This window comes from Oryzias latipes, chromosome 9 (assembly GCF_053564925.1).
Source record: "Oryzias latipes strain Hd-rR chromosome 9, Olatipes_Hd-rR_3.1".
In the NCBI taxonomy this organism is placed as follows: Eukaryota; Metazoa; Chordata; class Actinopteri; order Beloniformes; family Adrianichthyidae; genus Oryzias; species Oryzias latipes.
Genome location: NC_136245.1, coordinates 31653709 through 31769283, shown reverse-complemented (window position 1 = coordinate 31769283; position 115575 = coordinate 31653709). Strand labels below are relative to the sequence as shown.

Genomic DNA, 115575 nt, shown 5'->3' with positions numbered 1-115575 from the left:
TTGGATACAAGATGTTTTTCCCTTGTTGTAAATGAAAAAATCTGCCATTAAAAATACAAGAATTCATCTTAGTATAATTTCTTAAATTAAGCTGTGATGTCCTGCCATTTTAAAACATATTTTAAAGTTAAAATTAGCTCAGAAAACACTAATATTTAGGTATATTACTATGATAATTGGAAATATTATGTCTTAAAATAAACTTGTATCGTTAAAGAAAATGTTTAAATATTTAAAGTAGCTTATTTTAAGTTCTCTTTGCTCTACGCTTTGCTGAACTTTTCTCAAAATCAGCACAGTGGAGAAGTTTTAATCTAATAAAGAGCTAGAATATAAATAAATAAAATGGGTGAAAATCCTTTTGTTCCAACCTCATGATAGTAAAAAAAAAAAACTTGCTTTAAGACTCAAATTGCACTAACATTTTTATTTCATTCTAAGGCCAGGTTAAACTGGCATTTGTTGTCTTTTTTTTGCTAGTTTTAGATTGTACGAGGATTTATTAAGATGGGCCAATTTATACAAAGGTGGTATTCTTATTTTGTTCATGTTTTTTTAAATTAGTAATTTCCACTTTTTACACTCCTTTTTTGTCACTGTAATTAAAATGAACTACAAGTAGATATAAAAACTTTTTTAAAAAAACTATGTAAAGTTTAATTTAAAGTCATTCTATCTGACAGTTAGCTTTTTAGCTTAATTTTTTCCTTTCTTCCTTAAATTGGTGTTCTAGTTTTAGGCTCTTTCTTGCATTGTACATACATGCTTATACTCTTTCTCAAAAAAATAAATATTTTAAGCACTACAACAATACAGCTATCCTTATTTCCAGACCAATCAGACTAGAATTACACATTTTAGTATAGAGTTCTTATTTTTAGGTAAATTAAGAGTCCAAAAATAGTTTCATTTGAAAAGTAGCTATTAAATTAGTTTTGTCTAATGGTCTTATATCGAGTGTGATAAGATATTTACACTACAAACTACACAGAAATCCTCTATGATATTTTGTGGGTTTTTTTTTTTTTGTATAAACAGATTGAAAGCTCCAACTGTAAAGCGATGTGTACATCCACATGGCAGCTGCCAGTGCAGGTTTAGCAATCCTCTTTATAAGACTGCTGAGCGTGGAAACCAGAGACGTGCTCCGAGGTTTATCCAAATCCGTGCATAAGTGACAACAGTGTCATATTAGCAGGACAAGTCTGCCTCTAATTTAGGCACGAACTCTGACATCCAGAACGCAGCTGGGATTCCCAATGAAGGAGAGGTTTTTCATAAAAACAAAGGCAGCGGTGGCCACATGTGCCATGACAGAACCCCCCAAAATGAGCAGTAAAATGGTGGTGCCGATAAGGCCTTTCAGAGTTATGAAAGCCACGTCTCTATTTTCGGAAACTCTAAACACAAACAACAATGCAACCATTCTAAAAAAAAAAAAAAAAACACACAATTTTAAGGATTAAAATCCCTAGTGACGAATTAAAACCACAAGAAGTCAAATAAAGTGTTGATATGAAGTTCAAGAATGCTAATCTGTTCAATCTTGCTCCAGGCTTTTTTTTTCTATCGAAGCTCTTTTCCGTTAAGTGAAAGACTGGGTGTCATATAATTCTGGCCGGGCACAAACCCCTAATAGTAATTTTTCCTTGCTCTCCATTACCAGTTGGCACTTCCGTGTTTTGGACGCTACCTATATGTCACTGCCAAATCCGAGTCCCTGATTGGTCAAAATTCAGCTAGTTCAACTTTCAGCTCGCATTCGATTCCCGCACATTTTATACAAGCCAGAAACTGTCTAAAAAAAGTTGTGTGGAGACGGATAAACATGAGAGTTTTGATTGCGGAAGCCCAAAGACCACATTTATATAGACTTTTCATTGGAAGCGGTCGCTCGAACGAACGTTTCCGAGTTCGTTGTAGACATCGCATCACAAAGTCTCCAAGGGTTTCTCACAGAGGTTTGACTTTCTGTAAAAGCTTCAAACATCAGAATCTAAGAACTACAAATCTGATCTAAATGGCACTGATTTTACAAACAATGAATCGTAAAAAAAAGAAAAAGGATCTTTGAAAGGAACTTTACCAAGCAGGAAATTCTCTGAAGAACGACTGAAGTCATGTGGAATGGAACAGTTGTTAAAGGCAAATTTTCCTTAGCCTGTTGGAAATCATCACCTCACAGTAGCCGATTTACCAAACATCTCACTCCGACATATTAGGAGCTCGCCATGTTCCTGATCCTATCTCAGGCCAGCGCTGATTTCCGTGAAAAGCATAGAAAAAAGTGAGCATCGTCTGTAAAGAAAATTCAAACATCATCTGCAAAAAAAAGTGAGAAAATAACTTGTCAAAGCAATGATGACCAAAAATATATTTTCTGTTTGGATCCGAATTTGTTCTGTAGATCAAGATATTGATGTTCTAGGTTGAGCAGAAACTCTTCAAAACACGTTCATTCAAATGTAAACAAAATAGGACACAAGAGGAAACAGATGAATCTGCTGCTCTGATCCAGACCAGAATCCACCGCCCGAAACTGAGCCGCGTCCACCCGCGGACGTGTTTCAGTTTCAACCCAGCAGCTGTGAGGCTGCGGTAAGGCAGACAACAGGGGAGAGGAGTTCGACACCTCACATTTTTACAGCAGTTGAGGTGCAGCTACGTCAAAGCGAAGCTGCGGTCTTCTTCAACCTCCCACACCACACCAGATGAAGGCAAAATACATTGAAGAAACACTTTATTTCTAGAAAGGAAGTGAGGGGCTGTAAGCTTGGGGAGAGTGTGTAAACAGAGAGCTCTCGGTAGCCAGGAAGGGGGGAAAGAGGTGGGCGGGGTTGTCCCGCACCAATGGTCCCGCCCACAACTCCGAGGTGAAATTCTAATGAACCCCTACCGCTCTGCAGAAACTATGTCCTTATTGTGTCTAAAAACGGTTAAATCATAATTCAAAGACCACTGTGACCAGTGTATCAACAAAGCAAAAGATGATTGGAGTTGGATTTTAAGAAATGTCAAAGAATTGTTAGTTTTTAGGAGCTCAAATGTAGCAAGAATCATGTGGGTGGGAGCTTTGTCAGAACATTCCTGAGAAACTGGAAAGACAACTGCTGTTATCATAACGAAAGTTATCTCTGAGTTTAGAAAAAAGGTAAAAGAAAATCTTCCTTTGTGCATCCAGAGATGTTTCCCATAATCCCCTGCAGGAAAGGCTCTGATGATCAGAAACACCCAGAAAGGTCCAGATACTACTCAAACCAGGATTGACTGGTAAAACAGCTATTGTAACTGATTCACTTAGAAACCAGTTTCTTTAGATGTATCTGTTACTTTATGTGGGTCACTTTGAGCCGAAGGAGGTTGAGCATTCAGTATGAACATTACTGGCACGGCTTCTCTGTTTGGCTTGGAGGGAAACGTTATAGATACCTCCAGGTCATGACCTCCAGGATGGAGCATCTCCATAAATGTGCTTTTCTCTGCTGGAGATTTTGAACATTTCTTTCAATCTCACTTTCAAAATGAAGCCAGATTTTTCAAAGGTTTTCTAGCAAACGACTCAATTTCACCTCCTGATAACTCGTCGCATGTTTTTTAACAAAAACGTGTGGGGTATGATTATTTCATGACCTTAAGACAGACAGACTGGACAGCAGCAACAATGGTGGCCTTCTATCCCTCCTTCATGTGGACATATCTGAAGTTTCTTCTTTTTTTCCTAGAATCCATTGTTTTTAAGGAGTTTTTCTTTACCAAGAAAGAGGTTCTAAGGGCAGGAATGCCCAATTTAGCCTAGTCTGTTTAGTTTAGTTTAGCAATTATCTATTGTATTTCATGACTGATTTCATGTTCTTCTACAATTACGGCTATGAATCCCATTGAGACAACTATTGTTGTAATATTGTGTTATTTAAATAAAATTGAATTGAATTATTTATAAATAATATTCATTGGTTACGAGCATTTATGCAGTTAGAAAGGGGTCTTTGCTCTTAGAATACTGCTGGTAAGCTAAAATGGTTCAGGAGGATCAGAATTGAGCTAAAATCTGCTTCAGATTTCCCTCTTTTTTTACCAAACCTTTCAGAAATTCCTGAAAGACAAAGATCAAACCATGTGAGATGGGGTTGAAGGCCGGGTCACACAGCAGCTACGTATGTTTTGCACTTATGAAAATTGGTCATAGGTGGAAAAAGTGTAAAAAGTTGAGGTCTTTATGTGAAATTTTCACAGATGCATCACGAATAAACCACGTAAAGATCACAAAATAAACATAAAAGCCAAATCTGGCCATAAATGTGTGTCAATTACGTAAATTCAATGTGAAATGCGATATAAAAGTTATACATTGGTGGTACATGCGTGAAAAGTCTGTTAGACATACGTGGAACGGTCGTGGAAAGCCACAAATGTGCGTGTGGATCTCGCAAAAATCACTGTAAGAATTACGTAATAATTGCGTATAAACTAAGTAAAATATGCATAAATTGCGTGATTCTAAACATCTAAAATTTGAACAGCTCAAAACAAAATTCAGGTAAAGAACTGAAACTCTCAATGGACATCTGCGCGCATCGAAGAATGATGAACGCAAGAAACGCTTTCGTATATCACGCATGCATTACGAAAGACCAAAATGTTGCGAAAATGCCAAAAACGTACGTAGTACCTAAAAGTACGGAAGATGTGAGTTTTCCCAATCATTTGGAAGAAACTCCAGGCAAACATAGGAATCGAGCCCCCAAACAATGACTGCAGGTTGAGTTTAGCGCTGCAAACTTTTCTATTCCAACTTTTAGTTGTTCTCAGCAGAAATGCATCGTTCTGCAATTAAACAAGCAGCTGAAAACAAGCATTTAATCTTCTGTTTTCACTCTGAGCCCTCTGGATTTAAAGCATCAACTTCCTAGTTTTAAAGTATTTTAACTTTTGGCCCCAAACCTTCCTCATGTGGAAAGTTCTGAACTTTCAATAGATTTGAACCAAACGCTGCAAGAACTCATCTCTCCATGACTGTCCAGTGACTTTTGAATCTTTAGTCCAAATCCCTTATTTTCTTAGTTTACTCTGTAAATTATGAGATTTCCATGCAAAACTCAAGTCTGACACAAGTTGCAATGCAAAAGATTTAATGCAGTAATTTGCTATCAGAAGAGCAGTTATGATCAGAAAACAGATGTTTACAGGCGTACAGACTCCAGGCATTACACAAATAAATAAATGTAATATTTAAACATTGGGTACCCCCCCCCCCTTACTAAACAAAGAAATACTGTAATTCACCCAAAAATTGGTTCCGAACAGCGAATGAAAGATTTTCTGGCAATCTTAGATGCTGTGATATAGTTTGGGTCCATCTGCCACACGGTGCTGCAGCGTCGGTGATGGTACAGACCTGCTGTCACGCTAAAGACCCTCATTTCAGGAATTCTCTAGGCACCAAGCAGTTTAAAGATGCGTTTTTTTCTGGTTTTCATGAAGCTACACATTAGCTCTGATGTGTATGTACAGTGTGCTGGAACTTTGTTAGAACTTTGTGGGCAGAGGGGCCGATTCAGACGCTGATGAGCTGGGGGAAAAGTTCGTTAGCAAACATGTCTTCCCAGCTTTCGGAGCACAGCGGGGACGACATGTCGCTGAACGGGGAGGGAGACCCTTCGTATCCGGAGTCGCTGTAGGTGTCCCCCAGGCAGGCTTCCTTCTCCAGGGCACCCAGGACTTTGCAGGGGGAGCCGGAGAAGAGGTCACCCGCCTGACCGTGGCAGGCCGGGATCACCACCTCCACCGGTTCGTCCTTCACGCAGACCGTCGTCTCCTCCTCCTCCAACACAACCACCACCACCTCCTGCTGCTGCTCCTCGGCGAGGAAGGACGCCTCATCTGTTTTCTCATCTATGCTGCTCTCCAGGTCGCCACACTGCTCGCCACTCAGCCCTTCCACGGGCTTGGTGTAGATGTGGTCAAAGTGGATCAGTTCATTAAGGGTCTCCAGCTTAACTGATGGGGCCCCCACAGCTGCAGGTGCGGCGGCAGGTACTGGGTCCCCCCCTCCGACCAGCAGCTCCTCCTGGGACGGCTCTTCGCACGACTTGAGAAACAGCTCTGGGTCAAGGATGTCCAGAATGCCCAACAGCAGATCAGACTGGAGGGAGGGGGGGGAGAAGGTGGATCAGAACCGAGATCCAGAGCAAACTTAGCTTGAGTAAAGTGCAGGAGCTCACCTCAGTGTCTGAAGAGTAAGGACTATCTGTATCCATTGAGAGGTCTTCAGCTTTAGGGACTGCTGGGCCTGCACCTGCTGCGGAGGCACACGTAGCCTGAGTGCTGCGGACTCAGAAGACCCGGTCCCCAAACCTGCGTCGCTCCCGCCGGACGACAGCGTCTGGACCTGCGTGTGTTTGCAAAATAAACGTTATTCTCACACATCAGCTCATTCCATAAAACAGAATAAACCCAAAAAAGATGCAACTTCATCAGAATTCCCACCTGTGGTTTTGACTCGAGGGTGTCCAACCCAAGTCTCTGTCTCAGTTCCTCATTTTCTGTCAGCAAACCGCTGGTTTTTTCTCGGAGCAGCCGGTTTTCGATGTGAAGTTTCTTGTTCTGCGGGGGGAGGAGAAGCAGATGTTAGAACCAGAACTTTAATTACTCCAGCACTGATTTCCACCCCCCCCCCCCCCCCCCCCCCCCCATGCGGACACGCATGACACGCACCTCCAGCTCCAGCTCCAGGACTTGCTGTTCCAGCTCCCCCATTTTGGCCTTTTTTCTGTCTCTGGCCGTCTGTGCCGCCACTCTGTTCTTGAGTTTCCTGAGGGGGGGAGACAGGATTTCCGTGATGCTCTGCTGCTGACCCGCGCGCTCACCGGCCATGTTTGTGCCACGCAGGCACGCGCCCGTTCAAAGTGCAACACCGTATCAGTGGAACCGCAATCTGTCTCATTATACTAACTCCAAATGTATACTATCTGAGCAGACAAGTCGGTTTAAAGTCGAAAATTATCGTTTTGTGGCCAACAAATTGGGCGTGTCCGTCCAAATGTGAGCAATACTGGCCTCATTTATTTCCGAAGTTGTATTTGTTATCATTATCAATCGGGGGTTTTTTTTCTGCGACCAACCTGCGCAGGGCTTTCTCCTCTGGACTCAAGTGCGTGAGCCTCTGCCGCTTCCGCACCGGCTGCCCCACAGATGAGTTTGAGTCCGAATCCGACGACACTTGGCTGGACGGGAGAACGACGGAGATGGGCCGGCTGAAGGCCGTCTGCGAGCCGCCGGAGCCCGCCTGCTTCCCGGATATCAGGAGCACCTTGTGGGCTCCACCGCTCCCCGTTGCGACCACCACCATGATTGAGAGCCCCCCTTTTCGATATCTGACTATTAAAATAAAAAAAATTCTCCGGGACTCCCCGAAAATGTCAGATGATCCTTGAGCAGCTCGTCCGCTGGTTAAGGATGTGGGCAGCAACTGTGATCTTTTCTATCGTCGTGGTGCAATTTGATTGGCTCCCTGGGCTGTGACGTAAAACATTATTGACCCGTGATTGGTTGGGGAGCTGATGTAATTTTGCATCTGTAGTTTCACAAATTAAAAGCCTCTCAAGTTCCTGTTGATGTTCTGAAAGCTTGCTTTCTCTTGTCACTGTTGCGTCAGATTTGACCTCAGATTAAGAAGAATTTTCTTTACATTAACGAAATTAAACACAGTTTAGGGGATTCACAACAAAAAATTGTTATTAAAAAATGATTTAAATCCAGAAAAACAGCATTTTCTTATAAAAACACAAGTTTTGTTTACAGATGAAGCTGTTGACTCAAAACGCTAAAATGCAAAAACTTTGAAGTAACTTAAGTCTGAAAAGTTTATTCAAAAGTTAATTGAAAGGGAAAAAAACTTAGTGCACAATTGCAAATATATATATATATATATAGGAAAGGCTCCAATTTTTGTTTTAATTTGAGCCACATTTTAGCTGAAAGTTCAAAAATGTTATTAATAGTTAAAGTTTTTCCAATTATAATTTAATCATCAAAAACTATACCAATATTTCCAAACCCATGAAGCAAAAGCAGGAAGGTCCTTTAGGAGCTAAACATCTGACACTAACAGCTAAACAGCTGTGTTATGTGTCAAATATACTGAAGAGGCAGAAGACAATCTATATGCACTAAAAGCCACATTGGTTACAAACAAGATTTACAATCAATAAATGCTCTCACACATTACCTTACTTTAACCTTTGTCATTTTAGTTTCCTCATTTTCCCTTTTTGTTACGGTAACTAATTGACCAACATGACCAGTTTTACCACTCTTTATACCTGCTTTGTCTTCCTTATAGTAGCATTCCTTCAGTCACTCTGTCAAATTTGTTTTTAAGATTTTATTGCCTCAGTTTTCATTTTTTTATGACAAGCAATTGTGAAATTTACTGACTGAAAATAAAGATCCTGTTTTTATGGTGGAAGGCTTTACCGTCTGTTTGCATTTTATCAAATGTCGTGTAAGGTGCAAACCTTCTGGTTTGGTTGGTTGGTTGGAATGAAAGTCATTTCTTCAGAATAAAATGAAAACCACAGGAAGTGGTTGTGGCAAAAAAAAAAACTGTCAAGTCAGCAAGTATGCAGTTTCTTAAGAAAAAAAAAGCCAGACGTGAAGTTCATCACATAAACAGAATTTTTTTGAGCACTTAAGCAAAAACACAAACTTTGAAGAAAAAAAAAAACCTGTGTACTCAGCAGCTGTCATACAGCTTCTCTTCCTTAAACTTTTATTTGCTCTTAAACTGGAATTATGTTACTGTTTACAGCTGGCAGCCCTTTGCCCTTCCTTCCACTTTGTTACTTTAGTAGCGATAGCAGCAGCGACGAGAGCCAACAGCTTCACTGCCACTGCAGAGCAAACATCTGAGAAAGTGAGAGACTTGGTTTGCTGCGCATAACCGGATCCGAAAGCAGGACATCCTCCATTAAAAGTGCTGAAAACTGAGCAAACACAAATTTGCTTTCTTTGCATTTTAGGGTTGAAGTATTTGTGACATGGAAAAATGGAGGGTAAAGTCAAAGATTACTTCGCTTAGTAGAAAATGTTTGTGTCTCGTAATTCATGAGTGAAAAAATATTAGACATGTCGGAAAAGAACAGAAACACTTTGCAGTGGAGTTTTGTTGAGCCCAAACTGACGTAGAGGTACAGTTGGGTGACTTTTTCCACTTCTTATCTCAGTCTGTGCTGCTGCCAGGAAGTGGAAATAGTAGGAAAATGTTCAGGCACTCGCATAGTTAAGAAAGGTAATCATTTCCATGATTTTCCTACTCCCGATAGTAGCGGTTGGCTCACAGAGTTGTAAGCTTCTAATGAAAATCCTCTTATGAGACCTGCATGCTGACCTGGGTGTAAAAACACACCGCAAGTGCAGTGACAGCCCACCGGTCAGATTAAAGCCCTCCCCAAATGTGATGGTCTGCGCTGCTCTAAGTGTTTGAAAGAATTTGAAGTGAGCCTGAAGAACGCTTCGAGGGATCTTAAAATTTCTTTGGAATGAAACGGGAGTGAAGAAGAAGATTCCAAAAATTATACTTCAACTCCCCCATTACAGTTTTTTTTTTTTTTTACTTTCCCCAAAGAGGAATGAAGTAAACCCAATCGCCAAACATAATGCCTCAGTCACAACTGCCTGTATGAGTGGATATGGCCGTCCGTGGGCGAAAAATGGGCAAACCTGTATGGGGCACGAAGCTGGCCCGCATGAAACATTAATGTCGTAGAATGCAACAGGTTGTAGCAAAAACGTAAGTAATGGTGTAGCAGGTGAGAGGTAGGTGTGTCATACGGAGTTTTCCTTATCTCAATCATCCTAAATCCCATAGACTATACAAGCAGCCTTTTAGTACTGTTCATGTTGTTGTGTGGGCTCTTTGTGTGCAGCCTGACTGTCAGACATGAGGACTGTAGACAATCACAGCATAGTTTATGAGCATCCTACTGGCACTTACATGTCACGTACACAGTGCGGGCTGCATTCGTGGATGGTCAGTAAGGGGCCAGTAATCACACCCAACTAACGACTAGAGTGGGACATAAGAGCACCCAAGTGTCGCATGACCCATACGTGCGTGCAACTTCCGTTTGCCTTACGAATACTTCAAGATACACTTACCACACGCATGACAATGGTACGCTCCATTTTCCTGACGTCCCTTCAGATGACTCCACGAGCCTTAAGGGATCTGCAAGACACACCTGCACTCCCCTTAAAAATGCAGCCACTCCTCTTTACAACCCTCCATAGGACCAGAAACCCAAAAACCCACAGCACCGGTACGGGTCAATCCCTTTTGAGAGTGCATGTGACTAAGGCTTTGCCAACAGTACCAGCAGTGACACCATGATCAGACTGATAAAAAAAATCTGGTCCAGCCCAATCCCAATCTGTTAAAACCAACAATCATACTTTATAACCCATTCCATCAAGGATTATTGCTTTAGTGTTAACAAAGAACCTTAAAAAAGATGGACAAAGCCTATGATGGCATCACCCACTGGTTTAAGACCATATCCATTTATAGAGATGACTTCGATGAATTCATCGCAGAATATGACATCACTGAACCCCCACTTTTCCAAAACTGGACCAAACTTTGCATAGATTCTACATGGGTTCTGGGAGACCCATTTGTTTTCATTGAGTCCGTTTTCCAGGTTGGGCTCTTGTTAGGGTGGGTTAACAGACAGGGATGTGAATGAGACGTCAAGAAACTTTTTCTTTTCCAAAATAAGCCCAACACCTGTCAGGTGTTGGCTCATGCCCACTGAGATCTTTTTGAGAGCTTTTTGTTGGAGGGTCATGTCAATCAACCACACCAACATTTTTGCACAATTTTTAATCTAAACATGAAGTAAAATCAAACAGCAGAAAAAAACTTGCAGTTTAAAAAGTTTGATTTTTTTTTACAAATTGCCTGTGGTTACAAAGAGAACTATGTTCGCTCCACTGTACAATTTAAAACCTACCTCAATCATAACCAGAAAAAACAGTCCAGAACATTGACTGTAAATAATCTGGAATGGTCATATAGCTGATCCAAACAGCAAACTTTAAGTTTACCTTTGGTTTCTGTACAGAACTGGATGTTTTCTGTTGATTAAACCAAAGATTTTAACTTACCGGTACTTCAGTATTTTGGGATATTAAACACTGTTGATGAAATCTATTAGTGCCTAAAGAAAATAATTGGTCAGCCTCTTTTTCGGTGTCTTTTTCATTCGGTTTACTTTCTAGACTTTTTTTTTTTTTTTAAATGAATACGTTTTTGTCTTTATAATTATATGTTCACAGGAGAAAAAACACAAGTCTTTTAAACATGTAATTGTGAAACAGTTAACAAACAGGCATCCAGTTTCAGACCTCAAATTATCTTTTACACAATCTGGATTTCACTAATCTTTCTCAAGGGGGGGCTCTAAGATAAACTAAACCTTCAGTCAGCTTTGTCTGGAGGACTCAGCTGAACCAGAGCTTAAACCAAAGAGCACACAAACAGTCAAACACAGACATGCTTAGAATTGCAGTGAGGATCCTCCCTGGTGTTTGAGTCTGTCATTAAGGTGGGTGGAACCTCACAACCGAATGAAAAAGTATCTCAGAGCTTTGAAAACCACTTTGATTTCTTCCAGATGAGGACATAACTGATGCAACACATGTCCAGACAGTTGAATGTAAACCAGGAGACATCCAAAATTGCGTCAAGACGTGTCTGTGTTGAACTTTTCATTGGCGCTGTGTTTTGAACATGACAGACACACAAAAAGTTCATTTTCAAAGCAGATGTTCCAAAATGTGATAGCCACATTGGATTTCATATATCCATCCATCCATCCATCCATCCATCCATCCATCCATCCATCCATCCATCCATCCATCCATCCATCCATCCATCCACCCATGCATCTATCCATCCATCCATTTATTCATGCATCCATCCATCCATCCATCCATCCATCCATCCATCCATCCATCCATCCATCCATCCATGCATGCAGGCATGCATCCATCCATCCATGCATCCATCCCTCCATGCATCCATCCATCTGTCCCTCCATCCATCCATCCATCCATCCATCCATGCATCCATCCATCCATCCATCCACCCATCCATCCATCCATCCATGCATCCATCCATCCATGCATGCATGCACCTATCCTTCCATCCATACATCCACCCATGCAGGCATGCATCCATCCATCCATGCATCCATCCCTCCATGCATCCATCCATCCATCCATCCATCCATCCACCCATCCATCCATCCATCCATGCATGCATCCATCCATCCATCCATGCATCCATCCATCCATCCATCCATGCATCCATCCATCCATCCATCCATCCATCCATCCATCCATCCATCCATCCATCCATGCATGCATGCATGCATCCATCCATCCATCCATCCATCCATCCATGCATCCATCCATCCATCCATCCATCCATCCATCCATCTGTCCATCCATCTATCCATCCATCCATCCATCCATCCATCCATCCATGCATGCATGCATGCATCCATCCATCCATCCATCCATCCATGCATCCATCCATCCATCCATCCATCCATCCATCCATCCATCCATCCATCCATCCATCTGTCCATCCATCCATCCATCCATGCATCCATCTATCCATCCATCTATTCATCCACCCACCCACCCATCCATCCAACCAAACCACCTGGAAAAAATGTGCAATTACAGCAGCTGCTGACTTGGGGGCGTTGGGATGTTGTCCCTGCTTCAACTACGCGCAAAAACAGACAAAATAAGGAAAAACAAATGCCGTGTTTTTCTGATATGTACTGGATGCAAACAAGATCAAACTGCCAGGATAGACCATAAACAGATTTTGGTGAAGCATGTAAGTCATAAGGAGTAAATATTGCCACACACTGTATCTAAAAAAACTGTTTATCATTTCTGGTACTATCGTTGAGAATAATTTTTAAGCCACCAATCGGCCCTAATGAATGAATTGAATTGAATTGAATTGAATTGAATTGAATTGAATTGAATTGAATTGAATTGAATTGAATTGAATTGAATTCGTTTAGTTGGAGCCGGAAGTAAGCCATTTTCTATAGGTGTTGTCACACCCGCTCGGTCTATCTCTCAGATACATTCAATGGTTCTGAAACTTGTTCAAATTTGATCAAATATTGTGCTAGAGTGACCTAGCATTTCTTCTTTACATTGATTGGCAGATGGTGAACCAAAAAAGAGACCATTACCAAATACTACTAGTTGCACCTCTGGGTCCATGCCAATAACTGCAGTGTGCACATAGGCCAGGAGGGAGGAGCAAACAGTCATATCCTGGAGTGGTTAAAAAAACTATTCAGTGTAGATCAGTTCAATAAGGTCAGAGTGTCCTAACTGTATACTGGATAATCTCCAAAAGTGACCTACTTCATTTAAAAACTTCTAAGTTCAAATAAAAGACATTACAGAGATTTTTGGATAAAATAATGTCCCTGGAGTGTCAAATCAGCAACATCATCAGCCGTCATGCGGGTAGCTTGGATGTTGATGCAGAAACGGTTTCTGCAGTGACGGCTCAGCTTGCAGGGTAAACAGAACCACCCTTGTGTGCTCGCTGTAGGCGTTCAGGGTAAACAGGGGGTTATGGTGCAAAGCCAGGCTTGACAATGAGGGTGAGCGGGGTCACACCCTGGGACAGCAGCCAGCTGCAGAGGGAGGGGCAAGGGGGACATAGATGTTTACATACGCCTCCTTTACTTTGCACATGTTTCTCCTTACCCACAGTCCTCTGGGGTGTTTGCTGGGCCTGGACTCTTCCCACACCGACCAGTTCTGGCTGCCATTATTTGATCGTCTCTGCGTCAAAACACTCTGATGGGGGGCAGCACTAAAGCGCATTCAGCTGTTTGATATACCTGCCAGCAGTTGGCTTCATATCTGTGCACCTGCATGTGCGCCAGCAGCTGTTAGGATAAGGTGACCTCCACTTTGCATGGACAGATTGTGGCAGCGACTCATCATCTGGACATTAGTCTCACCTTATTGAGTGAAGACAGAAAATTCACAGAACATTCAGGACCGAACCTTCTGGTTTCACTCTGATGTAACAGAGATCTGTCGCAATACAGAGGCAAGAAGGAACCTGTGGAGCCCAGATGTGATGAAACCAGCCTTGATCTCACTCTTTCTCACTTTCCTTCTTCGTCACAACTTCCTTGTGTTCTCTGTGTGTTTGTGTGTTTGTGTAGGATGCTGACTCGCCTCAGTCAATGTTGCAATGTTCAACATGGCTGACACCCATGCGGGCAAAGAATTGGTGTGTCCTGCCGCCATCTGCTGGATGTTTGAACACATCACGCTTCCTACAAAGGCCCTGAAGTTTAAACCACATCATCAAATCTATGGAAGCCATTGTGTAGCATCATTAAAAATAAAAGTCAAAACTTTTGATGCAGAACTTTTTTAAAGGAAATGTCAAATACCATTTTCATTATCATTTTTATTAAGTGACAAAATAAGCGGTGTCAAAGAAGAAAATGAAAAAGCATTTCTGTTAATCCATTTTAATTGTCAAATTAGATATTTTAAATAAATTTTGCCACACATTTACCAGAGAACCTTTTGAAAGTGAAATGTCAAATACCATGTTCATTATCATTTTAATCAAGGGACAGAATAAGCGATGTTGAAGAAGAAAATGAAAAAGCATTTTGCTGGATTGCTTTTTCATTTGAATTTTGAGTCAAAAAATGCTGCTTCTTTTTGAAAATGAGAAAGAATTTCTGGTTTTGACTTGTTTTATTATGCTACAGAATCGCTTTCATATAAATCACTCAACGCAAAAAAACTTATAAAATAAATAAACATATTACAGATCACAACATTTACAAAAGCAAAACAAATAATAATAACACAACATCACATTTTTTAATTCAAAACAAACCAAAGAATACAAAAAAAGGAATACATTTCGGGAAACAAGTTATTTTCAGAAAATGAAACGTTGAAAACATGAAACCATTTGGTTTTATCACAGATTGAATGAATGAGGATGTTTGAGTTTTAAAGAAGAGGGAAAGCAGGAGGATGTTTTGTCTGTTGATTCAACAATTAATGAACGTTAGTAGTGATGGCCAGAAGCTTAAGGAAATATCATGTCTGAAGATGTCTCCAAAGGATTCATATTGTCATATGTACAGTAAGGAAACAGGTTTCCCTGTACAATGAAATGCTTACTTTGCTGTTCACTCCGAATGCCAAAAGGTTAAAGGCTAAATAAAATAAGTATAAGGTAGGATATTTACAGGATATCTGAAACATTCACACCAAACATGAAATATAACTGTGACTAAACCTATGAACATGCCAAATAACTTCCAGATGAAAAAGTGAAAAAATGCCATCACTTAATCACAAATGTCCCATAGTACCCACCTTTTCTGTTTTCTTTCATTTGTTTATTAACGTTTCGTTTTGATTTCTGAAAATTACTTTTGTTTTCTGAAAAATGTTCTTTTTACTTTGTTAAATATTTTCAGAATTGGTCTTTGTTTTTAGAATTACATTGTGATTTTTGGAATTAAGGTTTGGTCTCTAAAATGTATTTTTTTATTTATTTGCTTTGTTCTTTAATTATCATTAGATCTTTAATATGTTATTGCATTCAGTGATTTGTTGTTGTCATTTGCCCTTCAGGGTCACCATAGATTTCTGAGCATCATTCTTTTTAATTCTGCTCTGACTTTTAGATTTGATCATTTTTAAACTTGTTTCTTTTTTATTTTTAAATTCCTTGAAGAATAGAGACAGGATAGAAACAGCTTCAAGTCTGTGATTTTTGATATTTGTTATGTCTGCATGTTATTACCTATTAGAAACGTTACCATTCATAAAATATTTTGGCAGAGGCTTCAGTTTATTTGATTTTTACAAAATACCACTTTAAAATTCACTTTAGTTATTTATGGGCTTAATTTTATGAACCAACTTATACAAATTGTTAAAAAACACTTGTGAATTTTTGATTCTTACTACATTTTTAGGTTTTTGGAAACATTGTTTAAAGCATTTGAATCATTATTCTCTTTCGTGTAATTTATTAAGTGCACTTTTTCTACTTTATTCAGAGTTGCCTTGGTAATTTAATCTTTTTTTATTTTGTCATCTGTTTTGTCATCTGTCATTTGACTGTTTCACACCTTTCAACCAAGTTAGCATTTAGGTTATAAGTTATTATCAATTGTAGTTTTTTAGCATCTTGAAAAAAATGTAAACTTTTGACGTCAAATTCTTCACTTTCTTTAATATTTTAGGATTATATATATAACATATATATTATATATAGGATTTTTACGTTGCTATTATTTTTGCCGGTTTGCATTTATAAATATGTTTTTTTATGCTTAGCTTGGCCACCTAAGTTGGCATTTAAAAAAAATGTCTTTACCTCTGTTTAAATATATAATTTTAACATGTTTTATTAAACTTTTCTTTTTTTTATTAGCTTTTCTTAATTTGTTTTAAAGTGCTTTACTGAAGTCAATATTTTGCAGTCAATATTTAGCTCCAGCTTTTATAGTTTTTTACAAATTAAATTCAGGATTGTTTTTTTGTTTTGTTTTTGCAATTACCTAACAATCTTTATTAGATTAGGAACAAATGAATAGTTATTATACATATTTTTATCAACAAAATTTATAATTGATGTATGGTATGTATATTCAGTTTAAGTATAGAAATAATTGAGGATAGTTTTTGGAAAGGCTAAACCAGTTTATGAATATTGAAATATAATGAAAATGTAGAAAATGTTTCGACTTTTTCTTCCTTCCTGGCTGTGATTTGTGTCAGAGTTCATCTGCTGACTGGAGTGTGGGTATCCGGGGAAGACGCCTCCGCGTGCCTCCCTGCAGAGGAGGAACAAGCGCTGCCATCTGGAACAGATCGTTGACGCACTTGAAGAAGTCAGTTTTCTAACTAGCTGGTTTGGGATTCCTTTGACGGATCGGCAGGAAGTTATTGGAGTCGTGGCAGACGGTGTCTTTCTGCTCCCACGGATGAGCGGAAAGGCTTTGAGTAGAAAATAACCGTTTTACACGACTGGAATGTTCTGAGTTTAAATTCAAAGTATTCATTTTTAAGAATAAAAAAACTTTTTAGAAAAAAGATCTCAAGTGAGGGCCTCTTGAGGGCCCTCAGCTTGATCTTCCATGCATGTCTCAGTCTAAGTGTGTGTGTTTGTGTGTGTGTGTGTGTGTGTGTGTGCGTGTGTGTGTGTGTGTGTACACCCATTACCACAAAATCAGCAGAAAACAAAATAAGTCCCTCAGACATGAAAGAGGCCCAGAATGGAGGATGATCTGTTTTCAGTCTCGGTCAACCACACTCCAGTCCTCCACTCAGCCAATCCGTCCAAACTCCATCTTTCCATCTTCTGCCACCCAACCGCTGGAACACATGTGGTAAAGCGTTGCGCTATTTCAACATGTCATCTCACGCAAATTCCTTCTTTAAGACCAGCATGACTGATGTGCAGGATGTCTGTTGGGGATTTGGATGCTTGGGATTTGGCTCTGTGACGCAGTGTCTCGCTCCTCGGAGGCACGACCGGATCAGGCAGAGTCCGGAACGGCCGTTAGCAAAACGAGGATGTGGCTGGCACAAAAGAAAAGCTCCGACTGAGGAGCAGAAGGTTTGCTTTCTAGTTTTTCTGGGAGGTGATGCTGCACATCAAAAACTTTCTTTCTTCTTTATTTTTAGTATTTCCTTTCAAGTTAGAAATAAAAAGAAAAGAACTAAGGCTTTCACGTTGAGACCAAACAAAATGCAACTCATTCTCCAAAAAAACAAAAAAAAACAAAGGAATGCTGTTTTTCTAGGACATGAAGTCTGCAGCGTGGAGCCTTAAGGAGGGAGGAAGTTCAACAACCAAGACTTTGTGTGTGCATTTTGGGCCTCCTTAGAGCGCATGCGGATTACCTGCAGCATTAGTGAACCCTTAAGGGAACTGCAACACTATACTCTCTTTAAGATGCAGCCGCACCTGTCTGTGACTCTCTGTGGGCCCAGAGACCCCAAAAACTTCCAGCACCCACACGGGTCAATCCCCTTTACAGATGCTGCACATTTTCAGAATATTGCTGAGGTGGTCGGAGTTAACTCCCTTTAAAAATCGCTGACCTATGGGCTTTGGGGGGGTTCAGAGTCCGATGGGTGACGTCAGAGATTATTGGTTCAGTTTATTTCTATAAAACCAGGGGAAATAAATCGAATGGATGGCGTCACCTCACGGTTCCTTCACCTTTATATATAGTCACTGGATTTAAATGAACTATATTATGCTATTCTAAGAATTTATGAATAAACTGTAATGATACATGATCATATATTACCTTTGGCACACTCAAGAATTAGTTACAGGATCATAATAACGCCTTGGGGGGTGTTTTTCATGAGGAATGAACATTATTGTTCTCTTAAAAGCTCAAAAAAGTGGATTTTGCACAATACAGACCTTTTCATCAAAGTAATCTCAGCCAGAAAATGCTGCAGTGAAATGTGTATGCAGGTCAAAATCATGTGCATCCACAACAGCCAACCCCCCCGTCTCAGAAGAGTGTAAGGCCCGACTGAAATGGCTTTGAATGCTCCAAAGCCTTTCACCTCTGGGAACATACCTGTTCTTGCAAGCCTCAAATGAACAGGTGCTTCCTTTCAAAGGCCCTTCTCTCCTTGACCCCCCCCAACTCCTCACCCTTCCCCAATTTCTTCCCCTCGCTCTGGGCTGCAACTTTACGCCGCCGCTCCACCGCAGGCCTTTTGAAATACCTCCTTTCGTCTGGTCTGTGCTTCAAAGTCAACTATCACCCTCCAGCCAGATCCTGGAGGGGCGGGGTTCAAACGGCGTCGGGCCGGGTGCCTGAATACCTGAGACATCAAAGTCTGTGGGGTAATAATGGAAAAGAAACAGGAAAACAACATTTTCTGTTGTGTTTACCTGATTTAGACTTATCATTTTCAACACAATGAACACAAAGTTTGAGTTTTTAAAAGCAGGAATCCTTTAGGTTGAGGAATAATTGTTTTCTCCTCGTGGTTTGAAGTTTGACTGGACAGTAATTCTGTCTGCTTGTTGAATCTCCAGTGGAGGAACTTAAACCAGCCTTTATCTTGTCTTTATTTTAGTCTTTTCTGTAGTTTTTGCATTTGTTTTCTCCATATCTGTCATGGTTTGGGTTTCTTCTGCTCTCCCTCTTGTTTCTGTCATGTTTGAGTTCTGTTTCCTGTTTTATTTTGAAAGGTTTACTGTTATGTCATGGTTTTGAGTTTTACTTCCCTATTCCCAATCTGTCCTGATCAAGTTCACCTGTGTCTTGTCAGTGCTGTTTGTATTTAAGTCTCTGCCTTCCTCTCGTGCTGGTCCATTAACGTCTCTTCCTTGGCTGTCATGGCCACATCCATCTTCTGCCCCGTTTACCTGGTTAGCCCACAGTGAGTTTTTGTTTCCCTGCTTAGCAGCCCCTTTTGCTTGTGAATAAACCCCTTGCCCTGGGACCGTGTGCCTCCCGTCTCTGCATTTTGGGTCCTTCATGCTCACCAGCCCTCCAAACCTGACAATATCCTTGTTTCTCATACATGTTACAGTCTAGAAGTTAAACTGAGGGTTGCTTCTTCTGCTTTAATTCTTGTGACAGTCCTTCACTCAACAATGGTAAAAGAAAAACATAGTTTGTTTTCTAAAAGGAACTTCACATTGTGGCAGACTGTCATCTTTGCTTCACTTCATAAAGATAAAGGTCATGGTCAGCACTCATGATGACAGCGTGTCTCCATCATCAAGGTTGCATTCAGACAGAACCATAATTCCCAGATAACCCGGAATCAATTTTCAGTCTGAATACACCCAAGCGGACCCTTCTGTTGAGGTGGTCTTGGTTTGTGTCCAATCTGAGTGAGCTTTGGTTCGCTCTGAGGGCGTTTTCAAATTAAGAAAACCATTTGGTCCAGACCCAGTCTGCTCAGTTTGGTCCAGATCGAGTTCTGAACCTTGTCTTTGGTCTCTATTCAGATTGCCGTCAAGGGGACTTCCCTGTTCAGGACTAAAGCTTGTATACAAAACCACGTGACTAAAGATCTCTTCTCTTATTGGTCAGGAATTACGAGGGTGGGACAAAGCAACTAGAGGCAGATATTATGGAAGTCTGTCCGCAAATGTGTCTACATTTTTGTGTATTCATATTTGTGCATTTGTATATATGCAGTATATGTGTGTATGTCAACATTTGTGTGTGTGTGGATAAAGTGTATTCTGCGTGTTGAATGCATTTTGTCAGCGAAATAAGCTTCATAACTGGATGATGTCATCTGTTAAACTCCCACTGTGATTTCATCGATTTATGAATCTGATCTCAGCAGACAAATTTTCATAAACTCCACATGAATTTGCTGAATTTGCACAGATGTGCAGCATTTCTGATGTGTGTATTTGCTATGATTCTATATAAATTTGTTTACTTTTCATTGCCAGTTGTTGCAACTTCATATCTTTGTGCTTTTCTCTGCTCATCTGTTCTCAGTGGTTTTTTTTACTTTTCTTGAAATACTTGGAAAAAGCTATTTTTTTTCAAAGTGTCTCAATGAAAAATGTTTGTAGAGTTTATTATGAAAGGACCCTTTATGATTCGCTGCCCTCCATGTTCCCCAGCGCATAATTTCCTGCAGATCATGTCATGAGAGTTTCCCACTGTGGTTTGCGCGCTGACATCATTGCAGCCATGCAACACACTCCGAGCCGGCTGGAGTCAGTAGTCATGGTGGGGAAAGCTTCTCCCACAATCTGGGGGCTGGGGGGGCCCCTAATTGCTTTATGTAATGACATGCTGCAGGGATGCTCTCTTCAGTGAGCATGAATGTAAAATTGTTCCCCCCTCCCCATTATTTTCTTTCTTCATTAAAGCATAACGTCACCGTGCCAACAAAGGCACAATTCACTGAGGCCGGGAGTCGGATCCCAGCAGAAGCGCCACACTCAGAGGCCGCGCTCGGATGCTCCTTTTGGGAATTTTGCTGCAGCTTTGGGTCGGGTGTTTGCTCTACATTTATGCAGCTCTGCTGCAAAAGCACACACTGTGGATGAAATCAAATCCAACAGAAAACGAACAGCTCTGATGCGGAAAGTTCCTGTTTGTACTTTGTCCTCACATCTGAAACAAGAAAGCTGCTTAAAGACTGAAGACTGTGAAAACGTACGGCCATCTTTTGAATCTCTGTGTAGGAAAACCCTTTAAACATTTAACAAAAAAACTTTATTTTGAAAGTATTTGTGAATCTTTAAAAATTTTTGGTTTTTGCCTGATTTGCAGGTTTTCAAAAGGTTTTATTTCTGAAAATATGGCTTCTGCAGAACTGGACACGGTTTTGGTTTGGCTCAGCTTTTCCCAGCAAACAACAGGTTTCACATTCGCTTCCTTTGCTTTATCCTTTATTTAAAAACTCTGAGAAATACTGAATTTCATCAATTCTAACTACATTTCAAGCATTCTATACTATTTTAAAAAATAGATAGTAAAAATAAGTCAAAAGAACCACTTTACAGAGGCATAAACTATGTATTTGCTGTCAGATTTGATGGACTGGAGTTTTAACATGATGAGAAAAACTTGCTTATTTCTATGCATTTTACCAATTTTTAAGGTTTTCCAAATAAATTAGGTTCTTAATGACAAAGACACAATATAGTGTTATTTAATTTCTACTGATATAGTAAATTAAAGCACGTTTTTTATTTATTTATTATTATTATTATTATTATTATTATTATTATTATTATTATTATAAACCATGTTGCATCACTTGTAATTCATTTTACTGCATGGCCCCTCCATAGATTCCAAAGTTGGAGGAAGATCTGCACTATAGAGCCAAACTCAATACTGAACTTTTGGGCCACCTTAAGCAAAAGTACCGGTAGTACAGTTGGAGTTTATTTTTGCTAAGTATACTATGGAACTGTACTGAAATGTATGTCTCATGTACATTAACTGAATGCTTCTTCAGAGTATTTTCATTTTTACAATATATAGGTAATATGAAAAAAGTAAACTTCACATATTCTGCCTCACTTTTAGTATAGACTAAGTATATTTGTAATATACTTTAATAAACGACTTTTTCCTAAGGGTACAGATTTTCTGATTTTACGATTTATGTCTATGTATTTCCTCTTTTTATTTGTTTTCTTATAAAATTATAGTATCCTTTAGTTAAAGGTAGTCTTTTTAAGTTTACTACAAGTATACTTAGTACTAGAAGGCAGTATACTTGAAGTTTACTTTTTATATCTTTCTGTTGAAACTTAAAATGTTCTAATTAAGTCAGAAGAAGTATTCAGTCAGTATACGTCCTACACTAGATGTACATGGTCTATAGTATTATTTCTATATCTATACTTATACTTAATTATACTTAATAAAAAATAAACTTCAAGTTTGCTAAGGCATATGGAGCATTTCAGGAACAGAGCGGTCAGGGTCACGAAAAGGGTAGCTAATTTCCAAAAATTAGATATGAATAGACAATTTAATAAAAGTTCAAGGATTTAATTTGAAGTCTGAGCCACTAAAAAACTCATCCAAACTTTTCAGTTTATTTTATGACACAAGAACCAAACACAATAGAAAAGTCAGCCCTATGGTGTCACATGTCATGGTTCAGTCCACTTCCTGTTGTCTCACATTCAAACTGGCTCCACCCTCTGCCACCTCTGTGGGCCTTTGGCCTTTGCAGGTAAATCCAGACTCCCAAAGGTGTGAGCTTGATCCAGACTCTCTGCTGGGGTGAAAGTGAATCAGATCACGTCAAAATATGTCCGGAAAAACTGTTCTGCTCTCCAACCCCTGAAGGAATAAGTAACAAAAAAGAACAAGGAATGTTGTTTTTCATGATTTAGAGTATAGGGTCACCAAACCCATTCCCGGTGGGCTACCACCCTGCTTGTTTTGCCGCTTACCTTGCTTCAGTAATTGCTGCTTACCTGTATCAGGTGTGTTCAGTCAATCAGAAACCGGGCTGATTTCATCCAGCTAATCAGCATCTACTGAAGCAGGGTTAACGACAAAACAAGCAGGGTGGTAGCCCGAGAGGAACAGGGTTGGTGACCACTGATTTGGAGTATAAAAATAGAGCTCCGGCATCTAAAGACAAAACAAAAGACTCCACAGCATGAAACTCCCACTGCCATGCTTTACAGTTCAAATCCAGTCCATTTCCATTTTAGCAAACAATTTTTCCACTAAATGCCAGGTTTTCTAAGTATTGAGTTGTTTGTCCAGGAACTGTTCTGGAGCCGTGGCCCTTAAGGAAGGAGCCAAAAATAAGTATAAGAAATGTTTTTTATCATGATTTTAGAGCATAAAAATAAGGCTCCAGCATCTAAAAACTGAAAAGCTCCGTAGGATGAAACTCCCACTACCGTGCTTTACATTTGAAATCAAGCCCATTACATTTTTGCAAACAATTATTCCACTGAACACTGTCAGGTAAGCATTGGTAATAGTGAGACTAGATGTCCGGGAACTGTTCGGAAGACATTGATTTGATTAGAGCTGCAGTGGGAAGAGATCCCCTCAAAGCCTCCTTTCTTTAGAGCTTGATTGTCTGAGCTGACACTTCTGCAGAGCATTCGGAGATTTATTCTGTTTCAACCCATGACTTACATGAAATCTTTCCACCTTTATCCACCTTTGTCATGGTAGGGGTAACACATCAATGTAAGGGTGGGGTCATCTAAGATAGCACAAGGGTTAAGGCAATTTAATGCGTTTTGAATACTTTTTCAGCTCGGAATAGACTGGCAGTATCCACCAGAGGGCAGACTTGCAGTTAAAGAGTCCGCCTTTCCTCTGTCAGTAATTGGATAGGTCTAACTTGTTGTCTTAAAGCGTGCAGCCCATTAATAAAGTGATCATCTAAATTTAATTTGGCGGCGTCACTGCAGGCTTTGTGCCTATCAATCCCATCAGTTGTGTATTCATGCGTTTCATGGCAGTGTGGGTGGAAACAAGCAGTGATGGGACATGTGGTGTGGATCAGGACTGTGATGTGTGATGTGCCCGAGATCTTTCTCAAGTTCAGCTTCTTCCACCACTTTTCTCTGTTATGTCAGTTGGGCCTCCAGGCTCCTCCAGGGGTGACGGCATGACCCAAGGAGTCCACATGCTTGGCTTTCATAAACACAACGCCACTCAGCCGACAGCAAGCCTTGTTCTGGGACATTCGTCAGCTTGTAGACCTTCAGCTGGAAAGATTTCTTTGCTGAAAGCTCAGAGAATATTAAAAAAAAATACATATTATATCAAGCCTGTAGGGAAAAAAAAGGAATGAAAAGCTTCAGAAAGGAGATGCTCTGTGGGAAACAAAGTATGTACAGATGCTACCATGTCATTAATGCAAATCCAAGTCACTAATATCATAATTAAAATGCTGACACAAAGTTACCATAAAACACTAAAATAACCAGTTAAACCACAGAAGTTTGCATGGATGGATTTTTCTGCTGCCACAAATACAAGTTGGATAAGGACTTAAGCATCTTTAAGATCCTCTCTGGTCGTCTGTTGATCTGTTGTCAAAGTGGTGTTTTAATTATGATTATGTTGTTTTTAGCCAAATTAAAAAAATTGGCTTGCCCAATTTGCCTGGAGCAAGCCCGCCCGCTCTTCCCATTGCCGAGAGCTCTGTTCAAACTTAATAAGTTAAAGGTACCTTATTTTAATTAGGTTTGTACGAACCACAAGAATTCTTATTGGTCGGCTTGGTAGCTACCTTAAAAGTATCGAGGTACGCTTCTTTTAACATTAGGTTTAGAAACATAATGTTGCCCCCTAATACTCGATTTTGTTACTATAGATCAACGTGAGCAACTGTGCAGACCAAATACACAGCTGGACGCGTAAAATGAACTTTATTTTTGTACCGTGTGTTTATATCTGTGTTTTTGTGCCTTGCCTAGTTGGACGCTGTTACTTTTAATGTATTTTCTTAATTTTTAATTGTCCTTTTCTCTCTTTTGTTATTGTAAAGCATTTTCGTACCCCGAAGGCGTTGTAAAGTGCTTTATAAATAAAGATTAATTCACAACTGCATTATAAAAATGTTGATTCAGTCTAAAGTGTTCCATTTAAATAATGTAGGCTACTTTTAACTTGAAATTTAGCCAATATTTTTTTTTTTTCATTGTTGGTATCAAAACTAATTAATCGTTTGGGTTGTTAAAACGAACTAAACCTGGGGACAACTTTGTGTGTAATCAATGAAGCTTTAAATAAATATTTTATTGCATAGCCATATATTTGGCCTTATCTTTTCAAGTATATTTAAATAATGAAACGTCAGTGATTTCTCTAAAAAAGGCCAGAATTTAACTTATTTTTATATATGACAGTCAATAACGTGTTTGTTTCATCATTGTTCTGTTCAGTTTTGTTGGGGTTCCTGGGGGTCTTTACTCTCCACCATCACCTGGAGCATGCTCAGTGCAACTGACCACCTTAAAAGGCGTTTGATTCATTCTGCTCGTCCTCCACATGCTTAAATACAAACAAGATTTAAAGTAGAATGATCTATTGTTCATGATTGCACTTAAAAAAAACACAAATTGAGTTCAAATGTTTAACTATCTTGGTTCGGTGAAAATGTAGTCCACTATTGAAGTCACCGGGTGAGCAAACATGGATGCGATAGAAAAATTAGCCCGGGTAAATCATGAAGCGTCCTGGACCGGGGTCGTGTTTGTTTTAAGGTGGAATTGCGGCGTGAAAAGAGTGGGGAGAGGTGCTCCGCCACGGCGCCGCAGAGCTCGCCGGATCCACTTCAGGACCCGCTCGGGAAAACGCACTTCCCCGTCACTTTTGCGTGGAGCTGTGGAAGTTTGCGTGAAAAAAAAGGTAATAGTTGGAGCGCGCGGAGCCTCCTTAACGGAGTGCTGGGACTTCAGAGAGGGGAGCGCGGAGGAGAGAGGGTCAGACGAAACGGTGGGTGGGGATAGAGCCCTTTTGGGAGAGAGAGAGAGAGAGAGGGGGGGGGGGGGGGACTAAAAAAATATCACGTGTTCGGAGATCAAAGGAGATCCGCTTTGTAGAGGAGGAGAGGAGGAGGGAGGGAGAGAGAGAGAGGGCCAGTGTAATTGACAAGGCTCGCGGTAGTGAAACAAACACGCTTCAGCCCAGCTCGGCTTTATTGCACAATCCCGACTCCTTTGAGGCTGTGCGCGCGCGCGGACCCGGTTTCAGACGCCTCCACCTGACCAGTTCACCCGTGAGAAATTATGTCCCGATCCGAGCCGATCCAGCCGGCAAGATGATGCTTTTACCGCGGGGAGGAGGCTCGGAACGTGCGCCCGACTCGCTGCTCCTGGTGGTCTTGCTGGCCGCCGCCTCTCTCGGTGCCGCCAAGGATACAGCCTTTGTGGAAGTGGTGCTGTTCGAGTCCAGTCCCAATGGAGATTATACCACGTACACGACTGGCTTGCAGGGACGCTTCTCCAAAGCCGGAGCCACGATCAGCGCGGAGGGGGAGATCGTTCAAGTAAGTGCGCGAGACTCCGGGTGAGACGCCTCGCTGCCTGCCTGCCTGCATGGCGCGGCGGAGGATGGTTCGAAGCCTGCAAGCATATGCGGTCACAAGATGGCTCCTATCTGCTGGAATTCATTGACGGGGAAACATGCTTCTGCAAGTTATGTAGTTGGAGTCTGCAGATCACGTCTGCGCACTTTACGCACGGTAATGCGCGCAATTTGGATCAGAGGGATTTCCTGAAATAATTGCGGAAAAGTTTGGAAACTTTGTCTGCAACTTTTTATGTTACCCCCCCGAATCCGACCTCCTTTTAAAAGCCAGAAGGGGCTTATTTTGTGTTTCCTTTATAGTAAACACGAGTGTTTTGGGGGACCATACCCCCCCCCCCCCAACACACACACACACACATCATCCTGCGACCACAAGTGCACTCGGCTTGCATGCGCGCGTGCAGCTCCTCCAGAGTGAAAACATTGAAATAACTGTGCAGGTGTTTCCACTCTCCACCTCATAAACATCAAGAATGGATTCATGTTGTGCCACTTTTAACGTCTGGATCAGAACAAATCCTCCGAACTTGGTAAACATGATGAGGTAAAGGCCATGTTGAAAAAGATGTCACGTTCATACAGTTCGACTCAACCATCAAACCACGCCCACTTGAAGCATTGACTGATCTGTCACCAATTGTGGGCGGGTCTTGCATGGACTTTAGTTGCTAAGGAAACCAGAGAAAATGACTTTTACACAGAGACACAAATGTTTCTACACTTAAGCCCAAGCATTAAAAAATGGTATAGTTGCTACGGAGTTATCGCCTTCTGCTCAATTTTATGCCTTTAGCCACATTTGCGCTTACAGGTGGGTACGGTTACTGTCTGCGGGCGAAAAAAAGGGTTATCCTTTATGGGGAACTCGGGTGGTCCGCACAAAATTTCAAGATCGTAGGCGGAAATGTTTAAGCCTACTTTTTTAAGGGTATGCTGCAGGTGAGAGGTCATGGTGATTACTTCTAGGAAACGTGAGGGTAAGGGTATGGAATTTTCTTTATGTCAGCCCCTTCATAACCTGTGAACTGTGCAAGGGGCCCGCTAGCGCTGTTCACATGATGAGTGTGCGCTCCTTGTCTGCAGCATGAATACCCCGTACATGCCGCAGTCAGTAAGGGGCCAAAACTCACTAACATCCTAACGCGTAAGGGCACCTTACGACAGCGTCACCCGTAAGTGCATGCAACTTACATTATCCTTGCAAATATTTCATGATACTCTTGACACACGCTGCACAATGGTACGTTCCAGTTTCGTGAGGTCCATTTAGGTGGCCGTACTAACCTCGAGGGAACTGCAAGACACACCTGCGCTAACCTTAAGACGACGACCCTCTACGACCCCGGTCAACCCAAAGACCCATAGCACCGGTTCAGGTCAAACCCCCAGTACAGGTGCATGTGACTAAGGCTTTAGCAGAGGCTGAACTCGTCGCACATCCCCTCCACTGAGAGTTCTTCCACCTGCAGTTTGGTTTTCTCTTACAAATGAGGACGCTGGGAGTAAAAGAAAGACGATACACGGCGATCAAAGGTGGGGGTTCTGAAAGGGAGCCCTGCCGTGGTCATTCGGCGCCGCTTGGTAACCACACAGTGAAGTCGGACCTCGGCTTTACGTCGAAAAGCCACATCTATTTAGGTTTGCTTTCTTTACAAACATAGCGTCTGACCACTTGGAGACAGCTTATACTTTGTCAGGCTGTAATGAGGGGCGGCTTGTCCGGCGCTCCGAAACTTCTCCATATAGTTTACACTGAAGATTTATGGAAGACAAAGCTGACAAGATGGCTTAAAGCACATTTTGAAACTTAAGATCTGCTGCTGTGTTCAACTTCGAAGGGGATTCCTGCCGCGTTTTGAGCTGGACCTGGTTTGAGCGTAAATATTTACCTGTGCCACAATCACACCGAAGGCGGACGCGATGGGCGAAAGCAGAGCTGACGCCTCGGGTCTTCTCTGCCTCTGTCTGATAAGATCGCTGAAGGTTTGCTTTGTGTGCACAGTAGTGGCCGGACCTCAGCAGGTACGGGTTCAAATTCAGGGGAGAGTGTGTGTAGGGGTGGGGGGAGTTCTTGGCATGGATCCTGAGCAAAGACTCTCTTGTATGATCACCACTTGTACGCTCCTTTTCTAATTCCCTAAAGTTAACTGGGCCTCAGCTTTGCCTGAAGAGTGCTAAAAGTGGCACACGCTGCCTGGGCCAAAAATAATAAATTAAGTTAATTTGCTTCTTGGGACGATGAACTGGTGCCAAGCCCCAGGTTTCTTCAGCCGTTGCCTCAACTGCTGCGGCTCAACTCTGTAATAGGAGAGTAATTGAGGTCTCTTTAAATCACTCTGACAGGACATTAGAATGGGCCGTCAGACAAGATGACATGCTCTCACTGCGAAACTCTTATTTTGTGGAAATATCTACCTACTTTTGTTTAATTTTTTTCCCTTATTTTGCAGAAAGTTTTTATTTAGAAAATCATAAAAATACATTTTTTATTTGCCTTTGGAGGAAAGATGCTTTTTTTTCCTCATACAAATTGGAGCGATCCACAGAGATGAATCGTTCTATCCAATATTTTTTTCTGCTGTTCAAACTGCAGTTTTGTGGTAAATAGGTGGAATCTTTTTCAACATCTCAGAGCTGAACCCGTCCATGTAGGAGTTATTGGCTTTACGCTCAACATTTGGGTGTGAAAAACGTAGACGAGGCTCGCCAAGGAACGTTTACTTAAAGCTAGAAATCCATTACATTCCTTAATATCTGACATGAATGAAGTTGTATGGTTGTATGGGCCATGTGGTTTGTGGATGTCCTCCTTTGGGAATCAAACTGAGACTTCTAAGTCTTCTGCAGATGTTCTGGAAGTCCTCCATGTCTCGTAAAGGCGGCAGTTCCTTAGATGCTTCTATTCAGAAGTGCATGTCAGAAAGAACCTGTTTATAGAACTTTTGGTGTTGCCCTTTTTGACCAGAGTTGTTCAGGTTCTGATGCAATTTTCCCCATAAAAATGAAAAGTTGGTCACAGAATGTGGATGTGAAAGATATATCCGTGTCTTTTTTCCTTTGGTGGAAGTCTACTAATAGCAAAAAAAAACTATGCTCTCCATAAAAAGCTAGAATTTATCTTAAGGCTTCTGTTTGTGTTTTATCAGATTACACAGTTTGTGTCATTGGAGCGACTCTCTCTGATGGATAGTGGTGTTTAAAAAACCCTCTATCCATCTTTTGATCCATTTTCACAGCGTTCCCAGTGGTCTTTAAATTATGACTTTGTCGTCTCCAACCAAAAAAAAAAAAACCCTGTGTTGTTTTGTAGGACATAGTTTCTGCAGAATTCATAAGACATTTGCCCTCTGAGTTGTCAGTGCGACCGTTGGTGCACAGCAACCCCTTCCCGTCTCCCATAACCGAGAGCTCTCTGTTCACATGCTCTCCCGCTAGCTTACAGCCCCCCCACACCCCCAGTCTAACATTACTGTTGCAACAGAAATGGTGAGCAACATTGGAGCTATCCAGCCGTACAGTTTAGAGCCAGATGCCAGAAACCAAAGCAGTAACTAGATTTAGTCGTCTACAAGTGGATGCATCAGAACGGGGCGGCCCAGCCAGCAAATTTACCACGTCACAAATACGATCTTTTTCAAACTGTATTTTTTTTGTCTGCTTCTGATTCACAACAATCGGAATAAAGAAATATTCAGAAATGCAAATTTTAAGCTTAATTTTCTTTTTAAACGTCTTCCATCATCAGAAAAATGTTGAAAACACCAAAAACACAATTTTCATCAGTGAGTCTTTAAAAACATTTAAAACTGACACGACAACATTTATTAAAAGTTGGGCCTTTTTGCACTTTTGTGCACAAAGATCACATGATTAAACCCTCTTTGATGCGAACAGAAGCTCCATCTGCCGCTCATCATCCCTGTATTGTCTCTAAAGGCGTTTTCCCCGCAGTGATGCTCACATCTGGCTCCCCCTGTGAGAGACGTGGCAGGGAGAGCAGCCAAATGGAAGCCATCGGCCCGAACCTGAAGGAATAATGTGGCTTCCTCATAAGAGGCGACCCGGCGCATCCTCCTCCTCTTCCTCAGACAACAATGCGCCTAAAGACTGGAGCGTCTACCTTGCAGTTGGCAGGAGTTGTGTCGCGCTGCATTTAGACTATAATGAGGGCTTTAGTGGTTGAAACCATCTAGTGCGCTTTCTCACCGCAGCCTGGAAACCCCAAGAGGCCGTAATGGGCCGGTCCGTTCGGCGGATGCCAGGGACGGGGGCCCCTCCTAGCGCTGAAGCGACAGTAGCAGCAGTACACAAACGAGCTTCTTTTTTCCTTTATTGGCTTGGCGGCCACAGCTGTATTTTAAGTGCCATCGTCTCCTAACCCTGAGTCCTCTTTCATGTTCCAGCCAAGGTGATTTCAAGCTGTTTTTGGAACAGACTAAACAGTTTCTCTGTTGCTTAACACGTCCCACCACCAGCCCCCCACCCCAGGAATTGTAGATTAGATGCTCAGAGTCCTCAGATGCCCTTAGTGGGGAAAAATGCCATGGATTATGTGTACGGTGGCTCGGGCTCGGTGTTGCAGGTGAACGCCTCATATTTTGGTTTGGATGCTTCCTGCGGCTCTTCTGCACGCGTGCAGAAATCCAGGAAGTAAGGTGCTTGTTTTTATCACAGGTGTATCGGAGCAGCAGCTTGAACTGCGTTCACACTTGGAAGTGCATTTCTGACAAACATCAATCAATTAGTGATGGACTTTCCTGGAACAGAGAGGCTGGTTTGATAGTGAAATATAAAGCCTTAGCCACTTTCACCCTCATGAGTGCTGCAGGTTGTTGGGTCCGGGGTCCGTGGAGGGTTGTAGAGAGGAGTGGACAGATCTTGAAGGGCCTATATCATGCAAAATCTACTATTTGAGCTTTTAAGTGTATTATAATGTTCATTCCAAAGCAGCATTTTTCTGACCATTCCTCTAAAACCCTGCAGTTTTTTGTAGTTCCCTTGAGGTTGGTGCGGCCACCTCGAGGGACGACATCAAAATGGTCTGTACCATTGTGTGTATCATGAAGTATTTGTTAGGTGAATATAAGTTTCCCACGCTGATGACGTACAGGTGCTGCTGTCATTCAGTTTAAGCTCTTACGCCAGGCTCTTGTCATGGTCAAAGTGCACGTCACTGGTGTGCAGGTGATACGTAAATCCTCGTAGTATAGTGTGTAAAAATCTGTACGATACGTCTGCGTCTCACATAATTCCCCCTTACTCACCCTTACGTGTTGTATAAGTGTTCGTTACAACATCTCACCCGCAGCACACCCATATAAAAATGTGCCTGAAGATATTCTGTCCCCGGGTGCTGACCCGAGGGGTCTACGACCTTCATATTCCGTGGGCGCCATTTTGCTCCCATATCCCCGATGAAGGCTTAAAGTTCTGAAAATTTTGCTTTTTTTTCTCATGAATAAGCAGAAGAGGAGAATGACTCGCTATTTTCATGCCCAGAATAAAAGGAGGCATCAACACATTGTGTCTGTAAAACAAAGGCTAAGAGGTGGAACCAGCAGCCGCTCTTTGTTGTTAGGCAGGAATGTGCTGACTAACACCGGAAGGCCAAAACGCCAGCCTCCGCTTTTGTTGCACTTTAGTGTTGACAAAAGTCTGCAAGGTGCATGGACTCCATTTGTAGTCCCCCCCACCCCAGGCCCGCCCACCCGCCTCTTCGTTTTTCTGATGCCGGCCTTGGATTTTCATAAAAGCCAGAGTCTTATCGCAGATCTTCCGCTCATCCACGTTCAAGAACACCGAGTTCAAAGGTCTGTGTTTTGTGTACATCATTACATAACCATCCGCTCCTCAACGCTGCGCTTCCAGTCAGGGCGGCTCGCATTTTTTCTTTTTATTTTGCCCCTTTGGGGGCTTTTGTGGGTATGATGTTGATCTCTGCTCCCACAGTCTCATTAAGCGCATGCAGGTTTGTGTCGCGAGGAAGATCCAGGTTGTAACACAATGAGGCCGGAGGTTTGATGGATTGTGTTTCTCTGGTTTTCTCCAGAGTGAAAATGTTTTACACTCCTCCTCCTCCTCCTCCTCTTCGTTTTGCTGAAGCTGCGCCCTACTTTTATGCACGAAAGGATTTTTTTGTCTCAATATTACAGGTTTATTGAAGTTTTTTAACATAGACTGTCATGACAAAGTTTTTCTCTCCAATTTTGTCCCAATGATTGAAATTAGGTCTGCACGATATGAGGAAAACCTGCGATATCAGTGATCAATATTGCAAAGACGATATAACTTGGGATACATGAGCAAATAGCAAAACAACCAAAAATGTAATTTCCATTTCACTGCTACAGTTTAATTTAAATAAGAGTTAACCTACATAGGTGGCCAACATCTATCATAAAAGGCGTCCATCTTTTTGTTTAAATGCATACATGGATTTATTTGATTCATTAAATACTTCAAGTTGCCATAATATTGTTTTAGGAAATTTTCGCTGACTTTTGCCATATTCGTATTGCACAGCTTGATATGGCGATAACGATAAATTTTGCGTTTTTTTTTTTTTTTTTTTTTTTTTTTTTTTTTTTTTTGTAGGCCTAATTTAAATGAATACTTTGAACTCAATTTCACTCAGAAAATTGTCAAATTAAATAAAGATGTACCAAAGGTCATTTCTACTGCAGTTTTTGAATGATGTTTCTGTTTTTTGCATCACATTAGCAGCTAAAAAGCTGCTAAGAGCAGAGTTTTTGACATGTTTCAGCCTGAAACACACTGAGATACTCCAAAGAAGCAGATTGAAGAAGCAATGAGGAACAACCAACCAAAATGAGTCCAAGTGCACCAGGAGGTCCTCGAAGCAGAAGGTGGACTCTTACTTGACTCGGTTCAGGTCAGAGTTTGTGATCCAACAATCAGAAAGAGATTTATGGGAAAACTCCAACAAGAGCATGTACTAACTTGGATAAAATAAAGACTTGCAGATTGAAAGATCAGTATTTTTTTGCACTGATTGTCCTGGTGGACCTCATAGCTGCTGCACTGTCTGAGAGTTTGTTGTTTTTAAGTCTCAGATCTTCTGATCTCAAAAGTAGGTCAAACGGCGCTGAACGACGCTCCACGAAGATGCGCTTTCGGGGGAACCGCATAAGCCGCACGCTCCACGTTCTGAAACTGTAACTTCTGTCATCGCAGCACAAGTCAAGCATGGTGGGGGTAGTGTGATGGTGAGGGGCTTGATGTTTGACCACAATCTAGAGCGACCATGTTAAACGACTGTGTTAAATCTGATTACAAACGTGTGTCATGACTAGGGTTGGGCGATGTCCCTTAATTTGGCCGTTGGCGATGTTTGCTGTCAACCATCGGGATGGACGATGACATCGTCGGGGGGGGGGGGGGGGTATTTTTTTTTTACATTTTTCGTTCTTATATAACTGCTATTCGTTATTTTGCTTTTTTCATTTCATTTCCCAACTAATGGTTAATCCGCGATGATCCAGTATAAACTGAGGGAAGTGACTTTAACAGAAAAAGTAACAAACAAAATAGAAAAGAAGTAGTCCACTCCCGCATTTGGCGGAGTGGACCGCCGGAGTGCGGATTTACAGCTTTGTGTTTTATGGGAAGGGGGGGGGGGGGTACATGAGCGGTATGTGTGGGAGATTTAAGACTGCGATCCGTCCCGCAGCTCTAGGGGTACAAGCTACCGAACTCAGAACCGGGTCTAAAAGTGTGTGTCTGAGCACAGCACGGATCGTCAGCAGACAGAGGTTTGAGCATCAAAGCAGAAATGTCGCTCAGTCCTTAGAAAACATTCAAACAATCACGTGGATTTGTGTTTCCAGTCGTGTCCCGACTAAATAAAGGCTGATGTTATTCACAGGATGCAGCACCACCCAAAGCTAATGTTGTTAGCCCGTGTTAATATACTGCTAATCCTGGCTTCGTTCAGAAAAAGCACTGACCACACGGATTAAAATTCAAATGATGAGCGAACAGGTGTTTCATAATAACCGTAACATTATTAAAAGCACGTTTAGAAGATCATCTCGTATTTTACCGAGCTGACATGTCAATATATATAGCCGCTCGGCGCTGTTATCGTTTTGTATTGAATTGTTACATTCAATAAAGTTTGGAAAAAAAGCCGCTCGGCGGAAGTTGTATCCCCTTCCGGTTTTCAAACTGCGCATGTGCGAATACTGCGCATGTGCGAATGATTTAGTCCGACTGAAATTGTGACCTTAGTGAACGTTTTTATATTCTGAAAACATTTTTCTGGGCCCATCTACACGGTTGGATTCTAATCCGACCATTGATCCCATCAAGATATTTTGTACATGTAACCGCGGCTTATGGTGTCGACGCGCAACGTGGCGGGGGCGTGGCATCACGATGGTGGTCTCTCCATCGGGATGTCAGTCACCCATCACGATGGACGATGATATCGTCCATCGGCACAACCCTAGTCATGACCTTTTATGTTGGAGAAAACCTTCAATGTTTCTGGATTTTGCAGCGTTTTCTCACTGTTAGCGTGTCAATACTTTATATCAGGCAGTGATAAACATTATTTTTTTTGTAATGTAATGAAATTATTAAAGTCAAAACGTAAATTCTTATTTTGCTTAGTGTAAAATTACAACTTATCAATTGTTTTTATATTAATTGTGACCAAAAAGTCAGAAGCTTCACTGTGCTTTAGCATCAAAGACGAAGGACAGTTTTTTTTCGTTCCTCCATTTAAAGTTCCTCCACAGCTCCTCCTGCTCCTCCCGTCACAGCAGCTGAAGCCCGGCCTGCTCCCGCTGTTCTCCAGCTTGTGGGCCCTGAACGGGGAGGGGCCCGCGAGGCTGACCGAACATCCGCCGGGTCCCATGCCGCGGGTGTAAACCACATGAATGCGCCGCCTGAGCAGATAGGATCAGGCGAGGCGCGGAGGCCCAGGAGGGAGGCCCGTCGCTCAGCCCAGCTCCACATGCTAACTTCAAAGGCAGAGCTGGAGGGGTGGCGGAGGAGGGAGGGAGGGGGGGTGGTGGCTCTTCAAAGGCCTCCATGACTAATGCCGACCTGGAAATGCAGCGCTGCAAAACCTAACGATGATGCAACTGCAAGCCCTGCAGCAAAATGCATTGCAGGACAAATAAACATCTTGAAAGTGGAGGAGCCGTCACAATGTGTAATTAAAATAAAATTGCCAAACTGGAATAATCTGTTCAGCTGAATGGTTTGATCCGCTGGGCGTTTCCAGAAGCTCAACAGGTGGAACTGAGTCACTGCTGCTCTTTGTAAAGTTTATACCTGGTATGTGTGTGTGTTCATGTCCTTCCCTTGTAATGTGCGTGAAACCAGGCATGACCACAGATTCTTAAGAAAAGCCCTCATGATCGTCAGACTGATAACTCATTGACAGCTCCCATGACGGAGGAGAGGCGCCCGCCATGAGAGCAGCTCCCTCCACCGAGTGCATGACGGTCGCCCAGTTGTTGATTCACTTTGCTGTTGGCTGTTTGCATGCTTTTCCTCACCTTTGTTTGGTGATTGATGTTGCAATCGCCAATAAACACCTGCCCTTTTATTTATGGGAAGTTCACGCCGGGGTCAGGTTCTTTTAAACTCCTGGAAGTCGAGCAGATCTCCGTCGTCATGGGATCGTTTCCGTGCAGAGCTTCAGACAACTGTTATTTATTCTTTGCTCTTTCAGAGTGTCTGACAATTCGCTCCAAACTAAGTCCGACTCGCCTCAATGCAGCCGTGTCGGGGGGGAAAAAAGCCTCGAAAGCTGCAGCACAGTTGGGATGCTTTTTCCAACCGGAGGTCATAAACTGTAAACTTTGTGCACGGGTGCCTTTGACAGAATCTGGTGCATTTGCTGCAGCCTCGGTTTTCAGGTGCTTTGAATACTTAAACTGCTTACAAAAATGACTGATCATTAACGCCGTCCTCTGGTCCTACCACAAACACTCTTGGATCCTGGAAAGCTAACATGAGTCTGAAACAGCCAGTAGATCACGCAAGTTGACCAGAGTTAACCAGCGATACATCCGTCATCCACTATTATTAAATGATCAAAGCAGTAAAAGCCACAAAATAAAAGAGCAGGAGACGCCACCTAAAATAAAAAATGAAACCGTGAGAACTAGAAAGAGTGTTCTGATGGAAATATGGAGAGTTTCTAAACTGGTTTTGAAAGTGATAAAAGAAGTGAAAGCCATGGATGTGGGGAGGCAATCATTCCAGAGTCTAGGAGCAGAGAGGCTGACGGCTCTGGCCCCCATGGTGGTGAGATGACCCGTCAGTCAGATGGAGGAGGAAGATCTAGGAGAACGTGCAGTAATGGAGATATGGTGGAGATCATAAAGAGATGGGGGGGGGTGACCTTATTGTAAATCAACATGTTGTCTCCCTTAAGCATATTGATATCAAAGTCAAAACGGAATAAACACTGTAACTTTTGGACCATTAGGCACATTTAGCTAAGAACAGTCATATGCTGAATGAAACTACATTACCCAGAATACGTAGAAAGGCTAAGAAGCGGGCCATTGGTCAAGAGTGGTAAATGGGAAGTTTTTCCGGTGAACTGTGTTGTTCATCTTTGTGGGGAGAGCAACATGACAGATAAGTCAAACTTTATTGACAACTCTCCAAATTGTTCCGCTGTAACACATAAAAATACAAATCAATACTCTCACTTTTTCTGTACATTATTTGGAAATACAGTACGTATCACTGTACTTCAGCGACTACAGTGCTCCAATAATCCATCGACTTCTGCAGCCTCATAGTTTGCCAACGTTTTTGAGCGACCAGTGAGCACCACCAGAATTCAAACTGAAGACGCTTACCTGAGGCAAATGTTTGCATTTTCAAGTTAAAGACGTCATTTCAGCATCTCGGGCAGGTTCTTATCAAAGAAGATCTGCATTTCAGCTTTGTGGAGTCAGAGCTAACAAGTCTTTTACTCTCAGAACTTCCTGAAGCGGATCAAATGGACTGAACCAGTAGTTTCAGGAATCCAATCCAGTTATTTTTCTCAGTATCGGTATGCTAGTCATATGTGACCAGTGCATCCCGTACAGTTGTTGTTTTTTTGATTCAGTGTTACAGGTGACTTGTTTGCATTGTATGATGTATGATACCCATCGCATCCATGTTCTTGCATTAAAATAATACGACTTGCATATTAGTTTTATTCCCTTTATCCTTGATTTAAACTTCATGAGTTCATATTTGTCAGGACCCTCTGCAAGTAGTGTTTTCCTAGGTTATGCCCTCTTGCATTGGAGTGAATCCCAAGTGGGTTGATGTTTATGCACCTCGGTGGACACCATGTAACCTGGCATTTGGCGATTGTTCTGGAATCATGGAAGACTGCAAACTGAGATGACACACCTGAGCTCAGGTGAGACAAGTCGGGTTCATGCCTTTGTACTCAAGTGATTCCAAGTAGAGTTCAGGTTCCCCCAGTTGTGTGACACAGAATTCAAATTGGGTCCACGCTCTACCTTTGGAGTGACATTGTACCACCTGGGTTCTGTAGATCCCAAAGTGGGCTGAAAAGGTCAGAACAAAGCCTCTCAGCCAGCTGTGTCCAGCTCTTTGTCCTCCATCCATCTGCCTCTTCTACTTTCATCTGTACTCTGAAAAAGATAACATCCTTGCTGCTTTGTGACTGAAATTTTTCCAGACTTACTTGCATTTTTAAGGTATCCAGTTTTTCAGAACCTGGTTCTACAACGAAGCAGAAATTTGGTTGGGACTGATCTGGTTGGGACGTCGCCTTCATCCCCCTCAGTGACTCGTATACCACATCTATTTCTGATGTGCAGGACTTGTTGATCTGTGAATGAAGGTCTTATGATCCAGTCGGACTAAGATCAGATCACAGACTTTTGCATTGTGATTTTGAAATGAGCAAATTCGTTAAAATAATTGGTCGTCCTTCAGATGAACACAAATGTTTTTCAGTACCTTTTCCCTCTTTAACCAAATTGCCAGAGTAGTACTTAATCTGTGAAGGATGGTCCTGTAGGAGAGAATTTTTTTTTAAAGGTTCATCTGGACTTTTCCAAATTCCTTTGAACAAAAATACGCTTTAGCTGAACTTTTAAAAAACTTTCGGTTTTAAAATGACGTTTTTAGCAAGAATTCCACCAGAAGTGTGTTTAGAAGACACATTTTTATTTTCTACATCTTAAAACTCTGAAGAACTGAGGTCATGACTAACATGATGATTATCCTAATGTACTGCAGTGTGTATATTCACAATTAAGTTATTATTTTTATATCTTTTTTAATTTAAAGTAAAAACAAAAACCTCTAGCTGAGATATTTTAAAATGACTGAGCTTTTCTCCTAATTCTTTTCATTTCAGTTTTGTTTTAAAGTAATGCTTTGTATCCATAAATCACTTGTGCATTAAAGATTTTATGGAGATAATTTCCATGAAGTACATTAATAAAAAAAAGGCGAGAAGTTCTGCAACAGAGCTAGAGAGCTGCTTTAGTCGTCTCATAGTAGCTGGAATAAAAGAACAGCTTCCTGTCAGGGAGTGGCTAATTATTTTCTCCCGTTCGTCTGAATGGATTTGTGCAACTGCAGCCTCCATGTGACCATTATGATTTACACAGACCATCCCTGCAATGTTTGGCTACCGTGTTTTAAGACGAGCTTTTCTGCAGCTTTGCTCCATTGATGGACGGAGGACTTTGTAAAGTCGTGCTGTTTGGGTTTGTCATAATTATTGTTTTGCTGAGTTTATATCGTCCAGGCAACCAGGAAGCTTTAGAATTTTAATTGGAGTGTATAGAGATGTGGAGAAGGTCCCTTTTTAGTCCTTTCATCCGAGAAAACCAGAGCCTTTCTTGCACTTCACATCGTGCAGATTGGTCTCGGTTGGTTGGCTGCGGCATTCTTACATGTAATCGTATGCTAATGAGGCACAAAATGGTGAGTACATTTCCTCTCCTGCTTTTCTTAAATAGTTTTTTTTTGCTCTCCCTCTCTGTGGTGGGCACAGGAGTGGAAGGGGGAAGGGTGTATGGATGTCGGACCACACATGCTGTGTCAATGTTTGCTGGAATAATTAGAGGCCAATGTGGGCCAATAATGGGCGGACTGCAATAACCTGAAGTCACTTTGTTGTTCTCCGACTAAGTGGGTCGCACACATCAGGACAGGAGCAGCTGAAACTTTAGCTCGGATCGCGTCTGCATCTCCACCCGACTCCTTGCAAAGTTGATGCAGAAATTCCTCCCGAGACCTTTTAAGCACAGCTTGTACATCCTTCCCAACAGCATCCTCCTAAAAAAAAAAGAGCCCTAACCTTTGTCGCCCTCCCCAGTCATCCAGCACATGTCCCGGGCTTAGAGGGCCCTCTTTAATCAGAGGATATCCGGCCGCTTGGCATGCAAAGAAGCCCGTGGATTCCTGACACCAGTGTGGAGCTGGAAGCAGAGGTGACTTTGAACGGACCCCAACAACTGTTGGATTAGCAGGACACTTTGCATTGACTCTGAGCCAATAGCAGCCAGGCTAATAGACCTTTTAAGATGCACTCATTAAGTAGGAAAAAGGTTTTCTACAAGAGCCAGAAACTCCGCCTCCAAACAATCCGAGTGTCAATCTAAGCTCTCCCAAAAGCCGCAGGTGTTTCCTGGGCTTTATCAGAGCGACCTGTTGCTAAGCTCACACCCCTGGAGCAGACCAACTGGTTTGTCCCACTGGTGTCCATGTTGAAAGAGGACACCGCTATGGGATGCATACGTCCCCTGGAGGTCGGGGGTGTCGTTGTGGCACCTGTCCCTGCACTCTCAGCCCATGTCAACAGCTCAGATTTATTTATATTCACAGTTTTCTGTTTTTCTCCAGCTGCACTGAACTGGAAATGGCAGCGGCGGGTGGTTTGTTCCTTTGCCAAGTTTCTTTTTTGCATTAAATAGAAAGCCGCAGTCTTGCGCAATCTCTGCTGCATACCCTACTTTGTAATGTTGCTCAACCAATGCATGCATCCTTAAATCTCACATGGGTTTATGAACATATGAACTCCTCCTCAGGTGTTAATGTATGTTGGAAGAAGGGTCACGGATCCATCCTTTACGGAAAAACCGGTTCTGTAAAATAGCTGGGGGCGGTTTTGTAGATTTGCTTTGAAGGGCCCCCTCTTTTTCTCTGCTTGCTTACCCTCAGGATACACAACTCCCATTTTTATTTCCACAGGGCGTTCTTCTCTAATCATTTTTTAGATTTCTTTCTCGCTTCGTCTCAATGCTCTGATGATTGGCACTGCGTTCCTCATCACCGTTTTTTTCCTTCTCGTTTTCAGTCTCTTTATCAGCGCCCACCACACAAGCCCACGAGCACAGAGCTGAGGGAAAGGTGGGGTGATGCTATCAGCAGGTGGAGATTTCACCACGAGAGCTCAAGGGCCTCAGTGTGGTTTCAGACGCGACCACGGCGGAAAAGGTCTAACACCAAAGCCCGGTGCGAGATTTCTGATCCCAGAGAAGCTCGGTGAGCACCTCTGAAGTTTATTCAGGAGTTTTGAATCCCTCTGCAAAACACGTGCTACTCGAGCTGCACCGAGGTTTATTGGTGTGAGGTCTTTCAGTCGAAAAGTCAACAAACTCTTCACAGGAAGGAAAGCAAAGCAAGGATGAAGGGGGCAGACAGCAGCGCAGCCTCACAAAAGCCTAAAATGATATCGCAGGAGAATATCTGGATGCTTGGAATGCTTTGGATGGCTTCTGTACACTTTTGGCTTTGTCTTTGAGGGAATGAATAGAGGCCTCTGTGGTAGTGATGACAGGTTTCTCCTGGCCAGGCCCTGGCTGGCTGGCTGGCTGGCTGGCTGGCTGGTGGACTTGGTTTTGTTGGTCTGGAGGCTTGGGCTCTCATATAGGGGTAGAAGCCTGACAGGAGATGCTGGTCATCATGGTTCTACCTACAAAAGACGCTCTGTTCTCTGCTGAAACCAGCCCTCACTGTTGTGACATGCTTGTTACACTGATGCACTCAGGTTGAGGTGGGAGCCGGCAGCGCCGGCGGAGTCCTTGGCTGGTTAAGAACGCTCAAGGCATTTTTGTAATCATCTTTAAATCATGAAGCTGTCTTCTGAAGTCGTAAACCTGCAGTAATCTGAAATCAGCAAGGTACTAAAATTGTCTTCTTTTGGCCTCTTCCTGTTTGAAGTATATTATTGTCACCGACTTAATTACACGGCTCTCTAGTCTTCTTGGAAAGTCTGGAAGTTGAACCGGCTCAGATCTGGCTTAGACACCAAAGCTGAAAGGTGTAAAGCTCAGCTCTTAAACCCATCATTTCCATTAAACTGCGCAGCACCCTTCTGTATGTACGGTATGTACGTTTCAAGTTTATGACAGTCATTGCTGTCGCGTTGCACTGAAAGCCATAAAGAGTTGGACGTCACAGGCTAAATGTTAGAATATATGATCAGATTGTTGATGCACATCTTTTCATTTGTAAATTAAATATATAAGTGTTCTATTTTAAAGATGTATTTGAGTCCTCACAAAAGACTAACCATGAAGTGAAAATGTCTCGACACCCACATTTACTGCTGAACTTCCCTTCTTAGCTACAGATTCTCTGGATTTAGCTGATGGGACCAAGTTTCCAGAAACTCCCCTGCATTTTGTTGATGTTGTGATGATGTTGCTTGATGTGATCAAGCTCTGCCTACCAGTTTTCTGGGAATGGGAAGCCTTCAGGAAAGCAAATCTAAATCTATGTTTAAACAGAATCATCAAGAGCGTCGTGTATTAATGTTAAGTCAACGCACGGATGCGATCAAAGGTCCTACGGTGGGATTTGAACGCCAGTGCGTTTTAGGCGTCACGGCCATTCAAGTTCCATTACCTGAACTTTGTGAAGAAGTTGCGTCGGATCAACCAATCAGGAACTCAGCTTTGGGCTGTTACATGTTGATGATGTGAGTCCAAAACCAATATGGAGGAGAATCTGATCGTTCTCCTCTCAAACTTTAAGATATTTTTCTTATTTGTATCAAGACAATAAGAAAAAATCCTTTAACCTTTTCTTCCTCGGATGAATGCGGGACAGCAACTGGGTCACAGACAGACGGAAGGACCACCGACTGTATATGGGTTACAGTACAGTCAATGCTTCCATGTAGCAATGCGGCTGATAACTTTAGTCGGTAGCTCCTCCCACACCCAGTCTGAGTTTCACGTTTATGAACACAATAGCGAATTCATCAAAATCAGAGGTGGAATTCGCCGCTCAAACCAAGTTTGGTGTGAACACAGCATTGGGTTGCGATTGGTTGTCTGAAAAAGTTTTGATGGATTTTCTGGGTTTGTGAGATTCTCCTACACACCCTGAGAAGTTGGAGATTTTGAATAGAGGCAGTTTAAATATGTTTTCCTTGTAGGGTTGGGAGATGTAGCCTTTTTCAAACGTTATTTTATTTATTTGCTATTTTAACAATTAACAGAAAGTGCACTTTTTCTATTATTATATTTGAAAAATCCCCAAAACTGACTAAACAGAAAAAAAAATAGTGTATATATTTATAAACTTTTTTCTGTTAAGGGTTAAATTTGCGAATGAAGCCGTATTTCTACTGATTTAGTGGAGGTTTGATCACACAGACTTTCAGTTGATCTTTCTGTGCATGCCATTTTGAGATCTTATTCTTTGTGTTTTCTCCGTTCCCCGTGGATAAACCTTTAGGTGATGGAACAAAGGTGTGGTCTTGCTGCCTTCTCTGCAATGTTTTCACCGCGTTTGGTTAAACTTGAAACCCAAGCCCCCATCAGAGAATGGATCCTCTTTAAACATTCTTGAAAATCAAGCCATGCATCTCCTGATTTGTTTGCGTTAAACATCTAAAAATGTATTTGCATGGGTCCCTGATGGAATAGCACTCCTGTGCACAGAAGTTTCCTGAATGGGCGGGGCTTTCTGAGGATGTGGGCGGGGCACAATGAGAGAAAACAAAATGACAAAGATCACATGTGGATGGTTTACACTGAAAGGACAGTTTATGCTCCATGTTCACAATACACATTTTGTGGGTCTTCTTTGTCTTTTGGGGGCTCCCTATAGAGGTCACCTAACATCCACCTTAATGTAAGCCCTGCTCACACCAACCAAAGTCATCTTACCAACCACCTCCTCTTTGGTCTTTCTGCATAAAACAATAGATAGACATTAGGGATATTCAATTTATCTAAATATCTTTAAATATTAACTTTTCTTTTTAACAAGAAGTGAATTAGCCGTATGCATGATACCTAAACTGCTTTTAGATTACAAAACCAGACACCTGTAGACGGACAAGTTGCCTCTTTCTGGTAACTTTTTATTCCTTTTTATTCCATGCCTGGAAGAGAATCGTACTAAAAGGCTGAGCAACAGGAAAATGAAAGAAGTGGGATATAAAAATGACAGAACACAACACGTTCCTGCTCAGCTTGCAGAAACTGAGAAGAAATACTCAGGTTCTGATAATCAGTAATGCAGCGTTAAGTCACAAGTCTCCATAAAAAGATTGTTTTGAACTTGCATGAGCTCGCATGTCCACTGCATTACAGTCACCATTTTTCAGCCTGTTTTTACATACAATAGGGGCCAAGATGAATGAAGGTAAGCAGCGAGACTCTCGGTGGAACATGCCAACACGTTCTCCCCCCAACTCGTCATGTAAGGACGCATGGGCAGGGACCCCCCCGCCGCCTCGCATATTGACGCTTTGTGTGCGTTGAAAATAAGAAATCCAGAAATGCTGGGGATGGATTTACTTTTCAGCCATAGAAATAATTTTACTTTAATTTCTGTTCTATAAACCAACAAAATGTAGTTTATTTTAAGTGAGGGCAACGGATCGAGTGATGCTTATAGAATATATGAGGAAAGAGAAAAACACTTTTCTTAGTTGTCTCTATTAATATTATTAATATTAATGTTATTAAGGCGAGAATCAGAATCTGTGAAACTTTACCAAGTCTTTAAATTGAAGCATGTGGAAAAACAACGAGTTGAACTCACCTCAAGCGTCAATATGTGACGTGGAGGGGGGCGTCCCTACCCATGCATCCATATATGACAAGTTGGGGTAAAAATTTGTTGAACATACCAACATTACGGTATATAGAGGTCTTAATGTAGTTTTATTAACAAAAGTGGGCCCTTTATGGTTGATACATGAGGAGTGAGAGGGTCAGAGACCCGTCCCATGGCCTCCTGTCCCGTCCCGAGTGCCCGTCCGCAGAGCCTCTTTGATCAAAATGCCGCCTTCCCAGCTGGGAGGCCATGGGGATGCAGGCAGCCCTTTTGGTCTCTCGTTTCAAGTCGCACATTCTTTCCTAAGGACCAGAGGTCCTGACCCATAGATGAGAGGGAATTTCATCCGCAAAAATAGGCCCAACTTTTCTGCGTCTGTAAAAACTCAAACTGTTGTCACACAGATTATTCTTGGATGGACAGAATTAGATACCGTCCCCACAATTTGATTCTTTTTCCCTCTGATTTCTCTTCCTCTTTTGTTCCTTTTTTGCTTTGAACTTGTGACGATTTTTTGAAAATGAATGCTGCATGGCATTAATCACACGTGTCATGCGCTGTGCCAAATGGTTGTGTTTGATGCTCAGCCTCTTGTGAAATCTGTCCTCCTTCCTGAAATATTCTAGCTTTGCATAGTTTTGTTCTGCTTTGTTTTTGGCATGAGAGTCTGTGTTTGCAGTTACTCCTCCAGAAAGCAAACCGGCAGCTTCAAATCCTCTTAGAATAGAGGCCAGATGCCCCAGAGGTCACAGCTGGCTAAGTGGTTCCTTGTTTTCAATAAAAAAATAAATCAAATAACATGCTTTCCCAGAATTTTGATTGTGCCGCTGTTGTGGATCCCAGGGCAGACGAGCATATTTCCCAAATGCTCCGATGTGTGAGGAACACGCTGGCCTTGCTCGTAATTTGTAACATGTCATGGGGGGGGGGCTCTGACTGCTCAGCAATGGAACAGTCCTCTGGCCTGTGAAATGACCTGATCTTCAGATGTTGGCGGTCGCTTTCTCAAAGCCCCCGCTATTGATGTTTAACTCTTCCGCAGCAGTCATCCCCGGGGTCCGCTTGTTCCCAACCCGCTGCCCTTTCCCCATTTCTCTCGTTCGGCCTCCATCGGCTTGTACCTCTGGCAGCTCAACAAGTGAGAACCCGAGGAACAATACTCTGTTTGTGCAGCGTTCTGCACTTGGCCTGCTAAACAAATGTTCGGAGGAATTCTGGTGGCAGGCCTTGCCCCTGGGCCCAGGCCGATCCCACAGTGACTTCATAAAGACTCTCCGGAGAGATCAAAAGAACAAATCAGCCTTTATGTTGTAGCTATATGCTAACAGTGTTATTTCCACACCAATTAAAATGTACTTTTTTCATTTTTCTTCCTCTTGATGCAAAAGAAGAAATATGCAGACATTCACAGCACAAAGATCTATTTTTCTAGGGGGAGAGTTAAGGGTGTATTGATCTAGTGTACACGGTTATTGAAGGAGAAATTTGCCTTTTTTTGCAGGTAACTGCCAATGTTAACCAATTGACATATTAGGACTTTAAAGTGCATATATCAAACAAAAAAATCACCCTCTTCCAGTAGATTTGTGCACTTTTCATATTTAATTATCTAAAGTTAGACATTTTAAAAGAAAAATGCAAAGTATTGGGCCTATTTATTGTTAAAAATGTAGTGAAGTCAAAGGTCCAGATCAACAGACCTTTATAACTTTAGAGCTTAGTGAGACTTTTATTTAAATGCTGTGGTACACCCTTATTCTGACTTTTAACTATGAGCTTTTTTTTCATTGTTCTCATAACTTTAATTTTATTCCTTACAGTAGGATCTGCATTACTTTAATGTCAACTTTACAAATTTGAAGGAGAAAATATTTAACATTTTAGTTAAAATTTCACAAATGGTTAAACGTTTAAATTATAAATACGTCAGTGAAGGTTTTCATTCATCCAGGTGACGTCTTGAAGTTGAGTCACGGCAACCGGACTTCTTCCTTGAAAAGGTTCCCCACTCATCTCTCACCTGCCCACACCTGTCGTGTTTCCCTCTATCCGCTCATTAAACGCACATATAGGCCGCCTCAGCGCCCCCGCCGGTGCTGCTGCCCCTCCCCACTCTTTCTCTCCCACTCTTTGCCGCACGTTTGCACAATAGCCCCGCTCGGCAGAGGTCCAAGGACACTGTTTGTCCGATCGCCGCTGCAGCCCCACCCCCCATTTATGGTCATATGTGCAAGGACGGTGAGCGTCTGCATTCACTGCTGTTCTAGCATTCAGAAGGAGGCGTGACGGGGGGGGGGGGGGGGGGGGTCCTGTAACTTTCATTTGGGGTGGATGATTTTTGGTATTGATCCTTGGTGTTGCCAAATGGGAGCTTTGTTCCTATTCTTTCGTCAAACAAATGTAAAACAGAAATTCCGGTTTGTAATTGTGATTTTATTAGCCGGTTTAGCTCGTGCTGGTTTGCAGCGCCTTCCGTCTGTGAAACCCGGGTTCGACTCCAGGCTGCTCCCTATTCCCTTCTTTACCTCTGTGCCGGTCCCAAGCCCGGTTTGAGAAGGTTGCGTCAGGAAGGGCATCCGGCGTAAAACATTGCCAAATTTACCATGCGACTTGTTCGCTGTGGCGACCCCTGATGGGAGAAGCCGAAAGTGGAAGAAGAATTGTGATTTTACAACAAAGGCACGTCTGCAGCTCAGATATTCCTGAAAGCAAGAGTGAGACCCTTTACCTGTACAAGGAGCAAACATGAAATGGTGGAGAACCTTCTAAGAAGCAACCAAGATGAGTCCAGAATTACCCCACAGTCATAAAAAGCCAAACTTTTGGGCAAACATGGATCTATCATAGACTTTGAGGAGAGAGACACTCCTGAGCAACACAAACAAAGAAAAAAATTATTCCCAAAATGTCCGGACTGGAACATCTGTACTCAAACTGGCACAGCTAAACACAGTGGTGGTAGTGTGATGGTCTGGGGCTGTTTGACAGCTTTAGGACCTGAATGAGTTGATATCATTGATGGAACCATGATTTGTCTCGTCACCAAGAAGCCCTAAAAGAGAAATTTCTCCATCATGTCATTAACTCAACTACAACAGACACTTTGGTTCTGCAGCAAACACAGATTCCAGCTCTGCAAGTTCAACTGTGAATCACAAAACGTCCCAACAAGGTTTAGCCTGGAAGTAAACCTGATTGATGTGCAGCTTTTATAACTTCAAGCCCGTGGAGGGTCATAGAGAGGAGTGGCTGCATCTTAAGTGAAGCGCAGGTGTATCTGGCAGTTCTCCAAAGGCCGTTGTTCGGCCACCTCAACGGATGTCATAAAAATGGAACGTGTGTTTGTCGTGTGTGTGGTAAGAGTATCATGAAGTATACATAAGGCTAATGGAGATTGAACAACTTGTGATGTATAGGTGATGCTGTCATATGGTAACCAAACACCACTCTAGTCCTTAGGAAGGTGGGATTACTTGACCCATACGTGCGATGATAGGTGTGTGCCCGTAGGATGTCCACACAAACTGCTCTCTGTCTTATTTCCTCATTTCAAACAGTCTGGAAATATGAATATGATTTATGCTTTTCAGCAGTAATGAATACAATGATTCTGTTTTCTTTGCTCTTGTGTCATTTTATCAGTGCTGGACATCTGGCATCATTTTTGTCGACAAGTTGGTTTGTGTTTGGTGTGAGGTCCTGTGTTGTGGAGATTCTCAGGATGGACTCTGCAGGCTCTTATCAGTGAGACGACACCTATCTGCTGCTTTGTTAGTCTTCATCACTGAGAAGAGCTTCTCACACAGAAACGTATGACCAAACATGCACAAAGTTGGAGCTGCATGTAGATGGAGCTGGGGCATTTCTGCAGGAAAGGAGGGAAAAAAATTGCCTTCAGTTTGTCAAAACACTGCTGCTCCATCAGCTTCATCTGAATCTGCACAGGAGCAGCTTTCACAACGACGGCAAACGGGTCACAAAGCAACTCAGTTTTTGTTCTTCAAAGTTACCAAAGCGCCGTGCAAACTCGTTGTGCTCAGCTTCTCAGCTGAAGTGCGTATTTGATGTTTGTCTTATAGATTTGTCTTAGATTAAATTCTTTAATTACAGCCACAAATGAGACAAACGGGTTAACCAGTGTCAGTAAATGTTTATTCTGCCTACAATCGCTATTCAAATTCTCTGTTTTCAGAACTAACCTTTTGCTCTTCGGCATCGTGAGGGCTAGTGTTCACCAAGGTAGCTGGCACCGGGGTGCGAAGCGAGGCTCGCTGTATTATGGGATATGTAGTGAACACGTTATCGGTGCTACATTTCGGCGGGCCATTGATAGCAATAATATAAAAGGATCCGACCCCCTGTGTATGAAGTTTCACGGCGGGCCGGATTTGGCCCACGGGCCTTGACTTTGACACATGTGCTCTATGGGCTCATTGAGTGGTCTACAACTTTGACATTTGATGCAGACCACCTGCATGCTCCGTACAGGTTTACCCGTTTTTCGCTTGCAGACGGCCCGTTTCCAGTTGGAACTGAGACTTTAACAGCTTCAATCTCTGCCGAGGACCTAGAAGCATTTGAGGCTCCTTCATTAAAACTTCCTCGGTTAATGTTGGCATTGTTGGAGCACGGGCTCCCCTTCTCCCGGGCAACCAGGCTCCTTTGAGGCCTCACCTCTCGCTGTGTGCCCAGCCTCTCTTTCCTCCTCGGCCTCCCCTTCTTTTCCCTGAAAGACGCTTGAGAGGCGGCGTGGCGTTTTCTGCGGGCTGTGCCGCTGGTGGCCGGCCTCCTGCAGCGCGCCGGCCTCTACTTTCTCTGCCTGACGTTCTCCGGCCTCCTCCAGGGAGGTAAGCACCTTTTGATCACATCGGCGAGGAAAAGGGAAACCAGGGGTGCTTTTGACGTTCCCTTCTGACAGTTTATGTGCAGCTGATCACCAGCGAGTGGCCTCTTTTGATTTTTTTTTCCTCCTTTCTTTAGCCGGCCGTTGTGAAGCCTTTTGATTGGTGTGTGTGGGTAGAGCTTAGCAGCACTGCTGCTTCATTTCTCATTTCACACTTTCGTCCTGATTCTCTTTCGGATCTACGAGCTTTAAGCGTTAAGAAGAAAGCTCATGTGAGTTCAGGCATGACCACTTTACATTTATTGGAAGCCTACAAAAGAGTAGAAGGCTTAAAGGAGGGAGGGGGTGGGGGGTGGGGTTGTTTTATTTATGCCAGCAATGCTCGGGCACAATTAACCAACCAAAACCATTCTGAATGTCAATTTAGGTCATTTTCTGCCCACACAATGGCCTCAGACTTGGAGCCCATGAAGCAGAAAAAAGCTGAAGTAATGGGTTTAAGAAAATCTCCAAGGGGAGTCAAACCTCACCCGGGATCTCACCCCCTTGGACTCCTCCAAAGCGCTCACCCTGGATCAGTTTGCAAAAATGACCCAAAAAAAAAGGTTTACTCGGTAACCGGAAAAAAGAGATTGTTTACGATCAGCTTGTTTGGGGTGAGGGACGGGAAGTAGAAGATGAAGGCATGGTGGGGAGGGGGGGTTGGTAAAGAAAAGAAATCCCCGCCTTGGCGTGCATGGTGCAGTGCACAAAAGAAACCTGTTACGCCTCCAGATTCCTTCTGGTTGAGTATCAAAGACATGCTTTGCTTTAGAATAAGAGACTTGAGGTAAGATCGCAGCGGCAGTGAACGCACCACCGGCTCAGATGGGTGCTGCCAGCTAATCTCTCAGATAGGATTTTTTTTTTATCCTCCACCTCCTCACTCTCTTTGGGGATATCAGTGTTGCTGTGCAGCTCTGAATGGAGTGGGGGGGGTTGTCTAACCTGATCACGGGTCAGAATGAGCTCAGGGAGAGGCCGAAAACACAAGCAGCGATGAAGAAGAAGGGCGCTTTCATCTTCAAAAATCCACCCTGATCACTTCAATCTGGAAAACGGAGATCTCAGGTGGAAACGTAATACTTCTGTTTGTTTGAGCGCAGTTAGGAAACGGAAAACTGTTTTGGTTTGCAACTAAACATCAGTTAGAGGGAAGAAACTGTCAATTAAAGGAACTGGAACCTGAAAAACCCCTTGTTTGATCCATCTTTGAAAAAAACTAAAGCATGCCATGTAGGGTTTACTGCAATATTTCTGAAAATACAGCATATAGCTGGAATCTTAAGAGCTGTGTCTGATTAAAAAAAAAAAAAAAACAACCAAAAAAAAATACATAGTTGCATTTTTCTGACAGAGAAAGCACTTGGTGACAGTGAAGAGGAATGACTCGTCTCATACAGGAAAAAATTGTCCTCGGAATTAAGAAAGGGACTATATGCCAGAACCACTTCAGGTCAAAGTAATAAAAAGTGACGTTTTTGGACATGGTCACAGTGCTTTTCTGTCACTGTCCCATTCACCCATGCACACTGTTGGCGGCTTATGCCTAACACTGGTGCCAACTCATAACCACAAGGGGGAAAGTGGGGTCCAGTGGCTTGCCCAAGGACACTTCAACACATGGGCGGGCAGGGCAGGGCAGGGCAGGGCAGGGACCAAACCTGCAATCCTCTGATCAGAGGGAAATGGAAAAGTTCAGAGAGATCAGTGTGAGGAAGGCTGGAGTCTGGCTCATGAAGACTCACCTTCGTTAAGTTAGTTCAGTAGCAGGAAAAGTTTTAGAAAAGGTCATCTAGAGCTGGTTTTAAGTTGCAAAACGTCTCTAACTTAAAAAACTAAGTTTAGATTAGCCTTTTTGAAACTTTTTCCATCATGACTCGGGATGAAACGCAAACCAATCTTAATTGAAAAAGAAAATTTGACAGGTAGAGAAGCAACCTGAGCGGAAGAAGGGAGATGATCTATCGGTCAAAGAGCCTTACAGCTGAAGTTGCTCCGTTGTGTAAAGGTATATAACATCTTAAAGACCCATTCCTCACCATTATGGCTAAAAACAGCAAAATTGTAATGAAAACACCATTAGAAATGCTTTGAAAATGGATCAAAAGAGGATCGGAGTGCGTTGTTAGGGAATGTGTGAGGAGAAGTTAAAGCATTTTTTTTTTTAAAACGTGAGCACATCTTAAACAGTGTTCCTTTTTTTCCTTCTAAACTTTTTATTTTTATATCAGCTTTTCCTGGGAATGCCACTTTGTAGTGAGTGTTCAATTCATGCCTGTTCGTCCTCAATTTGTGGTCAACTGATGATCGGTGCTTGAAACGTTTAAAAGCGACTCCTGGCGTCTTTTTTCATTTCCTTCCACGGGGTTGACCCCAACCACCTTAACCCGGAAGTGATGCAGGTGAGCGCTTCCTCGGCTGTAGCCTGATCCCCTGGAAGTGTTTCCTAAAGAAAACAAGCCAGAAGCAGCTGACATCTGAAACCAACACCGCCCTCCACTCCCCCCCCACCTCTCCAACCTCCCTCCAGAAAAGTGGAGGGGGCTTGCTTCTGTTGTTGGAAAGCTTTAGCTCGCATTCATGTCCTGGAAGTCCAGCGCGCATTCCTCGCAGCTCTCACCGGCAGGAAGTTGCAGACCGGCTGTAAGCCGGAGCTCAGGTTGGCTTCTTCTGACAGACAACGGCATGCAGGCCCCCAAACAGCTTGTTTGTGCAGTTGTCGCGAGGAAGGTCATTCATGACATTAACTGTGTGCTTGTGTGTGCAGACAAAATGAACCTGACCTTTGCAGAAAGCCAGGCCTATCTCTCCTTTGAGAGTGCCTGGCTCACAACACTCATCCGGCGATGTGACACACACACACCGCGTGAGAGTCCACGCGCTCCGATTTCATGTTCGGCTCTTCTCTTTGATACGCTTCGGCTGCTGTTCATGCCTGGCGAGTGGTCATCTGAAGAGTTTCCATCTCTTTTAATAACACGTCGATGGGGCGGCACGGCTTCTGCAGCCTTCACGCATTGTAAACACACAACGATTCAACAGCAATTTTATCGGTAAACCTGTATGTGTTCACACAGGTGTATGAACACATACAGACCCTTCACTGGTTCACACTGACAGATACCACTCTGACACGCAAACTAGATCAGATGTAGAGGGAACAACTGAAAAACTCATAGTTTTGCATAAAAGATGGTGGAACTGTTTTTTAAGGGCCTGTGTTTCAAAGTTTAGAGAAAATTACAAAAAGCTAAACTGATATCAAGATGACAAGTAAGCACAAATGTAAGCTTCTGTCTTGTTATGTTCCAACTAGCAGACTTTCTTTTACCAATTAAGACTAAATGTTGTGGATTACTGAGATCATGAAAAATTGAAGGTGTTTGAAATGTACTTTTTGGTTCCCTGGAATATATGGATGTGTGATTGTGGCCCTGCGACGGACTGTCAACCTGTCCAGGGTGTACCCCCCCCCCCCCCTCACCCAACAGTAGCCGGGTTAGGCTCCAGCAGCCCTGTGACCCCATAAAAGATGAAATGGGTTTAGATGATAAATGGATGGATGGATGGGGGGATGGGTGTATGGATGGGTGGGTGGATGGATCGGTGTATGGATGGGTGTTTGGATGGATGGTTGTATGGATGGATGGATGGATGGACTGATGGATGGGTGGATGGATGGATGGGTGTATGGATGGGTGGATGGATGGACTGATGGGTGGATGGATGGATGGGTGTATGGATGGATGGGTGTATGGATGGATGGGTGTATGGATGGATGGATGGATGGACTGATGGGTGGATGGATGGATGGGTGTATGGATGGATGGTTGTATGGATGGATGGACTGATGGGTGGATGGGTGGATGGATGGGTGGATGGATGGATGGATGGATGGATGGTTGTATGGATGGATGGATGGATGGACTGATGGGTGGATGGGTGGATGGATGGATGGGTGTATGGATGGATGGGTGTATGGATGGACTGATGGATGGACTGATGGATGGGTGGATGGATGGATGGGTGTATGGATGGATGGATGGATGGACTGATGGGTGGATGGGTGGATGGATGGATGGATGGACTGATGGGTGGATGGGTGGATGGATGGATGGGTGGATGGATGGATGGGTGTATGGATGGATGGATGGATGGATGGATGGATGGATGGATGGATGGACTGATGGATGGGTGGATGGATGGATGGGTGTATGGATGGATGGGTGGATGGATGGATGGGTGTATGGATGGATGGTTGTATGGATGGATGGATGGATGGATGGACTGATGGATGGGTGGATGGATGGATGGGTGTATGGATGGATGGGTGGATGGATGGACTGATGGATGGACTGATGGATGGGTGGATGGATGGATGGGTGTATGGATGGATGGATGGATGGACTGAAGGGTGGATGGGTGGATGGGTGGATGGATGGATGGGTGTATGGATGGATGGTTGTATGGATGGATGGATGGATGGACTGATGGGTGGATGGGTGGATGGATGGATGGGTGTATGGATGGATGGATGGATGGACTGATGGATGGGTGGATGGATGGATGGGTGTATGGATGGATGGTTGTATGGATGGATGGATGGATGAATGGACTGATGGGTGGATGGGTGGATAGATGGATGGATGGATGGACGGATGGATGGGTGGATGGATGGATGGGTGTATGGATGGGTGGATGGATGGACTGATGGATGCACTGATGGATGCACTGATGGATGGGTGGATGGATGGGTGGATGGATGGACTGATGGATGCACTGATGGATGCACTGATGGATGGGTGGATGGATGGATGGGTGGATGGGTGGATGGATGGATGGGTGTATGGATGGATGGTTGTATGGATGGATGGATGGATGAATGGACTGATGGGTGGATGGGTGGATAGATGGATGGATGGATGGACGGATGGATGGGTGGATGGATGGATGGGTGTATGGATGGGTGGATGGATGGACTGATGGGTGTATGGATGGATGGGTGTATGGATGGATGGATGGATGGATGGACTGATGGATGGATGGATGGACTGATGGGTGGATGGGTGGATGGATGGATGGGTGTATGGATGGATGGTTGTATGGATGGATGGATGGATGGACTGATGGGTGGATGGGTGGATGGATGGGTGTATGGATGGATGGATGGGTGGACTGATGGGTGGATGGGTGGATGGATGGATGGGTGTATGGATGGATGGTTGTATGGATGGATGGATGGATGGACTGATGGGTGGATGGGTGGATGGATGGATGGGTGTATGGATGGATGGTTGTATGGATGGATGGATGGATGGACTGATGGGTGGATGGGTGGATGGATGGGTGTATGGATGGATGGATGGGTGGACTGATGGGTGGGTGGATGAGTTTCCTGGAGCCTAACCTGACCGTGTTTGGACAAAAAAGCTACAAGAGGCGTCACTACAGGCGGGACATCCGCAGCCTCTGAAGACAAATGCAGTAAACTGAATTTAAGGAATCAGACTGCACCAATTTTTGCGAAAAATGATGTTGAAAGAACTGATATTATTGCTCACCTTTGACAGTTGTACTCTAGTTACATGCATGTGCAGACTTGCAATAATAATTTGTGTGGTTTTGTCTTTTCTTAATTATTCATTTCAAACCTTCATCTAAAAACTTTGGAAATCAATGCATAGGATGAATAAGTTTGAGTTATATTTTGGACAATTTTGGTATTCGGGCTGCTTTTGCTGTGGTGTAGCGGGCTCCAAACTAGACTTGATTCTACAGTTCCCTTTTTAGGACCACGTTTGGTCATTCAAGAAAATCCTCCAGCATAGAAACTTTTGTTGAATCTTTATACCAATGATTCCAACAGATACCGACAGGTCAGACAAACTTTTCCTCAAACTTTCTGGACTTTTCTCGTTGCCGTAATGTCGTTTTCAGAGGTAGAGGTCATGGAGACATACTGGAGGGGGTTGGAGGAGAGGAAGGGGCAGTGTGGGTCTAATCCCATTCCAGCAGGCCGAGCAGCAGCAGCTCTGCATTCCACGGCTTTGGGGGCTTTGGGGGCGGGCGGGGAGGGACGGCAGCATTCCTCCTCGGCCATCAAAGACGCCGCTGGACATCAAAGGCCGTTCAGAGCCGAGGTGTTGATGACTGCAATCCACCCCCCCCCCTCAGACCACTTTTAGCAACCTCAGCCCTCTGACACCGAGCAGGGCGGAGCCTGGCAGGTATGTGCGCCCTTTGGCCCGCCTCCTTGCTGGAGCATTAATCACCGCTTGTTAAGTTGTGGCTCAAGAATCGAGCAGCGCCGTTTTTGGCAAAAAGATTATAAAGAGATGCTTTTCAGATGTCCGATGAGGTACTGTTTTAGTTGTTGAGTTTATTTAAAGCATGAGAAACCGCCTTCTTCTCCTTTGCTCGTTGGCACTGCGACCCCTGCAGACGGCAGCCCAGCGTTGACCCCTGAACTCTGGGGGCCTGTTCTTTGTTTGTGTTTTTAAAGAGTGAAGAGTGGGCCCTCACTCACGCCTTTGACGGTTTCTGCACGCACAGACTTAATAGAGTCACAAGTTTAAAAGCTGTCAACCACTGGGACTCTTGCTGCATATCAAGACATATATTAGGTATCCTCTGTCGGTGCCCCCACCCACCCACCCCCAGTGAAATCCCAACACTTGTTTGCTTTGATTGTTGCTATGAAGATGGTGATTTTCAGGGAAGGTTAAGGAGAGGACAGCCATTAAGGGGCTTTGAGGGGAAGTTTCTCTCACTTATCGTTGGTCTGTTCCACCAAAATACCTTTGGCGATTGTTTCCTTGGTCCCGGTGGAGGCGAACAAAAGGGAGGAAGTCTTGCTTCTTTGAGAGGGGAGGCAGAGGGATCCCTGCTAGGGTTACAGGAGGAGTCTCGGCCCCACCTGTAGGGCCCTCCCAGCTGCTCCGCTGTAACTGGATCCCATTGCCTCTTTCCTCAAGGCTACCAGGCCTCTTTGAAGTTATTTCTGGGGCTGGGAAAAAAAGAAAAAAAAAAGGGCCACAGAGCCATGAAGTTAGACCGGGGAGTGCGCACACGTCCAAACATATGAAAGGGTTTTCCATGCATAAAGTTTCAAAACTTTTGTCCCTTTTTTTATCATTTGTTATCTGAGCCTATGTTGAGGAGTTGATCTGAGTTTTGACCTGTTGTTGTTGGGCTTTGTTTGGCTGAAATGGCTCAGGAATGACTCATGGTTGCTTCTGTTTGCACAGATTTATGTTTCTGTGATGGAAGAACGTCTTCTGTCGGAGTGGGGAAAAAAAATCATACTTGTTCACATTTTTAAAAGCTTAAAATTAAGAAAAAAAAATAAACATCCAGAACCATCTAACAGTGTTTTTCTTAAATTGCTTTAACCCAGACCTGCCTTTAAACTTCATTTAGTCTCTGTGATTTCAAGCTTTTCCAAACATTAGATTTTTTTATATTTTTTTATTGGACTAATCTGGAAATAGATTAAGATTTATAATGAGCTCAGATAAATCACATTGAAGTTTATTTATGCTGAAGATGAATAATTCACCTGCTTTTTTGTCACTTTTGAAGTCAGTTTATAATAAAATGAGTTAGATTATATCATCTTTGAAGGGGGAAAGATGAAAGATTTTTGTTGACAGAAAATAAGTCATATGAACATTTAGTAGATTCATTTAGTAGATTAAAATCTAAGAAAGCCATTAAATTATGCTGATAATTCTTTTAAAATGATAGAACATTTGCTACTGTAACTTTTCATAGTGTAATGTACCTGAAGAAAGGCTGAATCTATTACTGAATTGTACTGAAAAGCTCTAAGAGCTCAAAATATTATGCTAAGAGTGGAAACGGCCAATTAACAATTCTGAAAAATATTAACTTAACAAATACAGATGTTATAAAGCTGTAAAATGCGCAAACTGTGAATTGTACCTGAACAATGGGGTAAAAATGTCTTGTGCTGCGTTCACACCAAACGTGGATATTGGGTAGTGTCCATCACCTCTTGTGTGTCCAATAGTGTGTTCATAAACATGGCACCCCTGTCGCTAACTTGCATGTGGGAGGAGCTACTGGTAACCCTTGTTTTTCTGGGCTCATTGCCACAGTTTTGAAGACATGGACAAGAGAGTAGATTCAATTACCGTAAATATTTTTGGAGAACTTTGCAAAGGCACTTTCAAGCATGTTGCTGGGGGGGGGGGGGGGGGGGGGGGGGTATGAGATCATTCAGAGACACTCCAAGTACGATAAGTTGCACCATCTACTGCAGGAGCTGCTTCTGAATGACGGCTGCATTCAGCGGTACTTCTGTCTGGTTTGACGACTTGCTGGATGCAAAAGAAACTCTAAATAAATAAAGGAGAGGATTCTTTTTATTCTTGTCTTGATTCAAATTTAAAAAACCTCAAGTTCAGGACAACCACTAATGACAACTATCCACTTTTGGACTCCACATCATCAACCCATCACCTTTAAAGCTTAGTTCCTGATAGGTTGAGGAAACGCAAATTCTCATCAAGTTCAGATATTTAAACTGAAATAAAAGTGGCACCATGTTTCAGAATTTTTGCCGTGCACTTGCATTTCTTATGCTTCATGGTGCCATATATCCCAAAATGCACTGCTGCTAGACAACTGTACCACAAATTATGCTCAAATCGTGCCTAAAAAAACACTATTAGTGTTTTAGCCCTAACGATCAGGTTGAATCGGGCAGTAGGATCAATATTCTACGATAGGAGCTCTGAACATTACATTGAGTTGCTATCTTTTGGTGATTCCAAAGAAGTGCTGGTCTTGCTTCTCAGAAAATTCTGTCGGGCTTTCTTCATCCAGTCAGCACAAAACGTCTTTGGATTGAACCCCTGACCTCGGTTTACTTCATCTTATGTAAGGCTGTGGCTTCAACAGCTGGAATGGGTCCAGTTGGAGATGAAGGTAGCTAGGATCCCTCCAACCTGCCATCCCAGCACTAAACACATTCTCACGCCATCATTGGTTAGATCTATGGAAGCTGACATAATTCCCCCCCATCGCCAGATGTACAAAGATGGGAAGGGGGAAGTATTGGTGGTGAGGGGCATCCCAGGAGGTCAGAAGGGGTCGGTTGAATTAAACCCCTGTGGAGGTGGGTGGGATTCAACTTCGCCGGGGTGAACGAGTTCAAGGCGAGATAAGGTCTTTGAGAGACACCACCGGGTTACTCCGGCCCCACGCAGGCCGATGCAAACACACTTTCTTCTTCTAGATTTATGCGCCTGTGAAAGGTGCACCAAGCTCTTGTAGAAACGTATGAAAGAAAAAAAAAAGAAAAACAAGAATCCCAGCGGTTAATCATTCATCCAGTTTGACAAAGAGCGTCTTGTAAAAATCTTTGACTTCAGACAACAAAAGCAGACTGGATCAAGGTTTAAGCGCAGCGAATCTCTGGATGATGAAGTCTGTAACTGCCGTCATGTATTGATCCGTCAAAGATTCCCAGTTTGCTGTAAACGCAGCGGTCCATTCTGATATTTTATTTCAGGGACGTTGGATCTGTTTCTACCCGATTCGGGAAATGACTTCTGGTTTTATATACGTAAAGAAAACACTTTGCTGTTTAATGGTGTCGGGGAAGGTTAGGGGTGACTGTTCTGGACATGCTGCAGGAAAAGAAGGTGTATGTGTGTGTGGGGGGGGGTAATTGGGGAGAGGAAAAGGGGGTGTGGCTGGGGGGTGTAGTGGTTATTGTGCGATCAAAGGCTGAGTGAATTGTGTCGCAGACAGACGGGAAAGAAAAGCATGGCGTGGTGTGACTTGCATTTTGATTTTCTTCATGAGCTGGGGGGAGGGGCGGGGGGAAGGGGGTAGAGGGTCCTGTTTTGATCGTTGAGGTTTTTTTTCCCAAACTTTGTAAAACTTTCTCCTCCATGTTTTTCTCCACAAACGCAGCGTAAATCACAGCAGGATTGATGATTAACAAGCACCGCCCCCACAGGTGCTTTTTCCAGGTGGGGGCGGGAGTCTGGCCTGAGTGACAAGCAGAGTTCAAATCCCTGGCAGGGTTTCATTGCGAGTTTGGTCTGTGTAACAGGATATTCATGTGAAAGCCAGCAGCCTGGGGCTGGACAGAGCCTGCAGAATAGGAGCCACCTCACTGGGGCACTTAGGGGGCGCCAGATGCCCTCCAACCACAACACCAAAACATGACCGGGTGCTTCCAGCTGCTTGAGAAGAAGTTTGTCCAGCAGCTGAGGCCCCTTTTCCTTTCCCGCGTTCATCTGACGGAGACCGAAAGTCTTCACAGTGGAGCCTCTAAATAACATCATGGTCCACAACAACAACACTGTCCCGTTTGAGATGCAAGAGCCCCCCACACAATAGCCCTGTGTTTGGGGCCCAGGGGCGGCGCTCCCTGCTGCCATCCAAGCTGCTGGAAAAGCAGAGGAGAGAGAGAGGTCACAGTCGCACAGCGCTCCACTTCCTGCTTCACGATTCAGAGCGGCGGAGGCTCAGAGATAGATGGAGGCTCTTTAGATCCTCCCACACGACTTTGCTCCGCAGCAGGGTGCCCAAAGTGCGACTTAAAATGTTACCTCAGTTGGCCAGGATGGAGTTTACGAGCACAGAGCTTGTAGATTCTCATAAATACAGTCACTACTCTCAAAAATAACATGAGAAAAAAAACTCCTAAAAGAATGTCCCTCATCCGTGTTTGCTGCTGGAAAAATCCTCGAGTTCTAAAGGGTTGTAATTAAAGATTGGAAGCTAATGTTTCATTTTCATAATACTCTGTTTAATCTGTGTGTGTGGGAGGTCTGAGGGGGAGGCTTTTCTCTCCTGAGCAGGTTGCAGTGAGCATCTGAGTGAAAAAATGTGCAAAGCGCTTGCAATGCTGTGAAAAAGTATTTGCCTCCTTCCCTGTCATTTCGCAGGATTGTCACAAACTCTTTTTTTAACTGTGAGATTTCTTATAGGTAACCAAAGGAAATCTACCACATATCTTTATTACTTTATTTAATTTGAGATAAAAAGCTATCCAGGTGTGTTTGGTCCTTTATGATAAAGTAAATGCCTCCATCCCCGTATCTATTTTTTAAAGAATGGTTTTATTTGATCACGTTGGAGGGTATTCCTTCCCTTTCAGAGCAGAATTTGCTGCTGTTTGGATCATTGTTCTGCTACAAAGCCTTTTCAGCATCTCAAGCCACACACCATTAAACTACCACCACCGTGTTTCTCTTTGGCTGTAGGTCTGATGCTACAGAAACCTGCATTCAAGTTGTCACTTTCAATGAAAAGTCTATGTTAACACGTTTCAGGCTTCCATGTCCAAAACACTTGTGTCCACGTGCCGCTACGCAGGTTTCCCAAGTCCGTTTTCTGGCTCTACGTACAGGTTGCGGCCATTAAACCAGTTGAACTCTGACCAGTCAGGAACTTTGCTTTGGTAGTGACGTATGGGTAGCGTCGTTTTCAGAACACAGAAATACCAACAGTTTGAAAAGTGATCATGAAAGAGAAATGAATAATTGCTCTTTGTACCCGGCCGGCATTGTGACACCAATGCCAACTTTGAATTTCTTCTGAGCACCCACGGCTTCTCCCTATCCATACATTGACCCCTCCAAGTGGAGAGATATGGAAAAAATACTGTCTTCTAATATAAATGTTACCACCACTTAAAGACGTCATCAATAGTCCAGTGTGAACGCCATATGCTAAAAGCATGTTTAAAAATGGCTGTTGAACACATTCTTCTTGAACGCCCATCACATCCCTGGTGTCTGTAGTTTAAATAGTGAATGGCGTATACTTGTTTAGCACTTTTCGATCTTCTCAAAGGCCCAAAGTGCTTTACAGTCTCAGTCCCATTCACACACGCATTCACACGCTGATGGGGGCTCCGCTGCCGAACACCGGCGCCAACCTTCCACCAGTGGCAAGGTGGGGTTCAGTGTCTTAAGCCACTGAATTGTGACAAACACACAACAAATTGAAAAATCTGTATTTTCAAGGCTCAATAAATCTATAATAATAAGTTTTTGGTGGTTAATTAAAGATATTTCAGGCTCATGACACATGTCACCCACATTCCACAGGCCACCCATAACACTCAGCTAACCCCCCCCACCGCCTAGCGCTTACACAGTTGTTGGACGCCTTTTGACTGTGTCTTCAGCTGGCCGGCTGCAAGCTGACCTACTCTTAACATGATGAAGTGGGGTTCAAAGGTGAGGGGTCATGAGTGGAAGAAGGGTATCTTGGGTCATCGGAAGCCAGGCAGAGCTCGGCGCCGCTGCACTCTCTGATTGGGTCGCTGTGGTCATTGGGCTAATAGGATAAGTGGCCTGCAGGTCACTTTGGCCCAGTTCTAATGCTAATACAGGGGCTTGTCTTTGCACTGTTGCCAGGGAATGGATCCAGGGAACTTCACTTGGTTACAGTCTTAATCCAGACTTGTTGGAACAGATCCGTGTTTAGTGGTGGCGAAGGGGCTGACAGCTGTATTTGTCCAGTTTCTGTTTGAGTTTTATATTTAACTCGGCTTTCTTAAAGCTCCGATCTTTTTAACTTTCCCGACAGAATTCCAGACGGCTGGTATGAAGCTAAAAAATGCTTTGGGATAAATGGCTGAAAACTAAGAGGCCGTCTTCCCCGTCTTGTTTCAGGCTCAGGGAGTGAGTCAGTGTTTGTGATGTCTGCAATCCTTTTTAACCTTTAATCCTCTTCTTAGACATCTTCAGGGCGCTGGCTCTGCAGATCCTTCAGGCATAGAGGTTAGCCAAGTTAACTGCCGCTAAGTGTAATGAGAAGAAATCGGACGCATAGTGCTCGGTGATGGTTGCAATTTACGTTGAAGAAAACAGCATCCGTGATCTCGGTTCTCCGAGGACCTTTTTTAGATTCTTTGTGGTTTTCATTTCTTGAAGTTCCGAACTGATTATGTTTATTATCAGGGGAAAAGGCAAAAAAAAAAAAATCTGCCAAAAAGGGTCAATTTTTTCCTTTAAAGGCCTGAAACGGGGTGTCGTTGACCTGAGAGCTCACCAGATCTTGTTTTCTCCTCAGATGCATCCTTTGGGACTATGTAACAACAATGATGAAGAAGACCTGTACGAGTATGGATGGGTTGGAGTGGTGAAGCTGGAGCAGCCCGAGCTGGATCCAAGTTGTCTCACAGTTTTGGGAAAGGTACATCAACACATGCACAAACGTACTATTTTATGAAGATACAGATACATGGAGAACCTCAAAAACCAAAGCAGATGCTCTTCTTATTGCATGTAAACATGATTAGGGCCTTAAAAAGAGTTTAATTTGCACATCTTGGAAGTAAAAATCAAAGTTTTTTTTTCTTTTCTCTACAGAAACATGTTGCAAATGTTGTATTTTCCTTAAACCAAATGAATCTCTTTTTAGAAATTATCTTTGATCTTTTGTAGCTCCAACTAATCCTTGGTTTTATTTTTGCTCCTTGCCGCTCATTACCAGGAGATAAACTGTCCCCCTCCCTCATATCTCTCCACAAACTACCCCTTTGCTCCCTCCCTTCCTCCCCACTGTGCCCAGAGCCCTCTGGAGTCTCTGAGTGGTATTTTATCATATTTAATTAAGCGGTCCTCCTAATGGTATGTGCCCACATTTCCCTGAGGACGGAGGGGCCACAGTCATTTATTCCGTTCCCTCCCGTGACAGAAAGAGAGCAGCCGTTCCTGATTTAAGGAGTCCTCCTGCTTCATAGACATGCTAATGCACTTTCTTTTGGGAAAGCTGATGCTTGATTGCAGCTGGAGCAGAAGCTGACATTTTGCTCAGTGGAAGATGTTGGGACTTCCTCCTTGGTAACTGGGGACCTCGCCTAGTTTATGCGCCTTAACTAAACACAACCCTGTAATTAGTCACCTAGCTTGACTTGATCCACTGAGTTAAGTTCACTTCCGTCCTCCAGTCTTGCTGGTGTTTGGGATATCTCTGCACATGCTGTCACCTTGAACAGGTACAGTTTTCAAATGACAAGCTATGCAGCGATCAGCCCTGGAGACCTGCAGCTTCCCACATTTGGTCTACTAAGAAGTGTTGTGTGTTCTTCCTTTAAACATATGCATACAGTGCTCCTAACTATTTTGGGTTCACCTTTCACAGACTTGCTGTTTTTGCAGATTTTTTCTTTAATGTGTGTGTAATTCTGCATGCTTTTATTATTGTCATTATTTTTTTTCTCACTCCATGCCGTGTCACCTGTACAGAATGCGTTCACATGATCTGTTATTAATGGAAACCCTGCAGCCAATCAGAATCAGGTATTTGCCAAGACCGTGGTATAAAAAGTAATAATACTGGACAGTTCTTCTGGAATTTCTAGAGGTTTGGCACAAAACGGGATCACAGGTTCAGGCATGGCAGCAATATTCTTACAGCATCTGAGTAACATGTAGTCTGCAACGCATGTCTCACACTCAAACGTTGTGCAATCTGTTGTGCTGTCTGTAACTGTTAAACCATTTACGTATTTAACCTCATTTCCACTGATTCTGATGCGTTTTTATTGATGCAGCTGTTTACGTCAGTAAAGTCCTCCTCAGAATCCGTTGGAATTGCGTTTCTTGTGTAAACGGTTGCAGTGTTGTGGAAATTGAAAGAACTTCAACACTGGGCTGAAGATCTGAAGTTAAATCGGGTCTTTCTCTGTGTCTCTACTTTTTTTCTCGGTGGAGCGAGTCAGATTGATCCACAAATGTCTGTTTTAGAACCTCTTGGTCGGATGCTTTAGCTTGGGACACGTTGCTGAGGGTGGCAGGGATCTTGAGGATAATTGTGGGAGGGGGGAATCCGTTGTTTAGATGCCCTCCAAAATCCTCACCCCGCCCCGTCTGTATTTTCTCCGGTCCTCTCGCCCCACCTCCCGCCCCACTCGACTGGCCCCTAACTGAACCCAAGAGCCCACTCCACTTTGCTGCCACTTTGCCACCAACAGTGTTGGGGTCTTGTCTGGTCAATTTAGATTCCATTCAATGACAGAATCCCAGCGAACACACAAAACAGAATTGTAGGAGGGGTGGAAAGAAAAGCTGTTTACTCCAACCAGAAATAAAGTGTCTGGGAACTCGGGGCCGGAGTCTGCGCTCCTGTGATGATCAGAACGAAGTGTTTCTGCTTTAATCCGCACACAAGATGGATGCTTAATCCCAACCGCTTTGGACTGTTTTACTTTTTGGGTGTTTTTTTGGGGACTCTTGTCTGAGTGGGAAGTTCAAACGTGTAAAATCTCCTCCGCAGAGGAAGAGAAGTTTTCAGCCTCTGAAGTTAAAGTGTCACACATATGTGCACAGTTTTTCCTGCTCTTCCTGTGTGGTTCCTGTGAGAGCTGCAGGACGGGTGAACCGCTGACCTCGGTGTGCCACAACAGCGGCTCCTCCTCTCCGAACAGCGGGAGAAAGCCACCGCCAAATCAGCTCCTGCTCAGCCAACTGCGTTTTCTGAAGTCTGCGGTGGTTCTGCTGGGGACCTGGAGGTTGCGTAACGGTGACGAGTCCCCGTGCTTATCGGGTCTTTGGTTTCTCTGAGGTGTTTGTAAATGTTGTAAATCACGCTCTCACCTCTGCGCACACGGATCTCGTCTCCAGCGGAACTATTTATTGCAGTCAATAACATATTCTTAGTTGTCATTTCCTCTGCGCTCGCTCGCCTTTCTCAGAACCGCCCCCCCCCTCCACCTCCCTTATCTGCCGTGTCTCCTCGCACACATGCTCTGCGAGTCTTGGCAGCTCCTCTGGAACATGAAATCGTGCCACTGGCTTTGATTGGCGGCCCGCAGAGCATCTGTGCCAAGGAGATGTCTCTTCTTACAGTGCGGGACCACGGGGGGGGGGGGCTTCGGCACGTCTGATTTTTCAGCTTTCATCCGGCCGAAGCTCCCGTCACATCTCCTCCGAACCGGGCTTTTCAGCAGAGGGAAGGTGGAGGGGTCGAAAGTCCGTATTCTTCTGCGAACAACAGAAAGGACATCCTCCCCTTCGACCCGTGTGCAGCAGGCCTCGTCGTAGTATGTAAACTCCCTGGTATGTGATTGTGGCGCTGCTGCCCTTGCTCGTCTCTGAAACTTCGGCCAAAGACAGCTGGTCGGAACGGGCTGGCTACAAAGAAGCACTTAAAAATAACTGGAGCAACAAGAAAGGCTTGGAGATCTTTACTGACACATCCGTCCAGAAACGAGAGCCAGCGGCGCACAAGCATGAAAAGTGTGGGAAGCTCTGTCTTTGACACACTCAGAGGGAACAATGTCGGCCAGCGAGCAGAGTGTTTTTCTGCCGCGGCCTGCATACTGGCACCGTGGGACCGCAGGCGGAGCAGACAGCTGCTGCGTCTTAGCGCTAAGTTGGCCGGAGCTGCAGATACGAGGGCTGCAAAAATGCTGTTTCTGAGAAAGACAGATAAGTGTGACTTCACTGGTGGCTGGCTCGCAGCCTGTGGGCAAGTCGGCCGTCTCACACACTCAGGTGTGTTAGAGGTCGTCCCGGGGCCGCAGCAGTGCCAGGGAGGTGTCATGCGGCGGGCCAAAGCGCCTGTATTTGACCTTGTTGTCAGAGAGGAAGGCTGTCTGTTCAGGGGGAACATTTCAGCTTTTTATGCAGACGACTGCATGACCTTCTGTCTCTGGCCCATCACTCCTTCCTTCTCCTGACAAGAAGAACAACTCCTGTTTCTGAAAATGATGGAGTCCATTCACAGCCATGACTTTTGTTGGAAACAGATTTCTGACAAAGTCGTAAAGATGCAGAATATCTGCTGAAAGTGAGGAATCAATATCATTTCTGAGACTCTTGGCTAATCGTTTTATGCTTTGTTAGAGAAGTTTCAATCATCTGCAGCCGTCCTTCACAGACAAAAGCAGCTGAAACAAACGCTGGATAAATGGGGAATTTTAATATTCCACAAAGGCAAAGGGAATGAGGGGAAGAAAAACGATTTATCTGGAGATTTAAAAGCTACAAATATTGTCTAAACCTGCCGGATTATGTGAAAAAACAAACACTAGTTTTACCTTTTAAAACAGGAGCTTTACTTTCTTTGAACTACTGTAATGCTACTACTAACTACTCCCACGAAAAGTGGTTTTGCACCGTTTGTTACATCTCAGTGCAAAGCTGATATGAAATGTTGCTTCTCTGTGGGTCAGAATCCGCTGACTTACGGTGACAAGGAGTTCTGGTACGTCAAGGAGTGCCTGTCATTTACTGTAGGTGTTAGGAGTTCTTGTTTTTTCTGTGTTTTGTTGCCCAGGAATGTCTTTCTCCTTCAACTCTCGCATGGATCCCTATTTGTCCAAAAGTTTCTTTCTGGCTGTTGGATCATGAACTCGGAGGTTTGCTCGTCTTCCCATCTTCCTCCTGGATCCTCTGTCCTTCTGTTTTTCTTTTTGGTTGTTTGCTCCTGGGAAGGTTCTCTAGTTTTTCTCCACGTGAGGATGATGGATCTTTTTAGGATCTTTCAGCTGTTTGACGTTTCAATGTGTTTTTGTTCAAGAGATTCTTTGATTTAACAGGTCTGAGACGCTTTTCAAACAATCTAGTGCTTTAACGATTTATTTGAGGGGGGCAATTACTTTTTTTTTTACATGGAATGAGGCCGATTTTTGAACTGTTTCAGCGGAAGAAGAAATCCTTTAGACAGCATTTTGTACTCAGATGGGTCGCTGGTTTGAAATTAGATTCCGTTGCGATGTGGTTCAGTAAAGTGGGACAAATATGTTGATAATAAGGGGCAGAATAAAACTCCACCTTGGGACCGCTGGCTCCATCTTTTCGACTGATGCTGGCGAGCATTAACTGCTCCAACACGTTCAAAGTCGCAGCATGGTGGCAGGAATGGAAAGAGAAACTCCAAAACCGAGGAGGAGCAGCAGGAAGAAAAGAAAAAGAAATCCTGTGAAGCATGGAGCCTCCCGGGCTCTCCTTTCATGTTTGTGTACGGCTCAACTTTCTGATATTATCTTCCTCCCTCTTCCTGGTGGGGTGTCGGGAGAGCTCCCCCCTCTCTCAAAAAACCCTCCACCCCTCTCCTAAATCACCGCTTTGCCATGTTTCAGTGCAGTCGGAGGCACCCGGGATCCCACTGCGCTTGTTTCCATGGTCACTGGGAAGCTCTTTGTGTCATGTGGCTCAAAGTGAGCTGTCCCTGGGCCGAATTACCCAGCTTTCAATGGGAGGCCAAATGACCATTATTAGACTTCACAGCTCAGGCCTCTATTTAAAGAGAGAAGAAAGGAGCCCTGGGGTCTTCAGATGAGAGAAAGATTGAGGGATAGAAAGTAGAGGGGGACGGCAAAAAAAGAAAAAAAAATAGGGGCCATGAGGAAATGATGCCATGCCTTTACACCGATTCCTGATCTTCGTCGTTGTTTTGGAAAGTCGGACAGGTTCTTCAAGGAGCTTTCAGTGAGACCGAGAAGCTGCTAGAAAGTTGCATTTTAAGAAGTTGGGGCTGGAAAGTAGAGGTCCCGCACAGTTATTCTGACACTTCTCCCTGACATACACCAGTCCTGCGGGGGTGAAATGGCATCTCGCTCGTGTGACTCAAAACTTTCTCTTAAGCTGTGCCAGAAAGCCAAGGTTGGGCCAAGCGCAAGGAGGCAGACAATGAGGGATGTGTGCTTGAGTGTGGAGCCAAGCTCAGAGACACTGAGGTGATGGAGGAGGAGAAGCTGAGACACTCGAGGAAAACGACTATTGACTGCATATGAGAACTGGACCAAGTCAGTATGACGTCACCCAAAGGAAATGGTTTACTTCCAGCTCCAACCAAAAAACAATCAGCCGTCATTTTTTTGCAATGCAGTGATTGGTCCAAGTCAATCTGATTCAAGATTTCTATGGTAACCGCTTTCGCCAATCAGGAGTGAGCTTGTTGGAAGGCAACACCCCTAACACTTGAAATGGGCTACACAAAATCTGTCAGTCAAACGTTTCCATTTTCTAACGTTGGGCCAGGAGGCACCACAGACTTTTACTGAGGCATCTGATTGGCCAGTTTATAACTTGAATCACTTAATTACAGTAAAAATGTCATGAAAAAACAAGATTATCAAGAAGATGTATATATATAGGAGGAGGGGTCACTCAGTACAGTTCTCATTTGCAGTCACTGACCAGAATCAATAATGGGAATTCATCAGGTAGAGAACAAGAGCTTTCTGCCGTTAAATTTCAGTTGACGTAACCTTTTAACACCAGACGCTGGTGACGCCTAAATAACACATGATCTCTGATTCTGATGCAGAGAAAAGCCACTTTTCTCCACGACAGAATCGGCGGATGCGTGTTGATTGCTGAAGCACTTAACCACAGTGAAGTGTTACATATTAGCACAAAGCTGCTTTTCCCTGCTTCAGGATGCGCTGGAATTACATTTATTGCATATGGCCGTTCAGGAAAGATGAAGTTGAGAGAATGTTCAGCTTCTTAATTGTATAGACAAGAAAAAAATGGATTTTTGGCGTTTTTCTGATCATCTTTTGACCCAATGACTACAAACGTTTTGTGTTGATCTGCACATTATCTCACAACTTTGTCTGTAAACTTTACTGTGGACTAATGCTGATGTTTCTCCCTAACCTGGACTGAGTGGAAAAGGATACCATTTAAAGCGACTGTTGTGTTCTCTGCAAGTATTTCAGACTAAATTCCAACACTAGAAGAGACTTCATTGGATATAGAAGATGAAAGTTATCTGTAAAAAGAAAGTTAAATCAGAAGCAGTTAGAACATTTATTTCCTAAATATTTAATGGGAACAGTCTGCTCCTGCTTCTGGATTGGTGGGAAATGAGAGGAGCAGCCTTTCACCAGCAGCAAGAGGAGGCTTCAGAGGAGCATCGTGCAGCAGCAGCAGCATCATGCAGCAGCAGCAGCAGCAGCATCAGCTTCCCTTTCACACCAGCCAGGACTCAGTCTCTGAAAGCAACTTCAAGGCACAGAGGGATTAGAGAAAATCCTCCTAGAGAAATTAGGAAAAAAGGGAGAGGTGGTGTCTAGTGGAAAGTTTAAACTGGACTGATGTCTCCTTTTGATTACAGTTTAGGTTCCCAAAGAAACTGTGCCGAAGAAGCTGAGAGTATATTCACTTCTGTTGGTTTAACAAGGACAATCAAATGGTTGGTACTTTGTTTTGTGGTGCTTTTAAATGAAAGTGGAAGTTTTTCTCAGCATTTTTCTCTTTTAGTTCAGTTCTGTTTGAAGAGCTTTTAGCTATTATTTCTTGTTAGAGGTGCAGAAACACAACAGGATGGATGCATCCAGAATCTCATTTAGTCTGTTGGCTCAGTAGAAATGGTTGCCATTGTCAGGTAGAACTAAATGCTTTTTTCTGTTACATATGAAATCTTTATACTATATTTGAATATCTCCGTTCAAAACACGGTTCCTGCGATCTTGGTGCCAAGGTCCCATGAAAGAAAGACTTGTTCTCTGCATTTTCTTCTTTGCCATCACTAACTCTAAAGTTAAAGATGTGGTTGTGGCAGATTTGTGTATCCCCTGCTCTTAAAAGCCTCCTTGTTAGGAGTTTCTGTTTTAGACATTCATGACATTTGGTTACTTCTTCTTTCGCCTGTTACCCCGGTCGGGACATTGGCCGCATACAAGAGCTCTCCGGGCAGACTGGTCTGGGCGAGTCCCTCCAGCTGTCTGTCCCCATGGTTTCCCCATGCTATTTTGCCACTGCTTCTAGATCCCTGCACCCCGTGTTCCTTGGTCTCCCCCTTTTTCTTTTTCCTTGGGGATTGCATGTCAGTGTCTGCCTTGTAGTGCTGGATGCAGGTTTTCTTAGGGTGTGGCTAATCCGTCTTCCTCTATTGGTTGCTGCACCTTCCTTTCCCATAACTCTTGGTTGCACCTTCAGGATTCTCCTAAGACAGGTGTCGATGAAGGTCTGGAGTTTCTTCATCAGCTTAGCGGTAGTCCTCCAAGTCTCAGCACCATAGAGTTGTATGGGCTTTTCAATTGTGTTAAATGAATCTTTATGGGGGTTGACCCGTACGGGTGCTGCAGGTTTTGGGGTTGCAGTTTGTCATGAAAATGGAGCGTACCATTAGTTTTGTGCGTGTTTCGTATTTGTAAGGCTAATGAAAGTTGCACGCACCTTTGACGTATGGGTGATGCTTTGGTGCAAGTGGTGTGTGCACTGACACGAATGCCTTTCACATGGGGTGTGCAGGCGATACGTGTTTGTAGGATGTTCACACAAACTACACTCTGATTGTTTTATCTCCTAATTTATTTTGCACACAAGCAGCCCACTTATCACGTGAAAAGCACCAACGGACTCTTTGCGCAGTCTGCAGGGGGGGTTGAAAACTGAAAAACCTGGACAGTCTTGCTTGTGCCACCTGTTGCTCAAAGCATGCTTGTAGAAAAAATGTGCGTGAACATTTTCACTCTGCATGTTCACAGATTGGTCTACGATCTTGATATTTTGTGCAAGCCACCTGCGTTCCCCGTAAAGGTTTGTCCATTTTTTGACTGCAGAGAGCCGTATCCACCTGTAAGGGCAGGACTATGGCATTGGATGGATTCCTGGTACAATTTGGATAAAATGATTATTTCCTACCAAGTTTGATAATCAAAGTGGAGCATTTACTGGTATTTAATGTGTTTTTTTTTGTGTTTTTTTACAATTTGAAATGCAGTCAAAGCTTGTTTGGGTAGCCATGGATGTATTTTTGTTGTTTTTGCTTATCTAAAGGAAGCACAATAAATAAGAGGGAATAAATAGACTAGGGAGTTTAAATACTAGAACAGTGCTCTTATCTGAAGTTGTTTCTAATGCATCTAAAGAGAAAATGTTTTCTTTTATGGCGTTTTGTACCTTAATATAGAAAATCTTTCACTGCCTGCTCTGCAGAAGAAGCATTTCAAGAGTAGTGCTTCTCGTCTCTCGCTCGAAACAGTTTGTTTTTCTGTGAATCACAAAGGAGCAAAAACCTAAACCGGTAAGAAAACAACATGGGAACGACGGGGAGGAAATTTAATTAGCAGCCGTCCATTCCTCCGGGCTCAGTGTTTGGTCTCGGCAGGACAGAGCAGTAGGCAGAAGACGAAGAAGGCTGGTTGATTAGCGACAGTTGCATCAGTGCCCCCGTGTCCCCAAGACATCAAACGGCAGACGCCGGAAATGCTGCCTGTGGTGCACAGCCAGCACGACGGGAACATGATGAACGGCTCTGCAGCGCACCAGAGTCCAGGGGTTGTTGGCTTCATCTATCACTTGTGATTATCTGACTCTGGTATCACAAGCAAAAAAAAAAAACAACTTTGAGAATGAAAGAATAATTCATAACTTCTTCCTTATCACAAGATGGTCTTTCTTGTTCCAGAAAATGACAAAAGTCTTTGAATGTCAGTTTATTTTGTTGAACTTCTGAATTTTATTTTTATACCTCTACATTTAAAATAATTAGTATATTTGGAGTTCTAGGTATTTTTTATTTAATTAGACATGTTTCTATTACTCAAGCATGGTGGTGGAAGAATGATGATTTGGGATAGATTTGCCAGAAGCTTGAACTCACTGCAGTAAAGCATGGACTTCTCTGTATGTAACTTTATTAAATGGGATGATGGTTATCAGAGAAATTAAAAAAAATCCTTTTGCCAAGTCTTAAAATAGGAAAACAGATGGAAAAACCAGAAAATGCAAAGTAAACCGACGTTTTTGGAATTTCACGTCGGTGGAAAAGCCTGTGGGGTGAAAGAGGACAAGAAGCTTGATGAGCCCGACTAGTTTTTAGCCCAGGACCTTCTGAGGTTTGAAAGTGAGCATTTTTGCAGGCTGACATTAGGACTTTAGCAGACACATTTCAGGGCCTTTTACAAGCTGCCCCTTCCTCGATTTTTAGTTGGGCCAGCTTGTTGCCAAGTTACTCTGTCAGGTCTCCAGAGACATACGCACCCAGACAAACGCACGTCTTAATTACTCGGCTCGCTTGTATAATTCCATTTATGCAACAGCAGGTAAATGGCCACCCGACGGCGTTTGCCGGTACAAATGATGATGTTGGATTTAAGGAAGAAGATCAAACCAGGGAGGAAAATAATGTGACTTTTCACATGCATCCTAAAGATGGCCTAGAGGTGGATCTCATTTCCCTCTTTCAAAGGGAAATGGATTCCAAGAAGATGATTCTGAAGGCTTCCTGTGGTTTTGTGTTCTGTTGCACAACTCTGTTGTGCATTTGGGGATTTGAACCACTCATGGGAACCGATTCCCCCTTAGGACCTGCGTCACGGTAACCTGTACAAACCGCATCTGTGTTTGTGCAAACTGGTGGATCATAAAGTGCAGCTTAGAGACGAGCGTCTCTGGAAGAGACTTAGTTCTAATTCCTCCTGCAGACCGCTGCTCTCTGTCAATCTGAGCATGTTTGTGTCTCAATTAGAGGCCATTAAAGCGGTGGCTGAACACCATTACCTCAGGAACATTCAGGCCTGAGTGGACACCACAGATGTTTTTGTTAAACCGGAATGAAAAACTTTTTGCTTTTGCGTATTAAAGCTGTGACGGAGCGAAAAAAGTTCATACAGGATAGCAGGCGAGTGGAAGACCTTAGGTGACGATACCTGCAGGTTGCATTTTTGCTGCGTTGCAACTGTTGCTGACTCTAAATGATGAATGAGGATAGCTTAACATCTTATGGTTACTATGGACCAAAACTTTTACTGATATTTTAACCCTAATGATTAGGGCTGTGGATCATTACTTCACGAATCAAGAGCAACAATTCACAGATCAAACCAGGAGTCTAACTATTTAACATATTGTGTTTGAAGGGTTACTATCTGTATGTCTTTTTACCGGATGTATAAAAATTTAAATAATAAGTAACAGCGATCTTTGACGTCACAAATGTTTGTACTTGTTTTTTCTGGAACAAATTGAGAATATTTAAGTACTTGTTACATCCCTACAAAAGATTATATTATTGCATATAGTAGAACAGAAGAGAAAAAACTATTGGACAAATTGCAGATGTTATCTATGCGCAAAATAAAGGCTGGGTCATACAACCAATACGTGCATTTGTGCACGTATTGCACGAATGAAAAATGGTTGTAGGTGAATATACCTGGAGAATGTGAGAAAAGTTGAGGCCTTTACAAGAAATATATCACAAATTAACTACGTTAAAACCACGGAAGAAGTATGAATAAACCACACAAAGATCACGTAAATCAACGTGGAACATGAACCATCTGTGATTATTGTGCTGTTTATATGCAACTCGATAATTATTTATGCGTCAATAGCGCAATATAAAATCATGCATGCGTGAAAAGTCTATTAGACATACATTGACATGTGTGGAACAGTTGTGGAATGAAACAAGTTTGCATATGCATTTAGCAAAAATCATGCACAATTGGGAACGACTTGCCTAATAATTGCGGATGAGCTACTAAAACTACCTGCAAACTGTATTATTCTCAACCAAACAAAAATTTCGAACAGCTCAAATCCGAATTCACGTAAAGACCCGTTAGACATCTGCGCACATCTGCAAATGACGATCGCAAGAAACACTTATGAGTTACGTGTATCACGCATGTATCACAAAAGACTTGAAACTCACATGTGACAAATGCGCAAAAGGTACGTAGTGGCTGTGTGACGCGGCCTTAAACCGCTTCAATCCCATCTGTGGAGCCTCACATGTGGCTCATTGGAGGTCAGATTTGTAGGTAATGTACAGTATTCCATGTTGCAGAACGCATCAGAATGAAGTTCATGAAGCAGATGTAACATGTGGAAACTGGCTCACCGCTCCCCTTCCTGATCTGACCTCCTCTTCTTTTGATATTAATGGGAGTCACTGAACTCACTGAGTGCTTCAAGTGATTCTTTCCGCCTCTGTGTTTACGTTGGGTAAACTGTCAGTTTATATGATGGCGGTCGAGGGAAGAGGAGCTTGAGGAGGCCCAAACCGCCCCTGTCCGCTTACATCCAGAATCGCTCTCCATGTTGCAGAGTGGGGGGGCAAGAGTGGCTTGACATTTTAAGTCTTGTTCTTGGCAGCAGCCGTTATTTCACTTTTGATCAGGTTTTTTTGCAGCTGATGGTCCCTATTGATAATTTTGCCTGAAGGGCTAATCACAGGCTTCCAATAGAAAAGCAAATAACTGGCATTTTAAGACATATAAGCCCATCAGGGGGTCTTTTACTCAGACTGATGTCACATGACAGCTGTTAATAGGTGAAAGTCTAAATTGTTAAAAACCCACTTCAATGAAAACTGTGATTTAGGTGTTTTTTTTGTAGCATTTTTCTGATAGAGGTCATTTTGCTTCCAACTGCTCCAGCTCCAGCCGGCAGGCCACAAGCTCCCTGCTCCGCTCAACCGAGCTGGCATCTGACTGTGCGGCTGGATGGCGTCAAAAATTGCCATTTTTGTTGCACCATTAATGTTACATTGGGGTGTGAAGGGCGGTAAGCTAGTGGGAGAAGGCACAGAGAGCTCTCAGCAACAGGGAGGGTTGTTCCTCGCCAACGGTCCCGACCACAACTCAGAGGTGAATTTCTAAAAACAATACCGGTTTTGCATTTTGCCTATAAGCGGCAAAATCATAATTAAAAGACCACTGGGAAAACTTTGAAATAGATAAGTAGATGATCGGAGTGGCACTTTGTTAAGATATGATTGCTGTGTCAAATTTGCTCCCCATATTTGACCCGTTCTCTGGGGGCAGACACAGCCGAACCAGTTGGGGGTTTAACCCCCTAATTCAACCCGCTAAGGCTGAGTGTGAATCAGGAGGTGGTAGGACGTAGTTTTAGAGTCTTTGGTAAGACTTTACAGTGGATTTGAGCCCACAACCTAAGGCAGACACTGCCACTTGAGGTGGTCTAATTTTTAACAACTAGGTCATTTGGTTATTGGGTTTCTTTGAAAATGTCGTTATTAAACATTGCTTAATCCCGTAGAAATGAAACCGTCAGGATTACCAACGGCTTCATGAGCAAACTCGCCGCTCCTTCTCTGTCTCCGGGCTTCTCCGCCACGTCGAGAAGTTTTATTTAGGTGAATGTAAATATCGTCGGGCTGCACATGCCGGCTCTGGTAGGGACTGACAAAGGAGAAGAAAGCAGGGGGGTTGCCACATAGAAGAAAATCCATGGGAGAAAAGTATGCCTTTATCTTTTAATAAACCTTAAAGCCAGGAGGCAACATGAAATTACAGCATAATAGCAGTGGAGTCTTCTGAGGACTTAATTTCCTTAATTATAGCGGCGCAGAGAGAGGGAAAGGAAACGACGAAGAAGAGGAGGAAGGCAGGATAGGGAGCGATGGAGCATCTGAGGCAGATTCCACAGGTGGATCTGATCACACTATTTTCCCTTACATGCATATTTATAAGGACACGTGAACCCTCTGTCCTCACAAATGATGGACTGAGGAACGCCTCCTTCCAGATGAGTGAAAACGTCTCCTCCTCAGATCCTCCATGCTGGATGGCTGGCTGACTTAGGGATGCTAAACATAGCTTTCATTTTGGTCCATGTCTAGACTGAGTTCTCAGCAGTTTCTGCTGCTGCGGTTTTTGTTCCCTCTGGGAAGATTGTTCTTTCTTTTTTTAACTCTGTTTGTTTAACCGTCACTGTTGTAAAGTGTCGTCGCCCCTCTGTCCCCCCCTCCCTCTGCAAAGTTCAGGTTTCTCTTTAATGGCTTTTCTTGAAACATGGATCAAACTAAAGAGCAGAGACGCTGGATCTGATCCAAACGAGCTCAGCACTGCTGGATCCTAAGACTTTTTTATGAAATATAGAACGTTTTGAACCAAATGAATAACTTTCAGTCAATGAACATGTTGGTAATTGTAGTTGTTCTGGTGGAGGCCAAGCAAAACACATGGATGCCAAAGAAATCAGAGCAAAGAACTGCACAGATGTAAAAAGGTGCAATAAAACCTAAAAATCCTGTGCAAAAACTTTGGGAAACTTCACATTCTGGGTTTTTTTTTAATTAAAAGAAGCAAAACATAATCAGTTATTTTAATAGAAATTCTATGATATTTGAAAAACTAACTTAAACTCTGGAACACAGGTTTGGAATAAAGCGTTTGTCTAAAGCGAATTAGATCAAGTTTAGGACGATGTACATGTTTTGCCTAAAGACACGAAGACTGGGATTTTAACCCCCAACCAACAGATTCACACCTCAATCCTCTCAACTACAGCCGTCTCAACCAATTCTGAAACGAATTGAACCAATTTAACACCAATACTTCAGCTCCGCCGTAACTTTTTAACTATTAACGTAGTTACAGCGAATTCTGACGCGAAGAAAAGCAGCTTTATGCTGATATGCAACACTTTACAATATCGAAGTGTTTAATCCACAGAAATCTGCTGATTCTGACCTGAAGAATCTCCTTAAAGTGTTGCATTTTGCTGCTTTTCTCTGCATTAGAATCAGTTGGAATTATATTAAATTAATGGTCAAAGAGGTACAGTGGTTCAAAGAAATGCAAGTATTAACTGGGTAATGCACTGCTCAGTACCCAGGTATTGGCTAAAGACCTCCTGGATCCTTTTTAGCTCAGTGAATCCGATCTTGCCCAACAACCGCAAAGCCAAATTTCTTCATGCGCTTTGATTGGCGGAGGTTTTTCATGGTGAGGCGGTCGGCTTTCGGCTAATCTTTAGGCAGCGTTCGTCCCGCCGTTGGTTTCTGAGGCTGCAGTTTTCCACAGGGGTTGGATGGGAGATGTCAGTTTGCCTGCAGGTGCATTTTTTTTTTGTCATCAGGCAAGTCCCTGCACTGCAGCGCAGGCCTGCAGATTCTTCAGGAGGGAGATCTCTTTCTTCTCAAAGCGTCTTACCAAGAGCTATTAATTATTAACTGGGAGAGCTCACATCAAAGGGCCAGACTGGTGCTGAATTAAATGTGTGTGTGTGTGTGTGTGCCGGCAGTGTGGAGCTGCAGAGAGAAAACTGGGTGAGAGGGAAACGCCGCGCAGAGATTTCACTCGGCTCTCTTTTGAACTTTGTGGAGTGAAGAAAAAAAAGTGATAAAAAGGGAGAAGTGTTGGTTTTAAAGGAGGCAGGAGGAAAAAGCTCGTTTTTAGTGTTCCGGTGTTTGATGGGGCTTTTATTCCAGCAGATGGACTTGGTTTGCAGAGTTAATTAGTCTTTAATTAGCTCTGAAAGCCAAATTCATAAACATTTAGTCCATGAATTAAACCAGCGAGGAAATCTAATTGAGACAGAACTAACAAACTCCACATGGGCTTAAAGAAAAAGCTGAAGTGTCTGAACCCGGGGGAGCGGGTCTGGTGGTCCCAGTGCCGGTAGCTCTGGAAAGGGCATGAACGTGTGCCGCTGCAGCATCTATTTTTTGATTATTATTTTTTATTACTGTAATCCATTTGGGCAGCTCCTTCTGCTTCGTTTGCTTGAATAGAGGGAAACCCAGGCATGTTTGAACTGCAAATGCACGTTCCTGGACAGCTCGGCTTAATCGTTAACTTCCTTCTGAAGACGAAAACACTTGTTGGAAGTTGTAAAAATAATGCAAACCTGATGGGAAAAGTCATAAACATGGCTGAAAAAATGCTTATTTACCTTGTTGTTGTTGGTTTTTTTTAAAGAAAATACTCTAAAAATAATAGCAGAAGTCAAAAACGCAAAGATCTGCAGTTTATGTGATGATTTATTGAGGTGCAAATGTTCCCTTTGATTTAACAACAGTTAGAAAAAAAAGAAATTAGTTTATTTAGTGCAGCTCTTTGAGGAAAGTTTACAAAAGAAAGATCTGTTCAGGTGTAATCCAGTAATTCATAATCGTCCATTTGCTTGCTTCAAATAGCAAACAGCTTAAACGCAAACACAGAAATTTTCAGGTGATAGAAAAAAAGTCAGAACAAAGGAAGGCTCTTCCCCTGAAGCTGACACTTTGCTGCTCTACGTCTGAATATCTGCACTTCTAAATGAGGATGACGGCAGGGAGCAGCTTCACTTTTCCTGTCACATCTGCACCTTAACTTCAGACCTCAGACGTGAACCGTCTGCTAACCAGCTCTAACCAGGAGGTGGTTAGTAAGAAAACATTTGCACAAATGGATCAGAAATCATTCCTGGAATGAAAATTTAAAAAATAACATCTTTTTCTTTAATATTCGCGGTATTAAAAATAAACTATACATTTTCTTCTTTCCGCTCTCTGTAAAGCAATCAATAAACCTCTATTTGACAATCATTTAATGGATTCAGAGAGTCGTGTTTGTACCGGATGTATGAGTGGAAATATGTCTAGAATTAAGAGAAAGGATCATATCAAAGTGTTAGCATAATTTTCTCATGTATTTTTATTTTTTGTCTGTTTTTCCCTTTTATTTTTTAAGATTGCTTGAAATCAGTCCGAAAAAAGTAAACAATCACAAAATTATTTCTTGCAAAAAGAGACATTTACCACCAAAACAGACAGAAAAATGCCAAACAAATCGGTCTATGAAAACAGTAAAACCAATTTGATACAGTTTTAGACATTTGAAAGGAAGCAAAACCCTGTTTAGCCTCTTGTGTATGTAATGAATAGTTGTAGTTTTTTTTAAATTGGTTTATTTTCAAAGCGTTCCCTAATGTGGTCTTTTATTATGATTTTTCTGTTTTTAGCCAAAATTAAAAACGCTGTTTTCTAGGACAGACTTTCTGCAGAGCGGCAAGAGTTCATCAAAAATTCACCTCAGGGTTGTGGATAGGACTATCGGTGTAGAGCAACCCCGCCCCTCTTCCCCTCTCTGATGTTAAGAGCTCAGAGCAGGGAGCTTGTGGCCTGTCCAGCGTATTTTCTACGTCACAATTATGATCCTTTTTAACCTGCATTTTTTCGTCTGCTCCTGATTCACAACGATTTGAATAAATAAATACTTAGAAATATAATTTTTTTGGCTATGTGTCCTCCATCATCAGAAAAATGCCTCAAGAACTTGTTAAAAACACCAAAAACATTTATCGGAGTGGGTCTTTAACAGACCGGGTGGTGCAGGTCTGGAAAAATGATGTCTGGACCTTTCTTTAATGGAGCAGCAGTTCTTTACAGTTTTTCTCTTTAAGTTTGTGGATTTCCCAAACCGGACCAGAACAAACCTGTTTTTTTGTCTTGCTGCAGGACAGGGTTACCGTGCATCCCCGTTCCACCACAAACTGGGGTGGCGGTGGCGTCCAGCAGGTCAGCAGCAAAGAGCCCAGCCCTGTGCACGGTAACTCTGATCTGCAGAAGTTACATGAAGAGCTCTGGCAGAAGCCCAGCAGCACTTCAGAGTATCAGGATGCGTTCTGGCCACACTCTTTCTGATCACGCAGCACGGACATCAAACCCCGTCTAAATAGGGCCGCCAGAAAAAAGGCTTGTAGGGAGAAGCAGTTTCTTTTTCCCCATCAAGGGGAAGCCAATTTGGATTCAGTGTGAAGATACTCTGGCTTCTGCAGATGCAAGCATTTCCTTTATCTGCTGCCTTCAAAAGGCCCCCGTGCAAAGACTTTCCCTGCTCTCAGATGAAAGGAGCTCCGGTTCTGAAGAGCCGGAAATCCTTGATTTAACTTTTTGGAGTTTGTGGTGCAGAGTTGCACTCTGCTGTGAGGGAGTTGCATCACGCAGAGTCGTGCACGGAGCCTGACGGGATGTCACGCTGCAAGCATGACATCATGGAGGCTTCAGGGAACCGGAGAGCGGCCACATGAGCTTGTTTACTTCTCCCTGTTGGTGTTTCTTTGATCTAATGGAGGTTACTCTGAGGGAGGGAACTCCCCCTAGTGGTGTGAAGGGGGAACCGCTGGGTTCTTGAACGTGTCATTCCTGTGTGTCTGCAGGCAAAGAGAGCCGTGCAGCGAGGAGCCACCGCCGTCATCTTTGATGTCTCTGAGAATCCGGATGCCATCGATCAGGTTTGTGCACACCTAGAATTACCCAGGCGTCCCCGCCCCCGTCCCCGGCTCGTCTGATCTGCCCCAGTCTGTCTGCTTTACGGGACGAGGACAAGCTGGGTGTGCGTTTGCACAAACAATGATCTTTCTATCTTTAGTCCCGTTCAAAAGCGCGCGGGTCGGCCGCACTCATTCAACCATTTTAGGTCTTTCAGCTCCAGAGCTGCTGGTTTTCTGAGGGCACTGAAAATGGATATCCAGGTTCAGCTTTCACCAGACCGTGACCAAACTGGGCTGAGCTCATAATTGCACAGGTAGTGCACATGACCTCACCTGCAGAGTTTGAGAAGGAAGAATGTTTTCTCTTTCTCTGCCAATCTATGTTTTCAAGATGCGGATGTTGAAATAAGAGAGTCAAATGCTTTTTTAATTCATGTGCAGGACTTTATTATATATATTCCTAAAGCAACAGGTTTAGGAAGTTTTCAACTCTTTTTTTTTTCTTTTGGCTTTAATCACCTTCATTCAATTTATTTTTTTGAGCATTTTGATGTTGTTTTTTTCAGGGTTCTTTACCTAATCCTGCATTTTAGTTTGCATTTTCTCTTTTTTCTCCATTAAACTTTTCTCTTCTTACATAGCTAAGCATTTTAGGAAAGATTGGCAGCATTATTCCTTTAAGAGTTGGACTGTTTTTGCACCTTTTTACAGCACAGTTCTGATTTATTTGATCTTTTTTAAAAGTTTTGGTACATTTGTTGGATTTTTTTCCCCAAAAGTTTGCCTTTTCATAACAGAACTTTGTGGAAAGAAAGCACAATATTTTTTTCTGTTTTCTTCCACCAGCTGACTCAGAGTAAAACGTTGTAGTTTGTAATTTTAGCAATATTCAGTGAATTCCCCTAAGATATTTAGCATTTTCTTCCCCACTAAACATTTCAATTATTAAAGAGCAAAAAGGCACATTGTTCCAACTTTTTGATCATATTTTAAGATGCTTCTGCATCTCATTGATCATCTTTTGATCTTTAAATTATGGTAATGCCTTTTTCAGCCCAAAACAGAAAACGCATGTCGTTGTCTAGGACAGAGTTTCTGTTGCAGGAGTTCATTAGAACTTGTTGTGGGTTGGACTGTTGGTGCGGAGTAAGCCCGCCCACATTTCCCATCATCCATCTGTTTACAGACTCGCTAGCTTACAGCCCCTCAGACCCCCAACTTAACCTTAGCGGTACAAAAAGTCTGCCAGATATTTTGGAGCTATCCAGCCGTACAGTTTTGATCCAGATTCCAGTTCAGACGAGGAAAATAAAGACTTGAATGGATCCATTTGTCTGACAGTGGAAGCATCAGAATGGGGCGGAGAAGGGAAAGTGTGGCCTCGCCCAGTGTATGTTCTATGTCACAAATACGATCTTTTTCCAAAAAATTTAAATTGAAGAAATACTGAAAAATACAATTTTTTTTTTTAAACTTGTCCTGTCCAACAGCTGGGCAAACAGATGAGAGCTGAGGGCCTCTTGTGTTGGACATATTTTATTTTAACAAGAGGGGTTATTCATCTTCAGACAAACCAAAGGTATGTCTGAATAAACCCCTTTTGTAATTGAGGCCAAACTTTATTAATTTCAATCATGTCTGAAAATCTTTGGTGTTGGACCGGACGGAAAAGGAAAGAAGGGAAGAAGAGAGAGGGACGTTAGAGAGAGGGGGGTAGGAGGGTGATAATAGGAGGGGAAGGGGGGTAAGACCATGAAGCAGCATAAAGCAACAAGTTTACTGGTTGTTAATCATTACGGTACGGTTCAAATGTAGTACAAAAAGGGCGGGGCCTTTTTACTTACTTAATTATCTTAGTATTTGTCCCTCTCCATCGTCAGAAACATGACACATGAAGTCTTTCATTTATTTTCAGCTTCCTTTTGCTCTTTATTTTAAACGAATAAATGATCAGCATCAGCAATAGTTTCTTGCATTCTTGTTCCTAAAGGAGGAAATGTGCAGAATGCAACAGAAAAGAAAAGCTCAGATAGAAAGAGGAAAAAGAGGAGTGCAGAAACGTTTCCAGACGCTGTGAGAATGTTTCCTAATGTAAGGCGTGTTGCTGTTTGATCTGTCATGAATCTGTGGCGGTGATGAAAGGCTGCTAATGCCCGATGACTTTCAAACCAAACATTAGCTGTAAGCCTCCGACAAGAACGGGAACAGAAAGTTAAATAAATGAGCAGAAGTGGCCCTTCCCTCTCATGTAATCTTCTGTCTGCAGCAGTCGCTGTGTGGAGAGGAGGAAGAAGGCTGCAGCTCAGCTCCTTTGTGGCAGGAATTCTGCTCGCCACGCCAGGCCCGGACTTGCAGGCCTTTTTTCCCTTCGTGTCCCTGCGCCTCTTCTTCTTTGCTGCTGGGTCGTAAAGCGCCTAGCTGAGAGATAAAAGGGATTGCGCTCAGACCACATGAAAGGCAGCGCTTTGGCGGCTGTGTTAAATTCCCCCGAGAGGCTTTTCCAGTCAGAGCGGCCCGATCAGCACAGACAGGAGCCACAAGGCCGAGGGGCAGGGAGGGGGCGGAGCTTCCGAGGTATGAAAGTCCCCAGGCCAAAGTTAGGAGAACTTTTCTAAAGTTTGCGTTCTTGCTTTGCTCTAAACTCCTTCCCAAAAATGTGAAAGTGCGGCTGGGAGGTTCTGTTGGTCCAGTCGCTGCACCGGAGGGATCAAACGATTCCAGATCTTTACTCTTGAAACCAGAACACACAGAGTTTCTCTGGGAAAAAGCCGCCTGGATGTCCTCTGGCTTTTTAAATTACAGATTCCAGACTGAAGGAGCGAAGGATTGTTTTCTTCTCCAAATCTGAAGCTTTACGTTCCTGAAAGAGAAGCAGCCGCAGCTCAGAGGAACACTAGGGGCCGATACCACTTTAGGAACCTTTAGAACTTGTTGGAAGTTTTGTTAGTCTTGTTAGAATTATATAAATCTGTGTCCTAGTGACACAGATTTATGTAATTCATTTATTTTATATTATTCACAGAGTTGTTTTTGTGGCCATTCTTGATTTCTATCTTTTAGTACATCCCAAACTTTTTCCTTTTTTATTTTTTTTACAAATATAGATTTTTTTACAAATAATAATTCTATAATGAAACTGAAACTGTCCCGAAAACAAGCAAAAAAATCTGCCTCTGAATGGATCCAACTGTTTTTTCCCGTTTACTCTGCTGCTTCGTGGCTTGAAATGCACAATCATTTAGAAAGATCCTTAAAAAAAAGCAACAAAAAGTGGGACCACAGCTCTCCAAACAAGACTACAACTCTCTGTCAGTTCTACCAAAGAAGAAACAATAATTGTTTAGACTTTTCTTTCTTTAGCAAATGAAGTCCAATTTAAAAACTATGTTGAGTTTTGATTCCCATTATATTTGACCAAAAATGTATTAATACACAATAAAATAAAGTTCTTTTGCATCTCAATATACGATTTAAAAAAAGGCAATAAGAAAAAAAACCCTGCAGTGCATGCTGGGAGTGGGCTCTCTCTCATGTGTTTCTGCTCTGTGGTCTCCAGCTGAACCAGCTCTCTGAGGATCCTCTGAAGCGGCCGGTGGTTTACGTGAAAGGCAACGACGCCGTCAAACTGATGAACATCGTCAACAAGCAGAAGGTGGCCCGAGCTCGGATCCAGCACCGACCGCCGAGGGTAAGCCGCGCGGCCCCAAGCGCACGCCGAACGCTGAACTTCCTTGTCAGCCTGCGGCTTGCTGGTTTTTAGTTATCAAGATGAGAACTGCACTCAGAGGTGAAAAAAACAAGGTCAGAGAGGAGGCTCCAGACTGATGAGACAAATTTCCTGAAAGACTGAAATGGTCAGAGCTTCCGCAGCAAGTCTTTGATGTTTGTAAAGACATGTGAGGCTTTTTATCATTTTCTCCAGACTGGAAGAGATGCTACTATAAAATAAAAGCCTCAAAAAGGCCCCATACATTCCCAAAATATTCACAATATTCAGGAAATATTTTAAATGAGTGTGAAATCTTCTCACGAAGACAAGAGGATGAAAGAATTATTGACTTTTTCACCACATTTTCAGATTAAAACATCATTTACTGGAGTTGCATTTATTTGATGTTGTTTTCATTTTTATTTTGTATTTTCTTTCGTGTTTTAAACATAAAAAACATAAAATGAATGTCGTTTGGTGCACGACAGTTACAGTATTGACAAGGCAGAACTTCTGCACAAATTCTGACTCTACAGCTTTTGAACGCATTGCTGTGTTATGATAGTTATGCGAATATTTTTGATCTCAGAAACAGTCAAATAACTGTTTCTGCAGTGATGGGGAGAAAACATTGATTTTCATTTTACAAATCACAATTGACTCTACAACAGAATTCTTGGTCTAAAATTGACTTAAAAAGGCCTAGAAATTGCCTCAAACTAAATATCAGAAAAAATACTCACTGTACATCCATAAAGTGTGGTTTTAAAAGAGATTTATTCGCGTTCCCCACATTTTTTTCACAAAAACAAAATTAAAATCGTACATTTCCTAACTTCCTGTCTTTTTAGCGCTACAGTTACTTTTTGATTGTTTTTTTTACCTTTTCTTGTCGTCTTCTCAGTCTTGGTCTCTTTTGAATTTGAAAGTGGATCATATGGATTTGGGACGGACAAACATTTGGAGGAAAAACACAAACTAGCCACAATGTTCGCTGGTCTTACTGAAATAAGTTTTGAATCTGTTTTTCCCCTAAAATAGTCAGAGTCTGTCTCAAACATGCCTCTGATTACTTACCGTTTAGTTTCAGTAAATCAAAAAAAGAGAGGAAATAATGGGCAGAATTGTTGGAAACCCAAACAAGGTACATTTTTCTGAATTTTGGCTCCAATTTCTTCATATGTGACATTCCTGTAATGCAAGAAGCTTGCAGGAAACAACAGGGAGGAGTTCCAAGTGATGCCTTCAGGGCAGCTCCGTCATGTGTCTGCTCAGAACAACACATTCGTTCTTTCTTCTGCTGTTGACTTTATATTTTAGCATAAATATGATCTTTCTTTAATTCCAGATTTTAAAAAAGTCGATGCAGAAAAACCTGCAGGGTCGGCTACAGGTGTCTGCGTCAGTCCAGAGAAAGGGGCGTGGCCTTTTCTGCTCCTCTCAGATGAGATGTTTCATTTTCTGTCAGCTGAGGTCAACGTGAGGTCAACCAGGAAAGTTAGACTGAATTTTTTTTTAGTCTGGACCAAAGCAAACATTTTAGATTAGCTAAAAAAAAGGAGGAGGTGTGAGTCTGAGATGCTGCTAAACTGCAGCTCCATCTCTGGCCGAGTGTGGCAGACGTCTTCATTCCTTCGTGTCTGTTTCCACAGCAGCCTACCGAGTACTTCGACATGGGCATCTTCCTGGCTTTCTTCGTGGTCGTCTCGCTAGTTTGCCTCATCCTGCTGATCAAGATCAAACTCAAGCAAAGGAGAAGCCAGGTGAGCGCCACGCAAACTCCAGAGCTTCTCCCACACAGGAGGTTCTGAGGTCGCTGCAGAGCCAGAACCGGGTCGGGCGACAGATGATGCATCGATAGAAACGAAAGAGCAAATTTAAAACCAGTCATGACCTAACAAACTAATAAATAAAATAATAGAAACGCTTTGTGCTTGTGGAGACCATCAACTCTTGAAAATGCTTCATGTTATAAACAAAAACCTGTTTTTTCCTGAAAGCTGGGATTCTCCTGATTCTCCTCCTGTCAGGATGACTATTTTGTTTGAAAACTTCAGCAACTCATAAAAGTCCAAACATAAGTTTATTTCCTGTTTTGTTTTGGGGCAAAACTTCACTTAGAGGATTAAGTTCCAAGTCTTGTGCGTTAGAAGTGTCCTGTTCCGTTTTCAGGCTGGTTTGTTGCAGACAAAGTCAAAATAAAGACACTTTTCTCCTTTTAATCCTCCCAAGACTTTTATTTTGAAGATACAAGGCGCCCTGGACCAGATGTGATCTGCCTGATCTGTTCAAAAATCCGATTTTTGTTACAGTAGATGATACAATTCTCAAGAATCCTTTTCTAAAACCGTGAAAACCCATCCAGATCATCTTTTGATCTATTTTTAAACTGTTCCTAGTGATCATTTATTCCCAATTATGATGTTTTTAGCCAAAAAAAAGCTGTTGTTTTCTAGCAGTTTCTGCAGAGCCGCAGTAGATCATCCAATATTTGCATATTAGCAGAATCCCTTAAAATGGATGTAATCCTGCTGGTAAATGTTTTGCCTCTAAATCTGACAAATGTATCTAAAAACCTGTTTTGGGTCCCTAAAAGCTTGTTAAGATGAAACTAAAAAGGTTTGTTTTTGCCCTTTCAAAAGTCTGCAGTTGAGTGTCTAGTGTAGAGGCACAAACACCCTGCGGTGTGGTGCAGGCCGGCCTCGGCGGTGTAAATAGAGAGCGGTTGCGCAGCAGTGCTGGGTTGTTTACGGGTCCGCATTCCCTCCGACCGCAGAGCTCCATGAACAGGATGGCCAGCCAGGCGCTGGAAAAGATGGAGACCAGGAAGTTCAAGGCCAAAGGGAAAGTCCAGCGCGACAGCGGCTGCGGCGCGTCCGACTCGCTGAGCAGCAGCTCCACCTCCGACTGCGCCATCTGTCTGGAGAAGTACATGGACGGAGAGGTAAGGAAAGAAAGCGTTGCGTCTTTTTACCTGTTTTTGTCTGGGTTTTTCCACAAACCCCTGGTGATTAGCATCACCGGCTCCTCCACCTGTTTAGGTGTTTCACAGCACCTGACAGATAAGAGGAACCCAAAGGGTGCTGGGTTTGGATGGGGCTTCCTGTCGTCCTCTTTTTTTTTCTTGACAGAGTCACTGTGAAAGAATGCAGCCCCAGTTGCTCATTTGCTGCAGGGACAAACCCAGCACCCCGGGGGACCGGGTCGGTTTGTGTTTTGTGTCTTTTTTTGGGAAATAGCAGAAAGAAGGCGCCGTGATTCCTCAGAGGAAGTGGCGACATAAAAGGCTGAATGGCATCAAAGCGATCTTTTTCTGGTTTCTTTTTTTTTGGAGCAGTGAAATGAGCAACAAAAGCTTTGGAGGAAAAAAAAGAAGCCAAAGATGAATCATATTAGGCCACAGAGTGAAGCACGGACGTCAGAGACTGACTTCCCACAGCCAGAGCACTCCTGCTTTTGTGCCTTTGAATCCCTAATTGCCACTTCTCCATCCGACTGCAAAGCGATACTCCAACATCCACCTTCAAGTAGAAGCTTGTTGTTTGTTTAGCTCCATAAAACATCTCGGGTGAGCATGGAAGTTGTGTTTGGACGGACTCTTCCAAACCTGACCGCACTGAAACAGTCGTGAAGCTCTGCTGCCACCTGGTGGACATGTTTCAGCTGAGGAAACCAGAGCTCTGAACATCCTGACCACCAGAAAAAATGTTGTCTAATCAAAAATGTTTGAAATCCACCATAAACTACAATTCCCAGAGCCCCACCCCTTCACATTTGGTATCATTGATAAGCTGCAAATGTCCTCGGTAGATACCAAAAGGAGGTCGTTCAGTACTGTGCAGGGGTGTCAGGAATGTTCTCACATCTGCATTAGTGGTAGTTGGGATTAAATGGTTTGCTGAAACTAGATTAAATGAAAACCAATGAAATCAAAGTTGGTAAGAAAAAGACCCTCCACGGACCCGGACAACCCAAAAACCTGCAGCAGTCGTATGAGTGCATATAACTAAAGTCGCACATTCACTACGTACCGTTTGCTTCTTTCATAATTCATGCGTAATATACGTCATTCCTAAGTGTTTCGTGCGTTCATCATTTGTTGATATGCGCAGATGTCCGTCGAGGGTTTCAGCCAACGGGTCTTTACGTGAATTCGGTTTAAGCTGTTCAGAATTTTTGTTTGGTTGAGATTTATGCAGTTTATGAGCTTTTTATGTAGTATATGTGCAATTATTATGTAAACATTAAGCAACTGTGCGAGATTTATGTTAGATGCATACACAACTCTTTCCACAACTGTTCCACGGATGTCTAATGGACTTTTCACATGTGTACCACCAATGTATAACTTTTAGATTGTGTACACGGAGCACATATCACGTTAAAATTATGTAATTAACGCACAAATCACTAATGAATTGCATATAAACAGCAAAAATGATCACGGTTTATGTTCTACGTTGATTTAAATGTTCTTCACGTGGTTTATTCCCGCTTCTTCTGTGGTTTTAATGCGGTTCATTCGTGATACATCTGTGAAAACTTCCTGTAAAGACCACAACTTTTCCCATTTTTTCCACGCATATTCACGTCTGACCAATTTTCATCTGTGAAGTGTGCACAAAAGTGGCCGTGTGACACGGCCTCCAGGTTTGGGTTATCTGTGGTGAAGGTTTGCACCCAGCCTGGACATCCTGCTCTCCTGATCTGTCCCTTCTATTGTTTGCCTCTTTAATTCGTGTTTTCTTCATGTCTGTATTTTTGGGCGTAACGCCGTTAAAAGGCTCCCCTCTCGTCCTCTCAGGAGCTGCGGGTGATCCCCTGTGCGCACCGCTTCCACAAAAGGTGTGTCGACCCGTGGCTGCTGCAGCATCACACCTGCCCCCACTGCAGACACAACATCATTGGTGAGGTTCAACACCAGCCTTCACTTTCCGCTCAGCTTTGACTCATAATCGGTGTTTGACTGCTGGTTTGATTCCTCTGCAGAGCAAAAGAAAGGGAACCCGAGACCCGCGTGCATGGACCCGGCTAATGCAGTCCACAGCAGGCAGCGGGTGGTTCTGCCGGTCCATTATCCCGGCAGGGTGCATCGAGCCGGTCAGCTGACGGCGTACCCGACCAGGACCAGCATGGACCCCCACGGCAATCCCATCACCGTGCTGACTGTGGACCAGCACCCGGACCCTCAAGCCCCATACGCACCCCAGTCAACGTCCGCCTTCATCCGGAGCTACCACCCTGCCCTGCATCTGGAGCATTCACTCAACCCCCACCACTGTGGGTTGGAGCATCGGGGACCCCCCCCATATCCCCCACAGCATCACGCTGCTTTTAAGCGACCCAAGTTCCACGGGCGGAACTTTTCCCGAGCGGCGTATTTTTCGCAGTATGAGACGATGTACCAGCACTACTACTTTCAGGGGCTGTCCTTCCCCGAAGGTGCTCAAGGGCCGGCTGTGGCGGGGCAGCTCGGGGGTGGGATCCACAAGGGCCACCCCAGCAGGGCCTTTCAGCAAGGACTGATCTACCCCACCGTGGTGCACATGGCGCCCGCCTCCTCCTCCAGGGTGGGCGACGCCGGCAGCACGTCGGGCCTGAGCTGTTACCACGGCCACCGCTCGGTGTGCAGCGGCTACCTCGCCGACTGTCCGGGAAGTGACAGCAGCAGCAGCAGCTCGGGCCAGTGCCACTGCTCCTCCAGTGACTCCATGCTGGACTGTACGGAGGTCAGCAACCAGGGGGTGTACGGGAGCTGCTCCACCTTCCGCAGCTCACTCAGCAGTGACTACGACCCCTTCGTGTACCGGAGTAAGAGTCCCTGTCGGGTCTCCGCGGGGGACGCGGCGGTTTGCACCACTGTTCCTGTGGAAGACTCATCACCCAACGCACCTTCAGGACACGACTGCCTCCAGCTTCCTGCTGGGGCTTCGGGGTACAGCTCGGGGGACCATCTCTCCAATTGCAGTTTGGAACCCAACTACAGCAGTCGCTCATCACTGGAACCCAGGGAGAACAGCAACACTAGCACTACCTCAGCCGTGGCGTCGGACGCCGCAGCCGACAGGAACAAGGGCCCACAGGAGGAGTCGGGGGAGCGTGGAGCTGCAGCCTGTAGCTGCTGTTTTGAGGTGGTTCCTCCCAGCCTTGAGTGCAATGGGCAGGACCAAGCCTCAGGACGCTGTCACCAAGGGGTGGATTTTCAGAGCTCCGCCCCCCAGAACTTCTTTGCCCCTGAGCACATGTGTCCTTCCTCGGAACAGGTGAGCTATGAAGGGCTACCTTGCTGCTTCTACAAAGAGATGAATGTCCACAGGGCCTCCGCTGGACGTTACGCCGAGGACTATGCCGTCAACGTGCAGTACGCACACGCCGACGCCGAGAACCGCTCGGCGCAGGGCTGCTGTGAACTCAGCCAGAGAATACCCATAATTCCCGAGGACACGGACTGTGAACTGGGCTCAGGGGCAGAGACTCAAAGCAGTTTATTACCTGCCGGTGTCGGCGTGGAGGCCGAACTGCGGACAGGAGAGCAGCCTGAGCCCAAGGACCGGTACTCGGCCTCGGGGCCACTGAGGGGTCAGACGTATCTTCAGGAGGAGACCAGGGCTTTCTTCCCCCCTCAGCTTTCTGCAGGCCTCCCTACACTGGGGAGCAGTACCTAACCGGACCGAGGGGGTCTGGGTACTCCGGTCCAGAACATCAGAATGTGGGGTACTGCATCTGTCAATCTTTGAAACCCTCAGTTGCCTTTTTTCTACTGAATGTTATCATCGCAGATTGTGTGGATTTCTACTGAAATGGCCTCTTGTTTGGAGATAGAAAAATGTATCGTGTTCATTCCTGTGGCCACAGAGTCCGCTGATGCTCCTGGCGTCCGTTTAAAGCTTCGACCCGCTTTGTGGTTCTCAATTCTGTCTTTGAGTCGTGGTTTCGCTGGGCTGCAGCCCCCCCCCCAGGTTCTAGCTGAATCTCTGAATGTTGAATGTCTCCACATGTCGTCAGGGTTTCAATCTTCAGCTGAAGAGCCGGTATTTACAAAATATACTCCAGTTTTGTCAGTTAAAGACGTAAGCATACATTTTTTTGGAACAACATATCCTACATTTCTGGAATTTCTAAAAGTTTTATTGTTTGACCTGAGAACGAGACTTTTTCCAACCCTGTAAAATGCTACTGTTAAATTTGATTTGAGCAAATCTGATTCATTTTGATTGACAGCTTCGCCTTTTGACTCAAGTTTTCTGTCAGACACAATGTGGTTTCACAAAGTTTAAAATCCTTAATCAATATTGTTTACTTATGAATAATTGTTTTCACGTGCCTAAAGATTTTAGCTGAAAAAGGTGAACACATTCAGAAAAGCTTTCTAAAATAATGATTAAATCTTGCTGACATTGCGTTGCTTCTGTCCCTAAACATATTTAGCAAAACATCCATAGCTTTTTTTTTTGTACATTTTCTGAGATACTGGCAATTTTTAAACTAAATTGTGACCGATTTGGGATAAAAGTGAGAGTTTTTGTAGGATGTGTTGCTCCAGTATCCATGGAAACGCTAAAGAACTCTGGATCAGTTTGCATAAAAAAAGCATCACATTGGTGAATCTTGGGGGGAATTTTATGGCAAATAAGTTTGTGAACAATTCATGCAAAACCGATTTGTCAAAACAAATGAACATTTTCTCTGACGTACAGATGCAGCCCAGCGAGACGACGGTTCAGGAAGGAGATTTAGCTTCACGTTCACACATGAACACAGACGGAAAGCTTCAGTCACCAACAGCAGTAGGAATATAGACATAGCTTTACCAAAACAGGGCAGGGAAATGGGTCTCTACAGAAAAAAAAGCAATGTGAATGCAAGGCTGACACTGGTTTCTATTCAGTTTACGGAATCTGCGTCACGCCTTTTCTGTGTTTGGCAGCCTGCCTGAGCGAGGGCCCGAGAGACTTAAGCTGACACTGAAAGACGCTGCACAGGTTTGGTCAGACCAGATCCAGGGGCGGGGCGGGTAGCGTGAGGCTCCGCCCCTCGTCTGAAACCCCTAAAAAAAAGTGTATTTTTTGTTATCTAGTTTCCTCTGTGAGGCACGCTCTTAGAAATATGGAGAAAAAAACAGAAAAGGCCAAAGGAAAGTATCTGGAAAAGACTCGCATGTCATGAGGGTTCCTTCTTTTTGTACTGTGACCTTTTTGTTTTCTCTTTAAACCATGCAGTTTAAAAATGAACCACAGTTTCAATCACGATTCATTTGCAATATCCATGCTTTTCATCCATGCCTTTCTGTTTGTCCTGCAGACTGTTTTTATACTGTTTCTATGAAATGTACACATTCTCTACAGGAGGGAAAATCTGAAATAACCCTATTTATAAGTTAACCAGTGCTGTAATCCAGTGAGAATCCAATCTTGCCTTTTTGCATAGAAATATGTACCTACTGCAAATAGAACACTTTTGGGGTACTCGAGTCACTATTTAATTTTTCTAAAAATTGTTTCTAGCACTTAAAGAAAAGACTGCGTACAAAAATGTCATATTTTTAAGAGTATAATTATTTTCTGTCAATACCATCACAAATGTTTAAGGAGGAAAAGGCTAGAAATCAATCTATGTATATTCTGTACTTGTATAGCAAACACATTTCATAAATGGAAATATGTTCTCCGAATATTTATTTACTAATATATTTATCTGTAAGCCATGTCTTATGTTCAGAGTGTATGAAAGAGTTACTTGGTTTTGTTTTGAAGAAAGAAAAGACAAAAAACTCACTAACATGAGACTTTGTAAATACATGGTAATTGCACACAAGACGATTAAATCTTCTCTGACCAAAAAACTGATTTTAAGACTTTAGTATCATACAGTTTTGTAATTAAAGTGTACAAAGATCTGTAAAATATACAGTTTTATTCAAGTATGTCAGTGCTGTGTCCTCTTGTTCTGGGTTTTCATTGTTCTATCACACTGGATCATTTTTAACTGGACCATAATCATTCAAAGGTCAAATAATTGAAAAAACAAAAATATTTCCATCTTTTGTCCCGCCAAAATAAGAGATTAATCCATTTTAAAGACCCACTCCAATGAAATTGATGTTTTTAACATGTTCCTCTGGCATTTTTTGATGGACGTATTTTAAGAAAATTAAGATAAAAACTGCATTTCTGAGTATTCCTTTATTCAAATTATTGTGAATCAGGAGCAGAAATTCCCACCAAAAAAAGCAGGGCGGGCCACAAGTTCCTGCTTCAAATTTTCAGCATCAAGAAGAGTAAGGGGGGTGGGGATGCTTTGGACAACTCAGAGCGGTCATTTTAATAAACTCCTGGCACTCTGCAGGTTTTTAGATTTTGACCCAAAAAACAGGGTGAACATAGTTAAAAACAGATTAAAAGATGATCGGAATGTGACTTTGAGTCTTTATACTGTAAATTTGGGGCTCAGTATCAAATCTCACAACTTTATTTAATTTCAGGGTCATGGTGGAGTAGTGGTTAGCACTTTCTCCTAACAGCATGAAGGCGCTGGCTCAAATCCCAGCTTAGACATTTCAGTGGAATTTGCATGTTCTCTGTGTTTGCATGTCCAAAAACATGCTGCATAGGTTGATGATTCTAAATTGTCATCAGGTGTGAACGTGTCATTGAATGGAAACAAATTCAAACAAGCAGCAAAACTTTATTGCAACGCCACCATGAACACCTGTCAATCAACAAGCAGCTCTTAATAACTGCTAATCTGTTCACCTGCTATTTTACCTGAGTGACCTTGAAGACTACAAGGACGGTGGTCTCTGTGGTTGCTAAGCAACAAGAACCTGAAGTTCCTGTAAAGAACTCTGATGCACATTTTAATGAGAACAAGATGAGCCTCAGTCTCCATGGAAGCTGCAATTCACCGTTAAAGTATGACATCACAAACCTTTTCATATCCGACAACAAATAAAACTTTATTTAACTCGTGACGTCAAACAGCTTTGCTTTAATTTAAAGCATTTTGTTAAATAAACTCAATAATCTTTGTGGTACAAGACTGAAAATATCTTTTTACAAATTCATCTATGGAGCAGAAATGCGACTCCGCTTCATGTCAGAAATCATCCGCGCAGACGAAGAGCCGCTCTTCCTCACAGCTTGAAGCCAGAATGGAGAGCCACCACCCCCCCAGTCAGGTTGAAGTACTGCACGCAGAAAAACCCGGCGTCTTCCATCAGGCCTTTGAACTCCTCCTTCACAGAAACAACACACTTCAGTGAGATCCACAAAGTCACTAAACTGTTTGAAACAAGGAAAACTTTGATGTCAAACTCAGAAGAAAAGTCAGTTTTTTTTAAAAATGTAACAGAAATTATGAAATAGTTTATTTCTGCTGCTTCTACTTTCAACCCCTGAAGATGTTTTTCCACAGCATGACGATCATTTCCAGACAGTTTCTGAACCAAGCGGGGCTTTTACCTGGTCAGGAAACTTGCGGATGCTCTCCACCAAATACTGGTAAGATTTCCAGTCTCCAGCGATCACTTCTCCCAAAACTGGGATCACCTGGAAGCTGTAGGCATCGTAGAGCCTGAGGAGGAACAAACGTCAGCTGCAGTGCTGAGCGCTGAAATGACCATTTATTCATGAACGTTTCACCTTTGTTCCCTTCATATCACTTATTTGTGACTGAAAATTGTTTTTCAGCGAACAAGATCGATTTAGGATGAAAATGTGAAAACTAAAACCGGATCAATGGAGTAGTTTGGCAGCGAGACAGACCATAATATCAAACCATGCTGCTTACCGTTCCAGCACAGGATTGGTCACTTTGCTGAACTCCAAACACAGGAACCTGCCGCCAGGTTTCAGGACCCGAAGAGCCTCTTTGAGCGCCTGAAAGCAGAACGAGCCTAAAGTTTAAATCTATGGATAACATTTTAGATTCTTTTAGGGTTTAGAAATGTTTTATTATTGGTCTAAGTTTGAAGTATTTGAAGTATGACGCCTCAGACACTGAGGTCCTCCGGCTTTGACCTTTTAGTTGTTCCTAAGCTGAGAACCAAAACTCAACCCACAGACACACAGAGAATGTGAGTCTGTGGGTTGCAGACACAATATTCATTACTGTCTTTATTTCAATAAAGTTTTTACTGCGTCATTTAAAAGATTGAAATTCTGCATTTTGTCTTTATTTAGGTTTGTTTGTGACAGATTGTTTTTGCAATAAAAACATAAAACTGCAGCTTCAAATGTCGGTTCAGACCACAAACCTGATCTATGCGAGTGACGTTCCGAATGCCGAACGCGATGCTGTAAAGATCAAACTGGTCATCGTTGAAGGGCAGCTCCTCTGCATCTCCAACCACCCAGGACAGACCTGAAACACGCCAGCAGGAACCAGATGTAATAACCAGATGTTAGAACAAGATGTTTGCAGAGAAAACTTTTCTGGGACTCCTGGCTTGACGTAAGATCTCAAGCCGAGCCCTCGACCCGTCGGGTCGGGCTTCTCTCTCGCTGACTTTTTTAATAAATATATGTTTATAAAAATGTATACTAAAACTATGTCTGGATACCAAATTAAGGAATACTTGTTACAAGTTAATAATTTGGTTAAAACAGAGAAGGCGCTGTAAGGTAATTGCTATATAACTACTACTAAACAGGAAGCGCAGACGCAGAGCCAGGGCAGGCTTTGCGCCTGGTTGTGCATGTAATCTTCCCTCCGCAAGTCTGCATCTATTTTGTTTAGGTATCCCCGATATTGAGCAGCAAGAAGTCGAGGATAAACTTAATACAGGAGAACTGAAAAGGCAAACACGCACCGCCGCGGCTGCAGCATTTCTCCGTGTAATTAAGCGAGTGCGCATCAAGATCTGTCTTTCACTCTTTGTCTGGCCTCTTATTCTGTGTTCCAGCGTTATTTCGTTGTGCAAATGTATTTATCATGATCATAAAAATATGTAGATTATTTTAACCTTAAGAAATCTTGCATTTTTTTCTGCCAAAAATACTATGGAATATATTGAAATTTCGGGTTTGCTTCGAGCTCGGGCCTGCAAATCAAGTTAATTGGTCGGGCTTGGGCTGGGTTCGGCTTTAATGCCCTAGGGGCCTGGGTCGGGTCGGGCTGGATTTTTTAGGCCCGATCTTACCTCTAACGTACAGCCCTGCTGCAGGAGAACCACTTCTCATCCCGTCAATAAATCAATTAATCCAGTTTATTTACTCAGTCATAGAGAAGGTTGTTTCAAAGAAAGCAGTTAAAAAACAGTTTGGGATTGTAATGATCTTTTTTTTTTTCTAAAAATGCAAAGATTAGAAGAATCTGCTTCAATCAGGCCAAAGAGTCTCACTGTTGTGTCAAAATCCAAGTCAGGACTGAAACTGTTTCAATAGATCACCTGTGGTGACCCCCCTGCTGTCGGCCCGCTGTCTGCCCACTTTCAGCATCTCCTTGTTGATGTCACAGACCACAACCGCAGACTCCGGAGCTCCGCCCCCAGCCGGATACCCATCAGAAATGTCCCGCCACGACGGCGTCTGTCCCAACGACATGGCCCGCCTCTGCTGCTTCTCCTGCTGAGAACGGATGTAGTCCAGGAACCGGAAAGCAATGTCACCTGCAGATGGGGGGGGTAAGATGGGGCCAAATGTTGTCTGGATTTAGCTGCGTGTTCTGCAGTGGCGCTGGCCTTACCCGTCCCCCCCGCCACGTCCAACAGGCGAGCGCCGGGCTGCGGGTGCATGACGTGCAGCAGCGCGTCCTTCCACAGGCGGTGGATCCCCAGACTCATGGCGTCGTTCATGACATCATACTTCTGAGCCACGTTTTCAAAAACTTTATAGACTGGAAACACAAAAACAAACTTTCAGTAAGAACCAAGGATCTGAAGGAACCGACACCATCCCACAGTCAGGCTGGTGGCCCCCATGTCACAGCGCATTGATGCAAAAAGAGGAACCACCAAGAAATGATCCCATGGAAATGAACTGAGTTTACAGAAACTGGACATTTGTGCAGAAACCAACATTTGATGTGAGGTTCAACACTAAGTTCAGCTTAAAAACGTCTACAAGCCATAACTATGAAATTACAAGAAGATTTATATTTTCATAATGATTCTAGATAAAATGTGAGACTTTTCTTTAGAAATTACTGACAAAAACATTTTAACTTATTCATTTTTAAAGATGTGTCTATACACTTATAAAATTATGTAAGTACCACCATAAACATTAATTTTAAACAAAAATAAGCTTAAAATTTGCATTACTAATGATTTAAGGACTCCCTCTCTCCTTATTTATACACTTTTTGTCTTTTTTAACTATATGAATCATACCCCCCCCCAACAGAACAACTACATTGCTATATTTGAATTGTTCAATAAAGTTTTCTAGCTAAAACCCTGGAGCTTTTCTTCCGCTCACCTTTGCTTGCTTTCTCCGCCTCAGATACGGTCTCGAAGCCGAAGTGAGTGCTCCGGTCCTCGGCTGCACCGGTGAACCACCGACAGTCTGACTGCCGCAATACTGCGGCGAAACAAGCATTTTTGCGGGACAAACTGCGGACAAACGTTCTCACGGAGGCAGCCATGTTGATTACACAGTGAGACAGGAAGTTTCTTCTTCTTCTATTAATGTTACTGCAGCGAACATTTGCTGCCATCTGATGGTCAAATGTAGAACTGCGGATTTTTTCCGGCGGATTTAGTCAATTTTTTAAGAACTTTTGGAAATTTAGTAATTTCTTATTTTCAATATTGTTATTTAATTTTCATTTTTGTATATATGCCTTTAGCCACAGTAAAAAACGCGGGCCGTCCAGTTATCCTAGAGATAACATTGGGCAGTTTGTGGCTGTTATCAGATGACTTTTGGGATAGAAAACTGTGACTCTATCTGGCAACACTGGGTGTGAACAAGGAAATCCTAGAGAAGACCAAGCGCCCTCTGCTGGACATTTGGTAGCCCTACTACTACTGGGAGGAACTTTCCTTACTACTCCAACTACCCCTGGCTGCTGCTTAATCCACTGCCCTGCAAAACGCAAACGCAGAGCAATTCTGGATCAATCAAACTCAAAATCACGAACACTTCTGAGCCAAAGTCACGAGGAAAGAGATACAAGTTTAATGTTTTATCTTATTTGTTTACACAATAAAACATTCTGACAATAAGAAAGTGATTAAAACTCTGGACCTGTGCGTCAGTTTCAATGTCTTTGTGTAACAAGTAATAATTACCCCCTGGGCTGCTCTTTTCCTATTATTGTATTGAACTGTTTTGTATTGGATCGTTGTGATCAATAAAGTTATGGGGGGGAAACACTTTTGGTGAGACCAGTGTTGCCAGATTCCGCCCAATTGGGCGATTTTGGTTCTAAATTTGTGGGTAGAACTGGCTTTGGGCGGGTATGCATAATTTGGGCGGTTTTAGAGTCGGTTCGGTGGGTTTTTGCCTCATGAATATATAATAGCGCACTACACTAGGCTGTGTGGCTGTTGGAGTCTGATGTACTGGAGCTCCCTGAACGCATCAGGCAGAGACGCTTAATGGGCTCTGACCAATTGTCATCTAACCTGTTGGGTGTGTGCAACGTCCCGCCCCGCCTCTTAGAAATTGTGTTTTTTAAAGCTTGATACCGTCGCCGCGTGTGGGCGGAGCTACCAGATAGAGTTATGGTCTGATAGCTACATGGAGCGGTGTCTGTGTTTATCCACGGAGGTGTTTATTATTTTGAAGAGTTCCACTTCGTAATCGTGTTTCCATATTTGAGTTCATAAAATCATCCCAGGTGTCACGCCCCCCCCCCCCCCCCCCCCCCCGTTGGGCGGTCTTTGTCTGAGTTTGGCGGTTATAGATGACGTTTGGGCTGGAAAACTGTGACTCTATCTGGCAACACTGGCTGAGACTGAGGAAATAAATTCTGAGGAAACTGAAAGTAAAATGACTTTGCTGAACTGAACTCAGACGCCATTAAAGGTCTTTAAATCTCTGCTGGAAAAACAAAGATTTGTGGAATATTTTCATCCTGAACTTCAAGACAGAAGCTGGTGAGTCTGAAAGACTTTGGTTAGAAATGGCTGAGAGAGCTGCTCTTCTTGAATACCTGAAGTGTCACGTTTGTTCAGAGACTTTCAATGATCCTGTAACTCTGAGCTGCAACCACAACTTCTGTTGGAGCTGCCTGCAAAAGTTCTGGGAACAAACTCAGAACAAAAACTGTCCCATCTGTAAAAGAAAATCACTTGAAGAACATCCTGCTGTGAACCTTTGCCTGAAGGAACTTGCTGACTCGTTTGCTGGAAGACAGAAATCTGAATCATCAGAGACAAAAACAGGAGAGCAGAAGTTCATGGAGGTCTGCAGGAAACATCCAGGAGAATCCAAACTGTTCTGTAAAGACGAGCAGAGAGCTTTTTGTTCTGTCTGTGAGTTTTTTCAGCACCAGAGTCACAAAGTGGTTCCTGTAGAAGAAGCAGTCAGAGAGCTGAAGGAGGAGCTGAAATCTGACTTAAAGTCTCTGCAGGACAAGAAGATCAAATACAAAGAAGTGGAGAAAACATACAATCAGATGATTCAACACTCCAAGAAGCAGCTGCTGTCCACAGAGACACAGATCAGAGCAGAGTTCAACAAGCTCCAGCAGTTCCTGAAGGAGGAAGAGGAGTCCAGACTGGCAGCTCTGAGGGAGGAAGAGGAGCAGAAGAGGAAGACTGTGATGGGAGAGATGAAGAGGATCCAGGAGCAGATGTCCTCTCTGTCAGAAAGTATCAGTGCTGTTGAAGCAGAGCTGCAGAAAGACAAGGAGGCGTTCCTCAGCAGTTGGAAAGACACTCAGAGCAGAGCCAGAGCCCAGAGCTCGCTGTCAGACCCACAGCTGCTCTCAGGAGCTCTGATAGATGTGGCCAAACATGTGGGCAACCTGTCCTTCAGAGTCTGGGAGAAGATGAAGGAGAAGGTCCACTTCAGTCCGGTCCTCCTGGACCCAAACACTGCAAGCAGATATCTTTATCTGTCTGATGATCTGACCAGTGTGAGATTTGGAGAAACTTCTCAGCAGCTTCCTAACAATCCAGAGAGAAACATGTATTTTGTTTCTGTTTTTGGCTCTGAGGGCTTCAGATCAGGGAAACACAGCTGGGAGGTGGAGGTGGGAGATCATCCTGACTGGAACATTGGTGTGACTAAAGAGTCTGTTAACAGGAAGGGAGAGAGGTCTGCTTCACCAAAAGATGGAATCTGGTGTTTATTACACCGTAATGGAAAATACACAAACGGTGATGGTCAGACTGTCACTGTGACCAAGAGTCTCCAGAAGATCAGAGTCCAGCTGGACTATGACAGGGGGGAGGTGTCCTTCTACAACCCTGAAGACATGACTCACATCTACACTTACAAAGACACTTTCACTGAGAAACTTTTCCCATATTTTGAAGTTAATAAATCAGAAGATGCAAAAACCTCTAAACTCCAAATCTGTCCGACTGAGATGATTTGACTCTTTTGTCATTAAAAAAAATAAATAACTGAAATTTTTTTCTTTCATCACACTTGTTTCAATCCAGATAATCAGATTTTCTTCACACAGAAGAAAATCTTCATTATTTTTTGTGCAACAATTAACTCTAAAACATTGTATTAAAACTGATTTGTACATTTGAGTAGTTTAATAATAGGAAACTGAAATGTGACATATTGAGTTTGTTTCCATAAATTCTCTGATTTTTTTTTTTCCTTCAAGATAAAAATGAATCCACAGTGATCCAGAAAATGTGACTTTGATGTTTTGTTAATAAATTCCCTTCAAACACTGAATCTTTATCTTTTATCACTCTATGTCCACTGTAGAGGACAACAGGACGATATTTCTGTGAAAGTAGAACTCAATTAGGAAAATCAGAAAAAAGGAGCAGATTAAATCTTTAGTGATATTCACCCAAAAAACATTAAATTATGTTTTAAAACAATAAAATTCTAAATCACTCTTATGTCACTTGTTGGACCATCTGCTACAGAGGAAAATTGACCAGTAAATTGAGAGCTTTGCTTATTGGCTCAAAGTAAAAAAGACTCAAAGTAAAAAGGTTTTTATTTTCTTCACATCAAAGTATAACCCTAAATTCATTTAAACCTTACAGAAGTTTAAACTTTAGTCTTTAAGCAGCTTTACTCTTTAGGTCTTTTTTTGTCCCAAGTATGTCACTCACACACTTCCTGAGATTGTGCAGCTGAACTCTCACACCTTTAGGAACTACCAACATATCCAAACACTAAGAAATCTATTTAATGAGAGCAGCAACAATATTATATGAATTCAGTTTACTGAATGAAATGAAATCAAAGATGAACACACAATTTATCTGAATTCGTTTTTTTATTAATACAATCTGGAAATTGTTCTTTTAATTTGAAAATTCTCTCCCTCCTCTTTGATGTAGTACATCGTGCTGCCGCCAGAGGGCAGAAGACAGCAGCCATGGATCATTTTCTGGTTTTCAAAATAAACTTCAACTTTAAACCTTTTCATTGTTTAACAGCCATGAAAAACCAAACCTTCAGAACAGATTTTACTGGACTCTACGGCCGGTTCATGAGGAACTGAACCAGAAGCTTGATGACGCCGTCGTTCAGACCCAGCACCTCTCCGTCCTGCACAGTCTGGAACAGCTGCTGGCTTTGGCTGCCCCACAGAAGGTTCTTTCTGGGGTTGTTAGCGTCTGTTTCCACAGAGAGAGCCAAAGTGTTCAGCTGGTAGCAGAAGAAGGAAAAGAAGTGACCGTCTGTGATCACAGCCTGCGACACAAAGGGTCTGCACACGTCCTCGTGGCTCCAGAAAGCTGTCAAAGGATGAACAGGAAGATCAGTGGCAGTTCAACCATCAACTGGCCTTTAGGACCTGATAAACTAAACGTCCACGGTTTCAGTGGCAGGAAGAGGCGTCTCCTGCGTGGAGAACTCACCCTGGTACGCAGCCTGAGCTCCAGTCCAGGAGAAAAGGCTGGCGAGGGCGTTGGCTCTCAGGAAAACCTCCACCTGATCAGACTGCTGCTGCTTCACCATCCGGTCTCTGTGGTACCGGTCGGGTACCAAATGGAACTGAGAATTCTTGAAATCCATGGAATGATTTTCCTGTCAAGCTAATTCTTGTTTTCTTTTCTTTTACTTAGAAATTGATTTTCTTTATTTTTCCTTCAGAGGTTTAATAAAAAAAGTGGCTCATAAACAGAATTTCTAGAACGAGAACAAGACAATTCTTTTTTTTGTTGTTGCATGAAGGACTAGCACCAAAACTTTGCGCTTATTATGAAAATCTCCTTTTGACATTTAATTTTTAACAATCTAATTTAAAGGCATCGACATTGTCAGAATCACAGCGCCGTTCATCACATCAAAACTTCTGAGACACACCTTCTAGACGGAAAACACAAACATGGACTTTCAGTGAAGTTGGTTTGTGATTCATCAATAAAAAAAAATACACTCAAACTTTAGGACAGTTTATAATAATAATAAAAAACAATTTCAATAGATCCTTTATGGAAACAAAAAATGACTAATATATGATAATGTTGCAATTTAATCATAAAAATCAATCAATTCTGAAATTAATCAATTCTGTTTGTAGATTAGAAAATATAAAATTGTAAATTTATTACAAAATGCCCAAATGTATTTCAGCAGGTATAAATGATATTTTCTTGATTTGAAAACACTATTAAAATCTTGATAAGATTCTTATGTTTATCTTACTGGAACAGGAGAACCCCAGGCATGAATAAAATAAAAACAATTTTAAGTAATTCTTATTATTTTATTTATTTTCATTTTATTTTCCTTTAGCCAGAGGGCCACAATGGAAGGCCAGAGCAGCAGGTCACAGCCTTAGATCAACACAAATGTATAATTTACACTTTTCGATCATCTATCTGTCAAAATCTGCACCATAACATCCAAAAAGTGAGTAAAACAGTAAATGTTCTACATCTAAGAGATAAAAACCTCTTCAGTTGGTGTGTTAAAGGTTTGTTGGTGACGTCTTTTTATCATTTAACAAGCTTCTTGTTAAGGATCTTCAAACTTTCCTGCATCTGGATGTGATATATTTTTTCCAGCAGAGTTTTACAATGTTTAATCCTAGCCACTTTTCAACTTGTGTTGTTCTAGTGTTCAACCTGCTGTGTTTGTCTGAACATCAATCTCTTATATGCAAATACTTCACTCTTAAGGAGAATTATCAGTGAAATATGCGAGAAAGAGTTCAGTTTATTAGGTAAAATCCTAAAAAATATGAACAGGAATTTTACCTAGACTTGTTTATTTTTAATAAACACAATCATGAACTTTTAATCAGAAATCTCCATCCTCTTGAATGCAGCACATCGTGCTACCACCAGAGGGCAGCAGACAGCAATCCCTTGACTGTAGCTGTAAGCCACAAGGCTGAAAAACTGCACTTATGGATCTTTTTCGATTTTCTCAAAAATTACTGTCATAATTAGACTTTTTGGATGTTTGACAGAGTTAAAAATAATTAATTCCTTTTTTTAGTAATTTTGGGAAAACAAGGCAGAAAAAATGCTATAACTTCCCAAAATGTAGATAGTAATGTTATCACCAATCCAAAGAAATTTCACTTAAAATTTATAAATATTACCAACATTTATATCCAGTCAATAAAGTTTTTCTTTAATGTTATAAAAAACTTTTATCCCTCAAATCAATTTAGATTTCGGAAAAGAAAGTGATAAAGACATGAATATTTTGGAACTGGATCATGTTGTCCAGTAAATAAACTAAAGGGAAGTCTCCTGGTCAGGATGGTCTGACTTCAAACTTCTGCAGGTTTTTCTGGAAAGTTCTTTTGGAGTTCCTATTTGAAGCTTTAAACACACTTTTATTTCAGACTCAGATGTGGTCCATAGAAAAAGATACAAATACAGTATACATAATAAAAAGTAAGAAGATATAAATTAAAAAGAGTATAATCGCTGTATCCAGTGTTTCCTCAGGGCAGAAGTGTAGCGGCATGAGCTTCTTTTGGGATCAGTCAGAGACATGATAATTGAGTTCTTAGATTTGTCCAGGCGTTCCATAAGGCCGTATGTAAGCTTACGCAGTAGTGCTTCACTGGTGGGGATGCGAGCATCCACAAACAGCTGACTGGCTCTGTACCACCTGGGCACCTGTAGCAGAAGCCTAAAAGCATCATTATAGGCCACTTAGAATTTGCGGAATGTCCCACGTCCATAGTTCCACCAAAGAGGGGCCGTATACAGAGGAGTGCAGTAAGCTCTGAACAGCGAACACTTCACTTGAAGAGAACACGTACTGAATTTTCTCATCAGCATGTTTGCCTGAGCATAGAGTTTACAGTACTGTCTCTGAATGTCTCTATCATCCCTCCAATCATCAGTAATGAAATGTCCAAGGTATTTGATAGATAAGGTTTGTTCCAGATGCGTTCCACAAAGCTTAAAAACAGGAAAGTTTACATTTCTGTCGTCTTTGGTCCTTACAATCATTACTTTGCTTTTGGAGGGATTGTAGTTTATATCAAAGTCTCTGCCATAGTCAGAACAAACTTTTAAAAGTGTTTGTAACTCAGCACTGTAGGGGCTAAAAATGACAAGGTCATCAGCATACATGAGATGATTAAAGGTTTGACATCCAACAACACACCCAGTTTTGCACAGATTCAGATTAGTGGATAGATCATGAATATACACATTGAATAGAAATGGAGAGAGTATCCCCCCCTGTTGAACACCATTGCTTACATAAAAAGGCCCTGATAAGACATTGTCCCATTTGACTACCATTGTTTGATTAGCATACCAGAAAGCCAGGAATCATACAAGGTATTTGGGCACTCCTCGATTAATTAGCTTCTGAAAAAGCTTGAGGTGGTTGACCCTGTCAAAGGCCTTAGTGGCATCAATAAAACACAAAAATACAGATGTATTCAAATGCAGGTATTTCCCAACTATTTCCTGTAACGCGTAGATACACATATCAGTGCCGAGACTTTTTTTAAAACCAAATTGATTCTCACTTGTTAAAAGATGCACCTCGAGTCTAGTCAATAAAACATATTCATTTTTGAAATGTTGCTGGAAAGGGCAATCGGTCGGTAATTCAACAGACTATTTAAACTGGCAGTCTTGTCTTTGATGACGGGAATCAATACAACTGAGAGAATTGAATCAGGCAGGACTCCATGGGTTAAAAAGCCAGTGAAACACATGGCCAACAGGGGCAGTAATTTAAAACTTGAATATTTTAAATGTTCGACTGTGATGTCATCTAGACCATATGCTTTGCCTTCTTTTATCTTTGAAATTGCATCTTGAATCTCACTTGCACGAATAACCATAGTGTCAGTAAGATCCACGTTGTCAATAGAAACTGCATGACTTTCTACCGAATTGAGCAGGTCAGAATAATGCTTACGCCATAAATCAGCAATGTTATCAGCACCACATACACCTTCAATGTTGGATGGCAATGAAGTTTTACGGTTATTAATAGCATTGACCTCCTTCCAGAATTTATGGTAATCATTATTTTGTAGACCTCTGGCCGGAGAGTCTGCTCTCATCATGTTTTCTTGCCTTTTGATAATGCGAAGTGAATATTTGAATCTAGCAGTAGTCATTTTCTTGCTCTCAAATAAAGCACCTTGTCGAGGTTTCCCAGCTTTATGCCAGAGTGTGAATGCATCCCTGGCTGCAGCATGATGTTCAGCTACAAAGTCATTCCAGCCTGGCTTGACGGTCCAGCTTCTATGAATCCTGCTTCGTAGGCAAAGACTACTATCTTTAACAGCTTTGACTATATTTTCATAGAGTTTACATAATTCAGCACAAGTAGAATTTTTTCAGTTTGGATCACAGCATGCCAGTGCATCCCTGGGTAATTTTACAGCCTGCAGCTGAGCATCGGAGGTTGCTGTGTATTTATTGATGTCCTCATTTGTAACTTTGGACCAATGAAGTTTATCTGTAAGATCGTTATTTTCTCTCGTCTCAAGAGATGGTATATTTGCCACATTTAAGGAGAAGACTACTGGTATGTGATCTGAGGTAGCCAAATTATACAGGATTTCTATGTTTCTCAGAGAAGCATGAGCATCCGCAGTACAGATACAGTGGTCCAGCCATGAGGTGGAATGCCAGGCATCACTGATATTCTACTTGAAAAAGTGAGATTATTTTCTTCACAGTAAGAAGTTAAATGATTACCAAATATTGATGAGTCATCTGAGAGATCAGCATTAAAATCTCCTATAACAAACACACAAGTGGAGCTCCTATCCTCAATAAATGCTTTTATGAATGCTAATTTGTGCAAGAATTCGTCCTCCAATAGATAAGACTCATAGGGCATGTAAACATTTAGAACTGTAAATTTCTTTTCATCAATGTTAATTTCCAAGCCAACAGCCCAATCAACATTAAGTCTCACAACATTAACAGCAGCATCATACTTAACATTCCAGAGGATAGCCACGCCCCCAGGAATTCTACCTCAAACGATTCTGGTGCTCAGATCAGTGGTGGATTCACCAACACCATGGAAATCCACATGTAATGAGTTCAGATTGTCCAAGTCCTGTTTGGCAGACCAGGTTTCTTGCAAACATAATGCATCACACTCATTCAAAAGCTTATCAACGACATAGCGACTGGATTTATCAGCAACATTGTGTCCAGTACGCAAGCCACGCGTATTATATGATACAATCCGCATGATGTTTTGTTGTCAAGTAAGATGACACGAGAGGTTAGGCGCTGGTTTCACCGCCATCCCCCACAGGAACTGAGGCCTTATTCACACTCCGAGTTATTTCTGGGGCCAGAGAACCCCTGGCTGCAGAAGTTTGTTCTTTCCGGCGGGGTTCATAGTAGCGCCTCAAACACCATCCGGCCAGAGCTCAGGCGCATACATGTCTGCTACAGCATTACATTCAGCAGTTACGTGAAAGGAGCCGAATCTTCCATGAACAGTCTCAATTTTCCTGCATTTCACTTCCCGTCCCATCTTGCCTTCCAGGTATTTGCTAAGTGTAACAGCGTCCAAACTGGGGACAAATTTGGTTGCAAAAACACTCACCAGATCTTCGTCTTCACTGCGTGAATATTAGAAACAGAGGCAGTTCCAATAATGCCGGGAGTTTTGCGCGAACGACCAGCCGCGCGATTCACTTGAGACTTGTCCTGCAGGCTGTTTGGCCTTACTGCATGCTGGTTCCTCGGCGTTTGTTGTCTCAGCACCGCTGGGTGGTTCAGCGTCACCGCGCTGCTGCTCCATCACAGTGATCCGGTTGTCCATCGATGCCGTTACAGCATGAAGATTTTCACAAGCAGTAGTTTGAGACTCCAGAGTGAGTTTCATGCAGCGCATATCATTGTTTATTTGCTCCATCCGTGACAGTAGCGCTGAGACGTCAACACGGTTGAATGAAACAGGAGGCAGTTCATCCAAATAGTGCGAGACAAACCTTGGAATATTGTCCCCACACTCATTTAGCACTTTCAAACAAATCTTTACGTTGTTAATATCCTTTTGCGTGCCTTTGTGAGAGATGCAGCGTTGAGAGGTATTAGGGCAGACCTCAAACAAAACTTTCTTTGATGATTCAATGCGCTCAGAGCTGAAATTGTTTGTTACAAGCATAACAATTTCGTCATGACTCAGCGTTCTCATTTTCCCAGCAACAAAGTTTAAGAGTTCGTTTTCCACAAGTATCCTACCATCGCTGCTTTTAATGATCTCCGGTTTGATGCGGGAGAGACCTGAAGAACGTCGTTCCTCTTCTGCCGCCATGCCACAAAAAAAACAAACATTACGTGGTGTCAAGACAACTGACTTACCCCTTGAAAAATGCTTCTAATTTTATCTAAATTAGTCAGATACGGTGGCAAAAACTGTAACTCTATCAAACATGAGAGTTTCTAATGGTTTCTAATTCTTATCAAAATGTCTTTAATAGAATCATATAAACACAAAGAAAAAATAATTTTATATTCATATTCTTCATATTCTTAACTTCTCAGTGTTTTATCAGGGCCTGTTTGGATGAACAAAGAGCTGATTTCCTGAAGATGGTAATTGCTTTTAGATCAGTTAATGAGGGCAATTTCTCACGGCACACTTGACCATCTCCCACGGCACACTAATGTGCCGCCGCACACTGGTTCAAAAACACTGGTCTAACCTAATGGAGACAAATGCATGAATAAGTATCTCCAGGTCTGGCTTTGACATTATGTTTTTGATTTTGGCAATGTTTTTCAGATGGTAAAATGCAGCTGATGTTACTGACTTGATATGGCTGTTAAAGTTCAGGTCAGAGTCCATGATTACCCCTAGATTTCTGACTTCATTTTAGGGTTTAAGAAACAGAGAATGAAGGTAGCTGATGACACTTTCTCTGCTTCATCAGCTAAATGTTTTATCAGTGCCACTGAATCTTTCAATTACCCCTACATCTGTGGGTCCTTTAGACCAGTGTTTTTCAACCAGTGTGCCGCGGCACACTAGTGTGCCGTGGGAGATGGCCAAGTGTGCCGTGGGAAATTGCCCTCATTAACTGATCTAAAAACATTTCCCATCTCCAGGATTTTAGCTCTCTGTTCATCCAAACAGGCCCTGATAAAACACTGAGGAGTTAGGAATATAAAAGATCGTAAAATACCTTTTCTTTGCGTTTATTTTATTTTATTAAAGAAATTTTGATAAGAATGACGTACCGCGATTCAGCTGCACCTTCGGCTGTATTTTGGAAAAGTCCCGTGTTGGGGGGCTTAATCACATGTCATCGGTCTGACCAATCAGAAGTGCTTAAAGTCTTCACTTCCTTGTCCCGATTTAGCTCGTAAAGTCGCTCAGTTCTAACAGAAATACCAGCTAAAGCTCGTCTTTAGCGGTGTAGCTTTCCACAGAATCCGGTATCAGACCGTGGAACAAGTGAACAAAACAATGAAGCTCCGAAAACCGATCTTCGGCAGTTTTATGCACTACATTTCCCATGATGCATTGGGTTGTGAGAGTGACAGCGCAAAAGGAGATCTGTTGTTAAACGTCTTGAAACTAACGAACACACAAACTGTTTTTAAATCTTCTAACTTAACTTTTATTGCATCTTTTAGAAAAAAACAGCTGCAGTTTCCAGCTTTTTCTGTAACAATTATCTCAAAAATGCATGTGAGATTGTGGAGGGGCTGTAGATCAATTCAGACTATGAGTTTCTCCTTTTTTTTTAATTTTTGGATGCTGGTGTGCCGCGGGATTTTTTTTAAGGTTAAAGTGTGCCGTGGCTCAGAAAAGGTTGAAAAACACTGCTTTAGACCACAGAGTTTCAGGGAAATCTTTTAACAGATCTACCTCCTTCTCAGTTAACGCTAATAATCATCTGACCCAGTCCTTTAGTTTTTCTTCCAAATGCAAACCCATTTTAACAGAGGTCATCCAAAAGAAAGTCACTTGAGTAAGTCCAGTTGAGGGACTTCCCTGGATGTGGGGTGATAGTGGGGGAATCCAGTCATCAGCACTTTCCCCCATCCTAACCATCTCCCAGATTGTGCCACTGCTGATTGTGCCCGTTCAGCATGAAGACATGCCAAACGTTATTTAAAATTCAACATGATTTCCCCCATTTTTGCAGCTACAGCTGCACTGCATACAATTGCATAAAAGTGATTTTAGTTGCACTAACTCTAACGGAGAAATACACACGGTTTCACCATTTGATGCTTTCACTGAAACTCGCGTGGCTGCAGGCTTTGCTTCTAGAATTTGTTCTTTGATAGCTGTCCTACATGCACCAGCGTCACACAAAAAAAATCATCATTCCCATTTATCCTTAATTTAATTTCTGGTTTAACATCTGCATAAGCCAATAAATCCTAGAACTTCATCAACACCTCATCATCTCCATCTGACTCATCATTCTGCTTTTCAGGGAGTCCTGTATTAAAAAATGCAAAGCTCCCTGTCCCCTGGCCTCGTCATGCGTGTTCCTTCTCTTCCACAGGTCCAACACCCTGAAAAGGGGTAACCATAAGCTCCTCTCTGACATCCTCACTACCTCTCAGACCTCTTCTGTTGCGTCTTCTCTGGAACCTCCCCTTCTTCGGCTGCCTCCACCATCATATAACACTTCCACTCAAACTTTTCATGTCCTGCACAAACTGATTCACATCTGCTTTGTAAGAAATCACACCTTCTATATCTTAACATCTTCCATTGTCCATGTTCTATACACTAAAACACACACTAAAATATACACTAAAATAGTTGGGGGTTGATCATCTCCTGCCTGTGGGTTTGCAACCTGGATCATTGGAAATGATTCTGTCATTGCTGATGTGTCTTCAGGTTCAGAGGGGAAAGGAGAAAGTCCCTCTCCCATCGTTTTTGTCCACTGTAATTACTGCCCTGTCTGTGATCTAGTCAACATTTCTTTTTGAGAGGATTCCCCATCATTAGATGGGGGATCCTTTACTAACTGGGGGTAAAGAGAGCTGTTCACATCTGCTCCGTGTGGAGCAGGCGCTCCTCCTTCCTGCACGTTCTCGTCCTCCTTCCTGCAGGCTCGTGTACGCGCCCCCTCCCTCTAATCTCTCCTGTTCTCTGAAGCCGCACTGCCCTTTTTTTCCTTTTTTCCGCCTCTCTCAACCAAAATTCCGTAGACTCAAAACCCGCTTTCTGCATTTTCTCCTGATCTTTTCCTTTAATTCCATCCTGTAATGCAGGTCAAACTCATTTTCACTGAGGGCCACGTCAGCATAGTGGCTGTCTTCAAAGGGCCAGATATAATTCATACAATGTAAATAAATGTCATGGAAAAAGTAACGTAACTACTCCTTAATGCAGGGGTGTCCAAACTACTGTTTTTATTGGCCCGCAGCAAATTTTGAAAATATAATTTTCCTACATCTGAAAGTTATGGTACTGGTATTTTTTATATCATATCTATTCATACATATATGTATTCTTTTCATTATTTTATTTAACACAGAATTTCCAGGACCCCGGCGTCCAACCAAATAGTACGTCGTCCGTACTTACGGAATTTCGCAGGACTCCGCCGTCCTTTCTGTTGTCGTTCTCCTTTGGTATACCGTCAACCTTTTGGACTCCAGCCAACGGGATGGGCACCAGCTCCAACAAAGCTGACTCACCTAGGAGTCAGCTGTGGCCACAGTTTTCTGGGGCCCACCACGCTCGCTGAAATCGTCAGGTATGTTGGTATCCGGCTCGAAGGACCAAATTAATGTTGGGTCAAAACAACCTGCAACATCATAATTAGTCAAGAAAGACCAACAGACAAAGGTACCTTTACGAGGAGAGCAGACAGAAATCTACCCAGTAAACAATTTCTCTCCACTCTGACGCAAATTCTGCTGCCTCCTCTTTTAATAAGTTGATTTAGGTTGTCCCTAAGTTACACATGCGCTGAGCTCTAAGGAGGGGAAACAGATAAAAACACAGCTGCAGCGCTATCAGAAAGCATTTATTACAACATGTCCATCCTTCCACAGTCTTCTCAAATCATCTCTGGACCTGCAAAGCCGTTTCTCACAGATAAACTAACACAGAGCGTCCTTCGGTTCATTTTAGACATAGCTAACACAGGTTCTCAGGAGAATGCTGAAAAGACGAAAAGATAAACATTTTCTCCCAAGGGTGTCACCTCCACCTTCCTGTGAAACAGATTTGGACACACACAGACACTTCTGCAAACACGATTAAATCACCTATATATATATAGCTAGGTGATGCATAATATAAGCAAATATGAGATAACCTATATACATTATTCCATCATTCATCACTTAACCGTTGTACCTGTTCATCTACAGAATCAGAATCCTTTTATTGTCATTGTACATGGTGATACAATGAAATTGCAGCAGCGCTGGCGCGGTGAAGAAAAATGAAATAAAATAGAATAAAAAAATGAAAACACTGTAACTCATATGTCTAAACAAAAATTTTAAAAATGTATGAAAAATAGAATTTAATGAGTTGAGTTGCCATGAGAGTAGCATAATAAATATTGTGTGGAATTGCACAGAGACCCAGTTATTGCACACATGCGTAGTAGTCAGTAATTCAGCATTTGTAAAAAGTTAGTGAAGTGTAGTTGGTGGAAGTGTGTGTATTCTGTATGGTATTGCCTGTGTTAAAAGCTGTTCCTTAGTCTGTTTGTCCTGGTTCTGATGGGCCTGTTCTTCCTTCTCAAACTCAATAGTTTGTTTGTTTAATGTGTGTGTTTCTCTTTCGGCTTTTCCCATCCAGGGTTGGCACAGCGAATGAGTCGCATGGTAAACTTAGCAATGTTTTACGCTGGATGCCCTTCCTGACGCAACCCTCTCAAAGCAACCGGGCTTGGGACCGGCATAGAAGTAGAGAAGGGAACAGGGAGCAACCCGGAGTTGAACCTGGGTTTCACGGATGGAAGGCACCGCAAACCAGCACGAGCTATGGCTAAAAGCCTATTGAAAGATTTTTAGAACTGATTTTCATCTAAATTTCCAGTCCCTTTTATACTTGGTCAAACTATTTTTGATAAACTGTTGATACTTTATCATATTTAGCTTTCAATGATTTAAAGATTTTAGTAAAACATTTGTTATAAAAAACAAGCATTTTAAAATCAAACCACTTATGAAGACATAAGATTTTTTTTTTCTAAGTCTGTTCACGGTTCTACTGGGGTAACTGGGTGGGTGGGGATGGGGGCGGGGGGTGGTGAGGTAGGGGTACCTTCTTTGTGTGATTGTCCTTTGTTTTCTGTTTTTAATAACTTTCACTTTTTATGACTGTTTTATCTGTTTTTATGTTAAGCGCTTTGTGTTTTTAACCAAAATGAAAGGCGCTATATAAATAAATAAAGTTTGAGTTTGAGTTTAAGAATTCATAAAACAGAAATCCATAAAACTCTTTAAATGTTAGAAGTGATTATAAACAAGATAAAAAGTTAGAATTTTTCTTCACATTTGTTAGTGTACATATTTGTTAGTGTGACAGTTTTCTAAATGTTCATTTTATTTAGAAATGTGTGATATACAGTTTTTGAAAAGGTACAAATAATGTAAACATTTACAATTGCATGAACAATTTTTTTGGAAGAAATATTTAGGAACTTTGTAACCTGATCAACAGAAAAAAAACTTGACTCCACCTTTGGTGAGAATGAGGAAATGAATTCTGAGGAAACTGAAAGTAAAATGACTTTGCTGAACTGAACTCAGACGCCATTAAAGGTCTTTAAATCTCTGCTGGAAAAAAAAAGATTTGTGGAATATTTTCATCCTGAACTTAAAGACAGAAGCTGGTGAGTCTGAAAGACTTTGGTCAGAAATGGCTGAGAGAGCTGCTCTTCTTGAATACCTGAACTGTCACGTTTGTTCAGAGACTTTCAATGATCCTGTAACTCTGAGCTGCAACCACAACTTCTGTTGGAGCTGCCTGCAGAAGTTCTGGGAACAAACTCAGAACAAAAACTGTCCCATCTGTAAAAGAAAACCATTTGAAGAACATCCTGCTGTGAACTTTGGCCTGAAGGAACTTGCTGACTCGTTTGCTGGAAGACAGAAATCTGAATCATCAGAGACAAAAACAGGAGAGCAGAAGTTCATGGAGGTCTGCAGGAAACATCCAGGAGAATCCAAACTGTTCTGTAAAGACGAGCAGAGAGCTTTTTGTCCTGTCTGTGAGTTTTCTCAGCACCAGAGTCACAAAGTGGTTCCTGTAGAAGAAGCAGTCAGAGAGCTGAAGGAGGAGCTGAAATCTGACTTAAAGTCTCTGCAGGACAAGAAGATCAAATACAAAACAATGGAGAAAACATACAATCAGATGATTCAACACTCCAAGAAGCAGCTGCTGTCCACAGAGACACAGATCAGAGCAGAGTTCAACAAGCTCCAGCAGTTCCTGAAGGAGGAAGAGGAGTCCAGACTGGCAGCTCTGAGGGAGGAAGAGGAGCAGAAGAGGAAGACTGTGATGGGAGAGATGAAGAGGATCCAGGAGCAGATGTCCTCTCTGTCAGAAAGTATCAGTGCTGTTGAAGCAGAGCTGCAGAAAGACAAGGAGGCGTTCCTCAGCAGTTGGAAAGACACTCAGAGCAGAGCCAGAGCCCAGAGCTCGCTGTCAGACCCACAGCTGCTCTCAGGAGCTCTGATAGATGTGGCCAAACATGTGGGCAACCTGTCCTTCAGAGTCTGGGAGAAGATGAAGGAGAAGGTCCACTTCAGTCCGGTCCTACTGGACCCAAACACTGCATTCAGTTGGCTTTATCTGTCTGATGATCTGACCAGTGTGAGACGAGGACAAATTTCTCAGCAGCTTCCTGACAATCCAGAGAGAAACATGAAATATGTAAATGTTTTTGGCTCTGAGGGCTTCAGATCAGGGAAACACAGCTGGGAGGTGGAGGTGGGAGATTATCCTAACTGGAACATTGGTGTGACTAAAGAGTCTGTTAACAGAAAGGGAGAGTGTGATGCATCTCCAGAAGATGGAATCTGGTGTTTAGTACACAGTAATGGAAAATACACAAACGTTGTTGGTCAGACTGTCACTGTGACCAAGAGTCTCCAGAAGATCAGAGTCCAGCTGGACTATGACAGGGGGGAGGTTTCCTTCTACAACCCTGAAGACATGACTCACATCTACACTCACAAAGACACTTTCACTGAGAAACTTTTCCCGTATTTCAGTGTTGGAAGATCTGGAGATGCAAAAACCTCTAAACTCCAAATCTGTCCAACTGACTGAGATGATTTGACTCTTGTCATAAAAAAAATGTTTTTTCCCCATCATACTTTGGTTAATCCAGATGATCAGATTTTAAGAATATGAAGAAAATCTTAATTTTAACTCTAAAATATTTTAAAACCGATTTCGACATTTTAAATGTTTAATAGAAAACTAATCAAACGTTTTGAAAAATTCTGTGATTTTTTTTTTGTCTTGATAAAAACGAATCCAGTGATCCCGAAAATGTGATGTTGATGTTTTGTAAATAAATTCTCATTCAAGGCTGATTGAATCTATTTTCTTTCTTCTTTAGAGTCTCAAACTATTTTACATCTGAATTTAATTCCAGATTACACTTCAGCTTCTCTAAAAAATGTCCAAAGTGAAATTTTCTGCTGTTCAAGCAAATGTGAAGCAGCTGTTAAATCCTCTTGATGAGTAAAACTTCACCTGCATGTTTCTACAACTGAAAATAATTCTTCATTTGGATCTTTACTGACCAGACAAGCCAGAAAGTCCACAGATGAAGACGTGAACCAGTTTGTCCACATTTTCAAGTTAGAAACATTTTCTTGATCGTAACCTGAAATCCAGATTTGTTCTG

The 115575-nt window shown here is 42.7% G+C and overlaps 6 protein-coding genes across 8 annotated transcripts; 3 read left to right on the top strand and 3 right to left on the bottom strand.

Moving 5' to 3' along the window:
• Positions 1-5112: 5112 nt before the first annotated feature.
• xbp1 (X-box binding protein 1) lies at positions 5113-7480 on the bottom strand. Its single transcript, XM_023958230.2, is given in 6 exon segments — positions 5113-6142; positions 6222-6329; positions 6332-6388; positions 6487-6603; positions 6715-6811; positions 7122-7480. Coding segments are annotated over 6 exon segments (1194 nt in total). The 5' UTR covers positions 7349-7480; the 3' UTR covers positions 5113-5554.
• Positions 7481-19485: 12005 nt separating this feature from the next.
• On the top strand, positions 19486-93133 carry znrf3 (zinc and ring finger 3). Of its 3 annotated transcripts, none has more exons than XM_078953280.1 (8): positions 19486-19524; positions 62659-62781; positions 80448-80522; positions 84058-84189; positions 85863-85973; positions 86987-87154; positions 89015-89117; positions 89200-93133. In XM_078953280.1, exons 2-8 carry the CDS (start codon positions 62659-62661, stop codon positions 90873-90875), a joined length of 2388 nt encoding a protein of 795 aa, XP_078809406.1. In that variant the 5' UTR covers positions 19486-19524; the 3' UTR covers positions 90876-93133. The 3 variants fall into 3 exon arrangements, with proteins under 3 accessions (XP_078809406.1, XP_011477112.1, XP_020561364.1); XM_011478810.4 differs by lacking the exon at positions 19486-19524 and adding an exon at positions 26131-26616; XM_020705705.3 differs by lacking the exon at positions 19486-19524 and adding an exon at positions 26160-26616 and having other exon boundaries at positions 85866-85973.
• Positions 93134-94138: 1005 nt separating this feature from the next.
• Positions 94139-97843, bottom strand: coq5 (coenzyme Q5, methyltransferase). Its single transcript, XM_004072076.5, has 7 exons — positions 97629-97843; positions 96895-97044; positions 96599-96817; positions 95465-95571; positions 94999-95087; positions 94671-94782; positions 94139-94444 (listed from the first exon to the last, which is right to left on the bottom strand). Exons 1-7 carry the CDS (start codon positions 97792-97794, stop codon positions 94343-94345), a joined length of 945 nt encoding a protein of 314 aa, XP_004072124.1. The 5' UTR covers positions 97795-97843; the 3' UTR covers positions 94139-94342.
• Positions 97844-99130: 1287 nt separating this feature from the next.
• Positions 99131-100735, top strand: LOC101163947 (nuclear factor 7, ovary-like). The gene has a single exon (XM_004084142.5). It carries the CDS (start codon positions 99280-99282, stop codon positions 100699-100701), a length of 1422 nt encoding a protein of 473 aa, XP_004084190.2. The 5' UTR covers positions 99131-99279; the 3' UTR covers positions 100702-100735.
• An 823-nt stretch (positions 100736-101558) lies between these two features.
• LOC144994623 (large ribosomal subunit protein mL65-like) lies at positions 101559-102335 on the bottom strand. Its single transcript, XM_078953282.1, has 2 exons — positions 102164-102335; positions 101559-102040 (listed from the first exon to the last, which is right to left on the bottom strand). Exons 1-2 carry the CDS (start codon positions 102318-102320, stop codon positions 101781-101783), a joined length of 417 nt encoding a protein of 138 aa, XP_078809408.1. The 5' UTR covers positions 102321-102335; the 3' UTR covers positions 101559-101780.
• An 11062-nt stretch (positions 102336-113397) lies between these two features.
• On the top strand, positions 113398-115263 carry LOC101158503 (nuclear factor 7, ovary-like). Its single transcript, XM_023958233.2, has one exon. The coding sequence runs from the start codon at positions 113574-113576 to the stop codon at positions 114987-114989; it is 1416 nt and encodes a 471-aa protein (XP_023814001.1). The 5' UTR covers positions 113398-113573; the 3' UTR covers positions 114990-115263.
• Positions 115264-115575: the final 312 nt, after the last annotated feature.

Coding starts and splice junctions, on each gene's coding strand:
- znrf3 (XM_011478810.4), top strand. CDS start 26,389: ATGATGCTTTTACCGCGGGGAGGAGGCTCGGAACGTGCGCCCGACTCG. Junction 26,617..62,658: donor CGGAGGGGGAGATCGTTCAA/GTAAGTGCGCGA, acceptor TTTTCTCCTCAG/ATGCATCCTTTGGGACTATG. Junction 89,118..89,199: donor CTGCAGACACAACATCATTG/GTGAGGTTCAAC, acceptor ATTCCTCTGCAG/AGCAAAAGAAAGGGAACCCG.
- LOC101158503 (XM_023958233.2), top strand. CDS start 113,574: ATGGCTGAGAGAGCTGCTCTTCTTGAATACCTGAACTGTCACGTTTGT.
- LOC144994623 (XM_078953282.1), bottom strand. CDS start 102,320: ATGGATTTCAAGAATTCTCAGTTCCATTTGGTACCCGACCGGTACCAC. Junction 102,041..102,163: donor AGCTCAGGCTGCGTACCAGG/GTGAGTTCTCCA, acceptor ATCCTTTGACAG/CTTTCTGGAGCCACGAGGAC.
- coq5 (XM_004072076.5), bottom strand. CDS start 97,794: ATGGCTGCCTCCGTGAGAACGTTTGTCCGCAGTTTGTCCCGCAAAAAT. Junction 95,088..95,464: donor ACGTCACTCGCATAGATCAG/GTTTGTGGTCTG, acceptor TTCTGCTTTCAG/GCGCTCAAAGAGGCTCTTCG. Junction 94,445..94,670: donor TCCGCAAGTTTCCTGACCAG/GTAAAAGCCCCG, acceptor GTTTCTGTGAAG/GAGGAGTTCAAAGGCCTGAT.
- LOC101163947 (XM_004084142.5), top strand. CDS start 99,280: ATGGCTGAGAGAGCTGCTCTTCTTGAATACCTGAAGTGTCACGTTTGT.